The following is a 133,574-nucleotide window of genomic DNA, read 5'->3' on the forward strand; positions in this document are numbered from 1 at the left end:
TAAAAGGTTTTTGAAAGTTGGAGGCCAAGATCTTCTTCCCTGGGTCTGCTGCTGCTGCTTTGTCCCTGGCGCTTAGTGCTGACGCAGACTTGTTTTAGAACAGATCACAAAGGGACAGGGCCGGCTCCAGAGCCCAGCAGGGCAAGCACCCGCCTGGGGCGGCCCTTTCCCGGGGGGGGCGGCAGGCTGGGCCGGCGGACCTGCCGCCGTCATGCCTGCGGGAGGTCCACCGGAGCCCCGGGAGCAGCGGACCTGCCGCAGGCATGACTGCGGACGGTTCGCTGGTCCCGCGGCTCGGCTGGACCGCCCGCAGGCACGCCTGCGGCAGCTCAACCAGAGCCGCCGGACCAGCGAACCGCCCGCAGCTGCGGGAGGTCCAGCCGAGCCGCGCGACCAGCGGACCCTCCGCAGTCATGCCCGCGGGAGGTCCGCTGCTCCCGCGGCTCGGGGGCGCCTCCCAGGCATGACTGCTTGGGGCGGCCAAATTTGTAGAGCCACCCCTGCAAAGGGAAGAAAGGGCAGTCATGTTTGTACAAGCTCCACCCACTTGGCATTCCCGGTACGCATAGTGCACTGAGCAGACATTCAAAACATGGCCACATGTGGTGTTTGGACTCCTAGGCTCCTTAGTCGTGGTTCCCCCTCACTAGGTTCACGTACACCCTTGGGCTCTGCAGTTCTCCTTAATGGGGCTCAAATACCATGTGGGGCCTTGCTAAACTCCTTGGCTTTGCCTCCTCTTTGATTGGGGGAAGGAAATAAGTGGTAGAGTCTCTCAAGGGCCACCCACTCATGATACCGAAATGAGCAGTCAGGCAGAAAAGTTTGTGCAGATCTTCCGTAATGTGATACTTCCTCCCCTATCTTACGTGCTTTGAATCAGCAGTGAAATAGTTAACAATGTTGCCATTTAAATTGCCATCACTGGGCATCTCACTGAAATGAATAAGGCAGTTCACACCTCTCAGATCTACTCTTTCATGCTGTCTGCAGACTCAGGCAGGTGTAATGGTGTCAGTGGCACCAAGGTCACGCTTTCAGGGTTTTCTCTGCAACCATAAAGGCTAGAGGTGGCATCTGAGCTTCTGGAGAATGAGCTGGCGATTTAAAAGAGATGATAGTGTGCTGTGCCACTGCATGTCCCCCCAGTTCGAACTCTGGGGAGACACTTTTTTTTTAATTGTCCTTTGGCTGCTTTTATCAGTTTCACGACTCCTGCCAAGGCTCATTTCTTACCCGTCATAGCACAGCTTTTTGACCTTCCTTGTAAAGCACAAATAAGCGATTTTTAGAAACAGATGCCTACAAATACATTTAGGATTGTTTGCAGGTCCCTGGCCACAGCAAAACAATGGCATTGAAGGGACCTGCCAAGGAGAGACAATCCAGGGGCTCCTGGTCTCTAACTTGGTACCACCCATCCCTGTGGTAGCTGAGTGCATCTAGCTTGTAAGTTCCTTAGGGCAGGGGTCATGTCTGCATCTGTGTCTGGAAGATGCCCATGCTGCAGCAACAGATACAAGCAATGCTGGGAGAGGGGAGAGCACCCGTAATGCTGCAGGATGGACCTGAGCTGGGCGAGCAGAACGAGGGACATTGGGAGACAACGTTGTGATCCACAAGGTAGAGCTCACAGCTAGGAGGAGCCTGCCCAGATCTGCTCTGTACTGGCAGGGAGGAACCACCAGGGAGCAGGAGCCTTGGAACAGAAACTGGGAACCAGTGAGCTAGAACACAGCAGAGTAAGGAATGGGAGCTTGGCATGCAGCAGCATAAGGAGATTAGCTCTGGGGATTTGGGGGATTAAAAATACCAGGGTCAGGTTGTGCCTGGCTCCTGAGTAGGGACACAAGGTGACTCTGAGGGGACAAGGGGATCCCAGATTGCATCTCCCTGCTGGCCACAGTCTCTGTCCTTGCACCCACTGTAGCTATGAGACAGAGCCACACCCGATCTGCACTCCAAATACCTGTAACAGCAGCTGCACTCCTGGGACAAGGTGGTCCCCAAAGACAGCCAGTGCCTAAAGGCGCAATGGAGCTGGCAGGGAGTAATGAGCAGGCATCATGAAATCCACTAGTGCCAGACTGCTCAGAGACCAGAGGTTCACAGACTGCACTAGACAGGAAAACGGGAAGCAGCCAATTCAGAGTACAAAAGAATCAGGCCAGGCTCACAGAGAAAAGATAAGTAGGCGCCTTCTGCTCTTGCTGATGTGACTTGGACCAGGCACCTCCAGAGCTAAAGAGCCAAGCCCTATAGCTAGGGGCTGTAACCGCTCATGTTCTCTGGGGATTGGCACAGAGGGGAACCTGTGCACACACTGACCAGTGAGGTACACGTGTACCTGCAAAGTCAATGGAGCTGCATGGCTTTAAATAAGAACAGAATCTGGCCCAAGGGCAGCAGAAAGCCAGAATGTGTTCTGCTAGGCAGAGGGGATCAGCAGGCCTTTCACGCTGTAACAGCAGGGAGGAGAGAAGTGTGGAGGGGGCTGAAATGAATATGACTCTGAAATGGTTGAGAGCCTGACCTCTTACAAGGAGGGGAAAAGTCCAACTGGGGCATAAGGAAAACCCATTAGAAATAGCTCCTCCTGCAGAGAAGAAGTGATGTGAATGTGAATAAGTCACCTGGTGTGCACGATCTGCATCACAAATTGTTATTAAGTGAATTGGCTAAGAAACTTAACTGTACCACTGGCAACTGTTCCTGGACAGCCATGGAGAACTGTGGCTGTACTGGGAGAACAGAGAAATGCAAGTGTGCCATGCAGCTGAATTTCAAAGCAGGAAATAAGATTGATCCTGATAATGACCATTTCATAGGCTGAGCTTTTCAAAGGAGTCGAATGTAGTTAGGTACTCAGATCCTGGGAATTTCAGTGGGAGTGGCCACCTGATTCCTTTGAAAATTTTGTCTCAAATTTCTGTCCCTAACATAAAATAATGGAATAAATACAGTACCAGGAGAAAAATAAAATCGCTAGCTGGCTAAAGGATAATGACTTCCTGAGCAGTGAGTGGTCTGGGTTGATAAGGAATAGATCCTACCAGTAGATGTTTGACAGCTTTGCTTGATAATATTGCAAAATGAACAGATGAAGGGGATGCAACAGATGTGATTGATTTGGATTTCAGCAAAGCATTTGATATTGTGTAGCAAAGTGTTTCTTGAAAACAATTCAGAGGGGCTTGAGTAGGAACACTCATGTAGACTGAAAAATAACAGGAAGCGTTAAACTAATGGCAATGCGAATGAGCATCAAAAGAGTTGGGGTTTGGGGAAGGAAGAGGGGGGTATGCCTAAAGGGGTACAGCGTGTTAGGTCTGGTCATGTAGAGCATCCTCATTAGTGAGGAGGAAGTGAAGAGCATGTTAGAACTTCTCAGATGGTATAAATTGAAAGGAGAGGCAACCACCTGTGAGGACAGAGAGCGTCCAAAGGGACCGGGAAAATGAAACCTGATGCATCAGGGGAGATATGAGCGGAGACATGCCTATTTGGTGGCAGGAAGAAACCTGGGCCGCACAGCTGGAAGAGACCGAGGGGGAGAGTGGGAGTTTGCCAAGTGAGACTGCAGCAAAAAGGGCTAGTTGAATTGTGTGCTTCACTGGCAGAAACGTCCCCCCACAGAGCAGCACAACCGACTGGGAATGTGAGTGTGCACGGCTACCATTGCGCAGGCTAGCCCAGTCACTGCCAATGCAAATTAGCCGGGGGCATTTTTACATCCTGACAGTGTGCGCGGTGCTGGAAATCTGAGCCCCAAAGGCCTGTTCAGACAAACAGCTGGGGGAAACCTTCTGCAGTTTTCAAACCAGTTCAATCAACTGCTGAGGGTCAGGCAGGGAGGTAATGGGACCTACTGGTTCAGCAGACGCCAGCATGTCAGGGCTCCTGGGTTCTGTTCAAGCCCCTCAGTGCTACAGCTTGGTCATGCCCCTCACTCACAGGGTGGGGTGCAGTGCGATCAGGCAGGGTGTACGTTCAGTGTAGTCAGTGCAGGGAGACACACATTGGAGCCTTTGACACAATTCCAGCCTGTCTCCCTGAGGGGCCCAATTCCAACTCTGGATGCGGGAACCCCTAATCAAGGGAATGTTTCTGACTTGAGAGCCCGATTGTGAGTGTCTGGTCAGGGATGTCCTCCCAGCTGAGACCAGCTCCTCGTGGCTGGGCCAAGGCAGGTTCTTTAGGGCTCACCCATTAGAGCTGCCTGCAATGCACCAGTTTCCCCATGTTCTCGGCTCCCCAGTGCATGGCACAATCCCTGTGGGCACACCCATCTCTGGCCCCCAGAAGGGGACTCTGCCTGTTGGAGCCCACTCTGCAGTGTGTTCTCTATTGGGCACACTTCCCTCAGGTTCCTGTGAGCAGACTCTGCACAGCATTTGCAGGAGATGCCCAGCATCCTGCAGATGGCCCCGACTCCCAGGGTAACAAACACTTCAATGCAAACGCCAGGCCTTCTGCTCACCACAGAACAGCCCTTTGCTGGCACCTGCTGTCAGCTTTAAATTATGCATTTGCCTTTCCGTAGTACATCAATAATAAATACATGTAGCTGGATTGTCCTTTGCCTGCTAACACAGAGAGAGCAAGTGCAGGATTCCTGGAGCTTCTGTCATCTGTAGCCTGTGGCAGGACATCTCCTGGACATTGCCAGAGATTATACGGGCCAGACGTTTTGTTTAACTTTAAAGTTGTAGGACTCATCCTTTGGCTTGCTGTGGCAGGGAGGCAGAGTGGTTTGCAATAGTCCATCCAGAACACTTTAGTGGCTGCTTTACTGCTATAAATGTCAGCAGCCATCTCCTAGGAGCAACCCTACAATAACAAACCAGTGTGTGTACCCCAGCACCCAGGAGCAACCCTACAATAACAAACCACTGCATGTACCCCAACACCCAGGAGCAACCCTACAATAACAAACCAACGTGCAGAGCCCAGTCCACACACTTTTCTCATTGCTTCAGGCTCTGGCTGATATGCCTCCTGAAATACAAATTCAGGGACAACTGCCCTGCTCATTCCCCAGGCTCAGAGACTTATGGTAGATCTTATCAGATTCCATATCACTTCTGCCCCGGTCGTGCCAATGGCTTGTCCCATCTACACATGCACAAAAGCCATTTCATACAGATCCTGGCCCCAGCACACTTGTCTATGGCTCGGGCACCTTGAGACTGGCTCAGTGCAAAGAGCTCTGTGTGGGTCTACAGTAATGATCCGTTTGAAACTCCAGCTAATGCAGACTCCGGAGGCCCTACTGTATACATGGGCAACTGGCTCCAAATTCAGACACCTGGGCAGCTACCCTGAGGGAGATCCTAGTGCAGGCAGGCAAAGCCAGCGTCTGCACCAGAGCAACTCGCTCCAGCAGGACAGCTCTGGAGTATAAATGGCTGTGTACCCTGTCCACATGAGGGGCTGCACCAGTGGCTGAAATCAAGGCTACATCACCATGCAGACAAGGTCTTAGTGGCCCTTCCAGCAGGCAGCTTCTGGGCTCGGCTCTGCCTTCCAGTTCACTTACAGGTGCAGTGGACGGTGTTGGTTTTAATCTCTAAAGCCCTAAATGCTATTGGTCCTGTGCCCGGCCTGCCTGCCAGAGAGACCCTCCTCCCCAGGGGAGCTCAGCAGAGATGCTCCAGGTAGCGGTCTCCTATTTTAACTAGGGAAAGGCTGGTGAGGGACTCTCTGCTCTGGAACACGCCTCACCCCATGGTCTGACCTGCCCAATGCCCATTTGTCCTGCCTGGCTCTTGAGAAGGGGCCAGGGTTAAGCTGAGGCCAGCAGTGGTCATTATTTATGACTCCTGGTGGGCACTGTGGGAAGAGAGTCCTGCCTGGATCTATTTGTGTGCTGGAGGAAAGGACCAGGGAGTGTCTTTAAAAATCCCCAACATAAATCATTCTGCTACAAGCTGCTCCTTGTTCTGCACAGCGGGGAATGAGATGTGAGCCCCAGAGGGGTAAGCTGGTTCTGAGCAACAGGAAATGGATCAGAACCAGGATCCAAGCCAACCAGGGCATAACAACCAGGCCTGCTAATTTAATCACCTAGATGAAAATTCCATGTAAAGTCCAAGCGGTTCTAGCCCATGACAAATCCCAGCTCCCTGGCTGGCTGCAGTTCAGGGTAATTATGCCCAACAGTTCCTTCTCCCTCCTCCCCCCCCCCAACATAGGCAGTGCGCTTGTCTGAAAGGAGAACACACCAGCTAAAAGTGTGTAATTAACTTTATAAATGAATCCAAACAGGCATTAGCCAAGGTCTGAACAGCGGAGTGAGGGTGCGCCACGTTGCCGCTTCTCTGTTTCAAGGCTTTGCAGAGCTATTTAATGGAGTTTTTCATGCACTTATCACTGCAGCATCTGGGCCCCTGTCATAAATCAGACTCCACATAAACACACACAAGGAGACAACAAGCAGCCAGATGCCCCATCCTGTATCCACCCCAGAGACCCAGAATAAACACGTGCTCCAGCACCTGTTTGACCATGCTCTGAAATGCCAGAAACCGGGGTTTTTGCTCCCTGTGAGTGGATACTGAGTTTGGGAGGGGGAGGGGGCTCCATCAGCACATGTTTCCTGCTCTCGTTACCTGAGATCTGGGGGTGAGATTTTCAGTTGGGCTAGACGAGAAGGAAGCTGTTGCTCAAGGGAAGCAAGGGGAGCAGATTCTGGCCCAAGGTAAGATGGGTCTCATGACCATAGCTTGGGAGAGGAAGGTGTGGGGGTCACTGATAGAGAGGAGAGAGCAGGGTCTGCTTGAGGAGGTGGGTCTAAGAGGGGTTTGGAGGAGGAGATTGGACAGGGAGAGTGTTCCAGGACTGGGGGCAGCGTGACAGGAGGTTTGGAGCTACACATGGGAGAGGAATCATAGGGACAGCCTGGAGGGAGGTTAGGGAATAGGGCAGGAACTTGGAAGCATAGCCTTGTAGATCCTGCTAGGTCAGGATGAGGAGCTCAAATCTTATGTAGTAACAGACAAGTGATGCTAAAGGGACCTCTCACTTTCCATGGGCACCTGGTGGTGCAACTCCACCCAGCCACGAAGACAGCCCCTGTGTGCCAGGCTCCCTGAGTGCCCCCACCTGCTGGTTATGGCTCTGGTGTGCACTGACTTGCAGTGGGCCTGCCTCAGTGGGGGGATGCACCTTCCCTGCTCTCCCCGGAGTCTGAGCACATGGAAATCCTTCATATCGCACACATCTGTGGTGAAAGATCTCACTTCACTTTGGGCCCATATGAAGCCTTCTTCCTGGGCATACTGGTAGCTCCAGCCTGCTTCTCTGGTACGCCCATGGTACGCCCACATCTCGAATACTGTGTACAGATGTGGTCTCCTCACCTCAAAAAAGATATTCTAGCACTAGAAAAGGTTCAGAAAAGAGCAACTAAAATGATTAGGGGTTTAGAGTGGGTCCCATATGAGGAAAGATTAAAGAGGCTAGGACTCTTCAGTTTGGAAAAGAGAAGACTAAGGGGGGACATGATAGAGGTATATAAAATCATGAGTGATGTTGAGAAAGTGGATAAGGAAAAGTTATTTACTTATTCCCATAATACAAGAACTAGGGGTCACCAAATGAAATTAATAGGCAGCAGGTTTAAAACAAATAAAAGGAAGTTCTTCTTCACGCAGCGCACAGTCAACTTGTGGAACTCCTTACCTGAGGAGGTTGTGAAGGCTAGGACTATAACAATGTTTAAAAGGGGACTGGATAAATTTAATGGTGGCTAAGTCCATAAATGGCTATTAGCCAGGATGGGTAAGAATGGTGTCCCTAGCCTCTGTTCGTCAGAGGATGGAGATGGATGGCAGGAGAGAGATCACTTGATCATTGCCTGTTAGGTTCACTCCCTCAGGGGCACCTGGCATTGGCCACTGTCGGTAGAGAGATACTGGGCTAGATGGACCTTTGGTCTGACCCAGTACGGCCTTTCTTATGTTCTTATGTTCTTATGTTCTCCGGTTGTTTCCTCCATGAGATTCCTTGTTCTGCCCTGGGGATGAAAAGCTTTCCCCCAGGGGAGCAGGCAGCCATTCACAGCTGAGTGCTGTAACACTACAATTCTGTGATGCTGCAGCTAATGTCAATGAGACCTAGGGACCACTTGGAGAACCTTTTTTTTCTTGCATTTGCCTTTTCCCAGACAAGGCAGCAGGCGAAAGATGCTATATTTATCCTAGGAATGAGGCTCAGTTGGACAAGTCAAAAAGAACCAGTGACCATGAGCCACAAGGCAGGTTCTGACAAGGTATGGCTGGTGTTTCTCATGGTGTCCAATCCAACCAAAAAGGGCAGGAAGCAAACAGGCTTTCCCACGCTTGCAACCAAACCGGCAAACCAGGTCTTTCTTTGACACCTGTGAAACAGGATGTTTAAAACAATTTTAAATACAAAACACCACCATGTGAATAAGAACATAAGAACGGCCATATTGGGTCAGGCCAATGTTCCATCTAGCACGGTGTCCTGTCTTCCGACAGTGGCCAATGCCAGGTGCTTCAGAGGGAATGAACTGAACGTGCAATCATTGAGTGATCCATGCCCTGTCATCCATTCCCAGCTTCTGGTAGTCAGAGGCTTAGGGACACCCAGAGCATGGGATTGCATCCCTAAACATCTTGGCTAACAGCCACTGATGGACCTGTCCTCCATGCACCAGTGAGGCTGCATAGCTACAATGTAAGGTGTCAGGAAATTGATTTATTTACAATACCTTAATGAAGTGTTTACAGGGCTTCAGCATAGTTATAACAACACCGTTTGGTGCCATTCACACAGGCAAGGCCACACCACACTGTAACATGGTGCCCTGGCCCAATGCACTCTGCAGGACAGCCAGGGCAAAACACTTGGGGGAGGGAGGTTAGAGGGCTGGACCAGTGTCACACAGATAGCTCTGTAAGAGTTATGACAGTGTTGTCTGAGTCCTGGACTCTATATTTCTAGGAGTCTGCTGGAGGCAGTTACCAGGGAGATTTAGGTTGGATATTAGGAAAATCTTTTGAAGTATAAGGAATAGGTTACCTGAGGAGGCTGTGGAATCCCCCTCATTGGAGGTTTTAAAGACATCTGTCAGGGGGATGGTCTAGGACAGTGGTTCTCAACCTATTTACCATTGTGGGCTGCATATGCAGCTCTCTATGTGTTATGTGGGCTGCATCCACACAATATATATACTACCTGTATGGGCCTGAGGATGTCACATTGTCATAAACAGATAGTTAAGGGTTAAGGTCTGTTTTACCTGTAAAGGGTTAACATGTAGTACCTGGTGACCACCTGACCAGAGGACCAATCAGAGATAAGATTTTTTCAAATCTCTGTGGAGGGAAGCCTTTGTCTGTGTGAGAACTGTTTTTGGATTTAACAGAGGACAGTCATGTCCCCAAGTTCTCCTGGAGTAGTTTCTACTAATTAATAGTGAGTATTAATTAGAAAGGCGAATTAGTCTTATGATTTGATTTCTATATTTGCAATTGTGTGTTTGCTAAAGGAAATGCTTTATTCCTGTTTGCTGATATTGCTTTTACTGAGAAAAGGGGGAGAGGGGATTCTCTCCAGAGATTGATAAGGTTATACCCTATGAGTGTCCAGCTTGGGCTCATAGAGATTCTGTATTTTTCTTTTTATTCTTTAATAAATTCTTTTCTTTTCTTTGGACTTGGTTAATTCCTTCCCTTGGGGAAATTCAGGGGAAGGGGAGGGGGAAGTGGGCTGCTTCCCTGTGTGTGTGAGATTCAAGGCGTTTGAATCCAGGCACCTCTGTCTCCAGAGTAGGCTGGAGAGAGGGAGGAGGGGGGAGGTTCCTCCTCTGTGAATTGATCTGTGTTCCCAAGGGGGGAAACAGGGGTGTCCCGGCCCACAGAATTGACCGGGTGGTGGCAGCCGAAGGGGAGACCTACCCTAGGATTTTGGGGTGGGGGGAAGACATGCGGGTCCTCACTTTGAAACCGCCCAGTTTCAAGTGAGGGTAGACTCCTGACATGGTGGCAGTGGTGTTTCGGACCCAGAGAGAGAGGCAAGGCTTTTCTACCAGAGGCACTCTGAGGCAGTTTCAGGGTTACAAGTATTTTCAGTTTTTGCAGGGCTTTCTGTTACAGTACTTGCGTCCATTGTGATACGAGGTACCACTCAGGATTCCTGAGGTGGGGGGAAGTGCTCGCCAAAGTACATTCCCATCCAACAGGAAAAGCAGGTTTGGGGGTTGGAGAGAGAAACCCTCCAGCCAGGTTTTTTTTTTCTCCCTGTGTCTTTTGAAAGGATCAGAAGACAGGAGAACACAAATCCCTAAGGAATAGACCAGATTTTTCTCAGGGGTATTGTTAGCAGCAGCCTTTCAGCTGGGCTGCTGAGTACAGCAACTCAGAGCAGAGGCAGTTTACAGTTTCAGCCAGGTTGGCTGGAGGCAATTTAGTTCCAGCAGGCTTTGTTGGGAAACAGATTTTCTCTCTTGAAGCAGTTTTATGGGAGGAGTTTTTTTTCTCTGCTGGCTATGCTGAGGAAAACTCTTCCCTAGAGGTGTGTCCTTCCTTTGTGATATCAGGTATCACTCAGGATTCCTAAGGTGGGGGGAAGTGCTCGACAAAGTACATTCCCATCCAACAGGGAAAACAGGTTTGGGGGGGGGAGACAGAAACCCTCCAGCCAGATTTTTTTTCCCTGTGTCTTTTCAAATCCTCTGGAGCCAGGGAATACAAATCTCTGAGAGGATTTACTACACTTTTCTGCAGGTACTAAGTAGCACCAGCCGCTCAGCTGGGCTTATTAGGAATATTGTTTTTTTGGAAACAGATTTTCAGCTGGGTTTAGCTGAGGCATAAGGTTTCTAACAGGCTGTGTTAGAAAAGGATTTTTTTCCTTCTTCTTTTCTTTTTTCTCCTTTTTTTCTTTCTGTCTGCTTAAAAACAGCTAGGAAAGAGGTGCAAGTTTTTCTAGGAGGCTGGTTAGAAAGAACCCCCACTGTGAGGTACTTAGCAAGTGCTAGAAACAGGACAAACCAGTTTTTTTTGGTCTTCTCAGTATATCAGCAAACAGCAACTACACATTTGCAAATGAAAAGGTTTTGTTTCTTTTCTATTCAGTCTCTCGGGAATAGAAAGGGTTAGGAATTGGAAAAACCAGTTCACTTACTGCACAGGGGTGTGGCCAGCACCAAAAAGCAACACCAGCAAGCCACACATAAAATTCACTGACTGCAGAGGGGTGTGGCCAGCACCAGAAGGCACTGTTCCCCATCCCAAGAAATTTCCCACCTACATGGCAGGTGAGGACACTAAGGCCTTCTTCAAAAAGGTTAAAAGGACCTGCCATGGGTACAGCATCCCTGAAGACCAGTACAAGGACTGGTCAGGAAAAAGGACTTTTGCTGTCTATTACAATTATTCCATCCCCATGCTACTGGGGGAAGACTTGGCCAACCATGTGCAGCTGGCCAAGAGGGGGGGAGTGGTCACCCGCGGCCAGGCCAAACAAGCAGGCACTCCCATCCCTGTTCCTGAGCCATCCACCAGGACCCTGTCTTACCAGAGACCCAGACAGAGGTGGTGGAACCGGATCCCAGGCCAACACCTACAGCAGCCATAGTACATCCAGTCCCAGAACCGGAACTGGAAGAGCAACCAGCGCCAGCACCGGCGCCAGCGCTTGCAACTCCACCGCCAGAGGGCGCCAACGGGCCTGAACTGGCAGAAGCAGCAAACAACCCTACCCAAGAGGCTCAGCCGGAGCCTGAAATATCACCTTGTGCACCAGCGGAGAGCGGTCCACAGTCAATGAAAACAACCTCATCACCTACATCGCTCCCAGAGGAACTGGTGTCTCCCGCCTCAAGGGAACAGTTCCACACTGAGCAGGAAGCCGATGACAGCCTTAAAAAAGCTTTGGGCGGCGGCACAAAGCAACCCACCGCCTCTCAGCTCTTCTACCCAATTCCAGTTTGTTGTAAAACAAGGACTTTTATATAAGGACATTCTTTCTGGTGGACACCAGGAAGGCCAGCATCCTCAAAGACAGTTGGTAGTTCCAACTAAGTACTGGGACAAGCTCTTAAGCTTGGGCCCTGACATCCCAGTGGGCATTCTGGGGTCAACAAAGCAAAAACAGGTTAAAAACATTCCTTCCACTGGGAGGGGATGGGCAAGGACGTTGCCAAGTATGTCCGCTCAAATGCATACAAAGTGTTGTTCAATGTCAAATATCTTGTTGTTTACATACTTAGTAGTATATGTGATAGTGCATGTGTTTTGTTTATCTGTTTATTTTACAGTTCTACAAGGAAATCACCACCAGTAGTTCCCACTGTTGGCGATTTGGGGGGCGTGTCATAAACAGATAGTTAAGGGTTAAGGTCTGTTTTACCTGTAAAGGGTTAACATGTAGTACCTGGTGACCACCTGACCAGAGGACCAATCAGAGATAAGATTTTTTCAAATCTCTGTGGAGGGAAGCCTTTGTCTGTGTGAGAACTGTTTTTGGATTTAACAGAGGACAGTCATGTCCCCAAGTTCTCCTGGAGTAGTTTCTACTAATTAATTGTGAGTATTAATTAGAAAGGCGAATTAGTCTTATGATTTGATTTCTATATTTGCAATTGTGTGTTTGCTAAAGGAAATGCTTTATTCCTGTTTGCTGATATTGCTTTTACTGAGAAAAGGGGGAGAGGGGATTCTCTCCAGAGATTGATAAGGTTATACCCTATGAGTGTCCAGCTTGGGCTCATAGAGATTCTGTATTTTTCTTTTTATTCTTTAATAAATTCTTTTCTTTTCTTTGGACTTGGTTAATTCCTTCCCTTGGGGAAATTCAGGGGAAGGGGAGGGGGAAGTGGGCTGCTTCCCTGTGTGTGTGAGATTCAAGGCGTTTGAATCCAGGCACCTCTGTCTCCAGAGTAGGCTGGAGAGAGGGAGGAGGGGGGAGGTTCCTCCTCTGTGAATTGATCTGTGTTCCCAAGGGGGGAAACAGGGGTGTCCCGGCCCACAGAATTGACCGGGTGGTGGCAGCCGAAGGGGAGACCTACCCTAGGATTTTGGGGTGGGGGGAAGACATGCGGGTCCTCACTTTGAAACCGCCCAGTTTCAAGTGAGGGTAGACTCCTGACACACATGATCTTCAGCCATGTGCTGATTGGGTTGCAAGTGGCCCACAGAGTGTGGGTTGAGAACCACTGGTCTAGGGATACTTGGTCCTATGTCAGTGTGGGGCCTGGATTAGATGACCTCTTGAGGTCCCTTCCAGCCCTACATTCCTATGATTGCATGATTTTGTATTCAGTTCAGTGCAGATGGTTTAGAAGAGATGCTCCCACATGCTGTGCTCTCTTATGGAGACCTTATTTTTGTTCTTTCTTGTTCTGTTTTTTCCTTAATTCATACAAGCCATTCTAACTGAAGGGATATTTGCTCTTTGCAGATGGAAAACTCAAATGGCCAGGGAGCACGGGGGTGAAGGTTGAAGAGCAATAGTTGGGCAAAGCCCAAATCCTGCCTCATAACTTGCTTTCAAAAGTACATTTAACGGAGGAATGTACCCATTCCATGTTCTCACTGTGCATTCAGCAGATGCTGCTAGCTTTGGTAAACTGCAGCCAAACTTAGCACCACCCATACTTGCTATACATGATAAGTATGTTCTGCTGGGTGTAGTGGTAGTGGTGTAGTTCTTTTTAAGGCAATAGGCCTATGGTCTACAGGAAACCTTTGCAGAATCGGGGTCTGGGGCCATGCCAGACAGCACATCTTGAGCATCAGTCAGCTTTGTTAAAAATAAATAAAAAAAGCTGAGATTTCAGGGTATGAAGTCTGTTTGATGCTTCCCCGTCTCGGGAACTCCAAAACCATAGAGAGGTTTTAGCTGAAACTTTCCGCCTTCAGGCAGAGACATAACGTGAGAAATTCCAGCCCCAGAAAGGGCATAAGCATATGAACAAAGGGGTTGTAAAGGAAGCTGGTTCGTAACTTTAACTGTAGGAGCCACTATTGTCACTTGCTCTGCTGAAAAACACAGGTGCAGAACAAACCAAAGTATTGTTAGGGGAATTTCATAGCCCAGACAGCTCTCCTGAAATAATGCACTGCCAACTCTCAGCCAGCAGAGAGAGCCTCAGAGCTACAATGAAAATGGGACATTAGGGTTGCTGAACACTCCCAGGCAGGCCACCTCATAGACTCATAGACTTTAAGGTCAGAAGGGACCATTATGATCATCTAGTCTGACCTCCTGCACAATGCAGGCCACAGAATCTCACCCACCCACTCCTGTAACAAACCCCTAACCTGGGCTGAGAATATTTTGCCTCTAATTTAACAGTTTTCTCCCTTAGGTATTTTTAAATGGGCTTGTGGGGCTCGGCCGCTATTTCCCCTTCCCAGCTGTCTGTGTTGGGAACACTGCCACTGGGAGTGGGAGTTAAGGAGCGGGGAGAGCTTCATTCCTTCTTCTGTTCCTTCCTTGTTAGGTTTGGAGAAAGTTGGAACGGATTCATTTCCCAAAGGCAGAATTTGACTTGTTACCTTTCATGGAAATATCTCCAAATAATGCCCAGGATCCAGCACAAACCATCACAGCCTCCAGTGTGGAGGTGGGTATTTATGGAACTTGTTAAAAATGAATTTTGGAAGATGAGGTTTTTAAACTGAGCCTTAAAGAAGCAGCCTGGGTGAGTCTCTGCCTGCACTCTCCTGTGAGCATGCAGACTTGTCATATCCCAGCTGGAGAATTTCTAGCTCCACACAGCCTGATGTGTCCTGAATTATAGCTGCTGATCTAATTGGGATCCATGAGTCCAGACCACAAGCTCAGTGCTGGCCTGCGAGGGCTGGATGCAGCTGTCAAACTGTGGGGTCTCTGCTTTTCTGGGCCCTGCACCTTAGCACTGCAGACAGGATGCCTTTGGAGAAGAAACAGCAGCCCTATTGTTCTCAAAGTTGCTGCAGCTTGCTACAGAAGGGCTACACTGTGCTCTCCCTGGGAGACTTTGCTTTTGTGCTTTCTTGGTCTGTTCCTTAAGCTAAAATAAGTCATTTTCCACTGAACGTGCATGATTGCCCTTTGTGTGTATGGAGAAACAGAGCACAATGGATCTGGGATGGTGGTGAATGCTGCACACACAGGGATCCCCTTTCACCAGCGCTGTACAAGCCTCCTCTGGCCAATGGACTGTACTAAGGGCAACATCTAGCCCTGCTTTGTGTTCGAGGAAACTGTGCCTCGGTGTCCCCAGGTGTGAAACAGGGGTTGACACTTGCCAACAGTGATGGGAGCCAGCAAAAAGCCTCTAAATAAATCCGTTAAACAAGAGATGATTGTTGAGGCTCCACATGGGGCTTACAGACCTTCCCTTCTTCTGGGAAAGCGGAAGATATGTTCCCCTGTGTGTGATCACCTGTGCAGCAGCAGAATGGCTTCCCCAGCTATGGCCCCAGGGGAAGGGGGCTCACGACAAGTGCAAGGTCTGTTCCCAGCCTCTGCCACTGACTCACTGTGCAGACTCAGCCAAGTCACTTGGGGCTGGATTTTAAAGCTAGTTAGAGGCTTAAAGATGCAGATAGTTAAAGGCTCCTTGGATGATCCTGCCCTGTCTCCCTGTCTGAGGTTGGGAGGGGTACAAGGATTAGTGCATTGGCTAAACTAGATTGAAGCAGGAGGGGGGGATCTCACTGCTCCAGCCAGAGTGGGGAGGGTGGTGAGGCCGTACTGGTCCCTTGAGATAACTGTAGGGCAGGGAGGGGCAGTGGGTGTCATATACTCCTTGTACATGGTAGGTTGCAGGGCTGCTACCAGCAGGTCAGGCTGCTGTATCAGGTATGGACAGAGCTCACTCCTCAGAGAGAGAGAGACACTAGCAGTGTCCACTATAAGATCCTTTATGCTGTGCCAAGCATGGCTATAGTTGGTTTTAATGCAGTATTTTAAACACAGTGCCACCTAGTGGCTGAGCTGTATAGCACAGTTCAGCGTTCCATCCTCATCTCCTCCGACATTCCTACTGTTTACCATAAGAACGGCCATACTGGGTCAGACCAGTGGTCCAACTAGTCCATAAACCTAGCCTCCACGAAGTTCTCTAATTATTTCTGGAACAGTTATATTTTTGGCCATCACAACATCCCCTGGCAATGAGTTCCACAGATAGACTGTGCGTTGTGGGAAGTACTTCTGTAGCGAGGGGGCGTGGCCTCCCTCAGACGCAGATGTGGAGGGAGCACCACAAGCCACCTGGTGGGCGGAGCCAGGAGGGCCATGCCCAGCACACCGGAAGCAGAGGGAAAGAACAGGAAGAGGAAGTATAAAATGCCGGCCCAGCAGCTCAGTTGGGAGGGAGCTGCTGAAGGAGACAGATGCTTCTTCCCCGCTGCTGGAGTGGGATGCCATAGAGAACCGTTGCTGCCCTGGAAACCAGCCTGAGCTTCCAGAGAGCCCTGAAACTGGCGACGCTGAGGAGCTTCTACCTTGGCAGAGTATCCCGGGGAGACAGAGGACGACCCTGGATGCAGGTACACCCGAGGGGGAGAGTAGGAAGCAGCTCTTGGAAACCAGGCAACAGTCTTGTTGAGAATTGGCCTGAAACAAGGTTAGCGTGTTGAGGCACTATTAGGGCTCTGGGCTGGGATATCATAGAATCATAGAATATCAGGGTTGGAAGGGACCTCAGGAGGTCATCTAGTCCAACCCCCTGCTCAAAGCAAGACCAATCCCCAACTAAATCATCCCAGCCCGGGCTTTGTCAAGCCTGACCTTAAAAACCTCTAAGGAAGGAGATTCCACCACCTCCCTAGGTAACCCATTCCAGGGCTTCACCACCTTCCTAGTGAAAAAGTTTTTTCCTAATTTCCAACATAAACCTTCCCCACTGTAACTTGAGACCATTACTCCTTGTTCTGTCATCTGGTACTACTGAGAACAGTCTAGATCCATCCTCTTTGGAACCCCCTTTCAGGTAGTTGAAAGCAGCTAGAAAATCCCCCTTCATTCTTCTCTTCTGCAGACTAAACAATCCCAGTTCCCTCAGCCAATTCTCATAAGTCATGTGCTCCAGCCCCCTAATCATTTTTGTTGCCCTCCGCTGGACTCTCTCCAATTTATCCACATCCTTCTTGTAGTGTGGGGCCCAAAACTGGACACAGTACTCCAGATGAGGCCTTACCAATGTCGAATAGAGGGGCATGATCACGTCTCTCGATCTGCTGGCAATGCCCCTACTTATGCAGCCCAAAATGCTGTTGGCCTTCTTGACAACAAGGGCACACTGTTGGCTCATATCCAGCTTCTTGTCCACTGTAATCCCTAGGTCCTTTTCTGCAGCACTGCTGCCTAGCCGCTCAGTCCCTAGCCTGTAGCAGTGCACGGGATTCTTCCATCCTAAATGCAGGACTCTGCACTTGTCCTTGTTGAACCTCATCAAATTTTTTTTGGCCCAATCCTCTAATTTGTCTAGGTCCTTCTGTATACTATCCCTACCCTCCAGTGTATCTACCACTCCTCCCAGTTTGGTGTCATCTGCAAACTTGCTGAGGGTGCAGTCCACGCCATCCTCCAGATCATTAATGAAGATATTGAACAAAACCGGCCCCAGGACCAACCCTTTGGGCACTCTGCTTGATACCGGCTGCCAACTAGACATGGAACCATTGATCACTACCTGTTGAGCTCAACAATCTAGCGAGATTTCTATCCACCTTATAGTCCATTCATCCAGCTCATACTTCTTTAACTTCCTGGCAAGAATACTGTAGGAGACCGTATCAAAAGCTTTGCTAAAGTCAAGGAATAACACATCCACTGCTTTCCCCTCATCCACAGACCCAGTTATCTCATCATAGAAGGCATATGGTGAAGTTGGGTAGGCCTACAACCCCATGCCACCCGACCCCTTGGGTGACCGTACTCCTCCTCCTTAGGCCAGGACACCTGCGCTCCTCGGGCATCCCTACCTGAGCCCCATGGACTGTGCGTGGCACTCACCCCTGCCAGAGCCCCACAGACTGGGCTGGTGCTACAGCTGTGTCTGACTGCAGGCCAGAGCCTTGGCTGTTTGCTGCCCTACCCTGCTTAACAGCTGGGTGAATAAACTGCTACAGCTCTGCCTAGTTGCAAGGCAGAGCCCAGACTGTTTACTGCCCTGCCCCCCTTGAAGGCCGGAGCCCACTGAGAACCACTAATTCCCCGTATTTTTTTTTCTTTGTGTGGAGAAGACTCTAGCAGATCAAACTGCGAGGAGGCATGGCCTCCCTCAGATGCAGACACGGAGGGCTGGCTGTGCCAGCTTACAACTTCCTTATATTAGTTTTAAACCTGCTACCTATTATGGATGACCCCTGGTCCTTGTGTTATGTGCAGGGGTAAATAACACTTCCTTATTCACTTTTTCCACACCATTCATTATTTTATAGCTCTCTAGCATATCTCCCATTAGTCATCTCTTTTCTAAGTTGAATGTCCCCAGTTTTTATTAATCTCTCCTCATGCAGAAACTGTTCCATTACCCTACCTATTTTTGATGCCCTTCTCCGTACTTTTTCCAATTCCAATATATCTTTTTTTGAGATTGAGTGACCGCATCTGCACACAGTATACAAGATGTGGGCGTACCATGGATTGATATAGAGGCAATATGATATTTTCTGTCTCATTTTCTATCCCTTTCCTAATGGTTCCTAACATTCTGTTAGCTTTTTTGATTGCCCACTGAGCAGATGTTTTCAGAGAACTATCCACGACTCTGAGATCTCTTTCTTGAGTGGTAATAGCTAATTTAGACCCCATCATTTTATATGTATAGTTGAGATTATGTTTTCCAATGTGCATAACTTTGTATTTATCAACACTGAATTTCATCTCCCACGTTGTTACCCAGTCACCCAATTTTGTGAGATTCCTTTGTAACTCTTTGCAATCAGCTTTGGACTTAACTATCTTTAGTAATTTTATATCATCTGCAAATTTTGCCACCTCACTGTTTACACCTTATTCCAGATCATGTATGAATATGTTGAACAGTACAGATCCTTGGGGTACCCTGCTATTTATGTCTCTCCATTGTGAAAACTGATCATTTATTCCTACCCTTTGTTTCCTATCTTTTACTGTACATGAGAGGACCTTCCCTCTTATCCCATGACTGCTTACTTTGCTTAAGAGCCTTTAGCGTGGGACCTTGTCAAAGGCTTTCTGAAAGTACAAGTATACTATATCCACTGGATCACTCTCATCCACATGCTTGTTGACACCCTCAGAGAATTCCAATAGATTGGTGAGGCATGATTTCCCTCTAGAAAAGCTATGTTGACTCTTCCCCAGCTTATTGTGTTCATCAATGTATCTGATAAATCTGTCCTTTACTATAGTGTCAACCAATTTGCCTGGTACTAAAGTTAGACTTCTTCTTCTTCTTATTCACTCCCTGTGGAGCATAAGGCGCCAACCACTCTCCTCCATTCATTTTGTTCTTGAGCGAGACAGCAGAGTTCATCCCACTTCATTCCCATACCCTTCATTTCCTCCTCAATGGTCCTTCGCCACATCCCCAATGGTCTACCTCTCCTCCTTCTTCCTTGTGGTGTCCATCGTAGGGCAATACGAGGGTGTCTATCAGCATCCATTCTCAACACATGCCCCAGCCACCTCCATCTTTGTTGTTTGGCTTCATCCACTATATTGTTGATGCCCGTTAATCGGCTCACTTCAACATTGGTGATACGCTGCGGCCAATGTATGTTAAGAATTCGCCTAAGACACCTTCCTTCAAAGCCCCGAAGCTGACTTTCTATCTTCTTGTTGGTCCTCCACGTTTCCGCCGCATAGAGCAACACAGAGCGGACGTTCGACCTATAGATCTCTACCTTGGTTTTCATTTGCAAGATGGTTGACCTCCAAATATTCTGAAGTCTATAGAATGCATTTGCTGCAAGACCGATTCTGGTAGATATCTCCTTCTGAATATTGCCATCAGCCGATATGTAACTACCAAGATATTTGAAGTCGTTCACCTCCTCCAATTCTACGTCACATAACACTGTCTTCGTCGAGCTGGCTGTTTTTACTTTCATTATTTTGCTCTTATCGGCATGGATATTAAGTCCTACGCACCTTGCTACTCTACCTACTCTATCAGTCTTCTCTTGGAGGTCCGTCTGAGAGCTCGAAATCAGGGCGATATCATCCGCAAAGTCACAGTCTTCAATATGACCAGATGGTCCCCATGTGATCCCTCTTGGCCTATCTTCAGTGGCTTTCCGCATCACCCAATCTATGACCACAAGAAATAGGATGGGCGAAATAACGCACCCTTGTCTAACTCCCGTTCTCACATGGAACCACTCGCTCTGCTGTCCTTCATGGCGAACACAACACTTATTGCTGGCATACATATCTTTAAAGATGTTAATCACTTTCGAAGGGAATCCATATATTTTTAAGATATTCCAGAGAGATCGATGGTGGACGCTATCAAATGCCTTCTCAAAGTCGAGGTAATTAATAAACAGTGGCGAGTTCCATTCAAGAGATTGTTCCATTATCGTACGTAGTACAAATATCTGATCAACGCATCCTCTCCCACTCCTAAATCCTGTTTGTTCTTCCCTCAGGATCTCTTCTACTGCTTGTCTTATTCTCTGTAACAGAACTCTGCAGAAAACCTTCCCGAGCACTGATAGCAAGTTTATACCTCTCCAATTACCACACAAAGACAAATCACCCTTCTTTGGTAATTTCACAATGATACCTTTCTTCCATGCTTCAGGTACCTTCTCTTCTTCCCACACCTTGTTGAATAGCTCCTTTAGAATCCCGGCACTCGTATTCAGGTCGGCTTTTAGCATTTCTGCAGTTATTCTATCTTCACCTGGTGCCCTGTTTACTTTTGTCTGTCTAATAGCCTCTTCTATCTCTCGCTCTATGATAGGCCCACATTCTACCTCCATCTGAAAACTCTTTTCCTCTATTTCAACTACCTCTTCAGGATTTGATCTATTTAAAGTCTCTCTAAAATGCTCTGCCCATCGATTGATTTGTTCTTTCTCTTCTATCAATATTCTCCCATTCTTTCCTCTAACTGCTGTTGACCTATTGCTGAACCCTCCTGTCAAAGTCCTCGTGATTCTATACACAGTTCTTGTGTCGCCCCGCACGGCTGCTGACTGTGCCTCTCTTGACAGACTGGTAATATAATCCCTTTTGTCTTTTCGGGCACTTCTCTTCACAGCCTTGTTTTTCTCCCTATATTCTTTGTTCGCAGCTTTCTGTTGTTCATCCCTTCCAGTTAGCATGCGTAGTTTTGCTGTCTTCCTCTCCTCAGTGAGTTTCCATGTGTGATCTGAAATCCATACTTTCCGCTCTCTTCTCTTGTAGCCAAGCACTGTCTTGCTGGTCTCTACATATGCCTTCTCAACATTGTCACAAAAAGTGTTTATATCACCAGTTCGCAAGTCATTTAGAAGTTGAAACTTTTTCGAGAGCTCCAATATGAACTGTGCCTTTACCGGCGGTTCTTCCAACGTCCTTGAGTCGAAAATTTGTTGCCCATAAACTTTCTTCGTCTTTCTCAGTTTTATCTGAAGCTTGCTCAATACAAGGTGATGGTCACCACCTACATCTGCACTTCTTAATACTCTAGTATCCAGCAGTGACCCTCTCCACTTCCGATTGATTGCAATGTGATCAATTTGGTTCCTGGTTTTCCCATCTGGTGACATCCACGTCAGCTTGTGTATTGTCTAATGTTGGAAGATTGTTCCACCTATCACCAGTCCATTCTCAAGACATAAGTCTACAAATCGTTGACCGTTATCATTTCTCTCTCCAACTCCTTCCCGCCCCATGCATGCTTCATACCCGGCATTGCTGGAACCGACTTTAGCATTGAAGTCGCCCATCAAAATCAGGATGTCGTGGCATGGGGTCTTAAGTATCTCTTCCTGAAGTTTGATATAGAACAAGTCTTTTTCCTCCTCCTCAGCTTGTTCAGTAGGTGCATAACATTGGATGATGGTAGTCTTCACATATCTGGAGAAGAATCTCGCTCTTATTATTCTGGAGGTAACAGGACTCCATCCTAACAAACTCTTTCTTGTTTCTTTGTCGATAATGATGCCCACCCCTTCATGTTGATGTCCATCTATGCGTCCTGAATAAAAAATTGTCTCACCAGAGTCCAGTATTAACATACCAGTGTCCGTTCACCTCATCTCACTGATCCCAAGAATGTTAATGCCATATTTTCTCATTTCCTTTGTTACTGATGCTGTTCTCCCTGTTTCATACATTGTTCGAACGTTCCATACCGCTATCTTTATTTGTTTTTTGGGTTTGACCAGAGACTCCATCGAAACGGGGACTTCCTTTCGGCTTTGATCCCCGTTTGTCATATTTGGCATTACTGCCTTTTGAATCTCCGGCTGGCTACCCACAATTTTATGAATTTCTGAAGATTTGGTTGACGTTTCTGTAGCACTTGTTTTTTTACGTGGTGGGTTGCCAGCCCAACGCACGATCCTCCTCCTTTCGCATCTTGGGCTTGGGACCAAGCAACAGCAGAGTTAGACTTACTGGCCTGTAATTGTCAGGATCACCTCTGGAGTCTTTTTTAAAAATCGGTGTTATATTAGCTATTTTACAATCAGCTGGTACAGAGGCTGATTTAAACGATAGGTTACGGACTACAGTTAATAGTTCTGCAATTTCATATCTGAGTTCCTTCAGAACTCTTGGGTGAATATCATCTAGTCCTGGTGATTTATTTTTTGTTTAATTTGTAAATTGTTCCAAAAGAATCTCTGCTTACAGCTTAATCTGGGAGAGTTCCTCATACTTGTCACCTAAAAGGAGGGAATTTTCCTAATATCCTATTCAATAAAGACCGATGCAAAGAATTAATGTAGCTTTTCCGCAATGGCCTTTTCCTCGAGTGCTCCTTTCGCATCTTGATCGTCCAATGGCCCCATTGATTGTTTGGCAGGCTGCTTCTGATGTACTTAAAAATGTTTTTGCTGTTCGTTTTTTGTTTCTTTTGCTAGTTGCTCATCAAATTCTTTTTTGGCCTTCCTAATTATACTTTTACATTTGATTGGCCAGAGTTTATTCTCCTTTCTATTTTCATCAGTCAGATTTTACTTCCAATTTTTAAAGGATATCTTTGTCTCTAACTGCTTCTTTTACTCTGCTGTTTAGCCATGGTGGCATTTTTGTGTGTGGTCCTTTTGCTGTTTTTTATTATTTTGGGAATACATTATTTTGAGCCTCTATTATGGTGTTGTAAAAAAGTTTCCATGCAGCTTCAAAGCATTTCACTCTTGTGACTGTTCCTTTTAATTTCCGTTTAACTAACTTCCTCATTTTTGTGTAGTTCCCCTTTTTGAAATTAAAAGGCTACTGTGGTGGGTTTCTTTGGTATTTTCCCCCTACAAACATGTTAAATTTAATTACATTGTGGTTGCTGTTACCAAGTGGTTCAGCTATATTCACCTCTTAGACCAGATCCTGTACTCCACTTAGACTAAATCAAGAATTGCCTCTTCCTTTGTGGGTTCCAGGACTAGCTTCTCCTAGAAGCAGTCACTTACAGTGTCTAGAAATTTTATCTCTGCATCCTGTCCTGAGGTGACATGTACCCAGTCAATATGGGTATAGTTGAAATACCCTGTTATTATTGGGTTTTCTGTTTTGTAGCTTCTCTAATCTCCCTGAGCATTTCACAGACACCATCACCATCCTGGTTAGTGGTCAGTAGTATACTTCTACTATTATACTCTTATTATTCAAGCATGAATCATTACGCTATCATGTTGTCTTCTGGGTACATGTAGTTAGCCCCCCCCCCCATGAAAGCAATGGGAAAAAATCGTTTCTCGCCTTTTTTCACTGTCACCGTATGTCTACTGGATGCTGCTGGCAGATGCGGTACTGCAGCGCTACACAGCATCATTGCCTTGCCTTGCAGATGGCAGATGGTACAGTACGACTGGTAGCCATCATCGTCGTCCCATGGGTGCTCCTGGCTGGCCTCGGTGAGGTTGGTCGGGGGCGCCTGGACAAAAATTGGAATGACTTCAGGTCATTCTCTCTTTAAGTTTTGTGTAATGGAGATTCAGTCCTGCCTGGAATATCATGCCAGCTGGAGGCTTCTGCCTCAGGCTGCTCTCCCAGTCAGCAGCACCGTGCGGTTGCACCTACCCCAGCCTACTCCTTGCTCCCATGGCTCATGAAGCCTGGACAGTAGTAAGGAGCAGTCCAACTATAGGCTGAGTAAGTGCAGAATGATGGTTCACTCTACTTCCCTGTAAGCCAACCGCCCTCCCCTCCCTCCTTTGATCTCTGCTTGCAGAGGCAATAAAGTCAGTGTTGTTTCAAATTCATGCATTCTTTATTACTTCATCACACAAATGGGGGGATAACTGCCAAGGTAGCCCAGGAGGGGTGGAGGAGGAGGGAAGCAATGGGTGGGGTTGTTGTAGGGGCACCCCCTGGAATGGCATGCAGCTCATCATTTCTGCGGGATGTCTGGGGCTCTGGCCCGGAGCAGCCATTTGCACCTGTGGTTCTTTAGTAGGCTTGCCTGATATTCTAGGCAGGACTGAATCCTCCATTAGACAAAACTTAAAGAAGAGAATGACCTGGGGAGTCATTCCCATTTTTGTCCAGGCGCCCCCGACCGACCTCACCGATGCCGGCCAGGAGCACCCATGTCTGCCCAAGCATCCCTGACCGACCTCGCCAAGGCCAGCCAGGAGCACCCATGACAGCAGCAGATGGTACAGTATGACTGGTAACCATCTTTGCCAACTTGCAAAGCAGCAGACGGTACAGTATGACTGGTAACCATCTTTGCCAACTTGCAAAGCTGCAGACGGTACATTATGTCTGGTAACCATCTTTGCCAACTTGCAAAGGCAAGGAGCTGCCGCTGCTGTGTATCACTGCAGTACCGTGTCCATCAGCAGCACCCAGAAGACGTACGGTGACAGTGAGCTGAGTTGGCTCCATGCTTGCCGTGGTATGTCGTCTGCACGGGTAACCCAGGAAAAAAGGTGAGAAATGATTTTTTCCCGTTGCTTTCATGGGGGGGTGGGGCTGATGACATGTACCCACAACCACCCGTGACAATGTTTTTGCCCCATCAGGCATTGGGTGTGCAATTCAGAATTCCAATGGGGGGTGGAGACTGCAGGAACTGTGGGATAGCTACCCACAGTGCACCGCTCCGAAAGTCGATGCTAGCCTCGGTACTGTGGACGCATACCGCCAACTTAATGCGCTTAGTGGGGACACACACAAACAACAGTATCAAATCAATTTCTAAAAAATCAACTTCTATTAAATCGAAGTAATTTCGTAGTGTAGACATACCCGGTGACATCAATGACTTCACTGCAGCATCCAGTAAAAGGAGAAACTAGTTCGGGAGGGAGAAAACTCTTTACAAGCACAAATTATCCTCAAAAGGAAACCAAGTTCTGTCCAAATTAATAGATTCATAGATGTAATCAAATTTAAGGCCTGAAGGGGCCATCTAGTCTGACTTCCTGTATAACACAGGATGAACCAAGCAATCAGTTTAGGGTTACCATATGTCCAAGGCTGGCTTTAGGCCGATTCGCCTGATTCCCTGGAACCAGGCCCCATGCCTAAGAGGGCCCCACGCCTTAGGCGCCTTTTTAATTTTTTTTTTACTCACCCAGCGGCGGTCCACTCCGGGGTCTTTGGCTTTTCGGTGGTGGGGGGTCTGCTCCGGGGGTTTTCAGCAGCATTTTGGCGGCGGAGGGTCCTTTGGTGCCACGGAAGACCCGGAGTAGATCCCCCACTGCCAAAGTGCCACCGAAGCCCCAGACTGCTGCCAGGTATTCCAATTGGGCCCCTCAGTTAATAAAGCCGGCCCTCCATATGACTGGGTTTTCCCAAACATAACCTCTCTTTTGGTCCTCCAATCTCCGTCCGGGCGCATCTTTGAAATATGAACAAATGTCTGTGATTTTTCCTTGCTTGTCCTTTTTCCAACATTGATTTTCCTACAACTGCAGTTCCTGGTGTGGCCTAATAGCGGTGTGTGTATTTACTGGTTTGCCACAATTACCTCTGTGCTGCTGCTGGCGGCGCCTGCTGGCCGGGCACCCAGCTCTGAAGGCAGCACCACCATCAGCAGCAGAGCAGAAGTAAGGGTGTCCTGGTATTGACTGTTGAGTCGCTGAAAGGGATCCTGCTTGTACTGTACAATTTTAGGCACACATCTTGAAAAGTCTTTTGAGGCAACTTAATGAGCAATCAACCACTGCTGAGAAAGATGCGCTCTACAGAGAAATATGCATGGGCACAAACAACAGGAAGAAGCACAGTAGGAAAGGACTGACGGCATGTAAGAAGGTACATTTAAATTTGATTTATATATAATTTTTTGAGGCCATTACACTTATTATTTATAAATGTTAGATAGTCAAAGTAGAAAGAAACTGTACAGTAGAAACTGTATCCCTCTCCTTCTCCTCCCCCCGGCAGCGTCCTCTATCTGGGAACATGAAATTGGTAACCCTAAGTCAGTTGAATGTTTATTGAAATTCTAAATCACTTTGTCTATTTTCCTAGCCATCCAGGTTAGCATTTTTACATGGCTTGATACTGCACCACTGGTGTTAATGGGAATATTGTCACTGGCCTTAGTGGCAGCAGGATCAGAGCCATAGTCCCCTTTGCTGGAAGAGCTAAGCACATCCCGCAATCAGCCCGCAGGCCTGCCTATGCTCAGGAATAGCCCTGGCTTAGGAATCGCACTGGCCGCACTGGTGCAGACCATAAAGTGGAGCCAAGGTCAAGCTGGGGTCACGATGAGAGAGAGGGTGTCAGCATCTCATGCATCACCTGATAACCAGGAGCTGTTTGCTTCCTGTTTAAGGCCAAGCCGAGACGGGCACGCTGTTTAGTGTGCTTAGTGGTAGATCCTGTGGTTTGCTACACCCAGGCAGTACTGGGGCTGAACCCTGGAGCCAAACCCACAGACCTGCGGACGTGAATCCTTCTCTGCATCCTCCTCATACTAATCACCCCCATCCTGTGCTTCCAGTAACAGACTCCATTCTCTTGTGCTTATCTGGGCCTCTCGGATTCCAGTGCGTTTGCTTGGGGCAGACAGGAGGGCCCCGGAACGCTCAGCTGTGTTCTGAGGATGAATTACACTTTGCATGCACAAAGCCCTGTATATTGTTATCTGAAGCCCTGCAGGTAGGGAATGTTATTCCACTCTCTGAGCACGAGCTTTGTCAGGCTCTTATTTTGCTTTGGTGGTGATTAATTTAATTAATGCAACTTGAACAAAACGTCTAATCACACCTCTATAAATAGACCCCTGGGCTTCACTACAGCTCCTCTCCATGCCAAGAGCCCCGCAATGAGCTGAGTCTAATAATATCTGCTAGGAGGTGAAGTTGGAGGGGGGGGGGGTGATAAGGACTTGTTTACAATGACATTATCTAGTAGTGACAGGGAGAGGAAATGTCAGCCCAGACTCACACTGGGGAGGAAAATAAGCCTTGAATGGAGTCTCTGGGACTCTTGACAGCACAGTTGTGCTTACCCAGAACACTGGCGTGGCTGCTGCTAGAAGGAGCTTTTTGCACACAGGGCTTTTCCAATGGCAGATCAGCCTCAGAGAGACTGGGCTCTTCAGCCTACATTCTCAGAGGGAGCTGGGCACCTAACTCCCTTTGGTCCTCAAGGAATCAATTCTGAAGCACTTAGAGGAGAGGAAAGTGATCAGGAACAGTCAGCATGGATTCACCAAGGGCAAGTCATGCCTGACTAACCTAATTGCCTTCTATGAGGAGATAACTGGGTCTGTGGATGAGGGGAAAGCAGTGGATGTGTTATTCCTTGACTTTAGCAAAGCTTTTGATACGGTCTCCTACAGTATTCTTGCCAGCAAGTTAAAGAAGTATGGGCTGGATGAATGTTCTATAAGGTGGATAGAAATCTGGCTAAATCGTTGGGCTCAACGGGTAGTGATCAATGGCTCCATGTCTAGTTGGCAGCCGGTATCAAGCAGAGTGCCCCAAGGGTCAGTCCTGGGGCCGGTTTTGTTCAATAACTTCATTAATGATCTGGAGGATGGCGTGGACTGCACTCTCAGCAAGTTTGCATTTGACACTAAACTGGGAGGAGTGGTAGATATGCTGGAGGGTAGGGATAGCATACAGAGAAACCTAGATAAATTAGAGGGGATTGGAGCACATGATTTATGAGGATTGGCTGAGGGAACTGGGATTGTTTAGTTTGCAGAAGAGAAGAGCGAGGGGGGATTTGATAGCTGCGTTCAACTACCTGAAAGGGGGTTCCAAAGATGATGGATCTAAACTGTTCTCAGTGGTAGCAGATGACAGAACAAGGAGTAATGGTCTCAAGTTGCAGTGGGGGAGGTTTAGGTTGCATATTAGGAAAAACTTTTTCACTAGGAGGGTGGTGAAGCCCTGGAATGGGTTACCTAGGGAGGTGGTGGAATCTCCTTCCTTAGAGGTTTTTAAGGTCAGGCTTGACAAAGCCCGGGCTGGGATGATTTAGTTGGGAATTGGTCCTGCTTTAAGCAAGGGGTTGGACTAGATGACCTCCTGAGGTCCCTTCCAACCCTAATATTCTTTGATTGTATGACCCAGGCTTCATCCCCAGCAGAAGCCAAACACCAGTGGGGACGCAGCCCAGAACTCTCAGCACCAATACAGTGCATGCCCCTGCTGCCACATGAGCTAGAGTTAGCTGTTAGCATGCAGCAGCTGCTTGAATCTCAAAAACGGATTTCCACAGCAAGGCCTCACTGACCTGGGACTGGAAGGTCCCACTCTAGCAATCCCTTCGCTGTCTCCTCCATCAGTAATGAGACGGGGCTGCTGTTACACTGTACTACCCTGGTAGCCAGAGAGAGGCAATTGTAAAAATGCTTGTCCTGGTGTTACTTTGCTGGCAAAATCCAGAGACTCTAGCAATGACTGTACAGCAGCAGAGGCAGGATGACTTTGCTCGCTGTCTATTGAGCTCCCATCTACCCTTCTGTATCTTGTTCTAGGTCATATCGGTGCAGGGTTTAGCCCTGGCCACACGTGACCATTAAAAATTCATCGGCACTTTCGGCAAGCATCCCACTTCTGACTCTTGAGGTCCAATTAGGTAATTAAACTCTGCCTCTAAAAATTCCATTGTCAACTGGAGGCAAGTGCTCTTCATTTTCTGACCTGAGCTACTGTATAATGTTGCTGTTCACTGACAAACAGCTGCTACCTTCCACCCCAGAAGTGGCGCATTTTAGTGAAAGGGTGAAGCGATCCTTGACATATGCTTTGTACAGTGAGTTCTTTGGAATTGTTGGACAAATGGTGTAATATCAATGGTAGTTTCTATTATCAGCCCTTTCGGCTCCCCCACTCAAGCCTGCACTGCAAGGTGTGTGTTTGTTTAAGCACTTTGCTGAATTGGGGCTCTTGTTACCAGCTCCTAATTTGCATTAGAAGAAACTAACTCACCTGGGAAACTTTCCTTATGTTACTTTCCCACACAAACAATTGGTACAGTTGCCACAGGGTTGTTACGTTATTGCAAATGGGAGAAAGGGTGGTGCATGTGATCTTGAGTGGGAGGGCAGGTTTCCATGAGACAATCTTTCTACCCATATGAGGGCCACAAGATGACAAGTTCCCTGTTGGGAACAATGCTGCATTGGGCAAGGGATGGGTCAGATGCACTAACAGGTCTTTCCCTGCAGCCACTGTGATTCTGTGAGCATGGCTTATGCAACAAAGTGTCATGTGTGCCATGGGTCTTGCGTATCCTCGGACGAGTAAATATTTCATTGCTAACACAGATGTGCAAAAATTTACTAAAACCTAACTGAGCTAGAGTCTGGGAAAGATTTAATGATGGAGGCGGGGAGTGATGGGAACAGAACATGACAATAATGTCTGCAGACATGGAGCAATCTCATCTGAGGGCAGAACAGCTCCATGTTTGTCTCGGCGGAGTTTATGAGAACGTCATTACTCCAGGGTGAATAAATCCTTCTTTTGATTAGAAGCAAGCTGCTGCTGGGGGAAGGGTGGCAGCATGGCTCATAGGTGTATATGAGCCTGTCAAAACTCTTGTGTGTTTGTGAGGAAGATAGCAGTGGCAGTTATTCCATGGGGTGCAAATTCCCAGCCAACCTGGGATACGCCCTGATGCTAGCGCTGATAGCAGCCGCTGCCTTATCCACCTGAGTGTTAGAGAGAGGGAAAAGAAAGCCAGATCTTTGCCCTTGTGGTGCTGCAAGAGTCCAAATTAGTCCTTTAACACTGGCATCTCTGCTGTCAGGCAAAGGGAAGGCCAAGAAAGCAGGGGAAAGAACTCCTTATGACATTATGCATCAGTAAAGAGGTGCTTATGACTCCTCCTGTTTGAGGCAACAGCACTGTCCCCAAAAGAGTGAAACAGCTGCTTGGATGTGGCCTTAAAGATTCAGTGCTCTTGAAAATGAGAACAGCTATGGGAAGGAATGAAATAATTAATTCAAGCCACCAATCCTAGCCAGCTGGCTAAAAGAGTGAATATTGTGAATGCTAACAGCACAACTGGGACATAAATTAAAGGGGAAAAAATCCCTGCCTGAGCTTTTGGACAAAAAGGCCAAATTCAGCCCCCATGTAAACAGACACAATCCCACTTGGTATGGCTACAATGCATTGTAAACCTGGGCTCAGACTCAGGTTTGAGCCCAAACTCCCCTACCATCCACACACAAATTAGGGTTGCCAACTCCCCAGCATTGTCCTGGAGTCTCCAGGAATTAAAGATTAATCTTAAATTAAAGATTATGTCATGTGATGAAACCTTCACATGGCAGGGATGGTGTCCCGAGCCTCTATTTGCCAGAAGCTGGGAATGGGCGACAAAGGATGGATCACTTGCTGATTACTGCTCTGTTCATTCCCTCTGAAACACCTGGCATTGGTCACTGTCAGAAGACAGGATACTGGGCTAGATGGACCTTTGATCTAACCCAATATGTCCGTTCTTATGTTCTCCAGGAATACATCCAACCAAAATTGGCAACCCTAACACAAATCTGTCTGATTCAGGTAAGCAACAGGACCCAGATCCTAGGACACACCCAGAAGTGGAAGGGGTCTGTGCCTGTGTCTCTGTGACTTAGGTCCAAGCCCCATTACTTTGCAGTGTTGACAAAGCTCAAGTCACAGACCTGAGTCAGAAGACCTGCATAGTGCAGTATGAACATGTTAACACAGGTTTTGAGGCCTGGGTCCAGCAATTGTAAACTCAGGTTGACAATGCAGTGTGGATGCTCAAGTGCAGCTTGGAAACACTATGTCCACTGTTGTGAGATGGGGTGGCCTCCCTCCGGACTTGAGAGCAAGAGACCATTACACTACCCCTGGTGGGTGGAGACAAACCCACCCTGTCCCCATCGCCAGAGGTACCGGGGCGGGACAGAAAGTATAAAGGGAGGGACCGTAGCTCAGTTGAGTGGGAGCCAGGGAAGGAGATGGATGTCTCCAGCCCGCTGCAGAACTCTGGAGCTGAACCTGCACCATGCAATGCCCTGCCCCCAAAGGAGATCGACCCTGGAGAGGAGTTGTCAGGACTGCCATCCACCATGTATCCTGAGGAGACAGAGGACCCATGGACTCCGGAACCCCTCACCGGGACACTGGTAGGAAGTAGCCCAGACTTTGGTTCAGTTTTGCTATCAGAACCCAAGTCAGCGTGTTGTGACTGGATCCCTGCTGACCCAGTGGTGGAACCCTCCACCACTGTTAGGATGCTGGGCTGGGACTCAGTGGAGTAGGGTGGGCCTGGGTCCCCCTACCCTCTGCTGCCAACCTGACCCTGGGGTGGCAGCCTCCCCACCTTAGGCCAAGAGGCCTGTGTTTGTCTGCCATCTGCCAGAGCTAGAACGACAGACTGTTTGGTGCTCCACCCTGCCTGAGTGCCTGAGCTCCCTAAACTGCTCCCTGCTCTGCCCTGCCCAGCTGGCCATAGCTCTGATAGACTGTGTTTGCTGGCTGCCTTAGCTGGGAGGGGACCAGAGCCCGAGTGCTGCTGTCTGACACAGTGAGGCAGAGTGGCCTCCTTCCCAGTTTGACATCCACATGTGTGGGTCCCACAGACCTGGGTTTACAATGCAGGGTAAACCTACCCACTGATTTTAATTCACCAGGGATGGATTTGCCCCACTCAGTATAAGGCCTTGTCTACACTACAAGACTATTTTGAATCAACTTAGTTCGAATTTGTGGATTCGACCTTATGAAGTCGAATTTGTGTATCCATACTAAATACACTAATTCGAATTTCTGAGTCCACATTCACGGGGCCAGCGTCGACTTTGGAAGCGGTGCACTGTGGGAAGCTATCCCACAGTTCCCGCAGTCCCCGCTGCCCATTGGAATGCTGGGTAGAGCCCCCAATGCCTGCTGGGGGGAGAAATGTGTCGAGGGTGGTTTTGGGTAAGTGTCGTCATTGAACCGTCAATCACAACCTCCCTCCCTCCCTCCTTGAAAGCGCCTGCGGGCAATCTGTTCGTGCACTTTTCTGGTCAGTGACAGTGCGGACGCCACAGCACTGCAAGCACGGAACCCGCTGCGATCATCGCCGTTTTCTCCTCCTCGCACTTTATCGTGCACCTCTTCCACAGTCAGCTGATGAGAAATTGGGCTACTTTTCAATGGTGCTGCAAGCACTGGGGGACCATAGGGGACGTTTTACAAACATCAACGTCGGGTGGCCGGGCAAGGTTCATGATGCGTGTGTTTTCAGGAACTGTGGGCTGCTCAGACGCCTGCAGGAAGGTAGTTTCTTCCCGGACCACGAAATAACTGTTGTGGATGTGCAGATGCCTATAGTCATCCTCGGGGACCCAGCCTGCCCGCTAATGCACTTGCTCATGAAGCCCTATACAGGCGCCTGGGACAGCGACAAGGAACTCTTCAAATACCAGCGAGCAGCGAGCAGCGTGACCTGTGACTGTTCAGTTTCTTTACAGAGAAGCTGAACCTGCCCCTGTTTCTTTACCCAGTTACTGTTGACTCTCCTCTTCGGTTCCATACCCCGTTCACCCCGTTACCCCCACTTCCAGCACACGTGTAAAAATAAAATACATGTCCCATTATTACTTAACAAAGGTTTCTTTATTCATGACTTTTCGTGAAAGGGTTGAAACTGGGACGCAGGCTGTGCTGGGTAGGGTGTGCGGTGATGTAAAGACCGCCTCTAAACTCAAGGAATGACAGGCTCCTGCTCCTAGAGCGGTCCGCAGTGCCGGAATGCTTCTTTCAACGGAGCCTGCCATCTCTCTTTATGGAATTCTGTGTGCGGGCAGATATGTGACCTTGTGGTGGAGGAGGACGGATACAGATTCCTCAGCTGCGTGACTCAGCGGTCCAGGACAAGGACCGCTGTATAAGATCTGTAACCGCCCTCCCCCGCTGCAAAGTCACATCTCCCCCGCCCACACAGATCCTGGAAACCACTTCCAAAAACCGACCAGGGTGCCTACTGACTGCACCATGTGTGTGACCCGCTGCTGATCCTGCCCCCGTGTCTGTACCCTGGGAAAGGTGACTGTCCTATGCAATTAACCACCCCCTTCCCCACGCCCCCCATTCAAACACAGTCTTCTTTGAAAAAACATAACGGAAACAGTAATTAACAGCAAAGCATTTTTATTAATTAAGTAGACAGTTAGGGGATGGGACTGGGATTGGGACTACTGTGAGTCTGGAAGTGAAGGACTTCGGCAAATGTAGGGTATGAGAGCTTTTGGGTACTTGAGCAGTCTGCTGGGGTGCAGTGACAGTTTACACGGCCTCTGGCGCCCCTCCTTCTGGTTATTTTCGGTGAGGGGGGTATGGGACTTTGTGGCGGGGGAGTGCGGTTGCAGATACACTGCAGGGTGTCTCTGTCCTCCTGCGGTCCTGCAGAACATCCACAAGGCGCCTGAGCGTGTCCGTTTGCTCCCTCACTAGTCCAAGCATTGTTTCAGTCGCCTGCTTGTCTTCCTCACGCCACCTCTCCTCCCGTTCGCTGTGTGAGCGCTGGCACAGAGAGACGGTCTCCTTCCACTGGCTCTGCTGGTCCGCCTCTGCTAGGTAGCAACCCATACGTTCCTCGAACATCTTGTCCCTTGTCTTTTTCTTTCGCCGCCTAATCTTTGCCAGCCTCTGCGAGGGGGATGCTGTGGCAGGTCTGGAGACAGTGGAAGCTGTGAGATGGGAAACAGGGAGTGAATTCCTTGCAAAGATACATTTTTGCGAACAATTAACTGAGTCTAGGCTGTCTCTGTGAATTCTGGGTTGAGACCCCTGTGCCTGCTGGGGCAGAAATCATTTTCGCGGTGGATTCTGGGTAAATGTCGCCAGTCATTCCTTCCTCCGGGAAAGCAACGGCAGACAATCATTTCAAGCCCGTTTTCCCAGATTTGCCCTGGCATACGCCATAGCGTGGCAACCATGGACACTGTTTTGCCTTTTGTGTATGTCACCGTATGTGTACTAGATGCCGCTGACAGAGGCGGGCCAGCAGCGCTACACAGCAGCATGCTTTTGCTTTTGCATGACAGCAGAGATGGTTACCAGCCATATTGTACCATCTACCATACCATAAATTGGTAATAAGATGGTAATAAGATGGGCATGGTTACCTGTCCTTTTGCACTGCACCATTTGCTGCTGTCATAAGTGCTAGGGGCGCAAAAGCAAAAATTGGGAATGACTCCCTGAGTCAATCCCTCCTTTTTGGTATCTAAAAATAGAATCAGTCCTGCCTAGATTATGGGCAAGTGTACTAGAGAACCACTGTATCATAGAACCAGAGAGCACAGCTGCTCTGTGTCTGATCCTGCATAAATTATGAGCTGTATGCTATTCACAGGGGGTGCTCCTGCAACAACACCACCTGTTCATTCCGTTCTTCCCCCAGCCTTCCTGGGCTACCATACCATTGTCCCCCCACTTGTGTGATGAAGTAATAAAGAATGCAGGAATAAGACACAGTGACTTGTTTGTGAGAAATGACTGGAAGGAAGCCTCCAGCTGCAATGATAGTCCAGGCAGGACATTAAGGAGTGTGGATGAAGGAGCCCATCATCCCTCTGCTAGTCCAGGGGCAATTCAATCTTTTATTTACAATGAAGGGTGGGGGCTGATGGAGCTCAGCCCCCTGTTGCAATGATGAGGACGGTTACCAGCCATATTGTACCATCAGCCATCAAAAATTAGGGACAGGCGCCCTTGACTGACCTTACTGATACTAGTCGGCATGGTTACCAGCCCTTTTGCACTGCCCCATGTGCCAATAGGCTGACGATGATGACGGGTATCAAGCGTATTGTACCGTCAGCCATCCATAGCGTGGGGGGAGCAAGGATGTTGGTGTTGAGTGCTGCACCATCGCGTCTATCTGCAGCATTCAGTAAAGATAGGGTGACATGTAAAAGAGTCAACAGAGGATTGTTTTCACTTCTGGTGGTGGGTGGGGTGTGTGCGCAAATTGCCGAACTATGCCCTGACCCACCGCAGACACTGTGTTTGACCCTAGAAGCATTTGGAGCTCATCCAAGAATGCAAATACTTTTCGGAGACAGCAGGAACTGTGGGATACCTTGCGTCCTCATTCCCCCCTCCCTCCATGAGCGTCCATTATATTCTTTGGCTTTCCGTTACGCTCGTCACGCAGCTGCGTGCTGAGTCTGTGCTATGCCGTCTGTCCGTAGATTTCTTAAAAATACTTTGGACCAGGCGTAAAATTACAGTAATTACCCTAATTAGATGCAGGAGTCTCCGAGCGAGATCACCCTGAGGAGGGTCACTGAAGGAGATAGAGAGCGCATGCTGCGTGAAAGCTAGCACGAACCAGTGCCTGATGCAGCCGTGCTCTGGGAGGCAGTGCTCCCTGAGTTCCTCATGAAAGCCTTGCGCGGAAAACTGTGCTACCACGGAGCACCCAATAAGGCAGCTCTGCCCAGGAATCTCCTGCTGATGCTTTTCGATTAACGCAAGGAGAGCTTCGTGGAGATCTCCAAGGATGATTTCTGTTCTATCCCCATATCTAGAGAGACCTCCTTTTCACACAGTTAAGATTCCTGTTATATTAAGAATAAAAGTTAACATGGTTACAGCACTTACCGACTGCTCCTTCCCCTGATTCAGGGTCCGGGTTAATGGCCGGGGAGGGTTGTTGGGGGATCTCCGTGACGGTGATGAATAGATCCTGGCTGTCGGGGAAACCAGCGTTGTAAGCGCTCTCACCTGCCTCGTCCTCCACAAACCCTTCCTCATCTTCCCCGTCCGCGAACATCACCGAGGAACTGGCCGTCGACACTGTCCCATCGTCAGAGTCCACGGTCACTGGTGGGGCAGTGGTGGCAGGCTCCGTAGCGTCCGTTTGCCGCTTTGATTTTTTGGTAGCCTTGTCTGGGGTCCTTGATTTTCACGCGGCGCTGCGTTGCATCCCGCCTGTATCCTCTGTCTCTCATGGCTTTGGAGACCTTCTCGTAGGTCTTCGCATTCCCTGTTTTGGAGCGCAGCTCCGAAAGCACAGACTCCTCGCCCCACACACCGATCAGATCGAAGAGTTCCCAGTCAGTCTATGCTGGGTCCCTCTTTCTATTCACAGATAACATGAACTCCTCTGCTGGAGAGCTCTGCATCGTTGCAGGTGCTGCGGAGCTCGCCCCGATGTCCAGCCAGGACGTCAGATTCAAAGTGCCCAGACAGGAAAATGAATTCAAATTTTCCCGGGTCATTTCCTGTGTGGCTGGTCAGAGAATCCAAGCTCGGACTGCTGTCCAGAGCGTCAACAGAGTGGTGCACTGTGGAATAGCTCCCGGAGCTACTAAGTTCGATTTGCATCCACACCTAGCCTAATTCGAGCTAGCCATATCGAATTTAGCGTTACTCCACCTGTTGGGGTGGAGTACCAAATTCGAACTAAAGAGCCCTCTAGTTCGAATTAAATGGCTTCCTGGTGTGGACGGTTGAGCGGTTAGTTCGAATTAACGCTGCTAAATTCGAATTAAAGTCCTAGTGTAGACCAGGCCTAAATATGTGAGATATGTTTATAAGACAAATCAGTGGTAAAGAGGAACAACACTAATGTGAAAAGATTTTCTAATCACTAGATCTAATCACAAAGAAGAGTCCATTATTATTTATATTATGCAGCTTGTAGGAGCCCTAGCTGCGAACCAGGACTACATTGTGCTCTGGGCTATACACACACACACACAACAAAAAAACCTGTCCCTGTCCCAAGGAACTTATAACCTAAGTTGCTTGTAGAGCTGTAGAAAATTTCCATCAAAACTTTAAAAAAAAAAATTGCTGTTTTATCTAAATGAAAATCTTGTTTCATTTTTAACTTTCCAGTTTTCTTCAATGAAATCATCCATTTTTGGATTTTCTGTTTTTCTGCAAAAACGTGGAACATTTTCACAAAAAGTTTTGAAGCTTTTTTCTCATTTCTTTCAAAATTTTTGGTGGAAAATACAAACATTTTTTCCCTTGCATAGACAGGAAGTACAGTGGATAAGCTAAGAGGTGTTTTCTAATTGCTGTCACTCAAAGATCTCAGCAAAACACAATTAAAAGGACAATTCATCAGAGATAACAACACATTGTGTCTCTTCGGAGACCTTATATCAAGCCAATCAGCAAGAGAAATCCTTGAATTTCTCTAAGACATTCCTCTTTATTTTATCCTGCTTCTGAGTTACACACAAAGTTACACACAGTCCCAGGAGTTCTTCCTGGCATTATTCAGAGATGTCCATCCCAAAGTCATTACAGAGAAAACTGGTACATAATAAGGACTTGATTCTACAACTGGATCCATGCAGAGAGACCTTGACCACTGTGTGTCTCCCTGTTGAAATCAACGGGGCTCTGCAGGGGCTTAGAGGCTCACCAGCATGGCTCCCATTGCAGGCTCAGGGCCAATAACATTTAATTAAAAATGGGCTTCCTTGTTCACATTTTAATGTTCAGATTTAAAAATGGTCACTGAAATGCAGCCATCTCTAGGGTGAAGCATACTGGTCATTCCGTGCTTGCAACATTTCACAGCATTGGGGTTTTTTTGATGAATGGACATGAAGGGTACGTCTACACTACAAGACTATTTCGATTCATCTTAATTCGAATTTCTGGAATCGACCTAATGAAGTCGAAGTTGTGTATCCACAATAAATACACTAATTCGACTGTGTGAGTCCACAGTAACGGGCGAAGCGTCGACTTTGGAAGCGGTGCACTGTGGGAAGCTATCCCATAGTTCCCGCACTCCCCGCCGCCCATTGGAATGCTGGGATTTCCCACCAATGCATGCTGGGGGGGGGGGGAATTGTGTGGTGGGTGGTTTTGGGTAACTGTCATCATTGAACCGTCAATCACGCCCAGCATCCCTCCCTGAAAGCGCCAGCTGGCAATCTGTTCGTGCACTTTTCTTCTCAGTGACAGCGCGGGCGCCACAGCACTGAGAGCACGGATCCCGCTGCAGTTGTGGCCGCTGTCAGCTCCTCGCAACTTATCGTCCACCTCTTCCGCAGTCAGCTGCTGAGAAATTTGGCTAATTTTCAATGGTGCTGCGAGCAGTGGTGGACCATGGGGGACGTTTTACCAACATCAACGTCGGGTGGCCAGGCAAAGTTCATGACGCGCGTGTTTTCAGGAACTCTGGTCTGCTTAGACGCCTGCAGGAAGGTAGTTTCTTCCCGGACCACAAAATAACGCTTGGGATGTGCAGATGCCCATACTGATCTTAGGGGACCCAGCCTACCCGCTAATGCCCTGGCTCGTCACGCCCTATGCAGGCATCTTGCACAGCGACAAGGAACTCTTCAAGTACCAGCGAGCAGCGAGCAGCGTGAACTGTGACTGTTCAGTTTCTTCAAAGAGAAGCGGAACCTGCCCCTGTTTCTTTACCAAGTTACTGTTGACTAGCCTCTGCAGTTACATACCCCGTCCACCCCGCTTCCCCAACTTATAACACACATTTAAAAATTAAAGTACGTGCTCCACTGTAGCTTTACAACGGTGTCTTTATTGATGACTTTGCGTTAAAGGGTTGAAACTGGGACGCACACTGTGCTGGGTAGGGTGTGTGGTCATGTAAAGACCGCCTCTAAAGTCGAGGTTTGACATGCTCCCGCTCCCAGACCGGTCAGCAATGCCGGACTGGTTGTTTCAACGGATCCGGCCATCCCTCCTTTTTTGGACTCTGTGTGCGGGGGCTATGTGGCCTTGTTGCGGGGGAGGACGGATACAGATTCCTCTGCTGCGTGGCTCTGCGGTCCATTACAGGGACCGTTGCATGACAACTGTAACCCCCCTCCCCCGCCTCAAATGCACGTACCACCCCCAACGACAGAAAACCTGCAAACCACCTCCCATACCAGCTAACCGCCTACTGACTGCACTGTGTGTGTGACATGCTGCTGATCCAGCCCCCGTCTCTGTACCCTGCTAAAGGTGACTGTACTATGCATTACACTACTCCCTCAACCACCCAACGACCCACCCAAGACATCTAACACAGCGTTGTGTAAAAAAGCATGACGGAAAAAGTAAGTAACAGAAAACTACTTTTAATAATCAACAACACAGTAAGGGAAGGACTTTTCAAAATGTAGTGACTGATAGCTTTTGGGTAATTTAACACTGTCCTGTGGTGCAGTGACAGTTTTCACGGCCCCTGGTGACCCTCCTTCTTGTTATTTTTGATGAGGGGGGGATTGGAGTTTGAGGCGGGGGTGGGCGGTTGCAGATACAGTGCAGGGGGGCTCTGTCTTCCTGCCTGCGGTCCTGCAGAACATCGACAAGGCGCCTGAGCGTGTCCGTTTGCTCCCTCATTAGTCCAAGCAGCGTTTGAGTCGCCTGCTGGTCCTCCTGACGCCACCTGTCCTCCCGTTCGCAGAGTGAGCGGTGCTGCTGACTGAGGTTCTCCCACTACTGGCTCTGCTGGTCCGCCTCGGCTCTGGGGCATCCCATAAGTTCAGCAAACATCTCGTCCCTTGTCTTTTTCTTACGCCTTCTAGTTTGCGCCATCATCTGTGAGGGGCATGGTGCATCAGGTCGTGATACAGTTGCACCTGTGTGATGTCAAAAAGGTAGTGAATTTCTTACAATGATACATTTTTTAAACAAAGAAACAGTCTACTCGGTGTCTGTGAACAAGAGTATGCACAGCACCTGTCTCATGCGCACTCACTAATGGAAAGTTCGATTTCTCTGAATGCGCTTTCATTGCCTGGGGTATTGGGCTGCAGATCAGAGAACCTTTGCAGGAAAGAAGAATTCGTGTAGCAGCAAGGCATGGTAAGCCAAACACTTTTGGATTCATAGAAGTGAATGTACAGCTCTGTCCTCTTGATGCAGGCAATCCTGAAAGCATAAACTCGGCCCCTGTTGCACCCCCTTGCGGCTGTTCACTGGGAAAGATCCCTGTATGCTGCCACTCTGTAGACTGCAGCACATGGCTGTTAAGTGAGGCTTCTTGTTATGCAAAGGAACAGTTAAGCGCTCCCATTACTAATAGTACCCCAATTACTCTAATTTCATGCAGGAGTGTGCGAGAGAGATCACCCTGAGGAGAGTCTCACGGGCAGAGAGAGCGTGCATGCTGGAAGGAAGCCACCACCACCCAGGGGCCTACTCTGCCATGCTCGTGAGGGCAATGGTCCCGGAGTTCCAGCTTGTAGCATGGAAAGGCAAAGTGTGCTACCTCGGGGCACACGATAAGCTAGCTCTGCCAAGGAACCTCCTGCATAGACTTTCAGATTACCTCCAGAAGAGTTTCCTGGAGATATCTTATGAAGATAAAAGTTCCATCCCCCTGTATGTAGACCTTCTGTTCTCCTAATGTCTCTCCCTGTTTAGTTACAAAAAAAATGTTAACTTGTTGTTTTTAGCTGCTTTTAATAAATAAATGTTAACTTGTTTAAAGCACTTACGGACTGATCCTTCTCCCGATTCAGGGTCCGTGGTAACGGCTGGGGAGGGTTGGTAGGGGATCTCAGAGAGGGTGAGGAAGAGATCCTGGCTGTCGGGGAAAGCGCCGTCGACTGCCTCGTCCTCCTCATCTTCCCCGTCCGCGAACATCTCCGAGGAACAGTCCGTCGACACTATCCCATCCTCAGAGTCCACGCACACTGGTGGGGCAGTGGTGGCAGACCCACCGAGAATGGCATGCAGTGCCTCGTAGAAGCGGCATGTCTGGGGCTGGGCTCCGGAGCGTTCGTTTGCCGCTCTGAGTTTCTGGTAGCCTTGTCTCAGCTCCTTGACTTTCACGCGGCACTGCATTGCATCCCGGCTGTATCCTCTGTCTCTCATGGCTTTGGAGACCTTCTCGAAGGTCTTTGCATTCCGTTTGCTGGAGCGCAGCTCCGAAAGCACAGACACATCGCCCCACACAGCAATCAGATCTGAGACTTCCCGGTCAGTCCATGCTGGGGACCTCTTTCTAGTCTGAGATTGCCTGGACTCCTCTGCTAGAGAGCTCTGCATCGTTGCCGGTGCTGCTGAGCTCGCCCCGATGAGCAACCAGGAAATGGTATTCAAACTGTCCAGACAGGAAAAGGAATTCAAATTTTCCCGGGGCATTTCCTGTGTGGCTGGTCAGAGCATCCAAGCTCCGACTGGCGTCCAGAGCATCAACAGAGTGTTGCACTGTGGGATAGCTCCCGAAGCTACTAAGATCGATTAGCATCCACACCAAGCCTAATTCGACATAGCCATGTCGAATTTAGCGCTACTCCCCTTGTCGAGGTGGAGTACCGAAGTCGAACTAAGGAACCCTCTATGTCGAATTAAATGGCTTCCTGGTGTGGACGGGTGCACGCTTAATTCGATTTAACGCTGCTAAATTCGATTTAAAGAGCTAGTGTGGACCAGCCCGAAGAATAAGATCTCCATAGAATATTTTTTTCTACATAAACAAATCATAACACAGACTAACGAGACTTCATGAATTTATACTCACACTTCCACACTTGTCTTTTGTTCTGATACAACATCATTTATAGAGTCATCAATTTTAAGGCTGGAAGGGACCACTGTGATTATCTAGGATACCCCCTACATAACATGGGCCAATGAATTTCACCCAGTCATTCCTGCATTGATCATAGAATCATAGAAGATTAGGGTTTGAAGAGACCTCAGGAGGTCATCTAGTCCAACCCCCTGCTCAAAGCAGAACCAACCCCAACTAAATCATCCCAGCCATGGCTTTGTCAAGCCAGGCCTTAAAAACCTCTAAGGACAGAGATTCCACCACCTCCCTAGATAACCCATTTCAGTGCTTCACCACCCTCCTAGTGAAAAAGTGTTTCCTAATATCCAACCTAGACCTCCCTCACTGCAACTTGAGACCATTGCTCCTTGTTCTGTCATCTGCTACCACTGAGAACAGCCGAGCTCCAGCCTCTTTGGAACCCCCCTTCAGGTAGTTGAAGGCTGCTATCAAATTCCCCCTCACTCTTCTTTTCTGCAGACTAAACAAGTCCAATTCCCTCAGCCTCTCCTCATAAGTCATGTGCCCCAGCCTCCTAAGCATTTTCATTGCCCTCTGCTGGACTCTCTCCAATTTGTCCACATCCTTTCTGTAGTGGGGGGCCCCAAACTGGACGCAATACTCCAGAGGTGGCCTCACCAGTACCGAATAGAGGGGAATAATCACTTCCCTCGATCTGCTGGCAATGCTCCTACTAATGCAGCCCAATATGCCGTTAGCCTTCTTGGCAACAAGGGCACACTGTTGACTCATATCCAGCTTCTCGTTCACTGTAATCCCCAGGTCCTTTCCTGCAGAACTGCTGCTAAGCCAGTCAGTCCCCAGCCTATAGTGGTACATGGGATTCTTCCATCCTATCCCATCATCCAGATCATTAATAAAGATGGTGAACAAAACCGGCCCCAGGATTGACCCCTGGGGCACTCCACTTGATACCTGCTCCCAACTAGACATTGAGCCATTGATCACTACCTGTTGAGCCTGACAATCTAGCTAGCTTTCTATCCACCTTATAGTCCATTCATCCAATCCATACTTCTTTAACTTGGTGGCAAGAATACTGTGAGAGACTGTTTCAAAAGCTTTGCTAAAGTCAAGATATATCACTTTCCCCATATCCATAACTTATGGTTGAAATAGAGTAAATCTAGACCAGGGGTTCTCAAACTTCATTATACTACAACCCCCTTCTGACAACAAAAATTACTACATGACCCACATGATGGGGGACTGAAGCCTGAGCCTGCCTGAGCCCTGCCGCCATGGGCAGGGGGACCAACCTGGAGCTGAAGGGTTTCAGGCTCGGGCAGGGGACCTGTAACCTGAAGCTGTAGCCTGAGCCCTGCAACTCGGGGCCGGGTAGTGGGGCTTGGGCTTCAGCCCTGGGCCCCAGCAAGTTTAATGCCAGTCCTGGCAACCCCATTAAAACAGGGTCCCGACCCACAGTTTGAGAACTGCTGATCTAGACACTACATGCAACAATGTACTCGGGAAAAGTCCTATATGGGGGCATCCCCGTCTTACCCGGTGCAGGTGTGGTGAGGGGGGTATTCCTATTTGGGCACCTACATAACAGCCAGATTTTCAAAAGAGCTCAGCACCCAAGCTGCACCCTTTAAAATAAAAATCTGGTCACTTTGGTGCCTAAATGGGAGCTGAACTGTTTGAAAATATGGCCCATGGTATGGAATTGTCTCTTACCAGGTGACTCCCTCTCCTTTCTGATATTTTATTCTTCCGTGCACCCCGAGCCCTGACTGGGAGTGGTTTTCTACCTGGCGGCACAGGAAGGGTAGTTACCTACCGTCTGTCCCACCCAGAAGTCACAGCTGCTACTGCTCTTTGTTAAAAGTACACTTGCCACCATCATTGCTCACTGCAGCAAATGGGTCCTGGCCTGATTAGGGTTAGATGTTCAGAGAACATCTAATGAGCAGCACTATGGCAGGGAACTATGGCTGTTTGGCAGGACCACTTGAGGTTATCGCTTTGGCTCTCTCAGAATCATTTCCCCCCGACATGTTCACTGCACTTTTTGCAAAGGTGGTTGGCTTTAAATGCACCCTGAGTTTATACAGTACCTCTGGGATTCTTGTCCAGAGATTTCTCCAGTTCTCACACAGTTTTATGGAAGACAGAAAAGCCAGATACAGTCACACCCTGGGCTTCCTCCTTCCCAAGTTTATTCTGCTTTGCTTTCCAGTTAAATGGGTCTGCTGAGGGGGCAGAGAGGATAGTTTGCTGCAGTAGGATCCTACTGATATTCCTGTTTGTGTTCAGGCATAGTTCATGATTCCTGCAGATTCTCCTGTGGAGCCAAGAATTATTCGCATCCAAAGAGGGAAAGCTCTGCTTCTCCACGTCTGGTTCTCTCCTCTCTCCATGCTTTGGGGCAGACCTCCAATGCGCAGACACCTTGGGGACAGGCATGGAGAAATGGCCAGACCAACACATGCACATGGCATTTTTCTAAATACAAGGTTGATCCCGCATGGCTTCCTGTCCAAGTGTCTCAAAGCACTGAACACACATGAATGCATTAACCCTAACATCCCAGTGAGGTAGGTGATTATCAACCTACTTTTACAGTTGGAGAAACTACTACACAAATTGGGGAAGGCCCAGGTCCTCAAAGGTATTTAGGCACTGTTGTATTAATTTAGATGGAATATACGGGCCAAAGGTGTTACCCAGTTACTGTCCAACATTAAACAGTGTCAGACAAGTTTGGGGTTTGATATACACAGACCTTAGCCTGCTTCCTACCCTGGCAAACACACCAGTAAACACTTTTTAAACCTTTTATTAGAGATACAGAAAAAAAGAAAACCAGGTAAAGTATTTGAAATATAAAGTAAGGCTTTTATTTTAACCATTTTTTTGTTTTTGTTTGTTCTTTTTTATCTGTGGAGAATTTGTAGAAGGGAAATCCTCTTTGTGTCAGAGTTTTTTAGATGGCGTTAAAAATGGCAATAAACGTCCTTGGTGGGAACAGAGAAGAACTTAGTGAAGACGGGCTGCAGCTGTTGTTAAAGTCCAATCCCATTTCATAACAGACAAAACCAGACAAACACACACAAAAGGGATGAGAAAAGAACAGCCAAGATAGAAAATACAGCTTCTGACTCTGGTGTTGACTTTCACTTGCAACCTTGCTGTTGGAGAGCACACAATCTTATTAGCCATTCCGAGGCCTGGCAAACTTGCACCCGCATCGGGCTGTTTAGATCATTGCCTTTAGGTGTCTTTTTTTGGTCACAGGCTTACAGCAGTGCTGCAGTCTTGGCCAACGAAGCCAGACACTTATTAGACAGAAGGCAAAAAGGAGAGGGACAGGAAAGAGAAGAAATAAGGTGGCAAAAGGAAAAGGACTCATGAGGGAAGGGGAAGAGAGACAAAGTCTCCCATTCCAGGTGTTGGCTGGGATTCAGCTGGAGGTAGTGGTATCATCTGGGACTGGGTTCCTCTCCCTGGCCCCGTCTGGTCAGGACATCCTTCAGGATTAGGACGAAGAAGTTCTGGGTCCCAGGTGACCGAGGGGGGTGGCAGCCACAGTGGAGAAGCTCACTTTTTGCCTTTCTCTCATCTCTCAATCTGCCACCATTGTGACAGCCTCCATCTGCTTGTATTGTTTCCCCAAAGTCTGTTTTTAAAAGCCCCCCAAGGGAGCGCTGAGTGGATAGCCCATTCTTTTATTATTTTGTTCACCAACAGGCCTCACTTTTGACACACCAATTTTGGCTTATTGCTTTTTGGTCTTACACTGTCTTATTGACTAGGCATGAGTTTAACACAGTCCTTGAGCTATATTGGCCTTTTGGTTTGTGGATACAGACTAACACGGCTATCCCCTGATACTTGTCTCCCCTTTGCAACTTTTCCCATTGAAATTTAGTGCCGTAGGTAGTGTGACACTCCATCAACTTTCACAAAAACAACGAGGAGTCCGGTGGCACCTTAAAGACTAACAGATTTATTTGGGCCTAAGCTTTCGTGGGTAAAAACCCCACTTCTTAGATGCATCTGAAGAAGTGGGGTTTTTACCCATGAAAGCTTATGCCCAAATAAATGTATGAGTCTTTAAGATGCCACCGGACTCGTTTTTGTGGATACAGACTAACACAGCTACTCCTCTGATACTTGCCATCAACTTTCACTTCCTTTTTACATTTGAGTTTACAATTAAGGTAAATTTGATGGCCAAATTATGACAACAGAACCCAAGGTCCACTTGAAATCAGTGGGAGTGGACAGTGTTTAAAGGATCTATGTTGAAGTGACTGGCCCAAGGTTGGACTGCGAGCTTGGAGCAGACCTGGCATGAGCTCCTTGGAATTCTAATTCCCAGCCCCCTACTCTGACCACCCCTCTCCCTGAAGAGCTTGCAACCCTTTGTCTGCTTAACTGATTTGCAACACTTGGACAAGCTGGGCTGGCTATTTCTTCGTCTAGCCCTAGTGGCCACATGCTGATGGGAAGGGAACATGGGGAGAGGGAAGATGGGGGCAAGTGTATCTGCTGTTCTGGGGAAAGGGAAGTAGCTGGGATGAACCCCGCTGTTCCTAGCCGGGGAAGCGACCCCCAAAGTCTGCAGGGCGCCCCAGCCTGCGGACCGGCCGACAGCGAGCTCTCCCCCTTCTGCCGCGAACCGAAGGCTGCTCCTGGCCCGCAGCCGAGGTTCCGGCCCGGCTCCGCAGCTGGCGCCCCCATCCCTGCGTCCGGCTCCTGGGCAGGGCCCTGCCCCGATGCCCGCGGGCGCTGAGCGGCGGCTCCGAGGGGAAGGTCTGGGCGGTGCCCATGTGTCCGCCGCAGCCCCGTGCGCCCCGGGGAGGGGAGAGGCGTGGCGGGGGGCGGCTCCCTGGGCGGGGCGGCGGCTCGCTGCCCATGTGCCCGGCAGCCCGCTGCCCCTCCCGGGGGCGGTGCCCTGGGGGTGGCTCGGTGCCCGGTGCCCCCGCTCCGCGCCGTGCGCCCCGGCCCCTGGCAGGCGGGAGGCGGCGCAGCAGCAGCTATCCCAGGAATGCGCTGAAGATGGCGGCCGCCAGGAGAGCCCCGAAGAGCGGGCTGCTGGAGCTGCGAGCCCCGGGCGAGCAGTGGCTGCGGGTCCTGGTCACTCTGGCCGAGGACTTCCTGACCGTGAGCCCCGGCAAGGGCGCGGGGGCCGAGGAGCCGCCGCCCGCCCCGGCGCAGCTGAACGGCGGGGAGCCGTGCGCCCAGGTGCCCGAGTCGCTCACCAACGTGAAGCGCACGGTGCGGATCGTGAAGCAGGACGTCGGGGGGCTCGGGATCAGCATCAAAGGTGAGGGGCGTCGCAGAGGGCGCGGGCTCGCCCCGCTGCTGGCCTCGGGCGCTGGCCAGAGAGCAGGGTCCCTTCCCCGTGGGCTGAACCTGCCGCTTGGCTCCAGGGTCCTGCCCCGCCACTGCCCCAGCTCTCCCTGGTGGGCACCTTGCAGCGCCGAGGCGCAGCTGGAGGCGGCCCGTGCCCTGTGGCACCTCGGGGAGTTGGCTGGTGCCTGACCAACTTCTGCGCGCGGCCGGGTGCCAACTCCGTGTTTGCTAAAGCGGCTGAGGAGGAGGCCCTGGGGGTGGTCACGGCCCCAGGCCCCATCTCCCGCTCGCCCTGAGCTGGAGGGGCGCTTAGCACGGCTCCGGCTGAGCTGCGGGGAAGGAACCTGTCACTGCCGCTTGTGGCTGTTGGGGAAGTTGGAAATGGACAAGCGAATCCACCGGAGGATCCATCCTGCACTTGCCCTGCGGAGCAGAGCGAAGTCGCTCACGTGGGCGCTTTCAGGGTTAGGCCTTAGGAATGTAACCCATGCAGAGGAGTGACAGGTTCTGCTCCTTAATTTCTAAACTCCAAATGTCATGATTTTACAGAGCCCTGTCATTTGCAGTGGTTGAAAGTTGCAGCCTTCTAGCAGTGTATTTTTAGGTCTGTTATATCAGTTACACAGGCTGCATCAGCTCCCAGTTAAAGTGTTACCTTTACATACAAATATAACTTGCCACTGCTCCTGCAGACTTACATACATACTCAATGTCCATACTCAGTGTGGACTACTCACAGTGCATAAAGTTAAACATGTGCATAAACCTTTGCAGGACTGGAGCCATGGTTTCTTTAAAGTGCTTTTTTATGTGAGTTGTATGCTGGCAGGTTTACATGTGCTGTGTGTGCATGCTGTAAATCCAGGGCCGCCCAGAGAATTCCGGGGGCCCGGGGTCTTCGGCGGTGGGGGGCCCCCGCTCAGGGGCGGCTCTAGACCCCAGCGCGCCGAAGACCTGGGGGGCGGCATTTGGCTCCGGTTGAGCTCCTGCAGGCATGACTGCGGCAGGTCGACCGGAGCCCGGGACGAGTGACTGCGGCGGGTGCCGTGGTCCCGCGGCTCCGCTTGACCTGCCGCAGTCATGCCTGCGGGAGGTCCAGCCGAGCCGCGGGACGAGCGCCCCCTCCGCAGTCATGCCTGCAGCAGGTCCACTCGTCCCGGGCTCCGCTTGACCTGCTGCAGTCATGCCTGCGGGAGCTCAACCGGAACCGCAGGGGCCCCAGAAAACACTCGTGGGGGCCCCTGCAGGACGCGGGGCCTGGGGCAAATTGCCCCTCTTGCCCCCCCCTCTGGGCGGCCCTGTGTAAATCTAGAATGCAATATCTTCCTACTGTATTTTCTACTGCATGCATCCGATGAAGTGGGTTTTAGCCCATGAAAGCTTATGCCCAAATAAATTTGTTAGTCTCTAAGGTGCCACAAGTACTCCTGTTCTTCATGTGAGATCAGTTTGTGAACTGTGGGGGGAGCGATAGCTCAGTGGTTTGAGCATTGGCCTGCTAAACCCAGGGTTGTGAGTTCAATCCTTGAGGGGGCCACTTAGGGATCTGGGGCAAAAATCAGTACTTGGTCCTGCTAGTGAAGGCAGGGGGCTGGACTTGATGACCTTTCAAGGTCCCTTCCAGTTCTAGGAGATTGGCATATCTCCTATATTAAAAAAAAAACAAAACCTGAAATGGCCCATCACTTGCACTGTGTCTACCTAACCTTAGGTTAGCTTGAGCATACAGAAAAAGTGATGCCTCTGAAGAAGAGGGGTTTTTTTACCCACGAAAGCTTATGCCCAAATAAATGTTAGTCTTTAAGGCGCCACCGGACTCCTCGTTGTTTCTGAAAAAAAGTGAGTGAGTCTAATGTGTCTAGGCAGGGTTGGGTGGTGTTGAACAGAAAGGTTAAACTGGATGGGGGCGGGGGGTTATTCTATAATAAATTATTCCATGAAAGTGTAAAAAGAGCTGAGAATTGTTCTCCCCTTATGTCCCACATAATTCAGTTCATGTCATATTTGGTGTCTTTTAATTGTGAATTCTGGTGGTTGTTTGCATTTGCCCACAGGCTAGGCACTGGCATTGCATTTGTATTGTCCTGTCACTGATGTGAAAGGGCGTTTACCTGTTCTTTTATTGGCATTCCTGCACATTAGCCTGCAGCCTGCAACAGAGTTCTGTTCCAAAATACCATCACCCCTATCAAAATATATCTAAATAAAAATCCGCAGTCCACTGCACTTACTGAATTAATCTCAGTGAAGGCTGCACTGTAAAAGCACTGCTATCCTCATGATCAGTACAACTCAAACGACCTCATTTGTGCAACTTTGCTGCTCAGAGGAAGTCAGCACAGTGGCTGGAAAAAGCTTTGAGGAATAGACAGTTTTAGCACAAAATGAACGGGACTGTGAAGGTATAATTTTCTTGCAGCTGTAGGGCCCAGTTGTTTATTTTGACAGTCGATGCTTCACAAGCCACACCTGGCAGACAGGCAATTTTGACCTTCAAAATCCAAGACAGAGATAATGCACCTTGTGGGGAATCTGAGTGAACTCAGAGAGGGTTGACAGGAGGAGATGTTGGAAAACTGATCTATTGCCAGGCTGGCTTTGGCCATTAATACATATTGAGTGTGGTTCACATTTCCACTGAATTAAAGCCAATGCAGGAGCCAGATCGGTCTCTTTCAAATGTTAAAGAGTTGATGTTCTTGCCTCTGGAATTTACGTGAGAGGGGAAAGAGGAAAGGACAGGGCACATCTGGGAGCTGAATAAAGCAGAAAAAAGCAAGCAACTGGCCCAAACGTTCCCCCTATTTCCTTCTTTAGAGAAGTCTTTGATTTAAGTGGCCTGTACATCTAATAATAATCTGATTCTTTTGTGTCTGTTTTGCTCTTAATCCACATCCCCCTCTCCCTCTCTGTTTTGCAGTTGAGATGGCTCCAGCCTTAGAGAGCTGTTACCGTATATTGATTTTTTCCAATTACAGATCTTTAATGTTGGTGGTGCGGGGGGATGCTATGGAGGAGATTCCTTATTCCTCATTATAGAAATATGGAACTGGGCCCACATTGTGAGTTCAGTCTCTTGAGGGAGGACTCTTTATCTATGCATCCCACAAGCCCTTGTTCAATAAAGTCCGTACACCAAAGCAAAAACATGACTTCTTTCGATATAGTCACAAAACTAAGAGCTCAGTCTGGTTCAGTGAAGTCTAGAGCTCTGCCCCTGTTCTGTCTTGGCTGAGCCCTTGCCGAAATGTTCCTATTCATGCTACCAGTGGCAAAAAATGTGGACATCTAGATCCAGATACTCAAGAGTTCATTTGGCTGCCAGATGGGAGATGAGCTCTTTGGAAAATGTGGTTGCTGGAGCGGTAGCATAACCAGCATCTGTTCAGCGTGACAAGGCTGATATAATTGATTCTTCTGTGCCTTCTTCATGCTTTCCCCACTGCTGGAGGGGCTTTATGGAGGCATACCGTGCAAAGACCATGTGTTGCACAGAAACGTGCTCTGATCCCTTTACATTGCCCAGACATGGGGCTCCCCTTTTGCCTTCAATCTACTGATGAAATATATACGTGCTATTTAAGAGCTAGGGATAGTTAATAATCATAATAAAAAAAGCCACTAAAACTTTGAAGATGTACATTTTTGTAAATCCTGAGCATCAACATGGCCTGGTTTTTATAACCTTTGTCCTCCCTTCCTTTATTCCAGTCCCACCGTTTCTCTGTTCCCTTTTCTGTGTCTTGTCTGAATTTTAGAGTGAATTTTAGCTCTTTGGCTATTCTGGGGTGGGTTTCACTGGCTCTCTTTCATCTTGGACCTGAGAAACCTTTTTGTTGAAACTGAGGGTATCTGCAAATCAATTCGGTATCGATGAATAGGCACTTTCCAGCAAAAAAAAATTCTGTCTAAAAATTCCCACTCAGCTCTCATCAGCACTAAGGTGCTCCTTCCTAGGAGAAATGTTACTCTGTTCAGTTGACGCTTCATTTTTGCAATGACACGTGCAAAAGCAAAGTAATAACAGTCCAGACTGGGAGGCATAAACCGGTGCAGCTGGCCATGCAGATGTGAAGGTGACCCTCAGCGCCTCAGAGGGTGGAGAGGGCGTGGCGGGAAGGCACTACAAAGTGACACTTTTCCATTCAAATGCAATAAATGTCATATTTGAACGTCAGACTTTCCTACCAAAAAAATGAACACTGACAGGAATCTCTAGGCGTCTTCCATTTCTCCGAGGAAACAAATGGAACTCCAGCAACCTCCCCGGGGGTGCACACCTAGGTTTATCCCAGTGGTTCTCACACTTTTTCATGCTGTAGACTACTTCCTAAGACAGTGACGCTTCCTGAGCCCCTCTCCTCCCAGCTCGGAGAGTGGAGAGCTGGAGACTATTACTCCATCTGGCTACGTACTGTTGCCACACTTCTCACCAGAGGAGCTGAGACCCACATTCTCCAAGTTAGATAGGTACCTAACTCCCATTGACTTTGAGTTAATCCTGTTGATTTGAGTGCCTTAAAAGTTTTACCAAACAAACACAGAAATGCCCCTTTCCAATCCCCTCCTCCCCCTGTATTAGCCTCCCTTATTGCAGTGCCGGAGTGTCTCGCAAACTGAAATGTCTTTCCCCTCCCAACCCCATTGTGAGGTACTGTTATCCCCATTGTACAGGTGGGGAGCTGAGGCTCAGAGAGAAACTAGGTGACTTGACCAAGGTCACACAGCCTGTTGCAGAGTCGGGAATTGAATCCAGGGTCCCAAGTATCAGGCTAGCGCCTTAACCTCTTTTCCCCTCCAGCTCCTGCTGGGCTTTTGTTCACGGTGGAAGAGCTCAGCCCATGGCTCTTGGGGATTGAGAGCTACGTCCAAGACGTGGTCTCTTGCAGTCCAGCAGGGTCGCTCTTTGATGCCTGCAGCCGTCTGCACTCTAAACTTTCTTGGTCATTTCCCAGTTTGACCCAGGCCACCTGTGTATTTGTTAAACTTCTTATTTCGGTGTCATCCACAGACATGGTAGCAGTGGAATTTCTGCTAAAGAGACTCTGATGAGAGCCAGACGTGAGACAGCCGTGTAGGGAGCAGATCTGTGCTTCCTTTCTTTTGCATTTCACTTTATTGATGTCTAGTCAGAAGAGCCTCTAGAAACTCTCAGACAGGCCTGGACTGGGATGGCATAAGCAGCAAGTATTACTCCTGGGAGACTAACAGATGCTTCATCCATGTGGCAGGAGATGCTCTGTCCTGCTGCTGCTGCACAGCGCTAATACTAAGAGCCATCTCTATCAATCATACATGTAGCAACTGGCTGAAACCGAAATTGAGGAATCTCGTATTTCCAAGAAGAGAGCCAGTATCTGGACGTCTCTCTTCCAAGAGCTATGTGGCAGAATGTATATTCTGAGATTCAAGCAAGAAAAGGGCAGTTGCTAGGATCTCTGGGCAGAAGCGGGGTCAGAGGCTTACCTCCTCTGATTCATGCTCCTCTGCACAATGATAAAAGTGATGAAAATGATTTTCTACCCAAAAATGACACCAGCAGTTGCAAATCTGATGCATTACTGGGGAAAATGAGCTAAATCTTGATATATTAGCACTCAGATTTGTTTAAGCAGGATGCTATCTAAGTAGTACCTTCCGCCTTCTGTATATAAATAGTATCTAACCACTTCCTTTTTCTTTTTCTTTTCAGGCGGCCGAGAGAATAAGATGCCTATCTTGATTTCCAAGATCTTTAAGGGTCTGGCTGCAGATCAGACAGAGGCGCTGTACGTAGGAGATGCTATCCTCTCCGTCAATGGGGCTGACCTTTCGGAGGCGACGCACGATGAGGCAGTGCAGGCACTGAAGAAGACTGGCAAGGAGGTGGTCTTGGAGGGTAAGTGCCAGCGCAGACCTGTGTATGAATGTGGTGAACATTGCCAATAAGACTGTGTGTGCTTTCCCCATGGCTGAGATACACACCCCATTCCCTCACCCCAGAAGTGCTGCTGGGCTTATAACATGGCCATTCTGCTACCAAATGGCATTTGCTGTTTGTTTTTATTTCTGCACAATGCATCTAGGTTCAGTGCTGGGAAGTGCCACTGAGGGTTCTCTGTGGGCTCCCCCCGCAATGCCCTGGAAAGGGCCCAAAGTGTCCAAAATGCAGGGCACGTGGGGCTCAGCTGGGCCATGCCTGAATCAGGTAACAAAGGCAGAGTGCCCAAATGATGGGCCATGGCGAAGGAAGTTTCCACTTGGAAACTCTTAATGCTGATGAAAGTTCACATGCCCCCTCTGCCATCTCGCACCCTTTGGGGGTTCTGCTTAGCCTTGCCAAAGCCATGAGGGCCCGGGCTGAGGCTCCCTGCTGGGAGATGCCCATGGGAGCCAGTCTGACCAGCAAGGGATTTTACATGCCAGATGGGCTGCAATATGGAGGCATCCGTGGTGCCTGCTCTTTGCAATAGCGAGAGCTGCGCTGGCAGTTCGCCAGGAGCCTGAGATCCAAATCTGCATATACATTTACATACCGTTTTTAATTAAAAACAAAACATGCACAAACCATTCTATTCACTCATTCTGAGAGTGGGAAATAGCTGCTGGGATCTCCTTGAATAGATGGACAGAAACTGCTTGTTCTGCTCAGTCTCCAAGGTGGCTGTGGGGCAGGACTCTGAGCCACCTTGGGGCTGCACTCTGGGTTAAATGTGGCATTTCAGTTCAATTCTGCATTGCCCGGCTCACCCCAGATCTTAGTGTGCATCACTTCGCATTCTGGGGATCACAGTGCTGATGCTACTGGCTAGACCTGGCGTAGGTGCAGTGCAGGTTTCCTTCCCCATGGGCTCTGCCGCCGTCTTCACCACAATCCTCACTTGTGTTTCCCCTTCAGCTCCACGCTTGGGTCTCCCCCACGGCTCAGTCCTGGCCTACAGCACCCCCGGTATTACAGTGTAGGGCCTGGTCTAATCAGACTCTGTTAACCGAGTGTGACTGGTGCTTTCTGATAGAGATAAATATGGGGAGTGATGATATCGCATTTCAGCTTCAAATGCTTTACAGACATGCACTGATACCTCTGCTGGAGGGCCCTGGGAGCTAGGCTCCGACTGTGCTCTCCATTTCACCCCCAGATGCACTGAGGCAGAGTGGGGATGACTAGCCCAAGGTCTCAGAGGCAGAGCCGGCTTTATGAACGGTGGCCTAATTCGAATACCCGGCAGCAGTCCGGGGCTTCGGCGGCACTTTGGCGGTGGGGGGTCTGCTCTGGGTCTTCTGCGGCACCGAAGGACCCCCTGCCGCCGAAGATCTGGAGCGGACCCCCCTCCCCCCGCCACCGGGTGAGTAAAAAATAAAAATAAAAAAATAAAAAAGATGCCTAAGGCGCGGGGGAATCGGCTTAAAGCCAGCCCTGCTCGGAGGGAGTCAGTGTCAGAGTGTAGAAACCTAGGCCCATGTTAGACCTGGGTGATCACTGGTTTTAGACTGAATTCGGATCTTAGCATGAGCCATGTGCTCAAAGCATGGACCAAACCAATAAGATCATGAGAGAGAAGAGTTGTTTGTGTTGTATTTGTAGTGACCCTGGAAATACCAGTGTTACGTGATTGAACATCTGGGCTGAAGTAATAGAAACATAGAAAACAGGGTTAACTAGGCATCAGGTTCAGGCTTTAGCCCTAAAACTCCTTTTTTTGTCTTTGGCTGAAGTCCATTAACCGGCAACAATATCCCTTGTTTGCTGTTGAGTGTGAAGAGCAAGGGGGTCCTTCTAGGGCTCTTGGACAGAGCTTTTCCTTACCCCTCAGGAGCCGTGCCATGATGGGAAGGTGTCTCCTGGGCCTGAACTTGTTGCAAGTTTTTTGGCCAATGGTTATAACTGTGTTGCTGCTGGTGTATAAAATACAAGAGAGAATATGGTTATATTGGTGTTTGGGATGCCACCAGCACCAAGTGGCCCTTTGGGACAAATAAAGGCAACTGAGTGCTGGGAAACCTTAATAAACGTATTAGGAAAATAATTTCCAACAGTAGCAGAGGTTAAACGCAGGACTTGGCGGAGACCATCATATTAGTCTTCATGTGTGTCTTGCTGAGATTTGAACCCAGGTATTCAAAGATGAAAATCCAGTGAGCTGGGAAATCCGTTCAGCTCCCTGTTCTAAGCACTAACAGAGAGATTTTAAGCTGTAATGTTATTTGTTTTGTGTTTGAAATTCCAGTGAAAGCTCAGGCTAGCCAGAGCACAGAGTGTTCCGGTCACATTTCTTCCCACTCCTGGCATGCTGCTATGCTGAGAACCTTCTCCCCTGCCCACAGGAGGGGCAACTCCCCTATGGGATGATTTGCCCCCTTTTTTGGCCCCTGTAAACTACCAAAGCAGCCATAGCAGGGGCTGGAATCTGGTTTGCAGTTAGACAACGTGGACAATTTGTTCTGTGTAATCCTGAGCCTCTGGGGCATAGGGTGTAAATATGTCAAGTTCTAAACCCTTGAAAGCCAAAGTTTATGAATGGAAGTCAGAGTAGCCTAGTACTTATGCAGCAACTTTCTTTCTGGACTCATCCTCACCTACAGCAGCATGAACAGACTAGATTTGTTACAGAGTAGCAGCCGTGTTAGTCTGTATCCGCAAAAAGAACAGGAGTACTTGTGGCACCTTAGAGACTAACAAATTTATTTCAGCATGAGCTTTTGTGAGCTACAGCTCACTTCTTCAGATGCATAGAATGGAACACACAGACAGGAGATATTTATACATACAGAGAACATGAAAAGGTGCCTGAAAAAAATAATGACCATTAAAAAAATCCCATCACCCAGGTCCCAGTGAGAGGAGAGATCTGGGAATGCTGATCTGGTGTTTTTGGAGGATGTTAATTTTAAATTGCCTGGCACATCTCAGAGCTATAGGAGAGATGAAGTGATATGGCCAGGTGAGCTGGCAGTGAAGGGCCGCGGGTGTCAGAAGGTTTCAGGAGACCCACTCAATCCAGACGCCTGGGAGGAGACTCTCACGCTGCCTTGTGTCTGAGCCAGCAGACTGAACTGCTGGGCACTGGGAAAGGTTGACCCTGCAGTCACTGACGAGAGGCTCATGTCAGATGTGGCCTGACTGCTCTGTTGTGAGAGAACTCCTACGTCCCCTGCGAAGTGGAGAGGCCAGTCATGCTGTACTGAAGGAGAACCTGTAACTGGCCAAAGGAGAGCGTCACAGTGACTGGGCTGGGCGAGATGAGCTAATGGAGATTAGTGGTGTCTGTGCTCTGAATCAATTAGCCTGGCCTGCCTGTCCAACAAGCGGGAGAGTCTGACATTGCGCTCAGCTGCCCAAGTCCCTGCTTCACCCGAGCAGGCCCTGCCAGCCTCTCAACCCCGGGTGGAGTGGAGGTGGACTGGCACAAGAAGGGCAGACTGCTAGAGAGTTAACATCAAGTTTTAGTGGGGAGCGCAAACATCCTAGTTGTGACCTGTCTCCTCCTCCCCCTTCTGCCAGAACAGCCACAAGAACGAAAGAACCAGCCCGGGATCTCCCTGGGTTCTGGCCCTACCCCCAAAGAAGCCTCTCTCGTCAGTCGGTCAATGGCAAATGATTTAGCATCTCCCCAGTGTTTTGTTTGAAAGCCACGGCAGAGCCTCAGCTGGTGGATAGCTGCATACCCTATTGATTTCTGAGTCACTGAGCAGAGCTGAGGCCTGGCCCTGGGTGTAAATCCTAACGCTCTCCCTTAGCTGGACATATCCTGCATTCCTTGGACTGAATTTAGTGCTGGTGAGAGGTGCTGAGTTGACATCCCATGAGACGGAAGCACAGCTGGGCGGTAGCAGGTCCCCCCTGCTGCCTCCTGCCAGCATGCTTCGGAGACAGGAGAACACAAGAAGGGTCAGACTGGGTCAGACCAATGGTTCACTTAGCCCAGTATCCTGTCTTCCAACCGTGGCCGGTGTCAGATGCTTCCGAGGGAATGAACAGACCAGGGCAGTTATCAAATGATCCATCCCCTGCCTGCCAGTCCCAGCTTCTGGCAGTTGGAGTTTAAGGACACCCAGAGCATTTTAGCTAACAGCTAGCAATGGAGCTGTCCTTCATGGACTTACCTTGTTCTTTTTTGCTCCCTTCCGGGATGACAGCAGACTGCTCTCCCCTGCCCCCAAGCCCCACTGACAAGTACAGGCCTTGGCCTCTCTGCTGGGGCCCTGTAGGGAAGGGAACAAGTTGTTTTGTGTAGGTTTTTGTGGCCTGCGCACCAGTTTGCTAGGCCCTGGGCTGAGACCAACCCTCCATTTAGCCTGTAGAACAATGGCTAGTCCTGAGGGACCAGGCTGTCGCCCAGCTAGGAGGGCCCACGCAGGGGGCAGCCTCGTGGAGTTTCCTACTAGATCATTCCTTCAAAGGGTGGTTCAGGCAGACAGGTCATAGCCAAGATCCGGTGGGTCCCCAGGGATCCATCAGAGCCTGGGGCGTCCCACTGGAGGAGTGTCTCTCCCTGGAGGCAGGTTCAATGGCACAGACAGAAGGTCCTGGCGCCAGAGCCAGTGCAGCCTTCTGTCAAGATTTCCCTCTGCTTTCCAAAGGAGACAATGCATTGTGCACCCCCTGCCATTGTAAGGAGTCCTGCCCACTGGAGAGCACTCCGAGGGATGCAGCAGGGACACTCCTCACTTCCATGCAGGCAGAGGGGAGAATCTAGGCATGGAGCCCCTTCCTGTGTGCATCCTGACAGGGCACTCCATCAGTGTTAAATGCCTTTAGGAGCAGCCTTTTTCTTTTGCCCTTTTTGGCTCCTGCAGGGATTGGGGATGGGCAGAGCATTTCTGGGGCTATTGGGACAGGGCGAAAGGCCAGGTCTAGGTATAATGAATCCAGGGGCTGCAGACATGGCTCCAGGATCATAGGCCTGTCTGACATTGGCTCAAGCAGGACTGCCTTAACTGGCAGTAGACTTGGTCATGCTCAGACACAAAACCCCTACCCTGCGAGGTGTCACAGGAGCAGGGACAAGCTGGGAGCATGAGGCTGTTTAATAATAACTTCTAACTTCCATCCAGGCTGGCACCTTGACTCAGGCAGTGGCCAGCACCAGTTGCTTCAGCAGATGGTGTAACCTCATCCCCTCCATTTTGTACCTCTATAAAGGACAATCGGACAATGACTGGCCTTCAAGGCAGTCTCTCCCTAACCCTGGGTATCTAGTCTTTGATTTCTGTCCTGAACCATGGAGGCTGATATCTCTGATACTTTTTTAATCCTAGCTAGTGGAACTGTGGGTATTATTATTATTATTCATATGTGTGTCCAGTCCTTTTCTGAATCTTCCTTACTAAACTTTTTGCCTGAGCAATAGCTTGTGGCAGAGAGTTCCACTGACTAATTGTGTTGTGTAAAAGAACGATTCCTGTTTGATTTTATTGTGTCACCCTTGTTCTTGTATGCTCAGAAAGGGTTACTAGGAACCCCCGATTTACATTCTTTATACAGTGCACTATCTCTCGCTCTCATATTTTTCTCCTCCCTTAAGTAATGGTCCTAACCATTTAAATCTGTCTTTGCATTGAGTCTTACCAGGCCTTCCACTACTTCTCCGACACTTCCTTGTGCCTCTTCTATCTCTGCTGTATTGTTTGGAGGCACAGAGGTGATTTGCCCAGCGTTGTGCAATGACTCAGTGGCAGGGCTGGAAATAGAGGCCAGGAGTCCTAACACCTTAGCGCACAAATGACATAACTGAGAATTGGTTTCTGTCGAGTGGGTAGTCGGGCAGTGGAGTTAGTGTGTCTAACATCACAGCAGTCAGGGAAGGGCTGGAGACCTTGCGGAGGGGGAGTAGAGGGAGATTTTATAATGTCTTTCCTAAGGGGTCTGTAGGAGGGAGGAGCCGTTCTCTTGTGGATTCTCAATCCACTAACAATAAACTAAACTCCACCGTTTCCATTGCTGTGTCCCATCCGCCCTAGGGCTACTAGTGCAGAGCAGCAACTGCCCCAGCTGTGAGGAGGGCGGGAGGGGCCTTTCCCCAGGCACAGCTAAACTCGCCCTCCCATTCAGCTCTGCTAATCACCGAGCCCAAAGGCGACTCAGATCCGTGGAGCACTCTGGCCCTCCAGACTTGGTCTGTGTGAACAGGAGAGCTGTTCTCTTTGGCTCCAAATGCTTCCTTGCCTTCTTCTTTGGATCTGGAGGGGTTTCCCTCCCCCACCCCCTGCCCCGAACTGCATTGTCTCTAAACTCTTTTTAGCTTTGCTCAGCCCTTTCTGTGGCTTGGTTCCTCCTCGCTCCGAAGCTCCGGAACCACACATCATCCTGTGGAATGTGCTCCTCTGCACAGTTGCTGGAAGTTGATCTTTTTAAACCAAAGAGTAATGCGAGAACTCCTTTCTCGCCAGGCCTGTGAAATTCCTTCCTCAAACTTCTCGCTCTCTCGCTTGTTTTTCTCTCTTTCCTTTGGCCTGGGGTTGTTTCCTTTTCTCCTAAAGATTCTGGATGAGGCTGGGATGAGCTGCCTTGTGTCTAGGGAGAGAGATCAGAGGAAGCCCCTCTTCCCCGACCTGAACTGTTTACTCAACCTGCTGATAAGACAGCAGTGCTGAGAACACGGATCTGCAGAGAGGGCTTCACTGTAGTTTGCTGGGGCTCAGATGAGACCCAGCAGGCTTCTTTAATGAATTAAAAATCCCAGCAGGTAAACTGCTCCTGTGCTCCTGTGTTCAGGGACTTGGTGTCTTCGTTTGATTCCTTTGCAGCCTCACAGGGGCTAAGCAGCAGAAGGTACTGGCTTCCCATCGCTCAGTGTGGCTGGGTGCAGGTAACCTCACTCGAGCGTGGCAGGACGCTGTTCGCTTCATTGCGGGAGAGCCAGTTCAGGTGTCTGGGCCAAACTGAAAGGAATTCAGATGTCCTAGCTCGGCACATGCTCATTTCCTTGGCTGTTTCCATTGCTGAGATACCAAGGCAAGACGTGACAGCTCCAGCACTATGAGTTCACTAAACAAACATGTCTTGCTTCCAGGTTTTGGGGTTGAGATGGTACCTAGCCTTCGTGCAGTTCTGTTCCCCTCTGAGCACTGATGATGGCATGGGGGGAGGTGGCAGGGAGGCGAGGGTCAGGATGTGCCTTTCCTCACCTGTGGTGCTCCAGGCTCTCCTAGCTACGCTCTGGCACAGCAAAACCCTGCTTAGCTGATTGCAGCCTGAGCTTATGTGGCTGCAGACAGAACATTTTTAAGCAAAGAAGGTGGGGTTGTTTTTTAAACTCTCCTCTGTATCTTTGTTCCACTGGCCCTTAAAGACTGGGGAGGTGGGGGGCATTCTGGCTCTTGCTGAAGAGCAGGTCCCCTGAGAAAGGGCCTGAATCATACAGCTGAGCAGCTGGGTGGGCGGAGTGCTCCAGCTGCGCTCAACAGCACCCTTGGGAGGCATCCAGCATCAACAACAGGGTGAGCTGCAGGTTTCCCATCTCGGGTCTCTCTGATTCCTCAGCTTTTTGGGGGTTCTTTCCTCTGACAAGCCTGGGTTCCAGCTTAGTTCCCATTTCCTTTTCCAGATGTGATTTGTTTTGCAGGCCACTTGGAACCCTGACTTGGAGCATTTCACAAAAATACCAATCCATTGTCTGGCTTGGTTCGCTTCTGTCAGCATCCTTGTGCCTCAGACGTATCCCGGCCCTGCCTCCTTTCTCAACTGGTTCCAGCTGCACAGCTTCTCCCAGGGCTCTGACCTGTGCATGTGCTCTGGTTTGCTTCCAAAAATGTTAACTGGAAGCAGGTGGGTGAGCACTAAGTCCCTGGGCAGTGGGTGGGAAGCAAGGAAAGGGGCTGAGACTGTAAACAAAGCTGAAGTCTTTTGCCAGTCAGTCTTCTCCCTGGATACCTGAAAGGAGGCGGCTTGAAATTTGGGATTTTCCTGGTCCATCCAGGGACATTTTTCTGGGCAATCTGAGAGACAGTCTCTGCTAATCTGGCTGATACACTAGGGTTAGTCAGGGAGCAATTCTTTGCTTCTGCACAGTGGGCCAGATGCGCTGCTGGTGTGACCCCACTGAGTCCCAACGAGGCTTGGCCCCACATGCACCCCTAACTAGAGTACCCCAAAGAAAAGCACTTGGCACTTCTGTAACTCACCCCCTCTCAGGAGCTCCAAGCACTTCATGGACTTTCTGTTGCCCACAACAAACAGAAGCGAGACAGCTGGCTCGTTCTACGCTATACCCCCCCCCAACCAGAATATACCAGCTGTGGTGAGTCTGCGGGGGTGGCTACCCTGCGATGTGGGGTGGGATTGCAGGGTGAGCAGACATACCTGAGCTAGCTTCAGTCTGGCTCGCTCGGGTATCAGCGCAGGGAAGCCCAGCCGCATGGGCTGCAGCATGGGCTGTGCTTTGTAGGCAGAGCCGAGAGCTAGGCCAGCAGCTTCTCTCCACCCCGCTGAAGGTGAAGTTCTGCCTCTGGTGGTGTCGCTGGCCGTGCCTCAGAAGTGTGCCTGGGCTGGCACCAACTAAGGCAGCTCTGGTCAGGCCTGTGCCATAAAGTAGCCCCCTTTTCTAACTGCAACATGCCAGGCTGTGTGCGGGGGAGGGACCCCAAGAGCGGAGGCAGTGAGCTAGACTGGCTCAAATGGCTGTCACAAGGGCTGGTGAGCGGCAGTGGACAGACAAGGGTTGAAGCAGGGAGGATTCTGGTTGTACAGCTGTGACCTGTATTCGTTCCAAGGCCCAAAGAAAAGTTACAGTGAGGTTAATATCATGCAAGTGCTTTCGGTCCTCCGAGCCACCCTCAGCCATAGCCTCACAGCTGGGAGCTGGCAGCCTTCTCAGAGGCGCGCTTTGTGCAGAGACAGAGTTCAGAGTGCTGCTGCCTGCTGCTCTCAAGAGGGAGTAGAGGGAGAGCTGCTGAATCAGTCAGCTCTGCCAGGAATCCTGCTCAGCCTGGACTCGCCATGGCCGTGAATGCTCAGATTACTGCGAATGCTGAGAGCGGGCAGAAGGGGATGGGGCGAGAAGGCTGGGTTCAGTTTAACCGCAGGGCTGAACTTGCTTAAACAAGTGGGTGCTGGAGGGTAGAACTAAATCACGAACCAGCCCAGGGCAGAACTGCTGCTGTGAGCTGACCAATCCCCTCCTTCCTCCCCACCCCCCATACCTCCCCGTACAGGGTGTGAACAGAAACAGGCTGCTGCAACAGTCTAGGGGTGGAACAGGAGAATGGCTGAGGGGAGCCACGGGGTGCCACAGTTCTCCACGCTAGATCCAAACATGGCTCTGAACTCTGGGGCAGGTGGGCTCTGGGCGCCTGCTTCCTGGCTCAGGTCTGTCTCCGATCCATGCCTCATTCAGACTAATCGGCCTGTGAAATCTGTGGGCTGGGAGCTGCAGGAGAGGAGATTTCTGGGGTTCCCTGTTCCTGAGTGGGCTGGCAGCGCTGCTGGGAGAGCCATTCTTGTGCCGCTTCTCCCTAGGTCAGGGCTGTGCAGAAATAAAAATTAACCAGACTCTTTGGAACCTCAGAAATGTTCCCCTTTCAGATCTGAGTGAAGGGTTGTTGTCTCAGAGCTGTTTCCCTGCCCTGGGCAGGGGCGGCTCCAGGCACCAGCACACCAAGCGTGTGCCTGGGGCGGCAAGCCACAGGGGGCGCTCTGCCGGTCGCGGCAGGCAGGTTGCCTTCGGCGGCATGCCTGTGGAGGGTCTGCTGGTCCCGTGGCTTCAGTGGACCTCCCGCAGGCGTGCCGCTGAATCCGCAGGACCTCCCGAAGGCAGCCTGCCTGCCATGCTTGGGGCGGCAAAATACCTAGAGCCGCCCCTGGCCCTGGGTCATGGGCTCTGTTAGGTTTGCATTAGTCATTCTCTACCGCTTTGGCCCCTCATTGCTTGCGCCAGCAGTTTTAATTCTCCTCCAGTACCAGGGCGCGTCCTATACCAGCCAGTGGACTGGCGGGCCAGGTCCTCTCTGCCATGGTAGAACTGCTCAGGACCTAACTGTTTCGCTCTTATTCCATCCTTACAAATACAGCAGATGTCCTACGGAGCGATTTCTGTGAGCCTTGATTATCAAGTGATACAAAAACTGCCTGTGTCATTGTGACGCCACCATCTGGGGTGACCTCAGGGTCTCCAGAGCTAAGCGTGTGAGCTGCTACAGGTTGAACTGAGGAGCTGGGTCCCGCTAGCTGGGGCTGACAGACACACATCTTCTGTGGATTGGGCACTGCCACACACCGACCAGCAGTGGGTTTCATCACATCCTGAGCTCTCAGTTACGGCTCCTCGCTTGGGGCCAGACACTGACGTGGATTTTAGCCAGTTGGAAAATGGCATTCCTCTTTTTGTACCCAGATCTGCTGTGTGGGCACTGGGCATCCTCCATGTCACCACAGCTGAGAGGGAAACCAGGGCCTGTAGGGGCGACCCTCGCCTGGCGGAGACAGCAGGAACCACAATGACATTGACTCTTCTGGGAGCGGCTCTTTGTACAGCCTATTGTCTAGACAGTAAGGCCAAGCACCTGACTCTTCTGGTACCTTTCAAGTGGGGCCAGGATTCTCTTGGGCAGCCCCCTTGGCTTGTGGCTCTGGGTCAGGGACGTGCGGTTACCTGCGGTGGCCATGGAGTTGGCCTAGGTGTTAAAATTTCCGGTAGCTGCTTTGAAGAGGCTGCTCTGTTTGTTTTTAACAGGTGGCTGCTCTTGCAGTAATTTCTCCTACCGTGTGCCTCCAGCTTCCACACCTCTTTAGCTCCGAGAGGGCACTCCCGAACCCCCTCTCCAGCACACTGTGCTGCTCCTGTGCCAGCCCCATGTTTTTTCAGTTAGCTTTGAAAATTTTCCATAGGCATCCAAGACCACAGTGTCTCCATAATGATATGCACCAAGGCAAAAATAAGGCTGAATCAGCTCTCTGCAATTTCTAATCATGTCAGCCCACACACCAGGGAGCCTGACCACTATGGAACAGCACTGCCTCCCTGCTCAGGACCAGCCTCCCTGCCATTAAAGCGACAGAGTATACATGTGCTTGCAGCATAGACCTTCTCTCTCTGAGTGCAGTCATACAATAAGGCATGATTTTTCCAGGTAGGAAACTTTATTCTGAGTGAGTTAAGGTGGTAGGTAAATATAACATTCTTAGAACACTGCGGTCATATATTTTTAAAAAGGTGTTTGAAATGTAGGAAATTCACAGATATATTTCCACGAACAATCTTAATTCTGACCCCAGGTGTCTGCCCACTGCCTCCCTGACTTGTGTTCTCTGTTTGCATCACATTTGGAGAGTGCAGCAATGTGGAAAGTTCTGGCCTGTGTGTATTTTGGGTTGTGGATGAAGTACATTAGGCTCAGACACAAAGTGGCTATTAGACAACGTTGTGTCTAGGCATGGGGAGGGGTGAAAGGTGAGATGTTTGTGTTCTTTGCTATCCACGGTGGCAGAGGTGAAGTAGGGGGTGTCCAGGGCAGTGGCCTCTCTGTCTAGGAGTGGGTGGATTTGGAGATTTGTATTTACAGTGTGCTATAGATGATGGTATTTCCAGCCTGAGGTAACCATAACCGACATATTGTGGCAATCTCTCTCTTGGTTCTTGTTGGTTTTGTTGTATGTGTGATAATTAAAGGTTTGCAGTAGTCCATACTAGAAGTGTGGATGAGGAATGGTAATTGGGCAGGGCTTTGTAGCGGAGCCTGGAGCTGGAGCGCAGAGCAGCTCCGGAGCAGTGGAGCTGCAGGTTTTTGCCTGGAGCTGGAGCGGAGCCAGGGCACAGCTCCAAAGCCCCGTGATTGGGTATAATGGGTTAATAGCAGATAGGCAGATGATGAGCATTGGTATGGGGTCAGAGTTAAGGTGATTTGTGAAACTTTAGCTATAGATTTTTGGGCTTTCCATTTTTTTAATAACTACAACATTTTAATAATGTTTTCATTTAACTGATGTCTATTTACAGCCTTGATTCTGTCTTAGCAAAGTTGTTTCTTGGATAATTTTGTTAGCTTTTGTGTGAATATCTTTTCAAGAGGTAACAACAGATGATTGTCTCTTCTGATGTGGAGATTACGTATTTAGGTCTATCAAAAGACAACCTACATTCCATGAAACACAAGACCACAAAGTATTCAAATCAGGTGCATCACTCATGGAATTTGGCCCTGAGTGAGTCAGCAGAGTGCACGATCCGTGTGAACCCGAGCCGCGTAGCTGTCCTGTTTGCGAACTCCTGGAACAGCCATAAATCAGTGAAACTCTAAGTTGGGCCTAGGGTGAGACTGAGGCCCGTTGGGTCAATTAAAGGTTCAAAATAAATGCCAAATTTTACACCTAATCTTACTAGCAGCGTCCTTGTGCACTAGATGTCCTCCTGACCTAGACTGTCGAATTCAGCTTCAGACGTGAAGTTTTTAGGCCAAGCCATTCTTGAGATATATGTGTGCGTGTGCGTGTGTGTGTGTGCGCGCAAGAATGTTGTGGGTGTGTCTACACTGGAGCTGAAGGTGTAATTTCCAGCTCAAATAGACATACCTGCACTAGCTCTGATCGAACTAAAGTGCTAAAGACAGCAGCATAGCCGCGGTGGCACAAGAGCAGGGGTGGGGGGCAGCCATCCCAGCTAGGATCCTATCGGACACCCTAGGTATGTACTCAGGTGGCTAGCCCCCCCTGCCGCTCCCGCCATCGTGACTACACTTGTGTTTTTAGGGTGCCCACTGTCTGAGAGGGAAACTGTGCCTTTAGTTGTCCTGGAGGTGCAAATTGCCTTCCTGCTGCTCTCAGAGAGTTTGTAAAGGTTTGTTTTTTGGTTTTGCATCATTTTACTTCATCTTTTGCCGTGTTTTTAGTGTCTTGCATTGTGCTCGAAAAACCTTAGCAGCATTGGAAGGGCTTGGAGACACGCCTCCAAACTGCACTGTATGTGGAATAAATGTAAGGAGCAATTTTTCGAGGATGGGAGTTTGAGTCGTGCTCGTGAGATCTGTGCAGACTGTGTAACTGCTCACAGGAGGGGTGTTTGCGGGCCGCGGTGCAATCAGCCACTTGCAGGCACAGATCTCTGGAGGTGTATAGCAACTGCATGCTCTTTGATGCCAATTTCTGTGTCTATTTGTGAAACTGGGGCTCTCAATGTCCCTCTCCCAGGATCTGTTTGTTGTAAATGTGCTGCAGCAACACAGCTCTCCTGTACTCAGGTTTCTGTGTGATTGCTCACAGGTTTCGGTGACTGTCTCCACCAAGGGCTAGCTGGTCAAAAGTTCAAAGCGTGGGTGAGAGTGCAAATCTCTCAGGTTACTCGACTCTGCCTGGCTGACTGGAGTGGGGTTGGGGATCCCAGGTTTCATGGACAAAAGAGGGGAACGTGTGTCTTTAAATTTAAAATACACATTGAATATTTCATTGAGAGGAACAACAAGGTGTGACTTAAACCAAGAGGAGCTAGGAGATTTCAAGGTGAAGCAGCTATGCCTGCTTTCCTGCCTTCTGTTGCACTGAGACATTTCAGAGGAGTGTATGGAGTTCCATGTACAAATGCTTTGTCATAACCTCAAAGGTCCACTCCAGATGAGGATTAGAGCTGGGTGAATAGTTTCCAGCAAATTGTAAATCCATCAAAATGGCCATTTCAGGGTGACCGAAGCTCTTTGTGCATTTGGGTAGAATTTGGCGAATAGTTTCAGCAAAATAAAAAATGAGGAAAAAAATGTAGAAAAAGCCAAAATGTTTTGTTTTGACATTTTCAAAGTGAACCATTTCATTTCAGAAATGTCAATGCAAATCAAGCTGAACAATGTGTTGGGTCTTGTTTTGATGAGTAAAATACAAAAAAATCAGTTTTGGTTTGAAACAACAATTTTTCCCCCTGGATGTTTTGGCTTGAGCCCTGAACTGAAAAATCCGTCCCTCAGCTCCAATGAGGATTGATTTATTTACTTGGGGGTCTCATCGCTGAACCGCCCCAGTATTGAATCTCATTTGATCAGCCCATTATATGCACCAGACATCAGGTTCAGAAGTGGGTTCAGGTGGGACTTAATTTGTAATGAAACAGGTGCCAGGGCTCAGCCTTGGCACAAATTAAGCACTGATGCACCCCCTGTCCCACACACCCATACACCCAACCCTGCCTCTCCCCATGCATCCCCCAACCTACAGTCTGTCACAAACACCCACCCCGAACATAGCCCCACACTCTGCGCAATTTGCTTTGCGGGGGGCTGTTGTTTTGGTTTCTAAATGGGGCAGGGGACACAGGAGAGCAGTGCTGCCCCCCAACCACCCCATTCCCATCGCTCTCTCAATGCGGGGAGTGGGTGTGTTCTGCCCCGCCCGATCCATCACTCCTGTACAAAGAGGCTGCAGGCCACCTGAACCCAGATCGCTCTGCTCTTGGCCTGGATCGGGGCTGGAATCCCCTGGAGGGGAAGAGCACCTCATCCCTTGCGCAAGGGGGTCCAGGATCTCACCTCCTCCCGGTGCGGCTCCCCTGCAGGGGGCAAGCTGGGCAGCACCCCTCCTGCACAACAAGCATGTCTGCTGCTGGGGGCTGCAGCAGCCAGGGTCGCGGGCACCATGGGGGTCAGCACCCCCTGGCCGAAGCACAGAGCCACCTCCCTGCCTGGTGCATCTTGTGCATGCTGCTCCGACTGCTCCATGTGCCTGTTCCGACTCCCCCAGTGGGGCCCTGCCAGTGGCACCGAGGCCAACTTGCCAACAGAATACAGAAGTTTTTCAGACCATGTTCCAGGAGTCATGGGGTAGAGGTCCAGGTTCTGAACACATACACATGTGCTCAGAATAACACACCTGTAAAGGCATGTGCACAATTACAAATGTAAGTGCAGGTGTCTAGCTAGTTTGTCGGTTGCAGTAGCTGTCTGCACAATAGCAGGTGCATTGTGTATGCTAGTTATTTGTGTATGGACCTCAGGCCTCTGCGTTGGAAAATTTTGGTCCTCAAAGTGGCTGTCAAGAAAGTAAACCCCTTGTTTAAAAAAACCAAATGAAACGGGGCGTTTGTCATACTTCCACTCTGAAATTTCCCACCTCTTGTAGCCTGATCTGTAGATTATGTATTAATTATATTGATACTTAAGAATTCCCAGTTATCACTCTGAGGGTTGACAGGTTCTTGTCCCAAGATCAGACCCAGTATGATTAAAATTACTGTTCAGTTGGGAACCCTGATGTGCACAGTTACCCGACTGTATTTACAATAGTTTGATAATACATTTAGCAAAGTCACAAACCCTGTAACCCTGCCAGGTAGATTGAGATAACACAGAGCGTACATCTGAACATCCCTATACTCACCCCTTGCAGAGTGTTACCCGTTATCTTCCTCATCACCACCACCTTCTTTGTCATCACCAATAGCCATCCCCCTGGCACCTCCCAAATGCTACACCTCTCTCTCCTCCCACACACCAGCTGGGATGCAACTTTTATAATATGTTACGCTGACGCCACTATGCCAAATACGTATTCAGTAGGGGGTTCTCCCCTCTTCCTTATTTGTATTTCTTCACCCTACTAACGTTGGGGAGCCCTTCTCTTATAGGCTGGTATATTAATGATCTCAACTTATTACCATATACGTCAATTTGTTGCCATGGCACTCTTGTGGTCAGACAACTGCAGATGTTCCTATCCTAAAATATCCAAAAGCTGGTGTTAGCTCATGTTGCTGTGGCTGGCTGGTGTCGTTATGGACAGACTTCCCCCTAAAACACTGTTCCCAGGCCCCCAAAACACAGGGATAACTGTTGGTCCATTTATCTGTGCCAAAGTTCATAGCCCTCAAGCCTTATGCTAACTGCTGCAGCCAGTGTCTTACAGGAGACAGGCCTGGAAGTGCTTTGAGTTACTGCTAAGTAAAATAAATGCTAAAGCTATCTGTATGGGCTACAGTCACACGTATTCCAATGCTGAGGTGCCAGGCTATGCCTGAACTCCAGCATTGGACTCTGAAGTTAGCTGCTTCCTGTGTGATTGTTAATTCTTCTGTTTATTAATAATTTCTGCTCAGTGATTTATTCTCCCTTGTAATTTGATGTAGTAATAAGGAAATGTTACATTCTTCTGGTATTTTTCCTTGTAAGGAAGAGTCGACCGTCATGGCTAGGAGAGAAAGGGAGGCACTGGCCGTTGAACGAAGAGTGCTGTTTATACAGAGTCCAGCACATGTTCCTTTCTCTGCCGAGTCACTTGAGTGTGAGGGGCCATGAGGCCAGGGAAGGGAGTCGGGAGGGTAGGGGAGCTCTGGAGTATTGATCTCTGATCCAGAGAAGAGCTCGTATATGCCTGTTGTTGCTCTGAGAAGCTGGGCAGCTGTTTGGAAAGGGGACTCCATTTGTCCCAGCTCATCCAGCAAAGGAACATGCCCTAAGATAGAGCAGAATGTCCATGGTGAGGCCTGAAGATCCCACTCTCCTGTGAGTGAGGGCTACTGTCAGGTGCCACGTTGCAAATCTCGCTCACCCAGGGGAAGTCCTCTGCACTGCTCCTAAGTGGAGCTGTCCTGGCCCAGCCCACTTACCCAATACCCCCCACCCCCAGCCCTTCCAGGCACACTGTTGGGTTGCTATAGACAGAGATTTGGTTTATGTTCCATGTGTGCTGCCTTCTTCCTGTGGATTGGTTCCTTTCTGGCTGCTCCTAGGGCTTCTGAGAATCTCCAGGCCATTAGAGAAGAGGTTGAGCCCCTTCCCTTCTCTCCTTTGAAGCTGGGAGACAGAGTCATTAAAATCCTCACACCTAATTCTTGCTTAGAAGATGGTTAAGGTTGAAAGGGATGTGCTATCTAGTCCTCCAGCAAACACAGCCATGCTCTAATGCAGACTCTAAACTCTGACCCCAACCTTCCCCGGGTGCATGCGACCCGTCGGATCCCTAAGCAGTGCAGGTGCACCCACAGCAGAGACATGGTACAGCTGCTGGCTAGGAGGCCAGGCTTTGTGCTGGCATTCCAGGAGTTTGGTACGTGCACTGTGTGTTTGTATCCAGTGGAATTGCAAGGGATCTTCCTGAGGAGAGCAGTTAATGCAGTCTGTGGTGGTTAAAAGGAAGACTCCCAAAACTGGACAGATCCTCGGTTTTTCAGGGATTTACGTAAGCAACCTTAGTTCTAAGCCAGCAAAGTTTTTGGTGATGGAAATTTCCACAGGATAAAATGCAGCTGCACCTTAACACTGCCATGAATACATTGTCAGTGTAACATGTTGATGAGACACGATCCATTGTGACCCAGTACTTACGTTATCACACCAGGGACATGATACAATCCAAATGGAGTAATGTGAAGATCAAATTAAATACTCCGATTTCACTCCTGCAGGAATTGCCTTCCCCTCTAGTGGTACATCACTGGGTAATGAAACTCATGTCAATATTGAACGCCAAGTGCCTGCTCCTGCTCCTACTGATGTCATTGAGATTTTTACCACTGACGTGACTGGGAGAAGAGTTGGGTTCTGAGACCCTATTTTTGAAAACCTACAGTATGCATTTTACTGCCAGCACACGTATTCGCTTCTGTGCGGCCAACACCATTGCTCCATTAAACTACCAAACCCAGGCACGGAGCTAAGGCTGAAGGGGTGTTGGGATTAAGTTGATAATAGTCAGTAACTGAAAGTAGGATATTGGCTGGTGAGTTCCTTACTTAGCACCTCCAGACTTGTATATGTGAGATAGGTAGGTTTAAAACTATGCAGCTGAGCATTAGCTGTAAATGTTAACACCTTTCAGCCTCGACAACTTGTAACAAAGTTGTTGAGTGGGGATTTCCTAGATTGTTGAGTTTTTATATTTTATCCTATGTTAATATATTCTAGCTTTGAAGGTAAGATTGTTCCCCTTTGATCCATGTCAGGATCTCTCCCTCCTCTCCTGGATGGCTGCCTAGTCCTGGCATCTGTGCCGGGCAGCAGGGGTAGGAATGGGGTCATGTGAAGCTGGTAAAGAATCACAGAATGAGTCGCTTTCTTCGAACACTGAACAAGTGACTCTCTCTTTGTCCCCCCATCCGGCTGCCAGGGGCAGGGAGGTTTCTCCTTTCTCTCTTCCCTCCCTCCCTGGCTGCTTGGTGAAACAGTGAAGGTTTCTGATGTCACAGCAGGTGTATTGGGCAGCGACACACTGGCACTATTCCTGCGGTCAGTGTTGTGCCACATGCAGAGCAATAAGAAGCTCCACAGAGACTCATAAATCCCTCGGCTGCATGCGGTGCCCATGGGGAGAACCACAGGCTGAGTAACACTGCTGCACAGTTTGCAGCGTAGTCACAGCCGTGTCGGTCCCAGGCTATTTGAGAGACAAGGCATGTGAGGGAATAGCTTTGATTGGATCAAGTTCTGCTGGTGAAAGACACTGCACAGAGCCATGAAAGCTTGTCTCTGTCACCAGCACAAGTTGGTCCTTTCCCTGTCGTGTCGCTGCTGCACACTGTGGCATTGATGGTGCTGCGGGAGGCCCTGGCTGCTGCCTGTCTGGGGACTCAGCTTCACTGTCCGTCTCCTCAGTGCCCTTCTGGCTGGCAGCATGGCAAGGCGCAGCATGGGAAGGGTTAATGTCTGTAGCATTCTTCTTTTGTCACTTCCTGAAGTGTGACATACGTTTCCCCTCTAGGTTGTGTGCCCCTGCCAGCCTGGGAGAAGCCCTGTTAATCAGAGTGCAAGCAGCCGCCTTGTGAATAGGTTAAAGCCGGCACTCCTGGCTTCCTGCACCCCCTCATTCTAGCTGCTGAGCACTGGAGGGGCTGTCCCTGCTGCAACAGTCACGGCTCCATCCTCTCCCCCGAGACAGCCTGCGCGCTCCTTTCCACAAGGCGGCATGCACCTGTCCCTGGGAGCCTCATCCCGGGAAGGGCTGACTCCCTGCAGTTGATTTGGTTTTGAGTCAAAGCCGAACTGTGTTTTCCCGGCAGAGGAGCCAGGGCTGTTTGTGCCGATGTGCGGCTGAGCTTTTCCGTGCCTGTGAACATCCACGCCAGCTGCAAACACTGCACTTCATTACTTGCATCCGCACAGGGGAGCTTGTTTACTTGGAATGAAGAAGTTAACCAGGGACACTTCCAGGGCAGTTTTTGCTGCATCTTCTATCCCAGGTGGCTGGAGGCTTTTACATCAAAACACAGGGATGGGAAAGTGAGTTCTTATTTCACACGCCATGTTGATCAAGGCCAACACTTTGAAAGTGACTGGTGATTTGAAGTGCCCAATGTCAGATACCCGAAAGGGACCTCGTTGTCTGAGGGTGAGGGACAAAACCAGAGGTACCCCCGAATCATAGCTCAAATTTTCAAAAGGGACAGTGTGAGTATTGCGCCAGCAGTGCCCAAGTCCTGGCCCAGCATGCACTGGGCATAGCGTAAAACCTTTGGCTGGATGTTTTGGCACAATCTCCTCTTCGGTTCTTCCAAGTTCTGGGGCAGAAATCAATGGGTGTTGGGTGTCTAGATGCTTTCGAAAATGCCTCAATGTGCCAAAATACCTTTGAAAATCTGGCCCGTAAGGTGGAAGGCGCAGTCTGTGTGTTTTGCAAGCCTGGGTGAATGTGTGAGCTTTTGCCAGCTGCTCCCCTGCATCCCCCAAATCCACGCAAAGACTGAGTCCCTGAATAAACTGTGACTGGGTTGAAACTAGGGTGCTTCAGACTAGGTCCTGGCCTGGCTTAAACAGCAAACCTCTCCATCCCCAAATAGGAAGCAGCTCAGCGGGGCCCAGCTCCTGGGGAGCATCAGAGGTTTTTAATGTGTACTCAGATGTGTGAAATCCTACAGCACCTGACAGGCAAACAGAGGAACTAGAGTTCAGTTGCCAGGCCTGACCCACCCACAGCAGGTAAATGCGAAACTGAGTCTTTGTTTCACTCCTCTCGCTGTGCCCAGTGATTGCAGGGCATGAGGCCTGGTCGACACCTCAAACTTTGGTCGACCCAGCTACCTGGCTTGGGGTGTGAGAAATTTACTCCCCTGAGATATGCAGTTAAGCCGACCTAAGCCCCGGTGTTGACACCATGAGGGTGACAGAAAAATTCCTCCATCAATCTAGCTACTGCCTCTCGAGAGGTGGGTTAACCACAGCACCGGAAAGGCCCCTTCCATGGAAGTAGCACATGTCTGCACTATGGTGCTAGAGTTGTTAAAGGTCTGGTTGGCGGCACAGCGGGGATAAGGCAGGCTTCCTGCCTGCCGTGATGCCGCGTAGCTCCCGAAGCAGTGTCCCCGCTTCAACTCCTAGGCGTAGGTCCTTGATTTTTCTCTGCATAGGAGCCAAAGGGGAGACATGCTGCTGCTTCCGGCAGCTGCCTGAAGTAAGCGCCGCCCAGAACTTGCACTTCTCACCCCCTCCCATGCCCCAGCGCCCTGCCCCAGCCCTGATCACCCTCCCGTCCTCCAAACCCCTCGGTCCCAGCCTGAAGCACTGTACTGCACCCTAAAACCCCTCACCCCCAGCCCCACCCCAGGGCCTGCATCCCCAGCCAGACTCTCACCCCCCACCACACCCCAGCGCCCCGCCCCAGCCCGGATCCCCCCCTGCCCTCCAAACTTTAGTCCCAGCCCAGAGCCCCCTCCTGCAACCCAAACTCCTCATCCCCAGCCCCACCCCAGAGCCCGCACCCCCAGCTGGAGCTCTCACCTCCCCTGCGCCCAAACAGTCTGCCTCAGCCCTGATTCCCCTCCTGCCCTCCGAACCCCTTGGTCCCAGCCCCTCCCACATGCTGAACCCCTCAGCCCCAGCCCAGAACCCCTTCCTGAACCCCAACTCTCTGAGCCAGCCAGGTGAAAATGTATGAGTGAGTGAATGATGGTGGGGAGAGTGAGTGACAGAGGGAGGGGAATGGAGTGAGCAGGGGCGGGGCCTCAGAGAAGGGGAGGGGCAGGGGCAAAGCAAGGGGTGTTCAGTTTTGTGTGAGTATAAAGTTGGCAACCCTAGTGGGCAGTGCTCCCCTCCCCAGCACCCCCGGGCCTGTGCTATACAAAGTCACTCTGCAGCCCTGAACCTTGGTTTGTATTCAGGGGCAGAGAAACAGCCATGTGCTTTCCCCAAGGGGCTTTTGTGGGTCTGTATGAGACCTGCCAAGCTCACTTCTGCTGATAGCCTGAGACAGAATTTGAACCCAGGTTCTTGTAGTGGTGCAGTAGAGGGTGACTGCCACCCAGCCACTCTTTTCCTCTAGCTCTAGTAGAGAGAAGCACGTCCCACTGGGGACGTGGTCAGCAATGTGTTAGGCCAAAGGAGTCTTGGGTCTGTCTGCAGCAGTCCAACCCAGGAGAAACACCCCCTGCTTTGAACATCAGAGCTTTGGGCTTTTTTTATTCATCTGACAGCTGGATTCTTGCTCACCTGACTAAGCATGTGGGTTATTTGGAAACCCCTGTAGGCCATATTGCTACATACGTTATGAATAATTCATCAACCAGATTAACAGTGCTTTCTTTATGGCTCAGCAATGATAAGCTGCATTACGGTGAGCATGTCTGCGTAGTGCCCTGTAACAGGTGCAGGCACCTGTAGAATGATTTACAGGTGTTACTGTTCCAGGGTATAACGGCTCTCATCTGTTGGTTAAGAAGATTGTTTTCCATTGATCATTGATTAATTATTGAGTTTAGATGTGTTCCCTTCATGACAAGTGTTACCTAAAGGTACCTCAGCTCATCCAAAGGGCTTCCTAGACTCACCTGTTAGCAGCCTAGCAGTGTTTATTTGTAGACTTGGTCTTAACTGCTAAGTAAGCCATTAAAGAAGATTTAAGGGAGTCCTGTGGTTACTTTGTTTCACTCGGTGCTGGCATTTTGGGCCTCGGGGGCTTTAGTCACAGAGGCAGACTGCTCTGTTAGTAGGTTTTACTGCCAAGGGAAGAGAAAAGCAGGCACTCCAAAACACACAGCCCTACGAGCTGACATGGGCTGAGCTGAGTCTCCCCAACTGCTCCAAAGTTCTTCTTCCTTTCATGAAAAAATGTGTCTATGGCACTTCATTCACTCCTAAATCTGTTTATCCGCTGCTGGCCTGCGACAGGAGTGTCTAGCATTGTGATATGGGTAGTTTTACTGTAGTCGAGAGGTGGCATTTTCAGAAGTGCTGAAGAGACACTGCTGCAGCGTCTATGCCTCCCTCCCGAGCCCCCGACAATGGATCAGGGTTCCCTGCGCAGCCGAGAATCCTGAGCGGGAGCATAATCATGGGTATTCCCTGACAGGAGCTCCCAGGCCAGCTGCAGCCAGGGCGGGGGGCTGAAAGAGAATTGTGGCTCTGGGAATCTGGCTGGAAACAGGAAGTGCAGCCGTGGGGCCTGGAAACAGACCTCGTTAAACCCAAGCCTCCAAATGTTCTCGGGCCCCACAGAATTGCTGATCCAGGTTCTTTCCTGACCAGGAAATGCTCAATTCCATTCCATGGGACACCCTTCGCCCATCCCAGCCGCTTCCCTCTCGCAGAGAGTGGGGAGAAGAGAAGAGTCTTTTGTGTTTATATCCTTACAAAGGGTTAATTAGCAGAGAGACGGCAACACGGACGGAATGTTAGTGTTCTCTGGCTCCTTTTTCTGGAACACAGAGGGAAAAAATGATGCCTGCAATGCAATAGGCAAGACAAATCTAAGCCCTTTGATTTACTATAACGATCAGTCTGCAGTGTGAGCTGGCTCACAGCTCATTTCCAGGTGCAATTCACTGTTGGGCTGTATGGTGTACATTGCTATATTAGAGAAATCAGCTAGGGGAGGTAATAGCTTTTATGGGACCAACTTCTGTTGGTGAGAGAAACGAGCTGTGTAGCTCGAAAGGTCCAATAAAAGCTGTTACCTCACCCACCTGGTATCTTGAGTACCCTGGGACGGTCACGGCTACAACAAGGTTGCATACGTAGCTATACAACAGGTCTGATTTTTGTGTGTGTGCTGTACCTTTAAATGCCTTGTTGTGAGCTCTCTGCTGGGTGGAGCTGCCGTGTTCAGTTCACATGCAGCCAGTGACAAAAGATGCCCCAAGTTCTTCCCTGTTTCGTTGTTCTCCCATAATCTAAAATAAAATGGCCCTCTGTAGAACCTAACGAGCCCTAACTGACTGGGGTCCTGGCTGCCTTGAGGCTAGCTCTGTTCTCCCTGATACTGCAGAAGCTGAGCTTGGCAGAGGCACTCAGACAAACAGCCCTAGGTTTCCATGGGCCGGGAGAATAGCCTGGCACTGGCTGTGGGGAGGATGGGGGAAGAGGTCGAGAGCAGGAAACGGGACTGATGTTCAAAACTCAGGCAAAGAGACAGTCCTTGAAGTTGTCCCACTGCCCTTCCTGACTGTGACACGCCTGCTGTTTTTGATGATAAAGATCACTATGGCACGAAGCCAATGCCAACATATTAACTATGAGCATTTATTTATTTAGGTGACCGGATGCCGCATTAGCCATACACCGGATTTTCTGGGGCATTGTGCCCTTGGTTTGTGCTAGTTTTATGGTATTTGGTTTCAAGTACAATATGCAGGGTGATCTTGGACCCCTTTTCAGGTCTTCTCTGAGGAACTGAGAATGAAAACAAACCCTTGTGTAAGTCAGATGGGTAGGAAATAGCATTGCAGGCTCCACCTGTGTTGATTCATGTGGGAAGTCATGGTGGGATTTATACAGAACATCTTCAAATTCTGGGACAGCAAACCTACTTTATGGCAAGAGCTGCTCTCACAGTCGCGGCTACTCCATGGCCCGAGCGTCCCTTTTCAGCTCTTGGGCCTCGTGCCCGTATCTGTCTCAGGAAGGAATCTTGTAATTATTCCACTCTCAGACTGGGACCCGAGTACGCTGCTCTATGGCCACTGCTTATCACTCTGCAGGTCCGCTGGGTTTTGGCCACCTCTGGGAGCCTGTAACCAGTGCTGTAGTAGACTTACTTGCCCCCTCTTGGAGAGCTGGATTAATGACGCTGACAGAAAAACGTCTTCCATCAGGGTAGAGAGTGTCTGCACTGTGAGGTGCTGTAGCTATGCAGCTGTAGTGAAGACATGCCTTAACTTAGATAGAGTTCTTCTTAATCTATAGGAATGGACCAGAACTAGCTGACTTTCTCCTAGCCAGCCTAGCACCTGTGTGTCTGTGGGGCTTGGTCTACTCTTCAAAGTGATATCGGCACAGCTACATCAGTCAGGGGTCTGTAAAACCCACACCCCGACAGACAGCTCTGTCGACCTAACCCGTGGCGCAGACACAGCTATGTTGATAGAAGGACACTGCCTTTGACCTAGCTACCGTCATTCAGAGAGGCGGTGTTCCCACACCAATGGAAAAAGCCCTTCTGTTGGTGTGGGCTGCGTCTGCACTACCGGCTTAGCGATGCCAACGTAACTGTGCAGCTATAGGCCTACAGTAAAAAGGTCTATATCAGGGGTCGGCAACCTCTGGCACGCGGCTCGCCAGGGTAAGCCCCCTGGTGGGCCAGGCCGGTTTGTTTACCTGCCGCGTCCACAGGTTCGGCCAATCGCGGCTCCCACTGGCTGTGGTTCGCTGCTCCAGGCCAATGGGGGCGGCGGCGGGAAGCCGTGGCCAGCACATCCGTCAGCCCGCGCCACTTCCTGCCACCCCCATTGGCCTGGAGCAGCGAACCGCGGCCAGTGGGAGCCACGATGGGCCGAACTTGCGGAAGTCCGTGGCAGGTAAACAAACTGGCCCGTCCGTCAGAGTGCTTACCCTGGAGAGCTGCGTGCCAGAGGTTGCCAACTCCTGGTCTAGAGTAAAAAGTTAGACTGACCCAGCTACATTGCTCCAGGTGTGAAAATCCATACCCCTAAGAGACCTAGCTATGTTGACTGAACCCCCGGTGTAGACAGCGCTAGGTGATGGAAGAATTCTGTCCGCCATAGCTACCTCCTCGTGGGGAGGTGGCTTAACTACAGCAACAGGCAAATGCCTCCGTCAGTGTAGATAGTGTCTGCGCTGATGTGCGACAGTGACACACCTGCTGAAGCACTGCAACTGTGCCACTGTAGCATTTTAAGTGTAGACACAGCCAGTCTCTGGGACAGTGCAGACGTACCCTGGAACTCTCTGTCTGACCCGCCCTATTCAAAACGGTTTGGGCTCTCCCCAGGGAGAGCGGGTAGAGCAGTGGTGGGCAACCTGTGGCCCGCGGGCCACATGCGGCCCATCAGGGTCATCTGCTGGAAGGCTGCAAGACACTTGGTTTACATTGACCAGCCGGAGGCAGGGCTTCCCGCAGCTCCCACTGGTCGCAGTTCGCTGTTCCCAGCCAATGGGAGCTGCGGGAAGTGGCACAGATCGCCAGGACGTGCTGGCCGCCGCTTCCTGCAGCTCCCATTGGCTGGGAATGGTGAACTGCGGCCACTGGGAGCTGCGGGCGGCTGTGCCTGCGGACGGTCAATGTAAACACACTGTCTCATGGCCCTCCAGCGGGTTACCCTGCGGGCCGCGTGCAGCCCGCATGCCGCAGGCTGCCCACCACTGAGGTAGAGCCACTGAGCCTAACTGTGGCATTGTCCTCTAACGACCGTGACATGTAAATTGTTAGAAGACTCTTACCAAGGGCCTCCTCCCTTTTCCCCTAGGTGGGCAGACCGTCTCTGCTGTCACTCAGACTCGTCAGCTGAAATATCCATCCCTGTGTGTGGTACAGAAACACCACACTAGTGACACTACATTACTGATCACTATTAAAGAGGCCCCCCCCCATTTATCACACCAGCGTTGTGAATCTGGGGCTGCTCAGCAGCTGAGGCTGGGAGATTGGAGAACGCAGTTGGAAAGGAGACATTTGTTTCAGTGACAAGCCCTTCATTTTCCAAACATCGGCTGCATTCTCTTTTACATTGGATTAAAGATGTAGCCGTCTTATTTCCTCCGAATAATTCGTAACTCAGTTAGCCTGACTAGCTGTAACCATTAATGATACTGTAACTCAGAATGCCAGATCACTGCATTGCACAGTGTATCTCCTGCGTGATGCTCCGATCCTCTGATATGGGACCCGATTACAATGAGGAAATTGGATAGGCGCTAGTCTCGTCCGCTCACAGCCGCCTCCAGAGATTTGTATTTAGCGAGCCAGCCAGAGTATCTCGGCCCAGTGCTCAGCCCTCATGCCTGGCCTGCAGGGGTGTTTGTGCCACAAGAGGCTATGGATGTATCTGTCTGGAAAAGACCCACTGCACCATAGACAAGTGTTAAATTCTTAGCTGCTCCACCATGACAGCAGGGCGAGGAGTGGGTCACTACAAACAGGCCACATTCACTGGGAAAGGATGCACATGCTCTGGATGGCCTGTACCAGAGGCATTGTGGCTGGCTGTCCTACCTGTGAGACAGATTGCCATGTTGTAGAAGACCAGAAAGGGGATGGAGTGGGGGAACAGCTCCCCCATCTCTGCATGCAGGGAGTTTTGCAGCTAGGAGGATAGGAAGGAGATGACAACTCTCTGCTCTGTCCATCTCTTCCCTTCCTTATCCTCCCGCTGCAATTGCTATTGGCCTGGAGCTGCCCAAATGCCCAACCCTTGTCTATGACCCGAAGAGCAGAGACAGATGGATCCTTTTAAAATTAACATCCCACCCCAAATCTTTCATTTGTTTGGGGGCCAGTTGTTCCCCTGAACCTGGCTGGCTGGCTGGGGTGGAGTAACACGCTCCACCCATGAGCACGGGATTAGCCCAAGCAGGTAGGGAAGGCCGCGTTTGGTCTTCCGACACTGCTGCCATGGAGGAGGTATTTCCTCGGAATAGGAGGCATGCGCCAGAGCTCCTGATGACTGCCGAGCTTTGGGCCAGCAGCCACAGAGAAGGCTGCTTTCTGCTTGGTTAGACCTTCAGTCAAGAGCACAGATGAGCTATTTCTGCTGCATGATCTGTGAGTGTTACTGACGAGCCGGAGCCCAGGCCTGCCCCGAAGAATCCAAGCATTCTACAATTGTCATTAAAACCCCCCCAGTTTAAGAATTTGAGTTGCCGGTAGCAAGGATGCTGCATAATGTGGTTGGAGTCATTTGTTTTAATGAGATGTGTGTAATTAATTAATCCGTTCAATAACAGACAATTTCAGTGGAGAAAAAAGGACTGGCAGAAGCTTAAATTAATCTGCTGCAAAACAGAAACATGATGTGTGACGTTCTCTAGTATTTTATATAGGAAAACAAGGGCTGGGCTGTGTAGGCCTATTGCCGAATCGTCTTGAGCGAGCTTTGCTCTCTGGTTGTGTCTGGAATCTCGGCCTAAATTCAGACACCTGCAAATACGTCTTCATTCCCTACTATGATATACCGTGAATAAATCCCCCGGAGAGGCGCAGGATTATCACTGAAAACATGCCAAATATTCTCTCCATATGTTGGCAAATGCCAGCTGGTAGGCTCTGCCCCGTGGCAGGTTTGCACTTCCCCTCGCAACACCCACTCGCACCATCTCAAGTGTGCACAACCTGCTGGAGTTCCCTCCGCATGGGGTATGTTTCTACACAGCGGGCCCCCCAGCCCCCACTCTGGGGGGCTCTGCAGTCCAGCCACATCTCCACAGAGGAGTCTAGGGGTGGGCTAGAGCTGTGCCCTATGGATTCATGGTGACACAGATCCCTCTGACAAAGCTTCTTGCAGAAGGGGCTTTAGCTGCTGCAGAATCATGCAAGTGAGAGCTGGGAGGAAGGATTAGCTCCTCTCTGCCCATGGGGGGTCGCTTCCTAGTTTTCTAAGGGTTTGTCCATGCTAGTGTGAAATGCCCCAAGCAACGGGGTCTCCACCACTTGCCCTGGGAGACTGTCCCACAGCCTAATCTCACACCCCAGAAGGTATTCCAGCTCATCAGCCCATGTCGTTTTTCCTTTCTCCATTTCATCCCAGGGCTCTTACCTGTACCTGCTGGACCACATTAAATAATTCCCCTCCTTCCATGGTGGGTTAAAGTTCACAGACTATGTGTCTGCTCCTGCTCCCATTTAGAATAATGGCAAAAAGTCCCACTGAGTTCAGTAATGGATGGAGCCCTGGGTTTCCAGTCTGGAGGTGTGGCTGCCATGCCCTATAAACTGGGTCTGCGGGACCCCGGCATGTGGACACGGAGTTTCCAACCGTGCTTGGGCATCCACACCTGGGTTTACAGTTGCTGGCCCCAGGTCTCTCAGCCATGCTCACTTGTCCGTACGGCACTGTGCAGACTTGCTGACGCGCATCTGCGGCTCGGCCTGTGTCCATGCTGTGAAACAACAGGGCTTGGACATAAGGCCCAGTGGGACCAAGGCTCTGACCCGCTCCCTGGGCCCTTAGTGCTTGCTGCTCCAAGTCAGTCTGATTTGTGTGGGGGCTGAAAGGGGTCTTGGACTCAAACCTGAGTCAGATCTGGGCTTCACATGCAGTGTAGACATGCCCTGCATTGCCTCTCTGTGCACCCTGGTGTTCACCACTCCTCCCAACTTCATAGCATCGGTACACGTTACCCTGTGCTGCTCATGCTCCCCTGCCACTGCCATTCATTTCACACCATCTCATTGATGAAGCTGCTAAATAAATCTAGACCTAGTGCTGGTCCCTGGGTCCCACCACTAACCCCTGGAGATGGTGCTCTGTGCCCTGTCTGTGGCCCACATGACAGTTTCCCTAGGCAAGCCTTTTTCAATGATAATTTCATGAGACACTGTATCAAATCCTTTACTGAAATCCGGTTATATTGTGCCAACCCCACTGCAGTCATTTTTTAATTCTACTAAAAACAGTTGAGTTTATCTGGTTAGTAGTAACTGCAGAGTGGTCTGGCGCTGCACAGCCTGGGGAGGGGTATTTGGCTCCCCCCTCCAACCACCGTAGAGCCCACGTGTTCAAAGGCTTTGGGGAGACGGATTAGCCCTTAGCCTAAAGCCAGCCTGGGATCTGACAGAACAGATTTAGCGAAGAGAAACAGCTGAGAGCGGAGAGGTGCAACCACACAGATTGGCTAGCTCTGAGCCCGAGAACGAGGGAGAATATTGGCCGGAGGAGGTTATGGTTTTCCATAGCACTTTTCAGACTTAAGGCAGCCTGGGGCATGATAGGGAGCTGGGGCCCCTCTGCGGTATAAGTCTGGGGCCAGTGCATATTCTAACAGCATCCGAGGCACCTGTATTCTAACAGAGCTTTTGGCTTGTAGCTTGGAAGGGACAACCCTGTTATATAACAGCACTAGGGAATTGTGCACCAGACTGTACTTGGGGTGAGAGACAGAAGCAAATCTTTGTGCATGGTACGTATGTTTTATGAGAGAGGACTACAACTAACCCAGTAATCGACTTAATTCTGAGTCTTTAGAATGCAGCACAGTTCCAGAAGTTTGTATTTCAACCAAAGGAAAAGTGAGGCAGGAATCAGATCGGGGTAAGCTGTCTTGTAACAGAGAGAGCAAGCGAGAGACAGCCCCAGCCCCTGCTTCCCAGGAGTGGCAGCATGCCAAGTGGCTACATTCCCACATTGTAGCAGTGGCACTTCTGGCAGTGCACAATGTTGCGCAAACATGTTCAGTGTGGAGAGAGGCTCTTCCTCACGTCACTTCAGCTTAGCGTGTGTCCCAGTGAGACGCATCAACCCGGGGTGCTTGCTAACAAATAACAGTCTAATGGGCAAGGATTTCCATGCAGCCCTCGTTGCTACGGAGATGCCGAAGGCCAGGAAACACATTTTGGCCATTGCGTTCTCAGCAGGGTTCACGAGAAGCTCTGTTTGCGTGATCTGAGATGGGTCCCTGCTGCTGGGATTGTGCCTGCAGAAGGTTCTCCCTCAAATCACAGAGCCCCATGCTGCATGGACTGGGGGAGCTGCCTCCAGCAGAACGGAGGTTAGGGGTTGCCCTCTGAGCATCGCTTTGATACAGTACCTATTACTCCCAGGAGGGAGGGCGGTGATGGAAGCACAGGACTAGGAGCCAGGAGAGCTTGGTTCTGGTTTCAGCTCTGCTTCGCTGCCCCTAGGTGACCGTGGGCAAGTTGCTGAGGCTGTGGTGAGGGCTATAAAGCATGAGAGGGGTGCAGCAGCCGGCTCCGGAGGCCTTAGCATTGAGGCAGCCAGAACTGCCTCTGGGACTGCACGTCCAAGCAGCCACAGTGTTCCCAGCTTCGTGTCCAGCCTGCAGCATCCCAGGACACGCTCCTGGCGGTTTCTCAGGGGGGATTGTTTTGCCGATACGCAGCCCCCCCCAAAGCTGGGCAGAGTCCCAAGCCAAGTGTGGGGGTTTTCAGAGCAGGAGGCCAGTTTTGCTGGGTCATCTCACAACAGCCCCACGTGACTTCTATAGTTTCCTTTGAACTAGGCTGTGTAAATGACAAACTCCCAGCAGCAGAGCTCACTCAGCCACCACATGTTCAGGGCAAACAGGAAGCAGAAATCTCCGCCTGAGGGAAAACTGGGGAATCAAAGGGAAAGCAATGCTAAGTGACTCGGTCTGCCCCTGCCACGTGTGCTTCCGCCTCTCCCAAAACCATCAGACAGATTTCACTGTAACACACGTCTCTGCAGATGGGTCATGGTGATGCGGGAGCCAGGCTAGGGGTGGGAGCCCTCAGTGTGTCAGCTCAGATAAAACTTACCAAGAAATGCTTTGGAAATCAGCTTTTCCCTGACTACGCTGGCGCCAAGGGGATCAGTGATTGCACCCAGGGGTGATGCACCCCACCGGGGCAGGTCATGTTTCCATCATGACCCCCTCCTGGGATTTCCCCAAGAATGGAGCAGTGTGAACGTCCCCTGGTCTTCTCTAGGAGCTGCAGAAAACAGGTGCAAAACCAGTGTCATGCCCCCTCGTCAGCCACCCCTGCCCATTAGCCCGGCAGCTGGGAGCCCCCTGGCAGAGAGGAGGACGTGGGTGCCTTGTGCTGCCCCATCATGCTGAGATCCTGCTGCCAGGGGCCCTCATCTGGGGTCTGCCCCTGCTCTGGCCTGGGTCCGGTGTCCTGGCTTTCGGTGCTCTCCTGAACACTCTGAGGGAGGGATGGGGGTTGAGCAAGGGGTGTGCATGCAGCCAGACTCGGGCAGCTCATGGTGGGGGGGCTCTTCCCAAGACAACAGGCAGGGGAAGCCAAAGCAATCACACTGCACAGACCCATTCTTCAGCTTTGTCCTTGAACCCCTCCCCCGTGCTCAGGTATCTGCCCTCCCCCTCCCAGTGTGGCTCTCGCTCTCTCACTGGGGGCGGGGAGGGTCTCTCCCTTTCCTGCTGGTTTGCTCAGCATCCCTCGCTGTGCCTGGTGGGGGCACTGCTAGCTCAAGCTCCCTTTCCCTCCAGTGGAGTGAGCATTCTCCAAGCCAGGCCTGCCAGGTGAGCTCTCCATCTCCAGTGCAGGTTAGAATGAGCCCGGACAGATACCCAGGGCCGCCCAGAGGATTCAGGGGGCCTGGGGTCTTCGGCGGCAGAGGTCCCCCGCTTCAGCGGTAATTCAGCATTGGGGGGGGGTCCTTCTGCTCTGGGACCCGCCGCCGAAGTGCCCCGAAGACCCTCAGTGGGGGCCCCTTGCCGCTGAATTACCGCCAAAGACCTGGCACTTTGGTGGTGGGTCCCGCTTCGGCGGTAATTCGGCGGTGGGGGGTCCTTCCGCCCGCAAGAGTTTTCCGGGGCCCCCAGGGTGAGTGAAGGACCCTGCTCCAGGGCCCCCGAAAAACTCTCATGGGGGCCCCTGCGGGGCCTGGGGCAAATTGCCCCACTTGCCCCCCCTTCTGGGTGGCCCTGCAGATACCAGGAGCCCCATGGGGGCCCAGCATAGTCTCTTCTCTAAGGGCAGGGAGGAGGCCGGAGTACCAGCCCCTAGACCCTGCAGAATTGGGTCTGGGGCACATATCAGGTGTTCTAGGGGTCTTTGCCATCCCACTGTCTCCTTACAGTGACTCTGCACTGGGAAATGAATGGAGCTTTCACTGCGGCCCTTGGTCCGTGTCCCTCACTATTGGACGTCGATGGCTAATGTCGATGAGGCTTCCACTTAGAAATAGTTGATTATTTATTAAACTACATGGCACTTTATAAGCTGCTTTCAATCATTAACAGCTTGCATTCGAGAGGCCCACGCATTGATCGAACTACATCAGCAGTTGCCATTCCCGGTGAGAACGCGCTCTCTATGTGCTGGTTAGGGAATCGTTTATTAGAGATCTGTTGCTCGTGCATTTTCTAACCTGCTTTACAATGAGCTGTTGAAAGGTGCAGCAGACTCTGGCACATGCTGATCAAATAGTAAGGAGCACCTAGGTGGAATTTGTGTGTAAGCGGGTGTCCTGCAGCAACCAGTAGCACTGAAGATTTGAATGTTCCTCAGATGCTTCTTCTGACAGGTTCAGCTAATATTTTAAACTCAGCACCCTAGCCCAGCAATGCTGGAACCCCCGCCTTGGCCCAGCAGAGTCTGCCAGACCTCTGGGACCCAGAACAGATGCCAGGCCCCTCGCCTGTTGCTCTGCAGAGCCAGGGCCGGCTCTGGCTTTTTTGCTGCCCCAAGCAAAAAAAAAAAAAGGGGGGGGGTGGAGCGGCAAAGCAGGAGGGGAAAAAAACAAAACAAAAAAACCTGCAGCGCGGCCGGAGCGGCAAAGAAAACAAAACAAAAAAACTTGTGGCGCGGCCGGAGCGGCAAAGCAGGAGGGGAAAAAAACAACCAAACAAAAAACCGTGCGGCGCGGCCGGAGCAGCGGGGGGGAGGGACCCGCAGCACGGCTGGAGCGGCAAAGCAGGGAAAGAAAACAAAACAAAACAAAAAACCTGGGGCATGGCCGGAGCGGCAAAGCAGGGGTAGAGGGGGGACCTGCAGCACGGCCGGAGCAGCAAAGCAGGGAAAGAAAATAAAACAGAAAACCTGGGGCATGGCTGGAGCGGCAAATCAGGGGAAAAAACCAACAAAACCCCCTGCCAGGCAGCCGGAGCCAGGGTGCAGGGGGACTCCCTGTGCTGCAGACGTGCAGCGGAGTGCGTACCCAGTCTAGCGGGGAGGAAGGGGAGGGAGTGGAGGAGAGAGAGAGCAGGGGGGCGGCCAGGGCTTAAGCGGGGCGCTTGTCCCACGGTCCCGACCACTGTGCCGTCTGCCGGGAGGGCTCCGCTCCGCTCCAGTCGGCGGAGAGGGAAGAACAGGGGCTGCCCTGCCCAGTTTGCTGCAGGGCGCTCCCCTCCTCTGCACTGCCGCCCCTTCAGGGCGGCCGGAGCAGCAAACCAAAAAAAAAAAAAGTGTCCGTGCTGCCCTAGGATTGCTCAGCTGGTGCCTGGAGCCGGCCCTGTGCAGAGCTAACATGCTTGTGTCCATAAAGCCAGACCCAGCAGCTCTGACATGAAAACACACAATGAGCCAGCTGTGGTGAGGTCCCATTTTTACAGTCCTGTTTGTCACCCTCAGCTTTGTTGTGGATTTAAGAGAGCGCTTTTTCCGAGTACCAGTAATGGAAGCCATAAAGAGCGCTAGAAAATAGTGAGTCCTCAGCCCTCCTGAGGATGAGGACACCATGAAGCAGAGGACAGTGATGAGCTGGTTAATGGTAAACCTGAAAACTATCCTTCACTCACAGGATGCTTCCTGTTCTTGGGCTAAACCGAGAAACAGGCTAAACCGACTCTCTGTCTGTGTGACCATCTGTCCAGTATGTGCCACCCTCAGTGCTGCTCTCTGTGCCCTTCGTAGTTCACCTAATTTGCACATGTACTTACTACACCTGCCTGCTCAAATAGCTGCACAAATGGCTATTGGCACATTCAGCTGTAGTATTTGCATGTGCAAATGGATGTAGGCAGTGGTGCTGGCATATTTGCATATGAAACGGCAGCACACAGTTATGAAAATCATATCCCAAGAACTGCGTCTTGCCCTTTGTTTTCCTATCTGGGAGCCTGATTCTAGTCTCACACCAAAGTACCGCTGTTGGCCTCAGTGGTGCGACTCCTGATTTACGGCAGCATAATGCAGAATGAAGCCCTAGATTTCCTCAGAAGCCATGCCGCTCTTGGGAGCAGTCTCAGAAATCCAGCCTGCGTTTCAGAATCTGTACTATCTTTTTGAAACCCAGTTAGTTCCCAGGCACTGTAATTGTTGGCAGGTAGTCTCTGCTGAGATTAATGACTCAGGGAGAAATCGGAGAACAGCTCAAATGTCTGAGCGAGGGAGCCTGCTATTTATAGCAGGAGGCACAGAACATGAGGATCCCACCCTGGTCGCCTCCTCCCCCGAGGCAGTGGGACTTGATGCTAAGTTTGTGTAACTCGATCCACCAGCTTGGTTGGGATGCTATCCATTTATAGCTTGTCCCTGTCTCTGGCTATGTGCGGGGGGGGGGCGCGCTCAGGCTGGACGTGTCGTTCCCAAAGGTGCCGTGCCTGGCATGCATGCCTTGCTGGGAACGTCTGCATCACACGGAGAACAACTTGCCCTGGTTTAAATGAGAAAAGGGCAGCGTGCCCTCCATGGCCTCTCTTGCTCTTTAGCAGGGGCAGTTCTAGTAATTTCGCCGCCCCAAGCATGGCGGCACGCCGCAGGGGCCGCTCTGCCGGTCACCAGTCCCGCGGCTCCAGTGGACCTCCTGCAGATGTGCCTGCGGAGGGTCCGCTGGTCCCGCGGTTCTGGTGGAGCATCCGCAGGCATGCCTGCGGGAGGTCCACCGGAGCCACCTGCCGCCCTCCCGGCAACAGGCAGAGTGCCCCCCCGCAGCATGCTGCCCCAAGCACCCGCTTGGTGCGCTGGGGTCTGGAGCCGGCCCTGCTCTTTAGCCAGAGATTCTCCCAGAGAGCAGTAACCCAAGGTGACCCATTGGGACTTTCCTGGGCCGGCTGTGCTGCGGGGACAGTGGGGTCTAGTGGCCATGATCGAGGATCCAGGCCCTGTTGTGCTAGGTACGGTGCACACAGATAGAATTAAAAGCACTCACCCCACACAGTTTCTAATCGATGCATGTGCTGAGAGACAACAGGGAAACAACAAACTAATAGGGAGCGGAAGAGGATGAAGTAACCAGTGAGCGATCCTGAGCAGCATGGTGTGGGCAGTGCCGGCACGTCCCGCTGCCCAGCGCTGCCCGGGAGTTGTACGTAGCAGAGCAGAGGTGAGCAGTAGGGAGGGATTTGCAGGACAACGTCTCCCCCGAGTGGATTGTTATGGGCAGCCCCATCTGCACATGTCGGGGCAGTATGGGCAGAAGTGCAAAGGGGCATGTGGGGGGGGGGGAATGAGATGGAAGCACAGCCCTGGATGGCTGGTCTCATTGGCAGAGCAGAGGCAGGGGCCACAGTTCGGTAGGTACCACAGATAAGTAGGGCTGGGCTAGGCTGTGCGGGGGCTGAAAGACAATGACCAGTAGTTTGTGCATGGTGCAGTCCAGGAAGGGGGGAGCCAGTGGAGGGGAGCAGAGAGGGAATTTTGTCATAGCGATGGACAGGAACACGATGGTCCTGAACAGCAGCTTTCTGAATGGGTTTGAGGGGAGCAAGGTCAGTATATGAGCCCCAGGCCCAGGTGTCTGTGCAGTGCCCTGCAAAATGTGGCCCTGGTCTAAGCTGAGACTCCTATAAATGAATAGTAATAAAACCAGAGTGGAGCTTGCAGTAGTCTGGGAGAGCTGGGCTACTGTGATAAGAAGGGCCATACATGTTCCTGGATGGATGGTGAAGATGTGAGATGATGAGAGTTTTGGCTGTGAAGACGGAGCAGGAGGGCTGGATCCTAGAGCATGTCTACACAGAGGAAATTGACCAGCATAGCTCTTCCAGAATAACTATTCCGGTGTAATTTAGCTATTCCAGAATGTGCACGGTCGAGTCCAGTACAAACGTGAGTGGAGTAATTATTCTGTCACTTATTAGAGTCACTTTAATTCCAGAACGGAGTGTGCACACACAGAGCTATGCCAGAATAGTTGTAACAATCGATTTCCCCATATAGCCAAAGCCTTAAAGGTGTTGTGAGGGGAGATTTAGACACAATCTTGAGGTGGGGGGCTGGAGGACAGGCCAAGACCCCAATAATTAAAAAATCTTGAGTTAGACCCTTAAAAATCCCAAGCAGGGATTCAAACCTGCCTCTCCTATATCCTTGGGGAGTGCCCTTGTCACAGGGCTATTGAGCATTAGCACCTTCACCTTCTCCTCCATGATTTTGAGAGGGGTGCCTAAATCTCCTTGTGACTATAGCCCAAAAAATCAGAGTGTTTGGTTTCGATATTGTCAAAAGGCTACAAAATGTTTTGATTCAAGCAAACAATTGGTTTCCACATTTCTGATTTTTTCTTTTTTGTTTTGACCAATCAACTTGCTGAAATCGACGTGAATTCATCACAAAATGTTCCAGTTGCCCCAAATCTGCATTTTTCGTTGAAAAAATGTTTCAGATGAACAGTTTTGCTCAGCGCCATTGCTGAGCACTGCTTCCGTACAGCTAATTCTGGCCACTCTCCATCAGCTGTGCCAGAGATGCCAAGTTCATGCCAGCAGGTGGCACTGATGCCAGGACATCAGGCTTTGGAGGGAGCTGGCTGGTGTGTGGTCAAACTTTTTATTGTTTGTGTTTTACATTTTTTAAGCTAACTTGTGTTTTTTTTTTCACCACCAATTTGAAGGGCTCTGCAAGCTGCTGGGCGGCAGCCCTCATAGGCCCCTGGTCAGGGTTCCTGGCCAGAAATCGAGTCGGGGAAGTTAAGGAAAATTAACAGGAAAAATGCCCCCAGCCTGGGATTCCTCCTACTCCCGTGAGGCTTGGGTGCAGAGCTGAGCTCCCCAAAGACATTTGCCCCACAGCCACTCTGATACCCAAGCCCTGCTGCTGTGCTGGGTGAGGGGCCCACCTGGGTGTGTCTTGGAGTTGTTTAGTTTGGAGAGGGGGCAAATTGATTGGTAGGATTCACTTCAGCTTCTCTTGTTTTTCTAAAACCAAGAAAAACATAAAAAGACAAACAGCCTCCCTGTGGATTTCCTTAGAAACCAAACCCAGTGGCCTCACAGGGGAGGTCAGGTCCATTTCAGTTTTCAGTGTAAAGTCGCAGGTGTTGAGGTTGCAAAGGGGCACACCACTGACTGAGAACAGCCAAATCCTCGGGTGCCTTAGGCCCAGTGGAAGCAGCTCCCTCCCTGGTTGCTGCTCTTGCTCTGCTCCCTCCCACCCCAGCACTGAGCAGCTTCTCAGCCCCCGTCTCCCTGTCCACACTACGCTTGGCTGTTGAGCAGCGGAGACAGCCTCCCGGAGGCGGTGTGGAACCGGCTCTGGAACCTCTGGAAGTAGCTATGTGCCTCCAGCAGAATCCCCTGATGCAGCAGCACCCCCATGCAGCACCCCAGAACTCCCCAGGACCCAAATCGCAGTCTTGGTGGCCCAAGGATTGTGGGATATGGTAGGGCACAGCATGAATTTTTCAGCCATTTTGCGGCTCGTGTACCACAGCAAGGTGAGAGTCGCTGGCGTACGGTGCCACTGGCTCAGCCCATTGGGATTGCTGGAGAACACATCGGGGTCTGGTTTTCACGGCTCAAACGCCAGGTGCAGCCACATCACTGCATTTTTGGTGCGCTGTTGTAACCCACTCACCTTCTGGAAGTGGTGTTCTGTCACATCTAGTGGCACCGAGACTACTTAGAGAGAGATTAATGAGTCTGCTCTACAGCTTTAACTAAGGGCCAGGTGGCTTTTAGCTCATGCAGTAGAGGCTCATGCATTTAGCTCCAGGTTCAATCCTACTTGCCAACAACTGGGGTCTGTCGATGTTACACTGTGCCTATCTAGAGAGAGAGAGAGCAAAAGGAGCCTCTGGATGCAGCTTCAGGGAGTTTGCACTTGTGGGGGGGAAGCATGATTCTGCCACTGCTGCTCCCTGCCTGCAGAGCACGCCAAAATCAAGCTACTATGCAATAAGAGAGTGTGTGGGGTGTTTGGGTTCTCCAGGACTGGCTGCTACATGGGATCCTAAAAATGCCATCTGGGGCCCAACATGCACACAGTGGTGGCCTGTATGAAATGAGATGGGGCCCGTGGCCAGGTAGCCATGTCACTGCCGAACCCTGCACCCTGGTCTGTAGTCTAACCAGAAAGCAGAAGGGGTGAATGGTCAAGGAGCCTGAGCCATTTTCTCTCCCCCACAGGCGTCCCGCCGGGCAGGGGCTAGTGCCTCTTGCTGCCTGTGCTCAGCTTGCACTGTGGATGAAGGTCAGACAGTCTTTCACTGTGGCCCCGCAAAGTCCCAAGACCTCCTCTTGGCATTGGCCAAGACAGCCATCCATCAGTCCAGGAGGAGAGAACTGGACAGGGGCATCTCTGTGGTGGCTGGGCCTTTTCTCATTCCCATGTCCATGCACACGGCTGGGCAGAGTTCCTCTGTGTGGCTTTCACTGACTCCTGGACCTCCCTCTCCGAGTGGGCATTGTCCAGGGTTCTCTGATTGGCATTCCCTCCTGGGCCCCTTGTTTTGACCCTTTGGCCTGCACCCTCATCCCTGTTTGTTCATTTTTTGTCTCCTGTGCTTATTTAGGTCCTGAGCTCTGGGCTTCATCCAAGGTAGCAGGGCCTTGCATCCCTTCAGCGGGCTCTGCCAACCAGTCCCAGGAATTAAATAGGCTGGCACCTTTCACCAGCACTGAATTCATGTGGAAAGTAAAGAGGAGAAGGGGTGTCCTCTGAAGTGAGGGCTGAGGTCTCAGCATTCCTCTGGTGTCCTCTGTATGTACCACCTGCACTGCACCAGAGCTGAGTATGGCCTGGTCTAGAGTAAAAGTTAGGTTGACCCAGGTACCTCTCTCAGGGGTGTGAAAAATCCACCCCTCTGAGTGATGTAGTTAGGCTGATCTAACCCCCGTGTAAACAGTGCTAGGTCGACAGAAGAATTCTTGGGGAGGTGGATTAGCTATGCGGACAGAAGCATAGGTAGTGTCTACACCGAAGCGCTACAGCTATCTAAGCCCTTCGACAAGGACTAAATCAAATGAGCAGTGGGCATGAGGGGAGAGAGGCTAGGAACATGGCTTCCAGTGGGCATGTCTCAACAGTACCCCTCAGGCGACTCCTCCAGATACCGGGCGTAGGGGAGCTCAGGCGACTCCTCCGGATACCGGGCGTAGGGGAGCTCAGGCGACTCCTCCGGATACCGGGCGTAGGGGAGCTCAGGCGACTCCTCCGGATACCGGACGGAGGGGAGCTCAGGCGACTCCTCTGGATACCGGGCGGAGGGGAGCTCAGGCGACTCCTCAGGATACCGGACGGACGGAGGGGAGCTCAGGCGACTCCTCCGGATACCGGGCGTAGGGGAGCTCAGGCGACTCCTCAGGATACCGGGCGGAGGGGAGCTCAGGCGACTCCTCAGGATACCGGGCGGTATCTGCCAACAGCAGCTCTTTGCAATTAAGCTGTTTTCAGCCCCACTCCTCTCCCTTCCCATCAGCGAGATGGCAGCTCTGCTGCTCCCTATTAAAAACACATTGAAGGGAGAGTTTCTGGTGGAATTAGATAAGCCATGTAACTCCAAAGGCCGTGTCTGGTTGAACCTCAGGCGAGCCTGAATCAGCCACCTAATCCCCATTATTTCAAACACTCCATTATTATGTGGGTGAATGAACTCAGATCCGGTGTGACACGTGGCTGCTGCAATGGTTTACCACTGAAATCACTCCAGCATCCAGATTCACAGGCCAACCATATCGCTAACAAAAAATAAATAAAAAATACAACCACCTCCACCCTCCGGGTTGTAGATTCACGACTCTACTCGATTCTTTCCTCCTTGAATAGTAAGAGTCTAGGTCTACTGAGCCCCACTGCTTTGGTGCTTCTCCTGGGCCATGTTTCCTATCAAGCAAAGAAAACCCACCAATGAGGCCACAGCTGAATTGTATCTAGATCTGAGTTTACATTTACCCTGTTAAAATGTGCATTGTTTGCTCCCACCCAGTTTACCAAGCGATCTCCTGTCCTTGTCGCTAGTTACCTTTCCCCCAATTTTTGTGTCATCTGCAGACTTTCTCAGCAATGACATCTCTGCTCTGATCAGTCCGTCATTCTTGGGGAGTTTCTGCTCCCTCTCTTTCCCAGGCTGCTGGTTATAGTCTAGTTAATGATCCACCATAGGCAGGTGCTGCAAGCAGCTCAGTGTAGTGTGTAAAGTCCGACAGGCGATGGGTCTGATTTGTCTCTCCAGCAGACTGGAGTAAATCTGAAGTAACTCCACAGGAGGCAGGGGAGTCACGCCAACTGGTGTGAGGGCAGAATGTCTCCCCTAGACTGTGTGCCCGGATTCCTAAGGCAGTCGATCGTTCTGTCGGTATCGCTCTTTCAGAACTCCATTGTTCCCAGCTAACTAATGAGCTCTCGTCGTCTCTTTGTCCTCTCAGTGGCCCATCCAACCCTGCCAACAACTGACCCATGAAGGCAGCACTTTACTGGTTGGCACTGTGTGCCCACACCGGCAGTATGCTGGAGTTTATGCCTGGATGGGCAGGGTGCCCTCACTGCTCCTCTACTGGGGGCTGTCCCAGTTCAGGGTTACTGCACCTGAATTCCCCCACGGTGATCCCTTGAGGGCACCCACTTGAGGTTTCTGGCTCCCAGCAGTCACCTCTCTTGGGTGGAGAGCTGCCTCCCCCCCCCGGTGACTGGGGGTTTAAGGCTGCCCAGCTCCTTGCCTTTCACTGCGATAGCCACAGCAAGGCAGTCTGCCTAGAGGCCAGCGCCTGCGTGTTGCTTTCTCTCCAGCTAACTAATGAGCTCTCGCCGTCTCTTTGTCCTCTCAGTGGCCCATCCAACCCTGCCAACAACTGACCCATGAAGGCAGCACTTTACTGGTTGGCACTGCTCACAGTTACAAGGTTACAAGCACCTTTATCCATAAGGTAAAATCCTCACAGAGAAAACACATACAAAGCAGTAAAAGATCCCATATGCATCAGTGTTATGGAGCCCTCATAGGCCAAGGCTTTCCAGCTCTTCTGCAAGGTTGGGGACCCGCTTGGAGAGAAGGTCCTGTCCGTTTGCTGGATTGGAAAAAAGGCTGGATTCAAACTGACTCAGAACCTTCTTTCTCAGTCTTCAAACAGACAGGCCTTCTGTGCAGCCTTCAAACCTCCCAGTCAGAAGGGAGTCAGACAAGGGTCCCTGCCCAGAGACAGGTGCTGGCTGGAGACCTGAGACCTGCCTGGGCCCTTCTGGAGTTGGCACCTGGGGTGAGGGGGAGGATACAGGTGCAGTTACCCTGAAAGAGTGACATGGTGTTTTTATCAGGACCAGCTCCATAGAGTAGCTAAATCACTGGAGTTCATGGTTAGCTCTGTGTTCACCCTCAGATCTCTATTGCTGGGACTGGAGACAGAGTTTCAGGCACCAAGGAAGGACTTTAGAGAAAAGTCTTGTCTCAGCTCTGCAGGAAGGCAGTGCCCAGAGGAACTGATCTCGGGGGGTGAAGGGTACAGGAGCTTCCGGACACAGGGGGAGCATTGGGAATTGGGGGGGGGAGGGAGTTGTTCCTCACATGAAGCAGGGAGCAGACAGGGATAATGATGTTACGGGAGTTGTGAGAACATACAAATGGCCAGACTGGGTCAGACCAAAGGTCCATTTAGCCCAGTATCCTGTCTTCTGATAGTGGCCAATGCCAGGTGCCCCAGAGGGAATGAACAGAACAGGTAATCATCAAGTGATCCATCCCCTGTCACCCATTCCCAGACTCTGGCAAAAGGTGGGGCTGAGGCTAGGTGGGAAGGTGATCCCAGAACTCCTCTCCTGCAGAGTTCAACCTGAAGAGTTACTGATCAGAAAACCTATTGTATCATCCGAAGAGCAGAGCTGTTCTTTGGGAGTGTTATTAATGTCTCTATTGCCTATTGTCATTTAGTTTGTCTTCTTGCCCTAAAAGCCCCTGATACCCTCCTGTTATTGTCCTTGAGTTTGCATGAAAGTCATTCTTTGCCCTTCTGTAGCACCTTCCAGGGTAGGTTCTCCAAGCCCCTTGCAAACATGACTGAAGGAAGTCTCACAGTATTATTCTCCCTGTTTTGGGAATGGGGACACAGAGACATCAAGAGATGAAGTGAGTTGTCCAAGGTCACGCAGCAAGTCAGTGGCAGGAAGGGTACCGTAGACCAAGTATGCGGAGTCCTAGTTCACCGCTGTAACCACTAGACACGCATGCCCAATGAGTGGCTCAGCATTCCACCTGGCTTGGGGGCAGTGTGTGTGGGGTTTTTGATGCTATTAACCACGGTGACTTCTTTTGACATGATTATAATGTGCCAGCCCATGGAAATCCCCTTAGCTTTTTGAAATAGCCTCCCGATCTATTCCAATTGCTGAATGTGCAACCCCCACCCCCCGCCCAATTTCTTGCCCTCTCAGCTAACATCTTTCCCAGTGAAAGCGAATACAGATGTACTGCTTTGCATCCACAAGCTGTTCTTCTTCCTGCGTCTCAGCCAGGCCAGTCAGTCGGAGGGTTTGAGAGGCTCGTCTAGGCCGTACTTGGACCAATCTTGGCTGGCATCCCAGTGCCTTTGAACTGCCTGTTGGCTGGTGGTCTGAGAACAGCCTGCATAGGCGAGAACATTAATCAAACATATTGGGAATGAGTGTCAGCAATAGCTGAGTTACCGGCGTGCCAGACGCCGGCCCCACTTCCTGAGTGTTCTCCTTCTCAGCCTAGCTTTGAACCGGTTCAGCGGCTCCAGAATCACAGAGGCGGTGAGGGAAAGTTTGCGAGTCCTGTCTCCTGGCGAAGCAGGGCTGCATCTTGGTTTGAAATAGTTTCCACTCGGCTTGTATCGTATTTCTCTCCCCACCCCCAAGGCTGCAGAAGCCCAGCATGTCTCCTCCAATGTCACAGGCATCACAGCGTCCTGCCGCATGGACAGCAGTTGGGAACGCGCACACACACAGCACACACACAGTGCTGAGACTCACACACAGGTGTCAAACCGGCCTGCTGCACGCACACCATACCCAGACACAAGCACACCCTGGCTAACACACAAAGGTGCTACTTACATGGGCTGCCGGCAAGAGACAGGCGAGCCCCTTTTGGCTAAGGTCTGGCCACTCGACTGTCACGGCTTTGAAATGCTTCTTGTGTGGGAGCAGCAGGCGGCCTAGGAGAGACTGGGAGATCGGGGCAAGGAGAGGAATTCAAATGGGAAAAATAAACCCAGCTGATGCCTGCTTGTGCCAGCTGAGCTGCCTGGAGCAGACTGCCCTAGGGCTGTTTAAAAAGTGAATCCTACAGGGGAGAAGTTTGTGTACAGGTTCAGTAGCTAACTCACCTCCTCTGCATACTCCACCTGTGCACAGAGATGCACTGCAGCCAGGGTGGGAGCTAACTCCCATGGGATTTGGAGCAGCAAGAGACACTCTAGAAACGTGCCCCTGTGCTGAATGGTTTGTGATTTTCTCCCACGATGGCCATCACACTGATGCTGGCAGAAGTGGGAGAACTAGTGAGCACAGGCTGCTGGGTCTTCTCCCCGGCTCACCCTGACCTGATCCGAGCAGCATTAGGCAATGCCTGCAACCAATCACCAACATTACCCATTGGAGATACAAGAATGGGCAGATTTCCTTGGACATGCAGCTCCAGAGCATTACACATGGACTGTTGCACACACAGTACAGCAGGGGACACGTGAGGTATCCAAATGCCACACGTGGCTTTGTTTGTCCTGCCCTCTGTGATGTGGTTGCTCATGCTTGACTTAACTTGACTTTAGCAAAGCTTTTGATACTGACTGTCTCCCACCGTATTCTTCCCAGCAAGTAAAAAAAGTATGGATTGGCTGAATGGACTATATGGTGGATAGAAAGCTGTCTAGGTCATTGGGCTCAACAGGTAGTGATCAACGGCTTAATGTCTAGTTGGCAGCGGGTATCAAGCTGAGTGCCCCAGAGGTCGGTCCTGGGGCCGGTTTTGTTCAACATCTTCATTAATGATCTGGATGATGGGATGGATTGCACCCTCAGCAAGTTCACGGATGACACTAAGCTGGGGGGAGAGGTAGATACGCTGGAGGGTAGGGATAGGGTCCAGAGTGACCTAGAGAAATTGGAGGATTGGGCCAAAAGAAATCTGACAAGGTTCAACAAGGACAATTCAGAGTCCTGCACTTAGGATGGAAGAATCCCAGGAACTGCTACAGGCTGGGGACCGATTGGGTAAGCAGTAGTTCTACATAAAAGGACCTGGGGATTACAGTGGATGAGAAGCTGGATAGGAGTCAGCAGGGTGCCCTTGTTGTCAAGAAGGCTAACGGCATATTGGGCTGCATTAGTAGGAGCATAGCCAGCATATTGAGAAAAGTGATTATTCCCCTCTATTCGACACTGGTGAGGCCACATCTGGAGTACTCATCCAGTTTGGGCCCCCCACTACAGAAAGGATATGGACAAATTGGAGAAAGTCCAGCAGAGAACAATGAAAATGATTAGGGGGCTGAGGCACAGGATATATGAGGAGAGGCTGAGGGAACTGGGCTTATTTAGTCTGCAGAAGAGAATAGTGATGGGGGATTTGGTAGCAGCCTTCAGCTACCTGAAGGGGGGTTCCAAAGAGGCTGGAGCTCGGCTGTTCTCAGTGGTGGCAGATGACAGAACAAGGAGCAGTGGTCTCAAGTTGCAGTGTGGGAGGTCTAGGTTGGATATTAGGAAAAACAATTTCACTAGGAGGGTGGTGAAGCACTGGAATGGGTTACCTAGGGAGGTGATGGAATCTCTATTCTGAGAGGGTTTTAAGGCCTGGCTTGACAAAGCCGTGGCTGGGATGACTTAGTTGGTGTTGGTCCAGCTTTGAGCAGGGGATTCGACCAGATGATCTCCTGAGGTCTCTTCCAACCCTAATCTTCTATGATTCTATGCTGCTGGTTCTTTAAGGAGGAAATAAGGCAATCTGAAAAAACTCCAAAGAAATGATAACTTTCCCTCCCCGGTGAAACCCATCCTGGGTCTCTAGGGCTGCCTGTCCCGAAGCAGTTCCAGATTCACGGCCCATTCCCTGGACACGCATAATCTCTCCGAAAGGACATTTGGGGCTTGCTTGGATAGGTGAGGCACATGCTGCCCTGCTCTGATGGTCAGGTGGGGCCAAGCGCAGGGCTCGGGATTCTTCCCTAAGCCAAAGAGAAAACAGTTTGTTTCTTCGAGTGTGGGGGGAAGGGAGGTCAGGGGAAGGAAAGAATGAAACACACCAGCAACCACAGCATGTGTTTCACTGCACCAGCATTGTGAGTGGTGTTGTCATAGCCATGGGTATTACTGTCGCTCCTAGGCGACCTAGTCACAGGCCAGTGCCCCATTGTACTATTCCTCTAACATAAAGAGACACATTAGCTATCTGAGGCCTGGTCTACACTACGCGTTTAGCAGCGTTAAACCGATTTAACCCTGCACCCGTCCACACAATGAGGCCCTTTATATCGATATAAAGGGCTCTTTAAGCTGGTTTCTGTACTCCCCGACGAGAGCAGTAGCGCTGAAATCGGTATTGCCATGTCGGATTAGGGTTAGTGTGGCCGCAAATCGACGGTATTGGCCTCCGGGCGGTATCCCACAGTGCACCATTGTGACCGCTCTGGAAAGCAATCTGAACTCGGATGCACTGGCCAGGTACACAGGAAAAGCCCCGCGAACTTTTGAATTTCATTTCCTGTTTGCCCAGCGTGGCGCTCTGATCAGCACGGGTGGCCATGCAGTCCCAAATCCAAAAAGAGCTCCAGCATGGACCGTATGGGAGATACTGGATCTGATCGCTGTATGGGGAGACAAATCTGTTGTATCAGAGCTCCGTTACAAAAGACGAAATGACAAAGCATTTGAAAAAATCTCCAGGCTATGATAGACAGAGGCCACAGCAGGGACTCAGCACAGTGCTGCGTGAGAAGCGTAACGGAAAGCCAAAGAATCAAATGGACGCTCATGGAGGGAGGGAGGGGGTACTGAGGACTCCAGCTATCCCACAGTCCCTGAAGTCTCTGAAAAGCATTTTCATTCTTGGCTGAGCTCCCAGTGCCTGAAGGGTCAAAAACATTTTCCCAGGTGTTTCAGGGTGTATGTCGTCAATTTACACCCTTCCCCCCCCCGAAAGAAAAGGGGAAAAAATCGTTTCTCGCCTTTTTTCAATGTCACCCTATGTCTACTGCATGCTGCTGGTAGATGGGGTGCTGCAGCGCTAAACAGCAGCATCCTCTCCCCTCCCCGGTGGCAGACGGTATGGTACAAAAGGACTGGTATCCGTCCTCGTCATCATCCTGTGAGTGCTCCTGGCTGGCCTCGGTGAGGTCTGCCGGGGGCGCCTGGGTAAAAATAGGACTGACTCCTGGTCATTCCCAGCAGATGGTGCAGAACGGCTGGTAACTGTCCACATCATAGCAACTGGGGGCTGAGCCCCCCCCCCCATGTCTAAAGAAAAGATTCTGTAGTGCCTGGACTATCATAGCAGCGGAAGGCTGGTCTCCTCCCCCCCCCCACCACCTTTTAATGTCCTGCCTGGACTATCATAGCAGCTGGAGGCTTCCTCCCCCTCAGTTTATCTCACTAAAAAGTCTGTGTTTCTTATTCCTGCATTCTTTATTACTTCATCACACAAATGGGGGGACACTGCCACGGTAGCCCAGGAGGGTTGGGGGAGAAGGGAAGCAACGGGTGGGGTTGTTGCAGGGGCACCCCCTAGAATGGCATGCAGCTCATCATTTCTGCGGGATCTCTGGGGCTCTGACACGGAGCGGCTGTGCTCTCTGGTTCTCTAGTACACTTGCCCCATATTCTAGGCTGGACTGACTCTATTTTTAGACAAAACATAGGAAGGGAATGACCTGGGGAGTCATTCCCATTTTTGCCTATGCGCCCCCAGCCGACCTCAGCGAGGCCAGCCAGGAGCACCCATGATAGCAGCAGACGGTACAGAACGACTGATAACCGTCATCTCATCGCCAATTTACAATGGCAGATGGTGCAATATGACTGGTAACTGTCTCTGCTATCTTGCAAAGGCAAATGAATGCTGCTGTGTAGCAGTGCAGTACTGCGTCTGTCAGCAGCATCCAGTACACATACGGTGACAGTGACAAAAGGCAAAACGGGCTCCATGATTGCTATGCTATGGCGTCTGCCAGGGCAATCCAGGGAAAAAGGGGGCGAAATGATTGTCTGCCGTTGCTTTCCCGGAGGAAGGATTGAGTGACGACATTTACCCAGAATCACCCGCGACACTCTTTTTGCATTGGAATCTCAACCCAGAATTCCAATGGGCAGGGGAGACTGCGGGAACTATGGGATAGCTATGGGATAGCTACCCACAGTGCAACACTCCGGAAATCGACGCTAGCCTCAGTACATGGACGCACACCGCCGAATTAATGTGCTTAGTGTGGCCGCGTGCACTCGACTTTATACAATCTGTTTTACAAAACCGGTTTATGTAAAATCGGAATAATCTCGTAGTGTAGACATACCCTGTGTGTCTGTCTGTCCAATCAATAGCCAGAGCCCACTGGTGGCAGACGCAAATGACACCTCCCTCCTCCCCACATGGACAAAAGGGAGCGCACATAGTGCTGGAAGGGGTTAGCTCTGTCCCCAGGAGCCCGGACTGATGGGGGCAGACTGGGGGTGGCTGGGGATCAGCCCCACTGCTGGACTCCTGCTGCCAGCCAGCCTCCTCATTGAAGGGGGGTACTGTCACTTCATATGTGACCTCTCAGTCCTCATCCACAAAGGAAACCCACCCAGTACCCTCGACCGAGGAGCCTGGGAGTTTAAAATCATAATTCTGCTAGGCCCCAAACCCATGGACTCAGCAGAGATGCTGGTTTTGTGTCTCATTACACCGTGTCACCCGCTAACTCTCCTTTATCCTGGGACTGCAGAGGTGTTAATCGGCCACTTCATTTGGAATGGTTTCTGATAATATGGCAATGTGCTGAGGATGTGCAGACCTGCCCTGTGTGCATTGCGTTTGCTTTGGTGCTGAACCAGCAGCTGGGACAACGGAGTGTGATCACAGAGGCCAACCCCCTTCATTACAAAGGTGCCTTTGTCAGTGGGTGGCTGTGGGGCAGGGTGTGGCTGATGGGATTGCAAGGTCTGGCGCACACAGCCCCGGGGTGCTCTGAGTGCCTGGGGACGTTGTGTTCTGCCGCTCTGCGTCTACGGGGGTTCTGAGGCAGCTGTTCAGGTGCTTGATTCTGCGCAGTGCAGGCACTGGGGAAGCCCTGGAGGGGGGCAGTGAAGGGAAGTGCACTGAACTGGGAGGGATTTGTTCCATTGGCCCCTGTGTGTCTCTCTGTGTTCCAGTGAAATACATGAAGGAGATCTCGCCGTATTTCAAGAACTCCTCGTCCGGGGCGACCGTCAGCTGGGACCCCTCGCCGGCTGTCTCCCTTCAGAAGCAAGCCTCTCCCATCCTCTCCCTGCGAGACCTCAAGGAAGGGAAGAACATGCCCCTGAAAATGTGCTACGTGTCAAGGAAATGTCTCCCCATTGACCCAGAGAACAGGTAACCCAGCCCGCGCCCCCATTCACAGCACGACCCCGCAGACCCCTGGTGCTCTCTGCCCAGGGGACTGTGTCCCACTCGAACCCATGGCAGGGGACTGCCCCTGGCCAGAGTAGGGATTGGCAGACTTGGCCCTTGTTTAGACGGTCTCAGGAATAGCTAGGGAGGAGCTCCCCCCACACACACACTTGATGGCTGCAGATCTTCGGCTGTTCTCCTGGCAGCCCAACATGGGCCAGTGTGGCCAGGCTGCATGTGCAGTTCCCAGTGAGTCCTGTCCCTTGCTATGCGGGGCCCATACAGCCAGTGGTCCTGGCCTCTGGCCTCACCCAGCACTTCAGTGTGCTGTGCTCGACAGCCGCCCTGGCACACAGCTGGCGAGTATCGTCACTGTAAATCCAGAGTCACCCCTGTGAAGTCAGTGGAGCCAGGCTGGTGTAGATCTGATCTGAGGGAGATCCCAGGGATTGCACTCAAGCGGGACAGTGCCCGTGGCCCTTGGTTTGTCTTGGATGGAGACCCAAGTGTTGCTGTGCTCTAGGCTCTATCTTTTTGTTTCTAAAATGCAGCCACCATGGCCACATGCGGCCACCAGGAGATTTTTCTGTGGCCACGACAGTCTCCTGGGCAGAGGTGTGGGGGAGGGGCAAAGCAGCTGCCCCTCCCTGCAGAGTCCCCCTGTTGCTCCTGTATGTGCTGCCTTGGTATTGCTGGTGCCACTAACAGGGGATCAGCACCACGTACTGGGCAGCCTCCTGGAGGCTCCAGGCAGCGCCTCTGCAGACTTGTGGGTCCGGTGTGTGTGTGCTTGCCGAGGGAGGAACCTTCAACTCTACAGGCAGCTGGTGAGTTCCCAACTCGCCTTCCTGGGGGCCGAGAGGTTCTGGGGGCAGGCTTCAGGCTTCAGCTTGCTGGGACTCCAGGAGTGGGCTTTGGGCTTCAGCACCCCTCCCTCCCTGACTTCAGCCCTGGGGCTCTGGACTTCAGCCTCCCCACTCCCACCCAACCCTGGCTCCAGCCACGGGGCTCCAGTGACAGGCTCTGGGCCTCAGCCTGGGGCGGTGGGGCTCCCACTTAGAAAAATGGTCAGCACGGCCTCCAGCAAGAGTTGGTGGCCATTCTCTGAGGCCACCAAACAATTTGTTACAAGAACCCCTAGCAGATGCTTTTCTGTCTGCTCGGCTAATGAGCAGAGACCGGCGTGTGTAGGTCTGGGGTAACGCCAGGTAACGCCTGAGCGGGGACACCCTTACACAGGATACAGTCCAGGGGAATGAATGTGCTGCTGCCATTACATGGCACACAAATGCACAGCAGAGGGAATGTCATTAGCATGGGCAAGCCAAGGGTATTGTGGCCCTGCATCTGCTGGGCTTGTTCCAGACTGCAAAGAAAAATCAAAGAGCACTAATACACTATCCCAACCCCCCTTGGAGCGCCCCGCCTGCCCAGGGCCACGGGGCTCACGGGAACCCTGGGATCTCACTAGCGAGCGGGTAGGTGGCCCAGTGGTTGAGCTGGTGGCCTGGCACTTGGCAGATCAAGGTTCAGTGCAAGCCTCTGCCACAGACTCCTTGGTTAAATCCCAGTCACGTGTGCCTCAGTTCCTGCCTGACCGTGAGGTGCTTTGGTGACAGGGGCTCTGCAGGTACATGGGACAGACAGTCTACGACTCAGGGGCCTTTCACACTGGGCTTTAGCTTCAAGCAGCTGCTATTGCCCTAACTGTTGAGTTCTTGGATGTTAGTGATGGGTAGGAAGCAGCTGGAGCCGTCACTTCCCGATGGCTGGGGGTGAGGCTGGCGCTGAGGAGAAGAGCTGCCTGTTGGGAGTGTTCCACTCACATTAGCCCGTCTGGCCCAGCTGAGCGCTAGGATCAGGGCTTGAGTCTCTGGGCTGGGCTGGGCTGGTTACTCCCAGGGGTTTATTCCTGCTGGACAAGGAGCCAGTGGGAATGTAGGAGAAAATTCAGCATTTTTGCCCTTTTATTGATCAACATTTTCATCAAATTTGACCCAATTGTCTCCCTGCCCTGCCCTGGCTGAGCAGCCCGACCCAGCCCTGTCAGCTGGGACTGTTTGCCAGCGGGGTCCATCCCCTGTGTTACACAGGGGAGTGATTGGTCACATCAGCCATGGCATGTCGAGTCTCCTCTCTGATTGGCTTAGTGAGCAGAAAAACAACTCCAAGCAATGAGCCCCTTCGGGCTCACGTTCCTGGGCGGTGTCCCAGTACCCAGCATCATCCCCAGCATTTGGCAAAGAACGTGAGCCCGCCAGTCAGAGCCAGCTCCAAGTGGCTTCTGAATTCACTTGCCGTCTGAGCGAATACAGTCCATGCTAACGCCAGTCCCTTTTGACTGGGAACATGGCCCTGGGGGGATTCCTAGGCCTGTGTCTGGTACAGGTTTGGACTGATTGCTCAGGACCCCTGTGTGCTGCGCTGCTGCCTGACGCTGAAGGCATGTGGGCAGCAGTAGAATGGGGTGGCTGACGGGTCTGCAGTTTGCATGTATTCCTGCCATCAGTGCAGCCCAGCTAAAGACGCCAGCACTTCAGGTAACTGCAAGGCAGAAGCTGAAGCCCTGGACTCTGCCGGGAAAGCGTGAACTGGAGCAAGCCCAGTTGCCTCCTGCTGCACCAGCTACCTGTGCTCCATCCCGCTGCGCGGATCCTGGCCACAAACCAGCCCTGCCGGGGGCTCCTTCTTCGCAGGTACCTGGAAGTTTGTTCGGCGGATGGGCGGATTCCCCTCTTCCTGAGAGCGAAAGATGAAGTGACTGCCCAGTCCTGGTTCAACGCCATTCACACCAATGTCAACGCCCTGGTGCCCAGAGTCAAAGAGGAGCTGAGAGCCCTGCTGGCGGCAGCTGGCGTTGCAGGGAGCAAAGAGATCAAGCACATCGGCTGGCTCACTGAGCAGGTAGCCCGGCCTTTCGGGTGTGTACAGTCCTTCGGTGCTGAATTGTACTGCTGCTAAAAGATTGCACACGCTTCGCCTCACAGCTCTGGCCAGGCAGGTCAGCCCTTGTCACTAGCACCCTCTGTGCTTTCCACTGTTCTCCCACAGCTCTGCCAGTGAATCGCAGTCCTGACCTGCGGCCCCTTCCCCTCTTATTCCAGCCCTGGGCCCCTCACAGCTCTGGGGATGCCCTTCACTCCCACCCTGCAGCCCCCTGCTATTCCAGCCCCAGTCCCCTCACAACTCTGCCAGTGCCCCTCACTCCCAACCCACAGTTCCCTCCTATTCCAGTCACAGGCCCCTCACTGCTCTGCTGATGTCCCTCACTCCCGACCCACAGCCCCCTGCTAGTCCAGTTCCAGGCCCCTCATAGCCCTGCCGATGTCCCTCACTCCCAACCTGCCATCCTGGTATTGCAGTACTGTCCTGTTACTCCAGTAAAGGGTCCTCTACAATGCTCTGCTGATGCACCCAGTCCTGGCTTGCCACATGCCCTGTTATTCCACTCCTAGGGCACTGCACAGGTAGTCAGGTGCATTTGGGGATTGTGGCTGCTTTCCTCAAAGCATCTTGTCAGTGTGGGAGACAAGGCTTGTGCCAGCCAGTGCCACCGAGTTCAGTGGTATTGGATGGCAGGAGGGATCATGCCCAGTGCGTCAGTGGTGTGATCCGGGCTGGCCGTCTGCAGGATATTGGACTAACAGGACGTGCTCAACGACACTAAGCCAAAGGGGCTGGTTTGTGATGTCAGGGGGTCTGTCAGGAGGCGGGTCTGGCAGGAGGTGGGTATCAGAGTAGAGGCACCAATGGCCTGTTCTGGAATGGCACCTCCTACAGCTCTGCTATGCCGAGGGGCTCAGTTCACTGCATACAGATTGTGGTTCTCTCCAGAGCAGTCCTGCGGGGGGCCAGGGTGGGAACAGCATTGCCTAGCAAGGGGCTGGGAGCCTGAACTCCTGGGTTCTCTTTCTGGCTGTGCCACAGAGTCACCATGTAATCCTGGGCAAGTCTTTACACTTCAGTTTTGAGACCGGAAAGGTGAGTGGAGGGCCTGACTCTGATCTCAGTTACACTGGGGGGAGGCAGGCGTCACTCCTGCATCCAGCACCTATGCCAGGCTCTGCAGAGTGAGCCACAGAGCACTTCCCCCTTGCAGCAGGTAAGTGATTGGCCTCATTTGGCAGGTGGGGGAAGCGAGAGTCGATATGAAGTACCTTGTCCAAGGTCACAGGTGTCCAGGGCTCGGTCCTCCAGGCCACGCTGCCTCTTGGAGGCCCCATGCTGCCCTGGAAAGCTGCCCTCCATAAGGTCAGACTGGCCTGTGCCTCTCAGTGACATGGCACTCTTGCAAGCGCAAGGGGTTGTTATTCCCTGCTTTTCGGGAGCTGCGCCTCTGGCTGCTTTCGATCGGGGAGGGGCCGTGTAGCCCTCGTGCTGGCCAGGATCTGCCGAGTTTACACAGAATCCCCTTTTCTAACACAAGGTCCATTGTTGTTTGAATGCCTGGGCGGGGAGGCTGCTGAGCCGGAGCCTCGTCATCCCGCTGGGTGCTCGCCCAAGGCCGACGCAGGGAGGGAGGGAGAGGAGGTGGTTCTCGTGCTGCTGCAGGAGTTTAATCTGAGCCCAGTCGTTCTGGGGCGTGAGGCAGGGAGGAGCTGGCCTGGTGCTCAGTGCAGGGGAGGGGGCGGAGAAGAGCCCTGTTGCAGCTGGATCCACTGCAAGGCCAAGTCCCCAGTGGAGGGGGCACATCTGCTGCAGGGCCGGTGGAGGGTGGCACCAGCAGACATCGTGCGGTGGCGTAAGTGAGCTGCTGCCTCTCCGTCCGTGCCCTGGCAGATGGACGTGTTCATGTCACCAAGACCACTGCAGCCGTGGGCCCGACTGGGCCCCCAGCAGGTGTCTCAGAGAGAGGAGCCAAGCAATGGCCAGGCCCTGGAGCCGGAGCAGGCCAACGCTGAGGTAGCTTGGCAGGAAAGCCCACGCTCTAGGACTCCTGTGGGTCCGGAGAGAGTTTGGCTTCTCCGGGCTGCCAGTCCCCAGCCCAGCAAGCCTGACAGACCGCACCATCATGGCTGCACTCCCTGCTTGGAGGGAGGTTTGCTGGGTTCCAGTTTGGTCTCATGTTCCTTGGTTGGCTCATGCAGAGCAGCGGGATGGAGGCATTTGCTGAGCTCCCGCCTCATTGGCTCTGACGCTTCCCTGCCCCCATCCTGGCTCCGAGAAATGCCCTTTCCACTCACTTAGCACTAGCCACCAAGCCCTGGCTTGGGGCACTGCCCCTTCAGTGGGGCATTGTGGGAAACAGCCTGTCCCGTCATCCCTTCCCCCCCTCCAGGCACTCCTTGACCAGTGGGCTCCCTCCCTTCCATTCCCCTGTGCTCACTCTGTACAGCCTTGCCCCACTCACAACAGGGGGAAGGGGGAAGGGAGCTCTCCCCTGAAGACGCCCTCTGCTCTGGGGCCCATTTAATCACATGCCATCTGTTTTCCAGCTCCCCGGTGACGGGACGAAGAACATCCTCGCCATCCTCACGGAGAAGGATCTTCTGTTCTACAGCAGCCTCCCACAGACCAGGGATGCCCTGAATAAGCCAACCCACAGCTACCCTCTCATCGCCACCAGGTGCCGTGAGCCAGCTGGCTGCACTGCCTCGCGCTGTAGTGCATTGGTGCAGGGAACCACCCTGCCTTAGCCAAGCAACGTGTGCTGGGACAAAGCCCCAGGCAGCCACCATCCATCAAGCCCATGCTTTCGTCTAGCACCTTTCATCACTAGATCTCTAAGCTCAGGCAGTGCTATTAGTCCCATTTTCTAGATGGGGAAACTGAGGCAGAAAGTGGTGAAGTGACTTGCCCAGGTCATGCAGCCAGCCAGTGGCAGAACCACCACCTCTGCTCCTCACCTGGTCCATCACTGGAGCTATTTTGCCCCACATAGGTGACAGATTTGTCAGCAGCAAAGGAGTTGGTTGTCTCCATGGCAACACCACAGGCAGTTAGGCCTGGAGTGGCTCAGCGCTGGGAGGGGTGAGTTTGAGGATGGGCGGAGTGTGTTCATGGGGGCTTCAGACATGGCCAGTGGGGCTGGCCATGGAGCCCTGGAGCCGTGATCCTCGGGCGCCGTGTCACAGATCACTCTGAATGGTCACAGTCTGTGGGACTGGCCAGGTCTTGCTTGAAGGTCCAGGTTCAGACAAGGCCTGTACAGCAAAGCAAAGTGGAGCAGACACCTGGGTTTGGGTCTGGTGTGAAACCAGCAAGAGGTGACTCAGGCTGTGGCCAGTAGTGGGCCATGCTAGAACTGATTAGGGCCAATGAAGCAGAGTTAACTAGCGCCTTTATGAATCTAGGGGGACCCTCCCCAGATGTGTGTGCTGGGGGTAGGTGGTCAGATCCTCATAGTGTTTGGCGTTGAGCTCCTGTTTCTGGCAGCTGTGTGCAGGCTGGGGCAGCTGTCAGTGTCTGACACTTTGCTGGTGGCAGATCAGTTCCTCAGGAGGCGCTCGGAGCAGGATGGTGCAGCGTGACAGCCTGGTTTACCAGCTGATCCTTTCTATGCCAGAGAGTGCACCAGGGCTTAGGCAACTGGGAGACCAGGCAGCAAAGGTCGCTGTCCCACTTTGGGATCCCCCACAGGCACCCTGGGATCTCCCCTCTCTCCTCCCTGCAGAGGAGGGCTGGGAGCAACTAGTGGGGCTCATTTGAGCGCGACTCGAGACACTGCCCCCTCTGCAGGTGGCATCACTTCCCAGTCCCTTGCAGCCGGGAAGCCTCGGCTGGACCCCTGGGATAGGTCTCTGTGTAGCCTTCAGCCCACCAGCCGGCTCCACATTCCTCTGTGCAGCCGCACGGGGCATTCGCCAGCTAGGAGCCCACATGCCTGCTCAGCAGCACCCACATGGCATTGCAGGAACATCTCTACAGGGTTCCAGAGCCCAGTGGGCAACAAGATCCATGTGACTTGCAGCCAGCGCTCCAAAATCTGCCCTCACCCCTGGTGCAGTGGGTTTGCCTGACACCACTTTCCCAAGGTTATGCTGCTCCCTGCTGGCCAGGGACTGAAAACACTGGCAAGGAGAGCACAGGTTTACAGGACAATGGAAAGTTTCCTAAGCAGGAATATTGGCCCAGATCCATTAATATCAATGGAAGTTAGGAGCCTAAATACCTTTGAGGATCTGGGCCATTCTCCCTAGAGTAAAATGATGCAGTCTCTCAACCCCCCCGAGTCAGCTCCCAGGATAACGGCTCCCTGCTAGCGTGAGTCCTTCCCCGCCGACGTGAGCTAAAGCACAGAGCCCGGGAAGGCCTTGGTAATGCTCTGCAGTCTGCTGTGTGTGGAGTCTCCTTTGTGCTGCCAGAATGAGTGAGAATCGTGTCTACCGGGAGCCGTGTTCTCCCTCCAGGGCTGTTAGCCTAGGGCAGTGGTTCTCTAACTTTTGTACTGGTGACCCTTTTCACACAGCAAGCCTCTGAGTGTGACACCCCCTTATAAATTAAAAATATTTTTTATATATTTAACACCATTATAAATGCTGGAGGCAAAGCGGGGTTTGGGGTGGAGGCTGACAGCTTGCGACCCCCCCTGGAATAACCTTGCAACCCCCTGAGGGGTCCTGACCCCGAGTTTGAGAACCTCTGGCCTAGGAAGCCACAAACAAATCTTCACTTCCTGCCTAAAACATTCCCAGCCTGGGCACTTGGGGGTGGAAGGGGATGGGTACCAGAGCGACCCTGGGCTTGAGTGTCTCGGAGAGTGGGTGAGAAAAGAGAACAGAAAATCATTACCGGACCCCGAGGGAGAGAAGCAAAGTGTCTCCCCCCAGGTGACTGTGTAAGGGGGGACTCAGGACTTGGAACAGGGGATAGAACAAATACAGCAGGGTTAGGAGCAGGAAATGGTACCAGAGGGACAGCCATGAGAAATGGTGCATCTTAGACCTCTTCCCCTGGTCTCCACTCAGCAACCTCGACCTCGGCCGCACCTGCCTCTTTTTTTTAACTACAGTAACTCCTCACTTAACGTTGTAGTTCTGTTCCTGAAAAATGTGACTTTAAGTGAAATGATGTTAAGTGAATCTAATTTCCCCATAAGGATTAATGTAAATAGGGGGGGTTAGGTTCCAGGGAATTTTTTTTTTGCCAGACAAAAGGCATTAGGTACATTTTAAACAATTTTAACAAGCAATTTAATACAGGTACCGACTTTGCCAGGGGCGGTGGGGGCTCAAGCCTTGGTCCGCCCACTCTACCCCTTCCCCCAAGCCCCCACCCTTAACCCGACTCTTCCCCCCCCCCTTTACTCTGCACACCATGTCCTCGCTCCTCCCCTCCTTCCCCGCCCCCAGCCTCCTGAACACCGCAAACCAGCTGATTGCCGGGAGCAGGAGGCAGGGGAGGGAGGGGGAAGGCGCTGGTCCACGGGTAGCCAGGAGGCACTGAGTGTGTGTGTGTAGGGGAGCTGATAGGGGGGCTGCCAGCCCACCCTGATACAAGTTGTGCAATGCTGTCTTATACAGTCACTGCTCTTCTGCAGAATCCTGCAAGCTGTGGACAAAGCAGGCAGCCAATCAACATTATAGGGGAGCATTGCACAGCTTTAAACGAGCATGTTCTGTAATGGAGCAGGGACGTAAGATCGAAACAACGTTAAGCAAGAGAACATTAAGTGGGGAGTTACTGTACCTGCCACAAAAAATGTTTCCTCCCAAACATGGCATTTCCTCCCCAGTCTCAGCAGGTGACATTCCCCCGTGGGCCAGTGAGAGGGTTACAGTCTAGTATCTCCTGGGCCACTAGAGCTGTTTCCCGCTGGAGAGAGAGGAATTCCCCCGTGCAGAAGGATCCAGGCCTTGGTTCTGAGCCCAGTAGATGAGGAGATGGCAGGCATGAAATGTGCATCTCGTGACTTCTCGACAAGCTACTTCCGCTTGTTTGGAGCGGTGTGTGACATGTAAGAGGAGTTGTGTTCCTCTCCCGGTGAGGATTGTGCAGTAGAACTCACAACCACAGGGGTAAACTGGCTTTTTACAAGCGGAGAAGTGCCAGACACAGCGAGGACAGTGACCTGTTTTGTACACTCGCCCCGTAAAACATTCCCAGATGGCTTCTCTATAAAGTAAGTGGCTGTTTCACCTCCTCCCACCAGCAGGAACAGCCCATCGAACTCACACTCATGCATGGTTTCACTGAGTAATGCAGCCATTCCAATGTGATGCTGTCGGCAGAAGACCTTCTGTAGGCTGTATGCTGGAGATGAGCCTGAGAGTGAAGAATTCAGAGTTAGATTTATCTCTTAACGCTTCCGTCACCTTCTAGAGTTCAGGGCTGATTGGGCTGCTACCATCCTGGATTCCCCACTGCAAAAGGCCAGGGGAATTCAGACCAGTGGGTCAGGCTCACTCGTGTGTAGGAAAAACTTTCCCCTGGTTACTAAGGACACCTTAGACTATGAAATCTGATAGACCGACAAGCTTATTTCCTTTTTCACTTTCCACCATTGATGCTGTTGCTTGCACGTTTTGCAGTGAGACTAGACCTGTCACTGTCCCTGTCTGTGTCTAGTCAGCGTTGCTCTCAGGCATTCGCACCACGGCTGCTGTTTGGGAACGCAGCCAGGGAATTAAGGCGGGCCAGGGTTTTGAAAGGGGACTAGTGATTTAACTGTCCAACTTTTGCCAAGTCAAAGGGGCCTGATTCTCAGAAACTGAACATGCCCCCTCGGCCAGTCAGACCAATTACATGTAAAAAAAATCAAAGCACGTCTCTGACGTTTGTTAAAAGTGCTGCTCATTTTAAGGTTTGCGAAACCCTCGCTCTTTATTAGGGATTCTGCATCTGGGGTCTAAGCCATTGCTGACGGTTGCCACTTGGCCATAAAGGTTCCTGGAATTTCAGTTCATGATTCCACATTTCTGAAATGCAGCCAGATGGAGTGACTGCGAGGGTGTCTTGGTGGGACAGAGGCAAGTGCCCCCCAGAGAGGAGCGCTCATGGGGTACCAGGGGCCGGGAGAAGTCAGCCCCTGTGTATCTCAGCAATACTCTAGCAACGGGGTCTGGTGTGGAGAGACGTACATGGTGCTGCAGTGGCCTCTGCTGGTAAATGTCTCGTATTGCAGGGACAATGAAAATGGGTGGAATCTGGGACCATTTGAAAGGGGAGCCCCAAACCCGAGCGAGCCTGGAGCATGTGCTTGAAGGGCTCTGTTTGTGTAGAGTTACAGTGCCGGTGCCCCACTGCGTCCCAGGGAGACAGAGCCTGTGTGCACATCACGCCCCCTTCGCTCTCCCAGCGGAGGGCAGCCGGGTATTGTTACAGACAAGTTTGCAGTGTGGAATAGAAGGGGCTGAAGGTCTCCCCCTACCCCCAAGACATTCTAGGCCTCACGCCTTTTACAAACCCACTCTCATGTGAATCGTATTTCATTCCTTCACCACACAAACCAGCCAACCCAGGCTGGTGCTGGATGGAACCAGGGTATGGAAACCCTGACGCCAGCTCCAGCAGGGGCCAGCAGGACTGGAGCTCAGCTGCTGGGCTGGCAGTCAGGACACCTGCATTTCCTCCCAGACTCTGCCCCAGACACCCTGTCCTGTCCCTTCTCAGAGGGCAATGGGAGGGGGCATTTGTTGCCATGTGTGAAGTGCTTTGAGATCCTAGGTGGAAGGTGCTAGAGAAGGACAGGGCATCGTGAACTGTCATGAGTGAATCTAGGTTACCTTTCAAATTCCACCCGGTGTGAAGCAGAGCAAGGAAACCACCAGCATGAAGGGTGGAAGAGCCCTGCCACCTTACCAAGAGTGTCTGTACTTCTGGCCCCCGTGAGCGCAGTGTCCGAGCACCTGCCAGTCAGTCACATGGGCCCCCTCACATTTACCAACGGGGAATCAAGGCAGCGCGGCCCAGATCCTAACTCTGCTGGGAATCCGTGGAAGTTAGGCACCTGAACACCTGTGAGGGTCTGGGCCAGAGAGATTAAGTGACTTGCCCACTAAGTAGGTGGCAGAGAAGATCTGCAGCTGAGGCTAGCGTTCTAACCACTAGGCCACACTTCCTGGACAGGTGGTGGTGCTCTCTCCATTGCACTAGTGGACAGTGGTGCTGGGGGTTCTTTGTACAATTGCATTTCATGCTGACCAGTCTTCTGCTCACCTTCTGTAGGCTTGTGCACTCCGGCCCATCCAAGGGCTCCCACCTCTATGACTCGGAACTGTCCTTCGCCTTGCGGACGGGAACCAAGAAGGGGGTGGAGACGCACCTGTTCAGCGTGGAGACACACCGGGACCTGGCGATGTGGACGCGGATGCTGGTGGATGGCTGTCACAGCGCGGCCGAGTTCACGCAGGAAGTCTCAGCGGGTCAGGAACTGGGGAGGCTGTGGGAGGCGAGTGTCAGGAGGAGGGAGGGAGGCAGAGACTTGCCTGCAAGGGTCAGGCAGTGTGGGGAGGGAGGCCAGACCCCCCCCCCCGAAAGGCAGCACTCTGCCCATTCTCACAAGGATCCTCTCCTCGCCAGCTGCTGGGGCTCACAGTGAATCAGAGTCTCCTGAGTAGCATGGGGCACTGGTCTCCCCGCATTGGGAATTGCTGATGTCATGAATAGTGATATTCTGTGGGGTGAAGGGGGTGCCAAATACCATAGCACAAGGGGCATGGCCAGTGGGCAGCGGGCAGTGGTATACATGGCAATGGGTACCTGGCAGGGAGCGAGTGGAGGGATTTGGAGGGAGGGACACAGGAGTGGGAGTAACACTCCTCAGGGAATGCCGAGGTCTGGTGCTATAACACAGGGAATATTCAATGACCAGGCTGGGAAGAGCCTGCCAGCTTCAGCTCAGGAGCTGGGCACCATGCAGCGAGCACCATGCAGCGGGCATCCATGGTGAACCACAGGGCAGCTTGCTGCCTGCCCTGCCCAGGTCTAATCAGAGATGTGCAGACAATTCCTCCAGGCCCCCTGGTCTCTGAGAGAATCAAGCGCAGGCAAGGCTGCCCCAGGCTGAATCCAGCCACAGCCCTGCCCAAGTGGGATTTGCTGGGGGAAGAAGATGGAATGTGAAAGTGTCCAGCTGACAGGGTGGCAAAGCAGCGCTCGGGACAGGGGCAAGAGAGAGCCCTGAGGAGGAAGCTGGCTGGGGCCAGGGCCGGCTCTAACATTTTTGCCACCCCAAGCCAAAAAAAAGAGCGCTGCGCCGCTGAACCCCTCCCCGAGCATCGCGTCGCCCAAGTCCCCGCCCCCCTGAGCGTCACGTCGCGCCGCCCAAGTCCCCGCCCCCCTGAGCGTCGTGTCGCGCCGCCCAAGTCCCCGTCGCCCCAAGCACTGCACCATGCTGCCCAAGTCCCCGCCCCCCGAGCATCGCGTCGCCCAAGTCCCCGCCCCCCGGAGCGTCACGTCGCGCCGCCCAAGTCCCTGCCCCCCTGAGCGTCACGTCGCGCCGCCCAAGTCCCTGCCCCCCTGAGCATCGTGTCGCGCCGCCCAAGTCCCCGTCGCCCCAAGCACTGCACCGTGCTGCCCAAGTCCTCGCCCCCCCGAGCATCGCGTTGCCCAAGTCCCTGCCCCCCCGAACGCCGTGCAGCCTAAGTCCCCCGCCCCCTCCGAGCATCGCACCGTGCTGCCCAAGTCCTCGCCCCCCCAGCACCGCGCCACACTGCCCAAGGCCTGCCCCCCCAAGTGTCGCGTCGCGCCACCCAAGTCCCCGCTCCCCCAGCGCTGCGCCACGCTGCCCAAGCTCCGCCCCTCTGAGCGCCATGCCGCCTAAGCCCCCTGCCCCTCCCGAGCACCGCACCGCGCTGCCCAAGTCCCCGCCCCCCCGAGCGCCATGCCACCTAAGCCCTCCGCCCCTCCCGAGCACCGCACCGCGCTGCCCAAGTCCCCGCCCTCCCGAGCATCATGTCATGCTGCCCAAGTCCCCGCCCTCCTGAGCATCGCGCCGCCCAAGTCCCCACCCCCCCAGCGCTGCGCTGCCCAAGCCCCACCCCCTGCCCCCCAGCGCTGCCCGGCCGAACCAAAAAAAACAAAAACGAACCCCGAGCGCCGCCCCGTCCCAAGGTGCCACCCCAAGCACATGCTTGGTAGGCTGGTGTCTGGAGCCGGCCCTGGCTGGGGCAGGCATGTTTCAGAGTTGGCTCTGGCTGATGGAGTTGTAACTTTGCAACACATGGTGGGCCATGTCTGCCACCTGGCTCCACACAGGGCAATGCAGCTGCGCCACTCCCCAGCAGCGGAGGCTCTCGGTTTCACCCCACACCAGGGGATGTTAAGTGATAGCAGCTTCACTTTTCTCTGAGCTTTGGGGGCAGTTTGCCCAGCGGGAAGCCAGTAGGAGACAATGTCCCATGTACCCTTCAGGGCTGCGTTTCACCTGGCTCTCACCACTGAGTGAGGTTCCAACCCCAGCTGCCCCAAGGTGCCCTGTAATGAGTAGCAGCTCCAGGCCCTGCACCCAGAGGGCTGCAGGAGCAGAGAAGACTTCAGGGGGAAAGGGAGCACTGAGCCTGGGTGATGCCATTCTGCCCTGGTCTCTTTCAGCCTGCACATGGAATGGGCGAGACTGCACCTTGTCCATCCACATCGACAAGGGCTTCACCATCTTCACCACGGAGCCCGGCATCAGCAGGACCATCCTGCTGCAGCAGCCCTTCGAGAAGCTGCAGATGTCCTCTGATGATGGGGCCAAGATGCTCTACCTGGACTTCGGCAGCGCAGAGGGAGAGATTGTGCGTTGGCTTGGCGCTTTGCTTGCTTGCTGAGATCGCCTGCTGCATGCTCCCTCTGCGACCCCCAGGAGGAGGAGGGAGGGGTGGGCGGAGTGTGGGTCCTCTAACAAGGGGTCATGGGAATGTGGCTCCATCTCAGAGGGCAGGCACTGCTCAGGCAATGGGCAATGCGGGATCCTTGCACCCTTTGAAGAAAAGATAAACCAGGCTGGTAGCATTCAGGGCTGTAGTGCCTCCACCAGGCACGGAGTGCAGCGTGGGGAGCAGGTACTGGGTGGGCTCAGGGACAGAGGGATGGGTGGTCAGACCCGTATTATGTCTAGAAAGAGATGAAAGGAATGAGGAATGGATCCTGGACTGGAGTTTTGTTCCTTTAAAACGTTGCTCTGTGTGGGTTCTGATGGGGGCACATCCTGTCGGGCAGGGCAGCAGGTGAGGGCAGCATGTGGCTTAGAGGAGTGGTGCTGGGACAGCAAGCAGGCTGCTGCCATATACCCCGTAGGCTTCGGCTCCCCAAGCCTGGGTTCGTTGCTGTGAAACAAGGCAGGCGGTGTCATTTCCAGCCCCACTGGGTGTACACATGCGTGCTCTAAGCGAGGTGGTACGCTAACCGTGGTCATGTAGCCATGGCAGGCCAGGGTCACTAGCCCGAGCGTCATCCCATCGGAGACCCCATGCACGCACTTGGGGGGCTCCCCACCTTGCTGCTGCAGCTACACTCCAGCTCACTCAGGCCTCTCACTGGTGTGTCTGCCTCAGCTGGAAATCACACCACAGTGATTTCAGACCCTTTCCTCCCACCCCACATTAATAGCCAGTAGCAAATGGCATCAGCCAGCCCTGTTCACAGTCTCATCCAGATGCTTCGATGGGTATGTCTACACTGGAATTAAAAACCTGCAGCCGGCCTGGGCCAGCTGGCTCCTGCTCGTGGGGCTTGGGCTAAGGGGCTGTCTCATTGTGGTGTAGATGTTCGGGTTCAGGCTGGAGGCCAGGCTTTTGTGAGGTAGGAGGGTCCCGGGATTGGCCTACGTCTACACCACAGTTAAACAGCCCTGCAGCCCAAGCCCTGCAAGCCTGGGTCAGCTTGCATGGGCCGGCCACGAGTTTTTAATTGCAGTGAGTCTGAGCTCTCCTCTCCCCTGGGAGACAGCGTCTAGGGAGGGTGGTGAAGCAGCTAAAGAGGAATCCCCGCTCCTGGGCTCTCGCCCCGCCAACGTGACTTCATGGCACATTTCACCCCCAGCCCCCACCTGCAAAGCGGAGGTTGAGAGGGCCAAGCAGAGCACTGACCATTGCAAATATTCCCCTTTATTACAGCAACTGGACCTTCACTCCTGCCCCAAAACCATCGTCTTCATTATCCACTCATTCCTATCTGCCAAAGTGACCCGGCTCGGGCTGCTGGCATAGGGGCCTGGGAAGGATCCAGAGAGAGAATTCGAACCCCACAAGATCTATGCACTATGGCAATTCCCTCCTGGCCAACACCAAACGAAAGCCATTCAGACAAGATGCGAATGACTGGGTAACACAGCCACAGCCAAGGAAAACCACTCAATGTCCAGGACACCCGACATAATCCCTTCCACTGCCAGGTCTGCCTCCTGCCAGCAACGAGACAGAAGGCTCTGCTCCCCGCCCGCTTGTACTGGGCATTCTCTGCAGCGTCGCTCAAGAACTAACGACATTCCCACTTTGACAACAGCACTCGAAACAAGCTTGAAAAATACCCAGGCAAAACAAAACACCCCCCCAGATACACTGTCACTCTAGTGCCTTGTGAGATGATATTTTCTGTACAAAGAATCAGTTTGTATCAATGTTTTATATTTATATAGCTCGGTTCTAAAGGCTCCCCATATTTTAAACCCCCTTTATCATAAAAAGAAGCTGTAGATTAGATACTTAAACAAACATCTCTGTTCCCCAGAGGCCCATTTTGGAAACAACTGGTCTGGAGACCTGAGCCAACTTTGTATTCTTTTGACCGATGTGAACTAGAGAGTATGAAGTATATTTGCTGATTTATTCAACTCTGTAACTAGTTAGAAGAGCCATAATTTAAAACCCCTTTTTATTCATTAGATTTGGATGTTTATTTTTCTTTTGCTAACTCCCAGCCCCTTGATAATTTTATTTTTTGGTTTAATTTTTTGCGGAGGAGGGGCTGTCAGGTAGGGAGCAGGAAAACAATTTGTTTTATGAACCAAAAGTTCATGCATGAAAATCTTTTTTTTCTTTTGTGAAATAAACACAAACAACGCCAGATGATATTTGTTTCCTGATTTATGCTGAGGAGTAGCAATTCTGTATTTCAAGTCACAAGTGGTCTGATGCTTTGATTTAATTTTGCCGAAGGATGGTGTGAAAGGGAGCCAGAAGGACTGTGAGGTTCTGACTGGAGAGGATCAAAACAATAGGAGAAAGTTCTGCAATAATGTCATTGACTTTTTTCTATTTGGGGGGTCAGACTTTGAAATTCTAGCAACGTTTATCGAAATTCAAAACATTTCAGCTTGCTCTAGATCTGATAGGAAGAGAAATGTCAGCAGAGGGGACCTTTCTGATTTTAACATTACTGGTGCTTTGGGAAGAAGGATTAGTTGCTCTGATTGTATTATAAGTGCTGTGCTCTGCTAATCTTTCTCTCAGGTTTTGGCCCCATGGACCTTGCCCAGACCTTTTCTTTATGGGCAAATGTGGGTTTTGTAATTAATAGTTGCAGCTCTACTATTTTGGGCTGGCTTCTTGTCCAGCCTGCCAAGCCAAGCGGTGTTAGATGTGGCCATCCTTGGATGGGAGAACCCTGGAGAGCACCCAGGTGCTGTTAGTGTCTCCTTACATGATGTCCTTGTCTCTGAACCAGTGGCTCATCATAGTATTTGGGTGTGCTGGAGGCATTGTCTGTTGCTTGTGACAAGAGAAGTGGTTCACCTGACCAAAAAGGGGAAGAGCGTCTTCCTACCTTAAGCTGTGTATCACCACGTGCTGTTAAACAGCACTGTTTTGCTCCAGAGACGGTTGTGTTTTACACACACACACATACACACACACACAAAACACCTCTACCTACTTTACATAGCACTCCGGAACAACATTTCAGGCCACAACCTGCTTTGAAATGTAAACTATCCCCACACCGCATGTGTAGCACTAGATCCACCGAACATCCCATCCCAGATTGGGGCATTGCATTTAAGTATTGAATTCATTTGTTGTTGTTATTAATTTCAGATTCTAGAACTAATTCAGCTTCTTTCTCAGCTAGTGCCTGCCTTTCTTCCCTTCATTATTTATTGCCAACTATGATGATTATGTGTGTGAAAAGAGAGGGCACTGGCCCTGTTGCCACTATGTGTACCTACTCAGCACAGATCTAGACATTGCAATCGTTCAAATGCTGATGGTAGCACTGACCCTCAAAGCAGTCCCAGTGCTTTATGGTTAATTACAGATATCACGTATGTCACAGAGGTAGAGGTAGCACGTCTTGTGGTGCAGAGGGACTGGGAGCCAGGGTCCCTGGATTGCATTCCTGCTCTGCCTCTGATCTGCTGTTTGACTCAGGTCAATTCACGTAACCTCTGTGTGACAGGGTGCACCTGACCCTTAATGGCCCCTGCTCAAGGCCCTGTGGTCCTATTACACCCCGCCCCAAGAAAGGAGCAGGGAAGGTGGGTCCTCCAGGCCTGCCTAGAGAGGCTGCATGGAAGCAGCCAATCAGAGCCCAGCAGGCTCAGATGAAAGGAGCTGCAGGGGCTGAGCAGGTCAGTTTCTGGCTGGGACCAGCAGGGTGAGGATGGGTGCCTGCCCTGTCCCCCCCTCCTCCCCCCCGCCCACTCCACTGCATTTACTTTTGCTGGGAGAATGGGAGCCTGAGAACTTTAAGGCTAAGGGGTGAAGATAAAAGGGGCAGGTGGGCAGAGGCCCCAAAAGCAGCAGCAGAGGATTGCAGGGAGCCTGGAGCATTGGCAGGCTGGGCTCCCCCGCTGTCTGAGTGGCCTAACTCTGAGAAGAGGACCAGGCATGTTTAGAAGCCCAAGAAAATGGCGGGATCTAAAGGGCCCAGAGATGGGGCTGAAGACCCTGGGGAGGGTAGGCAGTTTGGTGAACTCTTTGCTACCCTGGAAGGGGTTTGTTCTGACTGTGTGACTTGGCTGGAGGGCCGAGTCATTGAACAGCTGCCAAGTGAGGTCAGCAACAGAGGGGTGCAAAGAGTGGGGAAAAGCTTGCAGTACTTCACCCAGCCACTAGGAAGCACTCAAGGTGAGTGTACCCCATCATGCTCTTCTTTCCCAATTTGTAAAATGAGAATTAGAATTGTGATGCTTCCTTGATTCATAAGGTGCTTTGAAATCCTTCTAGGAAAAAAAACACTTGGGTGGTTGTTTATTTTAATGCTTTTGTGAGCAAAGGCATCAGGAAGGAGCTGTGGAGTTCTGGTCCATACGTGCAGATGGCCTCCAAAAGTGCAGTAAAAATTATCCCCTACACTTTGCAAGCTAAGACCTTCTGCTTTTCCAATCTCTGGTTTATAAAGGTCAAACAAGGCAGTGGTGGATCTCACATTGTTTTGCAAAGTAGCATTATAATTCCAATGCCAGAGGCTGAGGCTGAGATACACAGTGGGGAAGTGACCCACCCAAAGTTACACATAGGTTAGTGTCAGGAATAGAGCCGTGGTTTTCTGTGTCCTCAGCCCAGAAAGGAGTCACTTGGGCATGCTGCTCCTTAGGGTAAAAACCTGTAAAAGGGTAAACTTTTTAGTCTAACATTAACCTGAACTTTTAGTAAATCATGTCCACTCTGCAAAAAACAAATGACACCGGGTCAGAATTACAGCTGATTAGGATTTTTGAATGGAACATTTTTTTCCACTGAACAATTCAATTTGTTAAAACCAAAACTGTTTGTGGGAAGGGCTTGGTGTCAACAGATCTCCCTACTCAAAAGTTTAAAAACTGTCAGCATCCCATTTCACATTTTCAAAATGAAAATTTTCAGTGTTTTGGTTCAAAGTGACTTTTTTTCATTTTGAAATTCAACTTAATTTGTACTAAAAATGTGAAAGGTTGAAATCAGAATGAAACGTTTCAAACTGAGCCAAACTGAATTTTTTATTTTGGATTTGTTTGTTCATGAAAACTTTCAAGATTTTGCCGTTTCATCCCAATTCAGGACAGGTCACTTTGCCCTCTCACAATTCTGGGTTGCACTTGATTTCCAGCATCTCCCAGCCAATGCTCTACAGCTGTGCTGCCTTGACAAGCTTTATCAGCTGCCTCTGTTATTCAGATGTGCTGTGTATAGGGTGCTTGATCACTGTCTAATCACTACAATGCTGCTGCTGAACCTTGTCACTGACATGCATCTGTCACCATCAAGCCATCCACCTTCTACAATGGCTCATGGGCCCATAACCAGGCCATTGAGCTGGCAGCTCCAGATTTACGAGCCCTGTATTTAAAAGAGGCCTCAAGCAGTTCTGTGCCAGTAATTTTGCCCTTACTGTCAACTTAGGGGCAGATATTGGCGTCGTTTAAAATAACAGGATGGCTGATCTATGGGCACAATCAGGCACCGAGCTACCTCAGTACCAGTCTTTGCACACACAGAATCAGAGGTTGGCTTTAAAAACACAGCCCGGAAGGATTATATCGCAAGTCTTTAGACCTGGGCCTTAAACATTTAGTTTTGTGCTGAGTCCGGGGGCCACAGCCTTGCTCAGGCAGAAGCAGCATCTGGTCCTGTTTTGACATGCAGCCAGACTGGCTGAAGGCCGCATGAGGCCCCTGGGCGCATTGTCTCTATCTAACCATTCCAGCAGCTGGGGAGGTGAGGGCTGTTGTTGGTTGGCTCAAGCCAACTCCTGACTCAAGCTTGTTTTCAAGGGGCTGTTGTTGGTTGGCTCCTGTCCTCGTTGCTGAGGAAGGGCTCCGGGATCCTGATTGGCCGTCTGCAGCGAAAGGATCGAGAACAATCCCAATCAGATGCTGCAAGGCTCATGTGCTGAGCTTTATCTTCAGGTAACACCCACCTTGATTGATAGAAGCCAGCAGCTTTATGCTTGGCTCAAAACCACCCTAATGCCAAAAGCAGGGAACTCCTTTCACAGCCCGGTGCCCCAGCCTTGGTGGGGGTTTCAGTACATGCAGCCACAAAGGAGAGACAGGGCTGCTAGGCAGGGTCTGAGCAGTGAGTGCCACTTCAGGGCTCTCCATCATGCTGGCTCCCACCCTGCTTTGGAGAGGGAGGCATTTTTTGGCAAGGGTTGTTGCCCTCTTCCTGCCTCCAGCTGTGCAGAAGAAGGATCTAAGAGGCTCCCTTAAGGACCAGGATGGGGAGTTTTCTCCCAGCCCATTTCCAACAGAGGGGTTTTTGTGCTCTGAGCTTCACTCCTGTGGATGCCCTTAATGTCGGTGTGAACAACCTGTTTGGAGGAAGTGTTGTCTAGTGGTCCGAGCAAGGGCTCCAGCTCCAGTCCCCAGCTGAAGTCACAGGACAGGGGCACAGGATCTTGGTTGCAAAGTCAGACCCAGTTGCAGGGCAGGGGAGCAAAGGGTCCTGGTTCTAGCCCTGGCTCCAGCCCTGCCGCAGTCACAGAGGGGTGACCCACAGTCCTGCCTTCAGCCACTGGCAGCTGAAGCAAACTAAGTCACAGAGGTCTGGAATCAGTGAGTGTCATGTCCCCCCTGACTAAATTAGACTTAGTTGTATTCCATATTTAAACATACAGATTTATTTGTACACCAAACAAACAACAGGGGTAAAGGGCTGGGTTTTTTATTCAGTCACTAAATCAACTTCCCAATTTGCAGATCTCTCAGACATGCCAGGAGTCTAGCACTTCTTGGATGACTTTGTCATAGTCATGACTTGCTTCTGGGCAATCACAAAGCTGTAGAAGTCCTTGCAACTCATCCGGAAATTCATTTTGACAAGGGTTTCACTCTGCACCAATCTATGCTGCTTCTATTTCGGACATCAGCCCATGCACCTTTCATGATTGAAAATACACGCTCTGTGTATGCATTGCTTACTGGTATACCGAGCACGTATTACACCAGCTTTGTCATGTTCAGGAATTCAGTGCTACCATCCTTGTTTCTCAGCACTTGAGACCAGAGTTCCCCAACTGAGTAGTTTCTAGGCTCCAACTTGGAATCAATGTCTTTGATGACACAGTACTCATCATAGAGCTGATCAAGATCCACTGTTTTCTGGAGGTTTACAGCTATCACGGCCGCAGACAGATCCTTGTATTCGAATGCCCTATTGACTTTGATGTTCAAGCACTGGGTATTGAACAAGTAGCCAGTTGCTGAAAAATCAAACCATTTCCCCAAATATAGGATCGACACATCATAAAATTTCATGAAGTCTTTCTGGAGACATGCAGCGGTGACAGGCAGCATCTCAGTTAATGCATTTTTAACTCTGGAGCCAAAGAACTTGTCATTCTTCTGTTGCTGAAGTTTAATTCTCAGAGTATTCATTATGGCATACACTTTTCACATGCTGTCATACTCTCATTTTCCAAACAGAGCACAGTATCATTGAAGATTTTCAGGACATTCTGGAGGAAAAACAGATGAACCTCACCTTGTTCACCGTTTTCCATGTCTGAGAACAGCATCCATAGAGATTTTGGGCACTTCTCATTGCCCAGAGAAACAAAGTAGCACTTAACAGCCTGCCACGTATTTAGAAGCCTGTTTACAGCTGGGAAAAGACTCAACCAGCGCGTCAGAACATGGCGCAGAAAAGTGCATGGCGCATACTCCATATCCACAAAGTCAAACATATCCTTCAGTGCTGCTACTCTCTTAGCAGAACTGCTGAAATGATTGAACGTCTTAATCACCAGAGTCTCAATGTCAACTTGTAGGGTATTGCTAGAATGTTTCATGGCATTGTGCACAACATGGGCAGGCACTTTGCAAGCAAGATATTTTTGTTTTGGTTTTTTAAATACTGGTACACTGATTGTCGCTTTCCATAATTCACATTTGCATTATCAGCACAGTAGGAAGACACTTTGTTTAGGTCCAGTTTGTGTGTCGCAAGTTTTTCAAGTAATGTGTTGCTTATTGCTTCTGCAGTCTCTTCGCTTTGCTCATAGAAGTCTAACAGTTTATCTTGGACCCCATATCGGGTATCCAGTATCTCAGCGATAAGGGGAAAGTTTTCACATTGCCCTTGTTAGATGCATCTGTGGCAAGTGAGAAATACGGACCGTCTGGCTTGCTGAGGTTTTTAAAAAATTCTGTTGAGAGTGGTGACAGCACATTTTTGATCAATGCCTCCGCTTTAGTCCGGCCACAGCTGACATGCTTCGCAGTTGAATACAAGATAGGCGCCAGTTTAAGTTCACAGTCACATGAGCGATAGGAGTGTTGATGGACTACTGTGTGGTAAACTTGAGTTACCTCAACAGCGATAACCTTGTTGTTGAAGGATTAATTTGGCCTGCTGAAAAAATGTGAGACCAGGGTATTGCTCTTGTGAGTCTTGGTGTTTTGTTCATGATTTTTGGAATCAGCATGATGCTTAACATCAGACTCACCGCCATGGCAAATGCGAAATTCCTTCCTGCATGCTTTACAAAAGGCTTTTGAGTCATACTTGTAGGATTTCCAAATCCAGGCGTAAGTGGCTTCCCATTCTGTCCTGTGTCTGCACTGTCTTTTTTGTTTTGCTAGTTGGCTCCTCCCTTGCTGTTGCTATTTCGGGTGGGGTTTTCGCCTGAAGACCGTTAGCTAGCTAGCTAGCCACTGAAAAGAACCACGCAGTCTCTGTGCTTCTTACGTGTTATTACGTGCCCACTGTAGTTTGTCCTACGGTACGCCCTGTGGTTCAGAACTGTAAATGACATATCCCTACTGTAACTTGCACTACACCTGAAAACAACCTGAAAAACCAAAATTGCCAGTAGATAACACAGAGTGCAGTCAGGTTTAATGGGACATTCCCAACTGACTAATTTTCTATTTCACTACCAAAATGACATCCTGATTGTACATCAAGCAGATGTACGCCGCCAGGTGCAATCTCTGCTTGCCAATGTGGGTAAGTGAACTGGGCAGCAGCTTAGCAGTGCTCAGCCCCAGCCTGCCCTGGGTGAAATCAGCATGTGCAGAGGCAGGTGCCTCCTTTCCTTGGCTCTGCCATGAGCTAGGTGGACCAGTCTGCACACACTCTGCTGGGGGGAGCACGGGCCACACTGCTGGCTCAGCCCAGCTGACATTCACCTTGGGGACCTGCCGGCTGCTTCCCAGGAGCCGCCCCAGGTAAGCACTGCCAGGACCCACCCCTGCACCTCTTACCCCCACCTTCAGTTGAGGAGCTGAGCAGTGGGAAGGGCGGGGCCAGCCAGGGGCAATGGGGTACACTGCTCCGCCTGGCCCTGTGCTACCAGCATGCCCCTTCCTGTTGGGAGTGGGCCCATGCTGTGCCACACAGCTCCCCTGCCCAGAGCCCCCTGGATCCACTATGCCCAGAACCCCCTGAACCCACTATGCCCAGAGCCCCCCAGAGCCTCCCCACATTTCCACCACAAATGCACAGTGCTGTGCACACCACCACCCCTGCCCAGCACCCCCCGCCCACAGCCCCACCACAGCTGCCCAGCACCCCACACAGAGCCCCTCACTCGCTAGTTTCCCAATACACACAGATTTCTCCTCCCTCCCTCCCAGTGCCCTTCCCCACAGCCCCACCACCAGAACTAAACAATGCCCCACACAGACCCCCACTGCCCAGTGCCCTGACACACACAGATCTCCCCCACTGCCCAGCACCCCCCAACAGTCCCCCACTGCCTAGCACCTCAAAACACACAAAGCACCGCCCGCTGCCCAGCACCCTCTACACCCTCACAGGCCAGCACCGCCCCCACACCTCCCAGACACTCACTCCATCACACCTTGTCCTCTTCCCTGGCTGCACTCACCAGCCCTGCTGGGAGGTCTCTGGCTCCGAGGGTCAGAGCAGTAAGGGGGGGTCTCCAGACTCTCCACGTGCTGCGCCTGCCACAAGCGTGAGCACCATGGCTCCCATTGACCGGGAAAAGCGCCAATGGGAGCTGCCAGAGCCGCGAAGTGGGGCTTGCAGGCGGGAGCAGCCCGCAAAGCCCCTACCCCCCAACCCTAACAGCCAGAGGGACCTACCAGGGGTAGGGGGTCCCGGCGGTGCCTACTTGGGGCGGCTTCTGGGAAGAATCTGGCAGGTCCCTCTGGCTCCTAGGATCGGGGCAGTCGAGGGGTCTCCACGTGCTGCGCCCGCCACAAGCGTGAGCTCCATGGCTCCCATTGGCCTGGAAAAGCACCAATGAGAGCTGCCGGAGTGGGGCTTGCAGGCGCTGGCAGCACACAGAGACCCCCCTGCCCCCGCCCCGACCCTAAGAGCCAGAGGGACCTGCCGGGGGGTGAGGTGGGGAGTCCTCGTGTTGCTTACCTGGCGCGGCTCCCGGGAAGCATCCGGCAGGTCCCTCTGGCTCCTAGGGTTGGGTCAAGTCGGGTGGGCGCGGGGGCGCGAAGGGCTCTCTGCCCACTGCTGGCACCTGCAAGCCTTGCCCCCACAGCTCTGATTGGGCAGGAAGGAGCCAGTGCAGCATGCTGAGACCCCCTCTGCCTCTGTGCCTAGGGGCCGCACTGCAGGCTCCTGCCAGCGGGTGGGTGCCAGGCGCTGCCCCAGGAAGCACCGCCAGCCCCAGGACTTCAGGGGCATGCAGTGCCGGAGCGGTCCCCAATATTGGAACAAAGGGTGTCCTGACTGATGTGCAGAAGATACCACCACGTAGTGCGCATATGATGGGCCAAAACCAATCCCCAGTTCCAAATGTCCCTGATCTTTGGGGACATATAGACCTCAAAGTTCAGTCTGGCTCCCCTTATGGTGACCAGACAGCAAGTGTGAAAAATCGGGGCGGGGGGATAATAGGAGCCTATATAAGAAAAAGACCCCAAAATCGGGACTGTCCCTATAAAATCGGGACATCTGGTCACCCTAGCTCCCCTCTGCATAATGGAACAACCCCCTCATCTCATGCTTTGTAAAGGTTCAGCACTGGCCCTTCCTTTTGGGGTTCTGCTGTGCTCAAAGTAGCGGGGAGGCCAGATATTGGCTCCAACAGTGAGCTCTCTCTGCTGGCAGGTCAACATGATGGGTGACCTGCTAGATGTTCAGGCAGCTCCATAGTCTGCTGGCTTGATTTTGCCATTTTAAAAAGCACTTGAAGAGTAAAGCAATTACATTGTTCCATGCGCCCAGTTCCTCAGCCCTTACCACCCACTCACCTGCCTCAGTGCAGCATGCAGGGCTCTAGTTAGCAGGCCGTCAGGGGGCAGGTGGGCTTGTAAGTATCACACACGGTGTATTAGGCAGTCAGGTAAAGATTAAAGTCCCATTATTTATTCTGCTCTTCCCCAGTTTCATGGAGAAGGGCCAGAATAATTTTCCATCAAAACTTTTTTTTAACAGAAAATTCAGTTTTCAACAAAGTCAAAATGGTGATAGAAAGCAGCTGCTGCTCTTCTGTCTAAGAGTCAAAATGTTCCAGGGGCTGGGGAGCCTGTTTTCGAACCAGTTCTAGTTGTCAGTGGAGCTCATTACATTTTTTTTAATGGAACAGTTTTCCATTGGAAAATGCAGTTTAGTTGAAATTGAAACATTTTGTCGGAACATGTCAATGCTGGCAAAATTTTAAATGGGAAAAAGTTGAAATGATCTTTCAACTTTCTCATTTCAATGTCAAGATCTTTCATTTAGAGAAAGTAAAAATGTTTCATGTTGATGTCTTTGCATTTCATGTCATTTCAACTTTGAGATTATATGAAAATCAAATTTTAATGATATTTATATATTAGATTTAATGTTGCATATATTTAATATAATATAAAAGTCAAAACAAAATTAATCAAAATGATGGTCAAATGAAACCCTTGAACATTAGCAAAACATTTGGACAAAACTGAAATGTAACAACTCAACATTATCAACATGAAACATCTCCAGGGTTCCAGGCAGAAGTTTTTCAAAATTTTTGTTTCATGGGAAATTTGGACTTTTCATTTGGACTTGGAATGAATTTTTCAAAATATTGGAATTTCCCATGGAACAGAAATTCTGGTTGCTGACCAGATCTAGTTATCAGCATTTATAGCTAGACTAGCCAGCTCCACAACCATACATACGTACTTACTAGCCTCCTACCTCTTCATTGATCTTTGGTCTCCTTTTTATCCAACTTACTCAGTTACCTGTTACCTTAAAGTGCTAACCCATTGCAGCTGAGCCTCGCCTACCTCCCACTAGTTAATGGCCCTTAGGACCAGCTACTGGCTTCCAGAGTCACGCCTTTGGGCCCAAAGCTGTCTGGTGAACATTGAGGGAAAAGCAGAAATGAAGCAACCAAGCCAAACCCTGGCAACATCCCAAGCTTCTTGACTGCCCTGCCACAAGGTCATACTGACATAGCATGAGCTAGTCTCCCCTGGTGGGAAAAAAACATATAGTTACACTTAATGTTTAAAAGGGGTAATGGGACATATAAATACTCTTACCTCCAGGCTGCCAGGTCAACTACAGGCCAGTCAGTAGCAACTAGTGTTATTGCTGTCAGATGATATCCAGTTGGTTATCCCATGTGGATGGATGTGGTGGAATGAGTCAAGTTCCTAGTAGACACAACCACAGTTGGCACTAACAGGCTCATTGGTAAGCAATGTCAACAGAGAAGCCAGCAAACGGATGTACCCAGGAGACTGAACTGCCCTTTCACCACAAGCATTATTATTATTATTATTAGGTGACACCAAGAGTGGGAGAAGCTTGCATTGCTTCTGCCAATGTTGTTCTGGTGCTCCAGCTGTTTTGTGGCAATGAGTTCCATGGGCTAATTATGATACATTATTACACCCATTTTATAGCTGCAAACTGAGGCCCCAGGAGATGAAGCAACTTTCTCAGTGTCAAACGGTCAGCTGGGGCCACGAGTCCTGTGTCCCATTCTCTTACCTCTATTCCCAGATACAGAACACTCCCTCTGAAGGGCAGGATGGAGACCCAGAGCCTGTACTTTGTCCTTGTAACTATTTTTTCTTCTTTCTCAATAATCTAATGAAGAATGAAAAGCATGTTGTGGGGCACAAATGCTGAATTATGAAATCACTCTTTGTGTGGGAAGGCAGCTAAAGGTTAATAACCCAGTAATTCCAAAGACAAGACAAAATTGCTGACACATTGATCTCAGAAGTTGTTACATTAAACAAAGTAAACAAACATTTGTACATTTCTGCAGTTTCCTGGAATTTCTATTATATTCTCTGTGGTTACACTTAGAATGTCTTGTAACTCCTAATAAAATACAAGGGTATTGGACCACCTGTCCAATCCCTTTTCCATCACAGGGTACTCAGGGCATGTTAGTGAGCATGGCAGAGTCAAAGACAGGTAGCTGACCTGCACTGAAGAGATGTTGCCTAACCCTTAGAACGGCACTGGCTCAGGAGAAAGGAAGACAGGAATCTGATCTATCTGGGGTGGAGGCAAGGACAAAAACAAGTTATTGCAAGAAGGAAAAGTTCTGCTTCTAGTTTAAAAAAAATCAGAGGGGAAGAGTGTTTATTTTTTATTTTTAAAATGTCTGTGGCAGGGAGGATTTGGTAATTTTTGGTTTTGAAAACTGATTTTTTAAATTTTGATTTTTTATCAATCCCCCCAAACTTTAGAAAGCAAAATTTCTTTTAAAAAAAGGGCACTTTTCAGCTAAAGCAAATTTCAGCTGAAGAATTTCAACCAGCTCTAACCTAAACATTTTCCTAGATGCAAAGATGTTAAACTGGATAACTTAGAAATGCCAAGGAATCTGGACTCCACAGTAGGCCTTGACACTGGTGTAGATAAAAGAGCACTAAGGAACTTTTAGTGCACGGTAGTGCATGGCATGCTAGTGCGAGGTAGATTTCACAACCCAGCTTTCCGTGAACTAATTGTTCATTCAGACAAGCCTTTAAACTGTGATTCTTCTCTGGAAGGTGATGCTGTCCAAATGGCATCCTGGGTTGTTTATTGCATCTCAATTTCTTGATCAGATGTCCCCAGTTGACACGTCAGAAGATGTTTGAGGGGAGAGTTTAAAATGCCAACCCTACAAATTCAACCTGGGATCTGAAAATCAAGCTGGGTTCTTTCCTTCTCACCTACCACTTCTGGGCTGTAGAAAGGTTGAGAGTTTTACCTTTTAGGTACCAAGAACATCAGGACTAGGCCCATTGTGGCGTGATGGAGGACAAAAGTTGGTTGCTTTGCATTTGCTAAAGCTAGACTATGAACTGACTTCTCCGACAGAGGAGTGTTAGTGAAGCTTTTTTACCATTCCTGTTGCCCCTGACAGAAGCAAGTTGATTCTTTATATAAAGTATAGCTTTAAATAATAATAATGCTGCTTAATATGAAACATTATCGATGCTTTGGGCAGGCCACCATCCATTCAAGGATCTGCAAGTGTTTCACAAACACTCCAGTTACAAACACAAGGGCATGCATGGTCATGTAAAAGTCTCCACCATCTTATTGATACTTAATAGACTCATAGACTTCAAGGTCAGAAGGGACCATTATGATCATCTAGTCTGATCCCCTGCACAATGCAGGCCACAGAATCCCACCCATCCACTTCTATAACAAACCCCTAGCCTATGTCTGAGTTATCGAAGTCCCCAAATTGCGGTTTGAAGACCTCAAGCTGCAGAGAATCCTCCATGTCTATGCCCCGTTCCCCTAGCTTTAATATAAATGAGGTTAATGCCCTGCACATGAGTGTAGGGACTGAGTCTTCTAGAAAAACATAAATGGTTAAGTCTAGAAGACTAATATTCTGGCTGCAGACTGACTAATCCTTGCATAGCAGTTAATTAATAAAGAAGTCACAATTATTTTTTTTGTTTTTAATTTCCATGGTAACAGCTCATGTTTCCCATTATGTTGTATTAACCCTGCCACAATGTGATACAAATTGATGCAGTGGCACTAACACATCACAACAGGATCATTAGGATCATTGTCTAACCCACAATATGCTCAAATATTTTAAAAGTTTAGTTCTAAAATTAAATGCCTGTTTTCCCAAATCATTTGTACAAGCAAAATGTTTCTGTTTGCATGTGTAACTCACACATCTCCTGGGTGTGGTGTTCTATCCCATCTAGTGACACCAAGGGGGTGTGGAGAGAGTGCACGCCAGCCATATGGCTTGAGGCTCATGCACTAAACTCCAGAGGTCTCAGGTTCAATCCTGCTGGCTGATGATCAGGGTCTTGTCAGTGTTGCACGTGCTCATCAACCTGAGGTAGCATTACTGGCCATAGAGCTTCTTCTGTTTGGGTAAGAAGGTAACAGGTTGCCCTGAAAGGTGAATTATTAGACTGGAGGGGGGTTACTAGTGGAGTTCCTCAAGGATTACTTTTGGGACCAATCTTATTCAATATCTGTATTAATGACTTTGGCACAAAAAGAAGGAGTGTGCTAATGAAATTTGCTGATGATACAAAACTGTGAGGTATCATGAATACAGAGGAGGATTGGAACATTATACAAGAAGATCTGGATGACCTTGAAGACTAGAGTAACAGAAATGGGATGAAATTCAATAGTAAGAAGTGAAAGGACTTGCACTTAGGATATAATAACAAGAATTTCTGCTACAACGTGGGGTCTCATCAGTTGGAAGCGACAGAGGAGGAGCGAGACCTGGGTGTGTGGATCAATCATAGGGTGATTATGAACCACCAATGTGATGCGGCTGTGAAAAAGGCAAATGTGATCCTAGGATATGGTGGGTGAGGCATTTCCAGTAGAGATAGAGAAGTACTAATGCCTTTGGATAAGGCCTCGTTTGGAATACTATGTGCAATTCTAGTCACGCATGTTCAATCAAGATGAATTTAAACTGGAACAGGTGCAGCGACAAGCAACGAGGATGATCAGGGGAATGGAGGGCCTATCTTATGAGAGGAGACTGGAAGAGCCTGGCTTGTTTAGTCTTGCAAAAAGAAGGATGAGAGAACCGAACACATTTGAGTGTGATTATATGACAGGGTTGCTTGTTGATGGTGGGGACAGGGCTCAACCAGTCACTTCTGGTTTATATCTTATGTAAGCAGTCAGGATGAGCTCTACCCTGACATCTGGTGGTGAATTGTGGCAAGTGTAGAAAAGAACTTCAGGGGCTAATCTTGTTTGCATAGGCACACCCACCCCGCCTAGCGTGAGCCCACAGCAGCCCAAAACGGTCACTTTGGCTGCTGTGGGATCCCCAGTTTCTCTGTTATTGGGGCAGGAGGAATAAAGTGTTGTTACCTTGATTATGTGAATCAAGGACAATGAAACTGTTTTATGACAGGGTCTCACCATCAACTAAGTAGCACTTGCTAGACAAGGGACATGGGTTCCAACCCCCCCCCCCTGTGAATTGAGAGAGGCTGGGGAGAGGTATGTGTACCTGATGGTTTAAGCCCATCTTAAGGGCCTGAAACACTAATTGCATTTTCTCCACTGTTGAATAGCAGAGCTAATTTTGATTCCATTAAGAATCTAGTTACAGGCTGCTGTGCTGAATTCACTTTAGACCAATAGTGCCCCAGCACTGGGCCTCTCCTACTACAAGCAAAAATCATGAAGAGCTGAAATCACTAAAGAGCTAAACTCACTAAGAGCTGAGATCACTGAATGCTGTGTTAATTAGTGGGGGAGCCTGAAGATATATTGCTAAGTGCTGGCAGAGTGGAGCAGTTTGTGGGATGGTTGGAGTGGCCCATGAAACAGCAAGCGGAGTGGTTTGCGGGGACAGGTGGAGCGGCTCATGGATGGCTGGTGGAGTGAAGCGGAGCAGCTGGTAGAGCTGAGCAGTTCGTGGTGAAGGCTGCAGCAGAACCCCACAGAGAGGCGGGGCAGTTGGCCTCGGATGACGTAAGGTGTCCCTTAACGCCCTGTGCGTCCCCTCCTTCCCCCCCACTCCATTTCCACACAGGCTGAGGAGGTAAAACTCTTCAGATAAACTTTTGAACTCTCAGGCTGCACTGACCAGGGATAGAGACTTTTGGGTTGTTGGACTTTTGGGTAATTTTTGGTTTGCTGGACTCAAGAGACTTTTGAGACTTTGGGGTGATCTTTTGGGTGCTTGGACTTAAGACCTCTGCCAAACTTACTTGGGGGTAGGTCTTTTGCTCATGGTTTGTGTTATGAATCCTGTTTGTGGTGTTTCCCCAACATAACGCCACATTGTTTCCCTCCTTTATTAAAAGGATTTTGCTACACTCAGACTCCGTGCTTGCGAGAGGGGAAGTATTGCCTCCTAGAGGCACCCAGGGGTGGTATGTAATTGTCCCAGGTCACTGGGTGGGGGCTCGAGCCAGTTTTGCATTGCGTTATTGAAATGGAACCCCTAGATACTGAACTCGGCCCTTGTTGCTGCCAACTCGGAGAGGCAGAAGGGTTACACTTATGTTCCTAAAGCTCATGTTTCACAGCTTCAGCTGGCCACCAGCAGCAGTCACAAAGGGATTTTTCTCCCCCAACGTATTCTGAGAGGGTTTTTTAATCTCTTTCCTCTGAAGCATCAGGGATGGCCACAGCTGGAGATGGGATACTGAGTGGGGTGGGCCACGGCTCTGAGGTGGCACCAAGCATTTTCACTCTCAGGTACTTGGCTGGGGGGTTCTTGTTCACACACTCAGGGTCTACCTGATTGCCATATGTGGGGTTGGGAAGGAATTTTCCTCCAAGTCAGATTGACAGTGGCCTTGAGTGTTTTTTGCCTTCCTCTGTAGTGATGGCATGGGTTGCTTGCCAGGAGTATCTGGGCATATCTCACTTATCAATTCCCTGCAATTGTGGGGGCCTCAGACACTGGTGCACCTCAATCCCGCCTAGTCTCTGCCTGTAGCACAGAACAATCTAGTCTCCTTTGGTTTCATTTTGGTTGTTAGGTTTAGTGTGCAGTTGACAGGTGCTTTTGATGGCCTGTGATATACAAGAGGACAGACTATGATCTAGTGGGCCCTTCTGGCCTTAATCTGTATGATTCTATGGCTCCTTAACCTGAGGTGGCATTATGGGACAATACAGCTGTTAGATGCAGGGGTTTCTGCTGTTACGG

General features: G+C 50.9%; 1 protein-coding gene across 1 annotated transcript; it reads left to right on the forward strand.

Annotated features, from left to right (window-relative positions):
- The first annotated feature begins 47,012 nt into the window (after positions 1–47,012).
- SNTA1 (syntrophin alpha 1) lies at positions 47,013–117,678 on the forward strand. The gene is made up of 8 exons (XM_044985444.1): positions 47,013–47,341; positions 53,063–53,248; positions 101,534–101,735; positions 104,450–104,657; positions 107,189–107,319; positions 112,860–113,056; positions 115,227–115,414; positions 116,735–117,678. The coding sequence occupies exons 1-8, from the start codon at positions 47,074–47,076 to the stop codon at positions 116,825–116,827; spliced, it is 1,473 nt and encodes a 490-aa protein (XP_044841379.1). The 5' UTR covers positions 47,013–47,073; the 3' UTR covers positions 116,828–117,678.
- The last annotated feature ends 15,896 nt before the right edge of the window (positions 117,679–133,574 follow it).

Source organism: Mauremys mutica, chromosome 13 (genome assembly GCF_020497125.1).
Source record: "Mauremys mutica isolate MM-2020 ecotype Southern chromosome 13, ASM2049712v1, whole genome shotgun sequence".
NCBI lineage: Eukaryota > Metazoa > Chordata > Testudines > Geoemydidae > Mauremys > Mauremys mutica.

Coding starts and splice junctions, on each gene's coding strand:
- SNTA1 (XM_044985444.1), top strand. CDS start 47,074: ATGGCGGCCGCCAGGAGAGCCCCGAAGAGCGGGCTGCTGGAGCTGCGA. Junction 104,658..107,188: donor TCGGCTGGCTCACTGAGCAG/GTAGCCCGGCCT, acceptor TCTGTTTTCCAG/CTCCCCGGTGACGGGACGAA. Junction 115,415..116,734: donor GCAGCGCAGAGGGAGAGATT/GTGCGTTGGCTT, acceptor CCTTTATTACAG/CAACTGGACCTTCACTCCTG.